Source organism: Eubalaena glacialis, chromosome 14 (assembly GCF_028564815.1).
Source record: "Eubalaena glacialis isolate mEubGla1 chromosome 14, mEubGla1.1.hap2.+ XY, whole genome shotgun sequence".
Lineage (NCBI taxonomy): Eukaryota > Metazoa > Chordata > Mammalia > Artiodactyla > Balaenidae > Eubalaena > Eubalaena glacialis.
Window position 1 is genome coordinate 81,051,932 of NC_083729.1, and position 134,126 is coordinate 81,186,057.

The 134,126-nt window shown below is 41.3% G+C and overlaps 2 protein-coding genes and 1 pseudogene across 3 annotated transcripts in view; 2 read left to right on the plus strand and 1 right to left on the minus strand.

The window, feature by feature from the left end:
• SPMIP9 (sperm microtubule inner protein 9) overlaps positions 1-2,204 on the plus strand; it is a 3,327-nt gene extending 1,123 nt beyond the window's left edge. Inside the window, 1 exon segment of the mRNA XM_061168550.1 lies at positions 1,782-2,204. Within this exon segment, the coding sequence (XP_061024533.1) occupies positions 1,782-2,204 (423 nt within the window).
• A 22,657-nt stretch (positions 2,205-24,861) lies between these two features.
• On the minus strand, positions 24,862-93,623 carry EIF2AK3 (eukaryotic translation initiation factor 2 alpha kinase 3). 2 transcript variants are annotated; one of them, XM_061210451.1, is made up of 17 exons: positions 93,116-93,623; positions 78,594-78,723; positions 59,008-59,202; positions 56,801-56,934; positions 54,909-55,143; positions 54,158-54,320; positions 53,030-53,170; positions 51,935-52,057; positions 50,072-50,292; positions 49,589-49,701; positions 46,136-46,258; positions 43,359-43,508; positions 41,123-41,903; positions 38,626-38,793; positions 34,558-34,659; positions 27,793-27,855; positions 24,862-26,025 (listed from the first exon to the last, which is right to left on the minus strand). In XM_061210451.1, the coding sequence occupies exons 1-17, from the start codon at positions 93,427-93,429 to the stop codon at positions 25,825-25,827; spliced, it is 3,357 nt and encodes a 1,118-aa protein (XP_061066434.1). In that variant the 5' UTR covers positions 93,430-93,623; the 3' UTR covers positions 24,862-25,824. The 2 variants fall into 2 exon arrangements, with proteins under 2 accessions (XP_061066434.1, XP_061066435.1); XM_061210452.1 differs by lacking the exons at positions 24,862-26,025; positions 27,793-27,855; positions 34,558-34,659 and adding an exon at positions 37,914-38,226.
• Positions 93,624-109,409: 15,786 nt separating this feature from the next.
• LOC133105016 (eukaryotic translation initiation factor 4B-like) lies at positions 109,410-110,751 on the plus strand (annotated as a pseudogene).
• Positions 110,752-134,126: the final 23,375 nt, after the last annotated feature.

The window sequence follows — 134,126 nt, forward strand, 5'->3', positions numbered from 1 at the left end:
AACACATTAGAGCCCGGTCTGCCCCTCCCTGTTCATACCCCTCCCCCACTTCCACTTCCGAGTTTTGGGTTAAACACTCCCGTGTGTGTGTGTGTGTGTGTGTGTGTGTGTGTGTGTTTAAAATAGTTTTACCCTGTATGCATGTACCTCTTTAAATAAATTATTTAGGGTTGCCTTTTTTGAACTTTATTACGTATTGGATCATATTATTTGTCCTCTTCTGTGACTTTTGTTGTTTGCTGAACATTATGGCACGTTGTTATTCGTTTTCTACTGTATATTATTGTATTGCATGAAGATGCTGCGACATATTTTTCCCCTCTCCTGTCAGTGGACATTGGGGTTATTTACTTTTTTTGTTAGTTCCGCCACCCCCAAATGCTGCAGTGGAGATGAGGCACAGCCTCTCATGCAGGAGTCCACCCATCCTGGGAGTAGAATTGCTCTTCGTAGGTGACATTACTATTTTCCAAAGTGGGTGCATCACGGTTCTCACCAGCACAGTCCTGTAGCTCTCCAGTCTTGCCGATCCTTGGTACTGTCAGACCTTTTCATTTTTGCTGACATGGTGGGTTTGAAATAATATTTTCTTGTGGTCATAATTTTCATTTCACTGATAATTAATGAGGTTCAGCATCTTTTCATTTGTTCATGGATAGTAATTATTCTGTTTGTCTTTGGCCCATTTTTCGATTGGGTTGCTTGTCTTTTTCTTATTAATTCGTAAGAGTTCTTTAAATATTCTGGACAGTTTTCATTTGTCAGTTATATAAGTGGCAAAATTCCAGTCTATGGCTTGTCTTTTCACTTTCTTTCACTGAATAGAAATTCTTATTTTAATATAGCCAGATGTATCAGTCCTTTCCTGTATCATTTGCTTTTTTTAAGTCCTTTTTTTAAAATTTTTTAAATTTGTGGCTGTGTTGGGTCTTCGTTGGTGTGCGCGGGCTTCCTCTAGTTGCGGCGAGCGGGGGTTACTCTTCATTGCGGTGTGTGTGCTTCTCATTGCGGTGGCTTCTCTTGTTGAGGAGCACGGGCTCTAGGCACGTGGGCTTCAGTAGTTGTGGCTCACAGCCTCTAGAGAGCAGGCTCAGTAGTTGTGGTGCACGGGCTTAGTTGCTCTGCAGCATGTGGGATCTTCCTGGACCAGGGATCGAACCTGTGTCCCCTGCATTGGAAGGCAGATTCCTAACCACTGCGCCACCAGGGAAGTCCCTTAAGACTTGTTTAAGAAATCTTTTCCTATCTTGAGGTAGCCCCACTAAAATTAATAAGATCTATACAAACAAAAGTGGAACAGTTTCTGAGATACATTATTTAGGAGAAGCAAAGTGCAGAGTCGAATTATATAACATGTATCACTGGTGTACAAACTGAAGGGGTGTGGATATACATAAACATATATGTATATGTTTATATGTACATAAAATATTTCTAGAAAGATACCAAACACACTGACGACAGTGGTTGCCTCTGGAGATGGGAACAGAGAGAGGAGGAGAGTAGGAAATAGACTTATTTTCACTATAAACCCTTTTGTACTATTTCAGTATATCTCTGTGTTGTACATATTACCATTCAAAAACTATTAAGTTTCTGAAAAATATTGGGTTGGCCAAAAAGTTCGTTTGGGTTTTTCTGTAACATTCTACAGAAAAGCATGAATGAACTTTTTGGCCAACCCAATTTAAAAAAGTGTGCTCTGTCTTGGATACCTCTAAGGAAGACGCTCCATTGTCACCTCTCTCAGCCCTCCCTTCATGTATGATTTGTTTCCACAGCAAGCAAAGCTGGATACCCACCTCCGGGACAAAGAGTTTTACAGGCCTACCCCCAGCCCCAATCCCAAGCTAGAAGATGTATACCCTGCCTTCAAATGACCCCACATGACCGCCAAAGACCTGGGGCAACCCGGCTTCTTCCCACCACAGGTCCACGTGGCTCCAGCGGAGGATGAATGCAGGTTTGTCAGCATCTGTCCTTCCGTGTACCCAGCTTCCCACACCCTGTACCGGGCCCACGGCGATGCCAACCAGATTCACCAGAGGGCCGACTTCCCCTGCCTTTTGGAGCCCGAGCGCCAGCCTGCTGCAGAGGTGAGCAAAGGCTACTTTCTACTGCTTGGCTGTGCCTGTCCTTATCACTGTACAGTCAAGGTCCCCATCTTGAGCCGATGGGGACCCTTGATGCCATTTTACCAGTAGGTAGGCTGAGAACACCTTCCAAGGGCACTGTGGAAATCCCTCCCTCTCACAAGGAAACCCCTGCTCCACCCTTGGAGTACAGATTGGAGAACTAAAAATAAAACTCTGAAAAGATGTTGCAGCAGCACCGGGACTGTACTTGTTCGACCTTACTCCCTGGCCTACCCCGGGGTGCAGCATCCCCACCATAGGGGGAAAAAGGGAGGGAGGGAAGAAGGAAAACTGGTATGTATGGAGGGCCAGAATATGTGTGATGTTTCATTTTAAGAGCCCTGCTGTAAGGAGTCTTACTGTTTTAGTCATTTACTTACAAAATGGGAAAAATCATGTTTCACATAGTCATCTGAATGTTGGGTGTGCTTGTAAAACTTGAAATGCTATTGGATAACTTTTCACCTCAATACTCTTAATTTATTCACCACTCTCACCCTTGTAACAATCAATGGTAACCATTTAGAGGGCATCATTTCATATTTTTCTTCTTGCTCAGTGGACCTTGGTGAACACACAATGTATGAGTCAGTTAGGAAACAGGCTAAGCTGCTGTAACAAAGGGAACCAAAGTACAGAGACTTGAACAACATACTAGTTTCTCTCTCATCTAACAGTTCAGAGGTAGGCAGGTGAGAAAGGGGATGGGCATTCTTTGCAGTGGCTTCCAGCTCTGTGTCCAAGGTGGCTGCTATGGACTAAATTTTGTCCCACACCCAAATTCATATGTTGAAACCCTAACCCCCAATATGATTGTATTTGGACATGGGGCCTTTAGGAGGTAATTAAAGTTAAATGAGGTCATAAGGGTGGGGCCCTAATCTAATAGGATTGATGGCCTTCTAAAAAGAGGAAGAGAAAGAGAGCTCTACACACACACACACACACACACACACACACACTCTGAGGAAAGGCTATGTGAGGACATAGCAAAAAGGTAGCCTGCAAGCCATGAAAAGAGGTCTCACCAGAAACCAAACCCTGCCAGACCTTAATCTTGAACCATCCAGCCTCCAGAACTGTGAGAAAATAAATTTCTGTTGTTTCAGTCACCCAGCCTGTGGTATTTTGTTATGAGAGCTGAACGGACTCATACAGTGACTGACTCCATTATTGATATTTTTTAGTTAGCAGAAAGCAAGAAACAACCAGGGGGATTCAGGTCATTTCCCTTTTAGGGGAACAATGCAGAAATGATACCCTTCACTTCCAGTCTTGTCCTCTTGGCCAGAGCTCAGCCACGTGGTCCCACCCAACTATAAGGAAGGCTGGGAAATGTCATCTTTATCCTGGGTGGCCACGCGCCTAGCTAAAAGTGAGAAGTTAGTGCAGAAGGAAAGATTGGATTTTGGTAGATGATTACCATTTTTGCCACGATACATGAGAAAGCTTTCCCTTTATAGGATCACGCTAAACACCAGTGCTTCCGTAGGGAATCGTGTTACAATGCAGATTCTGGTTAAGTCAAGGATGGGGAGGAGAGCTGCGTTTCCAACGAGCTTCCAGGTGAAGCCAGTGCTGCTAGGAGATAGTTCACGCTTGAGTAGTGATGTTATATGCAATACTCTACATCTTCCTTTTCACACATCATTACTTATAGATCTAATTATTTTTAATGACTGCCTGATATTCCATTGAATTGATGGATTTTATTTATTAAACTATTTTCTTATTGGTGGATAGTCATGCTTTTCCAATTTCCTCCCAACAAATAATGCTGCAATAACTATTCATTAACATATATCTTTACAAATGATGCTTTGATTTCTGTAAGGCAGGATCATACAAGTGGGATTTCTGGGTCAAACCATATGGGTATGTAGTGTTAATAGATACTACCAGAACAGCCCCCTTCCTATCAGGAGTGAATAAGAGTGCCTCTTTTCCCATCTCCTCACCAGCGTATGGATATCATGGATCTTTAAAATTTTTGCCAATTTGATAAGATGGAAAATGGTATCTCATCATGGTTTTAATGTGGCTACTAGTGAGGTAAAGGATCTTTTTTATATCATTAGCTATTGGACCGTTCTCCCTTGAGTTATCTTTTTTCTCATCAATTTATAGGAGCTTTCTGCACATTGGCCACAATAACCCTTTATCTAGCACATGCTTCAAATACGTTCTCTCTTGAGTTTTAAATATAAACATTTAAATGTTTAATCTGAATGTATTTTTCTCTAATATAAAATTCATAATACCTGCATTAGAAAATGTTGTAACATGAAGAAAGGTGTGAAGAAGAAAAAGAAACTGCGTATAATCACACTGCTCAGTCAGTGACCACTTCTGTTGACATTTTGATGCCCAGGGTGGCAGGGTAACAGTTAAATTCTTGGGCTGTGGAGCCAGACAAAACTGGAGTTCCACCCACACCTACATTTACAACTTACCAGGTGAGGGGTATTCTAGAAAGTTATTTCATCTCTCTGAACAGCAATTTCCTCATCTGTAAGAAGTATTAATAATGGTCATGGGCTTCCCTGGTGGCGCAGTGGTTAAGAATCTGCCTGCCAATGCAGGGGACATGGGTTCGAGCCCTGGTCTGAGAGGATCCCACATGCCGTGGAGCAACGAGGCCCGTGAGCCACAACTACTGAGCCTGCGCGTCTGGAGCCTGTGCTCCGCAACAAGAGAGGCCGCGACAGTGAGAGGCCCGCGCACCGCAATGAAGAGTGGCCCCCGCTTGCCGCAACTGGAGAAAGCCCTCGCACAGAAACGAAGACCCAACACAGCCAAAAATAAATATAAATAAATAAATAAATTTCTTTAAAAAAAATAATAATAATGGTCATATCTTTGAGTGAACACAGCGCCTATGATATAGTTCGTGCTCAGTGAGATCTTTTATATGTATATTTTACTTATTTATATACATATTTACAAATCTCACACTGAATACATAATTGTTGCATTAACTATAAACATTGTTACTCAACCTTAAAACCTTATAAACATTATTGAATGAACATACCGTAATTACTATTGTTCAACATCCAAGTTTCCAATGATGTATTTTCTCTTACAAATAAGGCTGCAGAATAAACTTTTTTCTCCAAGTAGGTAGAAAAAGAGAGATAAATCTACTGGGTCAAAGTGTATGAATATGTTCTTGATACATATTACCGAACCACTTTCTAAACAGGTGTATTTTTAAAATTTTATTGAAGTATAGTTGATTACAATGTTGTGTTAATTTCTGCTGTACAGCAAAGTGATTCCATTATACATATATATACATCTTTTTTTCATATTCTTTTCCATTATGGTTTATCACAGGATACTGAATATAGTTCCTTGTGCTATACAGTAGCACCTTGTTATTTATCCATCCTATATATAATAGTTTGCACTGCTAATCCCAGACTCCCAATCCATCCTTCCCCACTCCCCCATCCTCTTGACAACCACAAGGTTGTTCTCTATGTCTAAAAAGGGGTATTTTTAATATTAAGGGATCATTACTAATTTTGTTAGGTGTGATCATGGCATTTTGATTATGTTAGAGATACTTCATTTTGAAATATTTACAGGAGCAATGAGATCTAAAATTTACTTTAAAATGCTCTAGCAAAAGAAACAGCATTAATAGGATGAAGAAAAATCAGTGAAACAATTTTAGTGACAAAATAAAAGTTGACCTGGATGATGGGTGCGTGGAAGTTCATTATACTACTCTCTCTACTTTTGTGTATGTTTGAAATTTTCCATTGTAAAACATTAGATCAGAAAGGAAGGGAGGGAAGGTGGAGGAAAAGGAAGAAAAGAAAGGAAAGAAGGAAAAAAGAGGGATGCACTCCTTTTGACTACCCCTAGCCATTTATAAGTGTGTCTAATTTATAATATTCTTGTCATCCTCGCTATTCTCATTAAGAAAGAAAAAGAAAGAATGAAAAAAAGAATAAAAGAGAGAATAAAAAGAAAGAGGAAGGAAGAAAAGGAAAGAAAAGAAGGAAGGGAGGAAGGAAAGAGAGAAAGACTGAAAGAAAGAAAGAGAAAAAAAGTCTGTTAGTTTGATAGTATAGCCTTTTTGATCTATGGTGAGGTTGAACAATTTTGCAGATGATCTTTATCTCTTTATTGAAGTATAGTTGAACTACAATATTATAGTTGATTTCAGGTGTACAGCATAGTGATTCAATATTTTTATAGATTAGACTCCATTTAAAGTTATTATACAATGTTGGCTATACTCCTTGTGCTGTACATTACATCCTTGTAGCTCATTTATTTTATACATAATAGTTTGTACCTCTTAATCCCTTACTCCTGCCTCTTGCCACTTCCCCTTTCCTCTCCCCATGGGTAGCCACTAGTTTGTTCCCTATGTCTGTGTGGTTTGTGTGTATATGGATACAATGGAATATTACTCAGCCATAAAAAAGAATGAAATTTGCCATTTGCAACAACATGGATGGACCTGGAGGGTATTATGCTTAGTGAAATAAGTCAGACAGAGAAAAACAAATACTGTATGTTATCACTTATAAGTGGAATCTTAAAAATATACAAATGCATGAATATGGGAAAACACACAGACTCACAGATCTTTATCTCTTCATCAGTTGTAAAATGCTTTCTTGCCTGTGTGTTCCCATCTCCTTTATCTGTTACAATCCTTAGTGGATCTCCTTTTTTTTAAAATAAATTTATTTCTTTATATTTTTAATTTTTTTGGCTGTGATGGGTCTTCATTGCTGTGATGGGTCTTCATGTGCACGGGCTTTCTCTAGTTGCGGCAAGTGGGGATTACTCTTCGTTGCAGTGCGCGGACTTCTCATTCTGGTGGCTTCTCTTGTTGTGGAGCACGGGCTCTAGGTTCCCGGGCTTCAGTAGCTGTGGCATGTGGACTCAGTAGTTGTGGCTTGTGGGCTCCAGAGCCCAGGCTCAGTAGTTGTGGCGCACGGGCTTTGTTGCTCCACAGCATGTGGGATTTTCCCAGACCAGGGCTCGAACCCATGTCCCCTGCACTGGCAGGCGGATTCTTAACCACTGTGTCACCAGAGAGGTCCCTTAGTGAATCTCTTTTATCCATGTTGCCTTCCAAGATGTCCAGAAAAAAAGTATCTGTGAATGAAATTTCACTACTTCTCAATACTTGTTAATAAATAATATTTTCTTTCCAGTGTTGAGTCAGGCAGATCAGCTGGCCATTTTGAAACATAGTTACTCTCACAAAATGAGTTAGTTGAGGTAAAAACATTAATAACAATAGCTACCCTTTATCAATCACTTATCATATGCCAGGCTCTGTGTTGCACACATCACGGGCATTATTTCATCCCCACACACAAATAAAGAAACAAAGGTTCAGGGAAGTAGGTTAAGTGCCCGGCCCAAGGCCACACATGGCAAAGCCAGAATGTGAATCCCAGATTTATCTGAGTCTAACCCCAAGGTTTCATTTTGGGAATGTCATGTGTCATTCTTTTTTTTCTGAATAAATGATGGAAAGCCCCTTAATAACATAGTTGTCTTGCTCCTTTATGTCCATATTTCCTTGATAAACCACCCACTGGTGTGAATAACTGCCTGGACCAAGAAGATGGGCCAATGCGAGTGGTCTTTCAGGAGTTCTTAATCCGAGGTGTTCAGGAGGTCATAGCCTTTATCTCAGCCTTACAAGGGGTGTGAGTGGCCGTGCTTAAGATAGAAAATGGATCACCAGACATGCCTGGACAGCAACATAGGAGTGGACAGGGCAAGAAGGCTAGCTGTGCCCTGGGTCCCTTGGAGCAGGAGAGGACAGTGGAGGGGAACCCAGGAGGGAACTGCTCAAGAGAGGAGGATGAGACCCCAACAAGCTGCATTTGAGGTGCTTGCCCCATCTTCCCACAGAGAGGCCCGAAGGCTGATAAACTGGTCTCTGTCTCGGCAACAGCCACTAGAGTCCCAAGATCCTGCCTCATAAATCTCTGAGCTGGCCCTCTGTCCAGAGGCCACTGCAGAAGCATCCAGCTAGCACCCAGGAGCGCCCCCTGCAGGTCCTCCCCATATTCCCCCCAGAGGAATCAGAACACACGACAGATTATTTCTCATCTCCCTGCATAACCGCCCCTATGGGGTTGCCACTGCAAAGGCCCTTTGTATGTGGCATCAAGCTTTCCAACACACACACACACACACACACACACACACTTCCCACCTCTGTGCCTTTGCACTTGCTGTCTGTCTGCTAGAAAGCCCTTCTGTTTTCCCCCAGCTGCATTTCTGTCTCTTCCAAAAAGCCTGTCTTGATAATCTCCTGTCCCCAGCAGTTTGGGTTCCCAAGTCCCTTCATTCCTCCATCCCTTAGAGAAGTGCCGTGAGGATTACATGAATGAACACCTAGAGCCTGGCAAACAACGAAGGCTCAATAATTGTAAGATATTTTTCATTTTTATTCTCTTTAGAATTATTACTGTCTTATTTATCCCTGAGAGTATTTTATTTATCTTGGTGGCTCCTTTCACCTGGCACATAGCAGGTGCTCGATAAACATTGAAGGGATGAATGGTGGAGACCCGGGCTTCCCAAGGGGAGGCACAGGAGTGAGGTACCTGACCTCCGGGCATTTCAGCAGCTGCTCACCAGCCTCTGGCCTCCAGCAGCGTCAGGCTCCAGGCGACCTTGTGCGTCCACCTTCAGCCAGGGAAGCTCTCTGCCCCTGGCCATGTCAGGTGAAGTTACCTGGGCAGACATTCCCAAGGATGGCCCACAACTTTGCCCACTGAATTCTACTCTCGACCAATCAGAGTCATCTTTGGGAAGAGCAGGATGGTGGGAACTCCAGACTGGGTTTTGTGCCCCCCTCCGCCCCCGCCCTGTGCCTTCCCAGTCCTGAAGCTAACCTGGACTGTCTGACCAACGGACCCAGGAGAAGCCTGCTATGGGTCAACAGATATTTCAATATTCTCAGCAGAAGACACTTAGCTCCTTGCCTAGTTATTCCTGGGGCAGAACACGCCTGGATGCCAGCAGCCACCCCATCTGTCTTCCTCGATCTGCGTTTTTAGAGCTCCCTGAGGTCCCTGAGCATAAGGGTAGAGCACAGAACCTGGATCAGGGGCTGTGGAGGTGGACCCAGTGTCAAGCCAGGCACATGCCCTATCTTACCAAATACCCATCATAGCCATTGAGATAATCCAGCCGTCACCCCACTTTATAGCCGAGGAAACTGAGGGATCAGGTGATTTGGCCAAATGTCACAGGACTTGAAACTTGGCTTCTTTCTTCCGTGAAATCTCACTCTTGAAATTCCATGAAAACCTTCAGTTTTCTCATCCGTCAAATGAGGATAATTACACCCATCTTACAAGATACAAATGAGAATGTACATGATAGCACAGGGAACTATACTCAATATCTTGCTATAATTTATAAGGGAAAAGAATCTGAAAAAGAATATATATTTTGTATGTATAACCGAATCACTTTGCTGTACACCTGAAACCAACACAACATTGTAAGTCAGCTATACCTCAATTAAAAATAAATAAATAAACAGGTGTACTTAAGAGAAAAAAAAAAAGAATGTACATGAATGGACTTTTAAAATTTTTTGGTAAAAGTTAATAAAGCGTTTTGCTGCCCTTGCTTGAAGACTTGCCACTGCCCAGCACTGTGTCCCCCATCCCCACCATGATGTCAACCTGATGGGATGTTTTGTCATTCCTTGGCCTGGGGAGGGGCCCTGATGATGAGGCTTCAGAAACAGGACAGGGAGGCTCCGAGATAATGCTAACAGCCCTTACATGTGTATATTCTTCAGAGTTTACAAAACACAGCCGCAGATGCTATCTCTTGCGATGCTCATTTCATCTCTAGGAATTCTTACCCCCATTTCACAGAAGGATAAGTAACTAAGGCCAGGTGGGGATGAAGACCCCAGGCTTATATTGCAGTGTGCCCTCTTCTGGATCAAGTGGCCACCCACTGCTGATCGTGAACTCTGAAGACGTGCCTAGCGGGCGATCATATCTGAGCACCTTGATAAAATGCTGATTCCTCAGCCCCACCAGGTGTGGATGGAGAATCACTAGGTCTGGAGCAAACTCCAAGCATCTGCATTTTTATCCAGTTCACCTGGAGGTTGGGTCGCTGGTGCTCTGAGAAGCAACAGGAAAGGATGCAGAGGTCTCAGGGGCAGACAGTAGTAAATCTCTGCTGGAGATAAATTACGAAGTGGGAGTGCAGGGGTTGGCATGGAGGGGGTGAGGGTGGATCAGAGCAACACCTATTTTTTTTGGCTGCGCTGCCAGGCTTGTGGGATCTTTGTTCCGCCACCAGGGATTGAACCCGGGCCCTTGGCAGTGAAAACGCCAAGTCCTAAGCACTGGACTGCCAGGGAATTCCAACACTTATTTAAATATCTCAAGAGTGTCTTGGCTAAGCAACAAGCCAGAAAGTGTGCATTAATTTCCAAACATCAAAAAATATGTATATTTCACTTATAAGAAGTACTTAGTGTAGTTAGACCCACAGAGACAGAAAGCAGTATGGTGGTTGCCCAGGGCTGGGAGGAGGGGGGAAGGTGATGATGAAAAAGTTCGAGAGATGGATGGAGGTGATGGTTGCACAAAATGTGAATATACTTAATGCCACTGAACTATACGCTTAAAAGTAGTTGAAATGGTAAATTTTATGTTATGTGTATATTTCATCACACACACACACTATGTATATATCTATATATCTATATATCTATATATAAATATATATGAAAGGGAAGCTGTGACATAAAACCTGGAAACTATAAATTTAAAAAATTAGCCCATTGCCTACATAATAATTAAAATTTCTGCATGGGAAAAATACCATAAACAAAATCAAAAGGCAAAGAACAAACTGGGAAAATATTTGTAACACAAATGACAAAAGCATCCGAGTCCCTTACACACCAAGAAGAAAAAGGCCAACAATGCAGGAGAAAAATTATTATTATTATTTTGAATTCTATTTAATTTATTTTTTATACAGCAGGTTCTTATTATCCATTTTATACACATCAGTGTACACATGTCAATCCCAATCTCCCAATTCGTCCCCCCCCCGCCCACCGTGGCTTTCCCCCCTTGGTGTCCATACGTTTGTTCTCTACATCTGTGTCTCTATTTCTGCCCTGCAAACCAGTTCATCTGTACCATTTTTCTAGGTTCCACATATATGCGTTAATATACGATATTTGGAGAAAAATTATTTTTGAAATCAACAATTTACTCATTTAACAAATATTTTTTAATGGTATATGCCAGGCACACGTCTAAATGCTGGGAATACAGCAACAAAAAAAATAATAATAAGACAAAGAGATTCCACACCAGATGGGAAAAATGACAATAAACTAAATAAAGAAAGTATATAATATGTTGGAAAGTAACAAGTGACCTGGAGAAAAGTAAAGCAAGCACAGAGGGTAAGAGGGTTGCGACCTGGGCACAGGTTAAATAGGTTCATCAGAGCAGAGCTCACTGAGAAGGCAACTTTTGAGCAAAGCAGGGAAGAGGAGAGAGACCTTCTCACAGGATGAGTGGGACCTACTGAGCAGGCCAAGGCCCTGAGGGGGACGGGCCTGGGAGGCCAGTCAGGGCAGCAGAACGAGGTCAGAGAAGACACGTAGGACCGTCCACAGACCGCTGAGCCGTTGCACAGGCTCTGAGCCTTATTCCAAACGAGCCGGGGGCCACAGGGAAGTAACGAGCAAAGGGATGACATAACCCAATTTCTGTTTTAAAAGGATGACTTTAGGGACTTCCCTGGTGGTCTGGTGGTTAAGACTCCGCGCTCCCCATGCAGGGGGCACGGTTCGATCCTTGGTCGGGGAACTAAGATCCCGCATCCCGCATGCCGGCACAGAGCGGCCAAAAAAATAACAATATAATAATTAAAAATAAAAAATAAAAGGATGATTTCGACCGCTGGGTTGAGAAAACCCTGGGAGGGCAAAGGCAGAAGCCAAGAAGTCGATTAGGATAATCCAGGCAAGAGTTGGTGGCGACTTGGACCAGAGTGGCAGTTGCCAGGTGGGGATGGTGGGAAGAGGTGGGTCTTGGGGGCGTGTGAAGGTCCAGCCAACGGGATTTCTAACAGATCGGGGGTGCGGAGGGCGTGTGAGAACAGGAGAGGCAGCAGTGGTGACTCCAGTTTTTGGTTTGTGCAAACTGGAAAGTTGAGCGGCCGCTCATTGAGTTGGAGAGGACAGCAGTCAGAATGGGTTTGGAGGGAAGATCAGTCTGGCTTTGGAAATGTTAAGTTTGAAACTCCAGGAGGACATCCGATTGTGGACTTGAGGAGGCGGTTGGCTACACTGGGGGAGAGGTCGGCACAGAGATCAGGGGCGGCTGGAGACAGAAACGTGGCAGTTAAGAGCCTACGGATGGTACTGCAAACCAGGGCACCTGACCCCATTGGCAAGGCATGGAAGTAGTCCAGGGACTGAGGTCTAGGGCAGGTCCAGGTTGAGAAGTCACGGAGATGGGGAGGAACTGAGGGGCGGGAGGAAAACCAGGGGAGTGGGTGTTCCGGAAACCACAAGAAGAGAGGTGTCAGGGAGGAGGGAGCTATCAGTGGACCCGCTGGGCCAGATGCTGCCGCTGGGCCTGGAAGCATGAGGCCTGAGGACGAAACTCTGGGCGCAGTCACAAGATTATGGTGACCTGGCAAGGAGCCTGGGTGTGAATGGGGGAGAAGAGAGGGTGGGCAAGAGGGAATGAGGCAGAAGAAATGGGGGGGGAGGGAAATGGGCAAAGACATGGAAAGTTCACAGAAAAAGAAATATGCATGGCCTTTAAACAATGGAAAGATACTGAACTTCATCATCAAACAACAGAGGGAATTCCCTGGTGGTCCATTGGTAAGGACTCCGCACTTACACTGCCGTGGGCCCGGGTTTGATTCCTGGTTGGGGAACTAAGATCCCGCAAGCCACGTGGCAAAAAACAAAAAGTAAACCACGGGGGGAATTCTTTTTACATCTATCAGATCAGGAGAGATTAAAAAATTGATACTATACTGTGGAAACCCAGAGAAGCCAACTGTCACCCATCGCTGTTAGGACTTGGTATTAGTACAGCCTTTCTGGTCAGTAAATTTAGACTTCAACCCAGTAATTCGGCTCCTAGGAATTTGTCCCAATGGACAGAGTCACATGGATCCTCAGTGATTATGTACAGGCATAATCACAGCATTATTATTTATAATAGCAAAGCCCTGGAAGAAATCCAAATGTCCACCAACTGGCCATCAATGGAACACAAGTAGCGACGGACTAGGAAACAGGAAAGTGAGTGCGTATCATCTCCTCCCATCCATAAGGACTTCTTATCATTTTGCACTGTTGGAAATTTTAACCGCACACATGTACTGCCTTAAGAATTAAATTTAAAATAAAAACGTACACAGTGGGGTCACATCAGGTAGATTTGGAAGGGACTTTCAGGTTGTCTAACCCAGTGGTTCCCCCTCCCCCTGCTCCCCCACCCCCATGCATGGCTGGGCTGCATCCGGATCACCTAGGGGCTTGTTAAGACGCAGAAATGATGTGCAGAGTCAGTATCTGGGGATCTGGATTGCACTCCTCAGGCTGTTCTGAAACACAGGCAGGAGAATGCAGTGGGCAGTGCGCTCACCACCGTGTACAATTCCCTGAAGAAACTGAGGGCCTTACAAGTGTCAAGCACTGTTCTGGGGGCTGTTTTCCCCACAGTGAAGAGCCAGGCAAGTTGGCAAAAAGATCTCAGGGAGCTTCCCTGCCCATACGAAGAGACACCTGATACAGTGATACAATAGCTAATATTAATTATTTTACAGAAATCACTTATGCGCTTAACAACCTTATAATGATAGGCACTATTCTTATCCCCATTTTATAGATGAGAAAACAGAGGCACAGAAAAGTCACACAGCCAGTGAGGGGCTGAGCTGGGACTAAACCCAGCAGTCTAACTCTTAAGGTTATAAACACGATGAAATAGAAAGTATGTGGACTGACAGGGGCGGGGGTAGTGGGAGCACACCTCTGGGTCTGGTGCTCAGAGTGGACCCCTCTGAGACTCAAAGGACAGGAGAGACGCATGGCAAACTCAAGGCCGTCTGATGGGGAAGCCAACTGGGTGCACTCATGGAGCAGGAAGAAGGCCAGTGTGACTGTCTGTGGTGGCTGAGAATGAATAATTAAAGGACAGACTGAGTATCTGGTCACACTAAAGCAGCACTTTTCCACTGGTGTGTTTCCTTCTTCAGGTGGCAGGGAGCACACTGCCTCTTCCATTACACAACCGTTCTGTTCTTTAGGAAATCCTTCCTTGGGTTGATTTCCTCCAATAGCCATTTTCTCCTCTGTATTAACAGAGCCCCCAAGTTTTCTAGCTGGGCCACAGCCACCTAGAATAAAGACTACATCTCCCAGCTTCCCTTGGATAAAACATGGCCCTCTGACTACATCCAGCCAATGGGCCATACCCAGAAGTGATGTGTGCATCTTCCCCTCCTCCACCCTGTAGTTTGGACAAACTGTGAGCCAGCTGGACCACGTGGGTGGGATGAGAAGGAGGCTGGATTCCTGAGTGGTACACAGCAGTTACATCAGCTCTGGAATGTCTCATGGGAGAGAAATAAATCACCAATGGTTCTCCGCCTTGGTTGCACATTAGAATCAAAGGTGGGGGGCTTTATAAAAATACTGAGGACTGCTCCCTCTTCCTCCATTTCTGATGTAATTGGTCTGGGGTGTACCCTGAGCTTTCGATATTTCAAAAAGCTCCCCAGCCAAAGTTGAGAACCCTTGTTTTATGTTGATCTGTGTTTGTGTGACACACACCTGAACCTCTATCCTGATATGTCCAAGGAGGGTTGGCTCTTTTTTTTTTTTTTTTAATTTTATTTATTTATTTATTTATGGCTGTGTTGGTTCTTCGTTTCCGTGCGAGCGCTTTCTCTAGTTGTGGCAAGCGGGGGCCACTCTTCATCGCGGTGCGCGGGCCTCTCACTATCGCGGCCTCTCTCGTTGTGGAGCACAGGCTCCAGACGCACAGGTTCAGTAGTTGTGGCTCACGGGCCCAGTTTCTCCGCGGCATGTGGGATCTTCCCAGACCAGGGCTCGAACCCGTGTTCCCTGCATTGGCAGGCAGACTCTCAACCACGGCGCCACCAGGGAAGCCCGGAGGGTTGGCTCTTAAAAGCTGTGCCTGTAAGACGGTCCCACTGCTTTCACTGGACAGGCCTTCAAATCTGAAATCAGGTGACACTCCTCCTAATGACATCATGTTCAGCTCTTTGCTGGGATGAGGACTGATCAGGAGAAGAGTCACAGACTGAAATCCTGAGATTTAATCTGGGAGGAGGACTTTCCAGGGGCTGAGGGCAGTGTGGGTGAAGGGAGTGGGGGGTGTGACTAATACAGAAGCTGGGGACATAGCGGCTTGAGGGAAGCCCAGTGGTTCAGTCATTATTCCCGAACAGAGTTGGCACATGGAGGTTCTCCAGAGTTGAGGCTTAGCTGGGTCAGTTGGTGGAGGGCTTAGTATGCCAAGATCATGAGTTTGACTTTTAATGTGAGGATGCCCAAAACCTGTCAAGGATGGTAAGCAGGGAATAAATAGCATAGCCAGATTTGGGCTGTAAAACATTCTCTGTCGTGTCACCGTGAATTGGTTCAAGATTGGAGGTGGGGAGACCAGTTTTGGGATCTGGTGAGAGGTGATGGAGACCAGTGAATGACGGAGACTTGAATCTGAAGTTTCACTAGATGCCTCACGTGGTTGATTTACTTTATGCTTTTAATCCACCTGGAGTTCGGATTGTCTGCACTTACACTGCTTCCAGGCCAGTCCTTCCTCAGCCTATGCTTGGCCAGACTTTAGGGATCTGGACAAAGAGGTATAGCTCCCTCCAGAACTGCCTTTCCCCTTAGGAGTTGATCAGGAGATGTTGGCAGAATTAACCATGGCCCAGCTGCTTTTGATCTCGTAGGTGGCAGCCCAGAGTTCCAATCTGCTCTCCAAGCTATCAGAATGAGGTCAGGCTACAGGAGGAATGTTGAAATAAATCTAAAACCTCACCCCAAAGCAACCATACTCCAATAAAAATTAATTAGAAAAAAAACAAACTCACCCACATCTACCTCAAACATTAATTTGCGTATGAATCACTGGGGACTCCTGTTAAAATGTGGATTCTGATCCAGCCGGTCTGAGGTGTTGAACCTGAGATTCTGCAGTTCTGCCAATACTCCTGGGCCAGCAGCTATACTATGAGTGGCAAGGCCTGTGGTTCTCTGCCTTGACTGTATCTGGGAATTACCTGGGAGCTCTAAAAAAAATCCTGATGCCTGGGCCTCACAGACAGAGGGTGTGGTTTTATACCGCTAGAGTGTGGCCTGGATATTGGTATTTTTAAAGGTCCCAGTATTCTAACCTGCTGCAAAGATGGAGAAGCAGAGCTTTCAAAATCACCCAGGGAGCTTTTTGTTTTTTAATGTAGGTTCTAGGACAACCACTCCTAAAGCTTTTGTTTCTTTAAATCTTGGAAAAGGCCTCCAAAGAAATGTGCATTTTAGCAAGCATCCCTAGAGATTCCACTGCCAGTGAACAATGCTCACACTGGAACCCTCCCCTCATCGCCCCCCAGCCACCGCGCCCCCCCCCCCCATGTTGCCCAAAGGCAGAGATTATCAGAATCAGATACAGTGGGATTGGACCCCCCAGGCTGTCAATAGCTGCATAATAGCAGGTAAATCACTTTAAAAAAACAAAACAAAACAAACAAAAAAACTTTATTTGCCTTTCCCACTAAGATTAATATACTTGTGTGGTTATTTCTGTAAAATAGATTCCACAAGGGGAATTTCTGTATCAGGAGGAATTTGCTTGCAAATTTTGACAGATACCAAAAATTCACTGAAATGCATTCCTCTTTGCATTCCTAACTGTGTGGAGAATTCTTTTTTATTACACTTGCACCCACACAGGTAAATCTTTCAAATTCTTGCCATCTAGTAGTGGAAAAATGGGATACCCGTTGTTGCTCTCATTTGCATTTCCCTGATGAGCAGCGAGGTTGAGTTCTTTTCATTCATATATTTATTTTAAAATATTTACAGGGCTTCCCTGGTGGCGCAGTGGTTAAGAATCCGCCTGCCAAGGCAGGGGACACGGGTTCGAGCCCTGGTCTGGGAAGATCCCACATGCTGCAACTAAGCCTGTGCGCCACAACTGAGCCTGGGCTCTCGAGGCTGCGAGCCACAACTACTGAAGCCAACGTGACACAACTACTGAAGCCCCCGCGTCTAGAGCCCGTGCTCTGAAACAAGAAAAGCCACCGCAATGAGAAGCCCACGCACCGCAACAAATGGTAGCCCCCGCTCGCCGCAACTAGAGAAAGCCCACGCGCAGACAAAAATAAAATAAGTAAAATAAATAAATGAAAAGATTTACAATTCTCCTCCTTTGCCTGATTATACCTATTAGGGCTAAATCCTCTGACTTAGTAAGTTTCAGTTTCCTCCTCTATAAAATGGAGGCGATAATATCTCCCAAGGTGGTTGTGAAGATTAGATGAGATTTCACGAATATACAGTGCCTAGAAGAGGACTTGGTAAACAGCAGGCGTTCCAGAAATGTTTGCCTTTGAAACTTGCCAAGGCGGGTCCATTCAACCCCAGGGAAGGTGGGCGGGCGGTGCCTGGTAATTCACAACGGGCGGTAGCCCGGCTCCCCGCGCGCAGCATCCGGGCCGCATCACACCCGCGCAGCCGAGATGCCCGCTGCCAAGTCCGTCCTCCTGCATCTGCCCCACTAAGGGACGGGCCACTGGACCCTCTCGACGACACCCAGGCAAACCCCAAGGCCCGCGGAGCCCCCCGCCTTCCCTCGGTGTCTTGTCGCCCCCACGTGGCCAGTCGGAGCTCTTCTTTCTCCCAGACCGGTCTTTGCATCAATAATTCCTGGCGCCGCTCCCGGCTGCGCCCGAGCCAGACATCCGGCCCCGGGCCAGAGAATGATGTCTCATCCACATATCTTTGATCTCCACACCCTCTGGCCACCCTGCGCCCCGGCTCCCCGCGGAGTCAACCGGGGGGGTGGGGGTGGGGTAAGACTCGCAGGCTACCCTGTTGACCCGCAGCTTAGCGTCAAAGTCCTGAAAGAAAGGGAATTCTAAGCATCACCCCCACCTGCCCGGCCCTACACCCCTCAGCTAACAAAAGACGTCTCTTGATTACTTTAATAATAATCATACTTTCATCTTAACCTAACACGTTACCCTCATATAATCAACTGTCAGCCTCTGGACCTTGTCACATGCATATTCAATGTCTGTATTTTTGCCGAAACATTATAAAGTTTTATAAGCTACATATTTTGCTATGTGATCTTTCCTTCTTCCTTCACCTACTGTTTCCTTCCTTTCTACTCCTTGAGGACAGTAACAGCCAGGGGTTCTTTCTATACCTCCCCACCCCACCCCCCATCGTGTAATCGTAGATTTGCATATATGCACATATTTGTATGACTCTTTAACCCAAATTATGTCACTTAATCCTCACAACGACTCTGCGACAAATTATGCCCATATTAGAGTTGAGGAAACTGAGGCTATGATTTCATTTTAAGCCTCTGTTTATTGAGTGCTTACTAGTTATGGGATTCTACACTAAATGTTATATATTTTATCCCTTACTCTTCACAACGTGTTACTTGCAGTTGAGGAAACAGATTAGAGGGCTCAAGGAAAATTATAAACAAGTAAACAGTAATACAGCTGATTGTGACTCCAAAGCGCAGTGTCTTGTCACACATCATTCCTCAAAATGCCCTCTGGATTGAAGGGCATTCAGAGAAGTGAAATTGTTATGTTAAGAGGGTGGTGGGATAAGTGGATGATTACGAGCTTCCTGTTATGCTATTGTGTTATTTTAATAATTGTGTTGTTTGCTCACAGATAGAACAGCAATGAAAGTATCCAAGTTGCAGACCACATTACATCCTTCTAAACTATAGAGCAGGATACAAAGATGAGATCAATTAAAATGTTGTAAATATGGTTTATTGGTTTCCTTTTTCTTGTTTTATTAATTTAATATTATTAATCCCGAGAGTAGTACATCAGTAGTTGGAAGAGGTCAAACCATAGTGAGATGCAGGTTGGAGTTAGTAATCTCCCTCGGGCTTCCCCGGTGGCACAGTGATTAAGAATCTGCCTGCCAACGCAGGGGACACGGGGTCGAGCCCTGGTCTGGGAAGATCCCACATGCCGCGGAGCAACTAGGCCCGTGAGCCACAACTACTGAGCCTGCGCGTCTGGAGCCTGTGCTCTGCAACAAGAGAGGCCACGATAGTGAGAGGCCCGCGCACCGCGATGAAGAGTGGCCCCTGCTTGCCGCAACTAGAGAAAGCCCTAGCACAGAAACGAAGACCCAACATAGCAATCAATCAATAAATCTTTAAAAAAAAAAAAAAAAAAAGAAAAACCCCCAGAGTTGTGGGTTTATTTAATAAACAGATATAGAAGCCATTACATTTGTTTGCAATCATACTATTCCCACTCCTCTGCAACTTGCAAATTTGTCATTTATCTGCTGAATAGACATTTTAATCATTCCATGAGGCTGCTGACTCATTTGCATAATATCCAGCCATTTATCTATTCAGCCATTACTGTGAGTATTTCTTCAAAAGCTCCTTTTGGAGAGAGAACACCCTTTCCCCTTCATTACTGCTCAGTATCAAAGCCTTTCCCTGCCTCTGGACACGTTTGTGACCTTTCTGGGAAGTGCAAATTCCCTCAGGCTCTTCCTGGAGGCATCTGAACTCTGGGCCAGCGAACTCTGCATTGTCTGGGCTCCTCTTGCTTGCCCACGTTCTGGCTGCTAGCAAGAGACGGGCTGATCCCAACGTCACTGTCATCTTTCCTGACGTGCTCTCTAGGTGAGCTCTAAAAGCTCCCGTCTTTTCAGGGGGTAGTAGACAGGGAGACTCGCACTGCAGCAGCCCCTGAAGAAATCCTTCCAAACTCAACACTAAAGGGTGGTGACAGAGGAGCCTCCCCTGGGCTCCTGGGCAGGGGGTGTCTTCTGGCTCCCACTGACCAGGCTCAGGCCCTCTGCCCCCTCTGCTGGGTGAAGCCCTCTCTATCTCCAGCCACTTTTCCCTCCAGTCTACCCTCTCCCTCACTTGCTGCAGAGATCCTAAAATCTCATCACATCCTTCCTCGGCTCAGAAATTTTCAGTGGCTTCCCATTTTCTCCCGACTAAAGCCCCAATTTTTTAACCACAGTGACCTAGGAAATTCATCATTTTCGAAGGGGAACATCTGTCCCCAAACCACACCCTCCTTCTTCTAGATTCTATGGAAGTTTCCACACCAGAAATTCAAGAGCTATCTTCTCCTTTACCTATTATTCACTTAATTCCAGTGTCCTGGCCTTCCTGCCTCAAAAATAATTCTCAGGTTGCTCTAATTCTCTCCACTCCCACTACTGACAGCTCTCTTTCTCATTCCTACCCTTCCCCACCAAGCCTTCGCTGGGGCTGTTCCCACTGCCTTCCCCATCTTTGTCTTTCTTTTCCTGTCAAAGATAGTTTTATTTTTTCATCAGACGAATGTTGAGCCATATTGTCTGACAGTAAATAGCAAGACATACATCAATAGAACTACTTTTGGTTCATGCTGTCAATGACTTAATATTTGCTATTACAGAAACACATGGATCCAATTAATTTAACTGCAGGAAATTGCAAAGAACTAAAAGTCTTATTTTATTCCACTAGAGATTATGATATGGTTGATGAAAATATTCCTCATGACCTCCAAAGGGTTTACAAGTCCATCTTTTCTTAGCGCACCAGCCCGTGCAGGGGAATCAGAGAAGGAAGCTACTCTGCTGCTCCAAGAAGCGCCGCTGAGCCAGGCATGAGGGATGCTAAGGCTGTTGGAAGTAGCCAGGCGCATAATGCCCCGGGTTTATTGTTTTAAGTCACTTTCCACTTGCGGAATTTAAAAGAATCTCATGGCAAAAGCATTATGGGACTTGGTATGGTTGAATTTTTTCGTATCTGGTAAGTTTATGTCAGTTACCGTGGACCTGCTTGTTATGTTGTTCTCGTGATGTCTGGAGGAGGGGAATACCTTTACAGGCGGAAGAGTGTTTTCTTTTTTAAAATTTACAGTGTATTTTTATTGCCATCTATTTGATACACAGTATGGATCCATATTTATTTCTTATGGTGCATCTTAATGGGTAGATCACTACTGATAAAGCAATTCATGGGTATGGAAGAGTGTTTTCTATCCCAGCCCTCAGCTACAGATCTTCCTTTACTTAGGATGGCATTACATCCCAATAAACCCATAAGTCGGAAATGCATTTAATACAGCTAATCTACCGAATATCATAGCCTCACCTACCTTAAACATGCTCAGAATGTTAGCCTACAGTTGGGCAAAATCATCTAACACAACGCCTATTTTATAATAAATTGTTGAATAGCTCGTGTAATTTATTTATTTATTTGGCTGCATTTTGGGTCTTCGTTGCTACGCTCAGGCTTTCTCTAGTTGAGGGAAGCGGGTGCTACTCTTCGTTGCAGTGCCCGGGCTTCTCATTACGGTAGCTTCTCTTGTTGTGGAGCACGGGCTCTAGGCTCGTAGGCTTCAGTAGTGGCAGCAGGCAGACTCAGTAGTTGTGGCTCGCGGGCTCTAGAATGCAGGCTCAGTAGTTGTGGCGCACAGGCTTAATTGCTCCGCGGCATGTGGGATCTTCCTGGACCGGGGCTCGAACCCGTGTCCCCTGCATTGGCAGGCGCACTCTTAACCACTGCGCCACCAGGAAAGTCCCACATGTAATTTATTGAATACAGTACTTAAGTGAAAAACAGGATGGCTGTCTGGGTACAGCACTGTTGTAAGTGTATCATCGTTTCCCCTCCTGATTGGCTGGCTGACTTCTGCTGTCCAGCATCATGATAGTTTATCTACCACTCGCCCGGGAAAAGATCAAAATTTAAAATTCGAAGTACAGTTTCTACCAAATGTGTATCACTTTTGCACCACTGTAAATTCGGAAAATCATAGGTGGGGAACTTCTGTATTTACTTCTAGGGGAAAAGGTGAAAATGAGCCCCCTGGTGGCAGCTGCAGTAGTTGCAGGGCTAGAACCTGAAGGGGGAAGTCTCCTTAAGCAGTCCCTTGCAAATCTAGTTCTAGAAAGAGTAAACGTCACCAGACATAAGCCAGAAAACGTCCAGAGTTCCTGCTTCGCCCTTGACTTACTCCAGGAGTAAGACTGAGTCGCTCTATGGCCGGTGGTTGGATTGGAAGCTTGTTCTGTCCCCATTTACTCGGAGAAATAGAATCACTTTTGGTGTAAATGCATCCAAAGTATCACTGAGAAACAATCTGGAAGAAGAAAACTGTCCCGAACATCCTAAATGTCTGCTTTTCTGTTCTCCTAGGAAGCAAAGGGCAGGCTTGGTAGCTCGTTTTCATAATTTCTCACAGTCTTCCTGACCTCTGGACCAGCACTCCCGTGCTGCTGCCTTCCTGAATGAGGGAACCTGGAAACTAGAAGCCGTGCCGGCTTGCGTGGCTCCCCCATCGGGATCTCTCCCCCTGCAGGCCAGGCTGGCGGCCGGGGATGTAACGCACTCCAGTAAAAGATGGAGAGGGAGGTAGGCTAAAGCAGACAGCATCAGACAGAGCCACATGGATGCTGAGTGTCCCAGCCCACTTCTCCTCTCATTTAAACTAAACCCTAAGGTCCCGTTCCTTTAGAAAACTTCCGGGATTTGAAATTTTTTTTTTTAATTTTATTTTTTTTATTCAAACAGAAAGTCACAAAAATTATAATCATCCTCATCAGTTCACTCAGTCCCATGTAATTTTTTTTCATCTTGATCTTTCGTTAGCACTTTTATGAATTCATCAGTTTTCCATTAGAGTTCTGAAAATGCTTATTCATTCAGTTCAGCAGTATAGTCAGTTGCCAGAAACCTGTACTTGTCAAGAGTCTTTTCCATGAATTCCTTGAAGATGAAACCCTTTTATAGGAACATTTTTGCAAAAGCATCGGAGTACACCCAGAACTGTCTGTAAATGACAAAAGACTTAAAAATGGCCACGGTTAAAGATTTGATGAAAGTTCATAATAATGTATCTGTTTTTAACATCAGGATTGTTCAGCCATCTCTTCTCCTTCACTTTGCCAAATATTTATTGCAGTGACTGGTACATTTCTTTTCCTCCTTAATTGGCTGTTTCCTGAAGGCTGCAGCTATGTGAGTTACGTTATGTTTTCCAAATTCAATTCGACAAATATGTAATCAAGTACCAGACATTATGATAGATGTTTCTGGGATTACAAGAAGGTATGTCCCTACCCTCTGGGACCTCAGCTATTTAGGAGATTGATTTACACCAGTTACTGGCTCATCTGCGGTCTGACAATGGTTAAGTGTTATTAAGTACAAAGTGTTAAAGGGAGAGGCAAGTGTGGAGGGAGGGGACTTGGAAAGATGCCAGAAAAGCAACAGCTTGAAGGGAGGTAGGGTTTGGAGTCCGGAGAAAGGGCTCTGGGTGAGAACGCAGGAGACTCCATTCTGGCTACCACTGAGGAGTTGCTAGGTCCTGCTGGCCCAGCCCCTGAACTTCCCATGGCTGCTTTCGTCCTAGTAGCCAGCAAAGGCACAGGCAGAATTAAAATGAAAGAAGGCCTGATTATATCATGTAAGATATTTGCAAACCTTTAGACAACTTGGTGAAAGGGAACAGACAAAACCCTGACTAGGAATTGGAATTCCTGGGATCTGGTCCCAGTTCCGCTCTGATTGGCTTTGTGATCTTGGGCAAATCACACCTTTCTGGACCCGAGTTTCACCATAAGAAGAATGGCAATAATAACACCCGCCATCGCATTATTATAACATTTTCATAGCTAGCTCTCAGGGTGGTCGTGAGGGTCAAAGGGTCCACAGCTGGGACTGAGTGGGCAGACTGGGAAGAAATCAACAGGATCCCTCGCTGGGGTGAAGAGGAAAAAGGTAACTGAAGCAGGCCGACCAAGAGATGAAGAAGAGGGATGGGCTGGCCAGGAGCCAAGCAGAACGGGGAAGAAAGACAAAGTTAGAGCCTCACTGCGGAAGTGAGAGTGACGACAGAGCACCCAAAGATTTGTGACATGTGTGTCCAGCTTATAAATTGCTCAAACTCTGTGGGTCAGACATGACGTATCTGTAAGATGGAAATAATCATGCATTTGACCCTTAAAGGTTGTGTCTAGCTGGTTTGTGCCCTCATGCCACATGCCTCCCCATGGTACACGTCAGACACACTGTGATCCCAACACAACTGGCATCACCAGAGCCTTGGCGCTTCGAGGTCTCCCTTTAGGGCAGGGTGTTCTTTATGTCCCTGGCACCGAGTAGGAACTAAGCTAATGTCTCTGGATTATGAGTCCAGTGAATTGTGAAAAGGACTTGGTCCTGTCAAGTCCTTGGGAAATGACGGGAAGATGCCTGTTTAGAACAGGTTAGGAGTAAGTTTTCTTGAGAGTAGGGTTATGGCTGTTCTTAGACCTATGATCCCATTTTATAAATTCGAAAAACTACCATTTCAGGGCTAGTTCCTCCAAAATAAGAATTAACCATAAATCATTTTTTAAAGTTTTATTAAATCATTTAGACTTGAAAGAAGTCACAATAGTTAACACACTTAAGTGCGTTCTATACACCACCAACCCAAATGGATTGAGTTCAGAATTTTTATAAATAAAAAATAAACATATTTACAGTGAAAAATAAAAACATGTTAGCAAGTTAGATGATTAAACTGTTATCTACAATCAGTTTTGGGAAAATACCAACCTACAGTATTATATTTAAGACACTTAAGATTTCGTTAGATTTTAAAAGTCCATAATTGTAGAAGTTAGTTGTAATATATGATTCATTTCTTACTACGGCTTTTTTCCTCCCCAAACCAGAACTTTTGACCAATATACACAAAAAGCTTCATTTTCCCTTTACTGGAGGTAAAAGTACAAAAAGCTCTTAAACTCCCCCTAGAACCATCTAAGGAATAAAGCTATTTAATGCTACGAATGTCACTAGAAAACTAGCTATGGACATAAACCACTATACAATTTGTGCTATTTTTCCTCCAAAATAATGCAGATTCCTCATTTACCCACCAGGGACAAAAATGGAGTCAGCTTTTCTGAAAATGAGTTTCAAAATCACCACTATATCTCTAGAAAGTGTATTTCTAGAACAGTATAGTTACTACATGTAGGGACTTTCATTTTTCTGTACTATAAAAATATTTCCATTTTCTAATTCTCTCTATACATTTTAGGGGTTGCTTCCACCTCCTTAGACAAAATGTGAGGGTTAGGATGCTTGGCCGGCCGATTTCAAGAGACCAACGAAGGAAAAGGACCACGTGTGAGTTAGTGACAGCCCTCTCCTTGAGCAGAGCAAAAATCAAGAGGTGGCTCAAAGGTTTGAGCTCCAAAATCCAGTTTAAATTTGATTTAGAAAAAGTAGTCCAAAATGAAATTGAGCAAAGAACGAAATTTTCAAGTTCACGATTTTGGAAAGCAACATTCCTTCGAAGTGGGCTATTCCGTGTCACCTGTTAGGGAGGCGAGCAGAGCTTAAGGCTAATTGCTTGGCAAAGGGCTATGGGAGCTGCTGGAGTGTCTTGACTGCTTTGTTCCTGATGAGCTCATGGAGCGAGACCTCTGTCTGAGAACTGTTTTTCCTGGAAACTCCAAGTCCTCGAATATAGCATTTTCAATAATGTTTGCAGCTTCAGGCCGTTCCGTAGGGGATGGGGAGAGCATGTCTTGCACCATTACATACTGAAAGATAAAAATTGTTTTGTAATAAAAGGGCCACTAACCAGTTGCCTAATTCAGGAGTCAGCCAAATGTTTCTATATTAAGTTTGCGAGCCAGTTTCTGACACAACTTCTCAACTCTGCTATTGAAATACAAAAGCAGCCACAGACCATATATAAACAGGTGGGCCTGGCTGTGTTCCCATAAAACTTTATTACCAAAATAGGCAGCAGGCTGGATTTGGTCTGTGGGTCATAGTTTGCCCAACCCCTGCTCCAAATACACATGGACCATTTTGGGGTAATTGGTTGTTTTCTAACATACAATAAACGGTCTTCAATCACATCTTTGAAACGCAGGCATACTCTGACTTTTAAAATAAATTCATCTTACAACTGTATGTGAATGTACAATTATCTCAAAGGTTTCAATTAAAAAATAACCATGCCAGTGATCAGTACCTAGTCCCTTTTACTGATTTTTTGAACCCCTTTAATGTAACATGGATTCTGATGAGCCCCCCAGGGATTGATTCATCGACTTTGCAAAATACATAACAGAATAGTTTTTGTAAAATATATTTCACTTTAGGCTGGCATATCTCTATATTGTTATAAAGTTCATTTTTAATGCAGCCCTTCGTTATACTTATAATATTGAAAGATCAATTAGACTTTTCCAACTTGATTAGCCACAGTCTAATTTACCTAAACTTAATTTACTACGAAAATTCAAGATTTATCAACACATAAATTTTAAAGTGATATGTTTGTGGACATATTATGAAATAAACAAAAGCTGCAAAAAGAAACTTCAAAAATTCATTACACACAGTTTTCACCAACAAGACCATTTTTTTTTTTTTTTTAAATGTAAAGATTGCCAGTAGGGTAGAGGCAGTGTAACAGAAAGAAAAAAGGGTTCATATCCAAGCTCAGATTTGTATTTGCTATAGGTCAGTTAATCATTCTCACTGAGCCTCCTATTTGTCATCTGCAAAATGAGAGTCTCATCTCAGGCTGCTGTTATGAGGATTAAATTAGGTACCCGGAAGATAGTATGTGCTCACTGAACAGCAGTTTCCTCCCCATATACACACACAGTCCACATGTTGTGGGTACTGCACAATTAGATACTGTAATGGTCATGAACCATTGCTACCAGGAGAATAGTTTCTGCTTGGACCCCAACGAATAGGGTCTACTCTACATAAAAACTCTCCCATTCATCAGCTTGGATGGCTCCGTAAAACACAAGTGATGCTAAGTTCATGCCATTGCAAGTATCCCAGTAAAAGAGAAAGAACAAAAGAAGACCAGCTTAATTTTCCCTTCCCACTCTTCTGAACCATTTACTGTGTCACTCTGAGGGGCATAACTCCAACACACAAAATCAGTGGAAATTAGTGACTTTTTTAAAAAAAGAAGCCAGTTTTTAAGATCTCTCCCAAATTCACTAAGATAAAGAAATTAATGGCATGATCATAATGGCAACTCTACTGCTGTGAGGGCGAGCTAGGAGTTCAGCCTTATTGAAACGCAAGGTTGCTACAATTCCCAGATAGGATGTCATGCAGCTTGGAGCACAGAGCACTGGGCCCAGGACCTGGGACCGAGTCACAGCCTTTGGTTTTAACAAGTTGTGTGTTCTTGGGATCAGGTCCCTTTCCCCTCTAGACCTTAGGCTTCCTCATCTGTGAAACGGAGAAACTGATGAGCTGACTGCTAAGGACGCTTCACGTTCTAAGTAAGATTCTAAAGAAAATAAAAGATGAGAATTAATACCAACCTCACGAGGATATTTCTGAGTAAATAGTGGTGGAAATTTGAGATCTCTTACATCAGTTAAGATCTGAAAAGAAAGAAAAGTGTTACTTATCTTTAAATCTATTTTGATATGTGGATCTATTTAAACATAGAGAGATTTTTTAAAAAAATTTATTTATTTTATTTATTTATTTTTGGCTGCGTTGGGTCTTAGTTGCTGCGCGTGGGCTTTCTCTAGTTGTGGCGAGCAGTACTCTTCGTTGCGGTGCGCGGGCTTCTCATTGCGGTGGCTTCTCTTGTTGAGGAGCACGGGCTCTAGGCACGTGGGCTTCAGTAGTTGTGGCTCACGGGCTCTAGAGCGCAGGCTCAGTAGTTGTGGCGCACGGGCTTAGTTGCTCCGTGGCATGTGGGATCTTCCTGGACCAGGGCTCAAGCCCAGGTCCCCTGCACTGGCAGGTGGATTCTTAACCACTGCGCCACCAGGGAAGCCCACATTTGTGTTCTTAAGTGGGTAACTTTTTCTACTAGTCACTAACCTCTTGTATTTGATATGAAAAGACATAGTCTTTCTTCTTTTTTTTTTGAGTGAAGAAAACCAAGTCAATTATGCTAAATTCTGAATATAAAACTAAACTAGTTATTTGGGAAATTTTCATACAAACAGGATAACAGGGCCCACCGTGTGTGATTGCTCTGAGACTTAAAGGAGGTAATTCAGGCAAACTACTTAGCACAGTGCCAGATATTCCTTTTGTAATGATGATAAAAATCAGTTTTGAGAAATGAAATAAATATGTCTTCATATTTTTTGAGAAATAAGCTGGAGTGTACTTGAACAAAAATATGAACTGGGTTGGCATTTGTCACTTCCCACTAAAGGAAAACAGATGCTTCACTAGAAGAATCTATGCTGCAGGCCCTAGAAGGGAGGGTTTCACCTGATAATAGGTAGGTCGTACCAAACTAAGTGCAGATAAATGCTTGAGTCTGGACTCATGGAATTAATTTTTAATCCCACAACATTCTTAAAGTTTTTATTTTATAACTTAGAATTTAAAAGAGACCTTGGCCATAACTCAATGGGGAAACAGAGAGTCTTTTCAACAAAAAGCATAAGAATAAAAGAAAAGAATGGTAGGCTGAACTTTAAAATTAAAATCTGCTACCCTGTGAAAGACACCATTAAGAAAATGAAATGGCAAGCCACAGACTGAAATAAATTAGTCACAATACATATACTTGGCAAAGGACTTGAAAAGACGGTCAAGGTCATTAGTTATCAGAGAAATGCAAACTTAAACCACAGTATGATTCCATTATACCCCTATTAGAATGTCTAAAAATGTAAAGACTGAAACATAAGTGTTGAGGATGTGGAAGACCTAGATCTCTCCTACACTGCTGGTGAGTAAATAAAATGACACTTTCTTATAAAGTTAAATCACTTACCACAGAGCTTATCAATCCTACCTCGTAATTACCCAAGACTAAGGATACATATGTATGTCTACAAAGAGACTTGTTCACAAATGTTCACAGCAACTTTAGTCGTAAATGTTTCTCGACAGGTAACTGGACACACGAACTGTGGTCTATATACCATGGAATATTAATAAAAAGGAAGGAACTACTGACTTTATAGTGAGTCAAAGAAGGCAGACACAAAAGAGGATAGACATGCATGATTCAATTTATACGAAATTTAAGAGAAGACAGAAAACAGATCAGCAGTTGCCTGGGGTCCAGGTGGAGCCTGGAAAGACAGGGGACTGACTGGGAAGGAGCAAAAGGCAACTTTCTGGGGTGATACAAATGTTCTGTATTTTGAATGTAGTGGTGATTATGTGGATGTATAAATGTGTCAAAACTCATAAAAATGTACAAAGTGGGTATGTTGTATGTATGTAAATTATACCTCAATAAAATTAATTTAAAAAAAAGATCTTGGTCAAATCATTGAATAGTCTCTTTTACATTTACTAATGGAATTTCAGAGGGGTTCTGGCTAAACATGGCAGATTTTCTACTATATTTCTAGTAAGCATTTTCACCAAAACAACTGCCAAGGAAGGTAAAACGTACTGTAAGTCTATAAGGATGACTGCAGTGGAAGAGTAAATTACATTTTTGAAAGAGAGAAAGCAGTGGAAGCATAGCAACTTCTTTCGCAGAACAGAGGAAGGTAAACCAGGGTGCCTGTGAGGGATAAAGCCAACAGAGAGGGAACTGATTAGCTGTGCGGAAACCTGCTGGGCATGGGGGTGAGGCTCAAGGATGGCAGCAGGAGAGCTGTCGAAAGGTCTGTATACGGACAAAGTGATATATCCCCATATAACACATAAGGTTTGCTCTCTGGAGAAACAGAACCAAGGCATTCCAGACTTAGGGTTGATAGAACGAGGATGAGTCGCAGGTGGGCATGGAACACAGAAGGATGCAGTGAAGATCTGCATGCGAAACAGTAAGAACTCTCCACACCCCATCCTGACTCTTTCTCAGGCAGGACAACGAGAGCTTCTTCTCTGGAGAAAATGAGGAAAGCCCTATAGATGCTGACATGTGGGGAGTTCTGCGCCCCCCACCCCAAAGTAAGAACTGGATCGTAACCCTTACAGTGATGTCCACTTCTAGTCACTATTTTAGAGCCCTATTCTTCTTCCTTTTTTTTTTTTCTGTTCTTTTTGGCTGTGCTGCGCGGCTTGCAGGAATCTTAGTTCCCCGACCAGGGATCGAACCCGTGACCCGGGAGGGAAAGCGCCGAGTCCTAACCACTGGACCACCAGGGAATTCTCCAAGAGCCCTCTTCTTAAATATGAAAAGACAGCTAAGGATTATCAGCATGAGAAACACACACACACACACAAATCATTAAAAGACTCAGAGATATTGGTAGGGAGGGAAGTAAGTGTGACTATAAGGGGGTAGCAAGACGGAGTTTTCTGTGTTGATGTAACAGTTCTGTATCTAGATTGCAGTGGTGGTTACACAAACCTATACTGAAATAAAATAACATGGAACTACATACATACACTGTACCAATGTCAAGTTTATGTTGTACTGTAATTATGTCAAATGTAACTGTCAGCAGAAAGTGGGTGGAGGGTATCTGTCTTTGCAACTGCCTGTGGATCTATAATAAGAGAAAATAGGAGGGAAAAAAAATTAGGCATTTTTAGGATTAAGTCAGGAGTTCCAGGAAAAGAAAAAAAAATAACAAAAATTGGAGAATTTATCAAAAATAATATAAGAAATTTACTAGAACTGAAGGATTCACCTCTTCTAACTGAATCTACCAAGTGCTAAGTACAATGGTGGCAGGGGGAGAAGATCAGTGAAAGGACTAAATTTTATAACAGCACTGATAAAACTAAAGCCCTAAAAATTCCAGAAACGAAAATGTAACAGGTCCAAGATACCCTATTATTAAAAAATCAGGCATCAGAATGGTACCTGCTTTTCAACAGCAGCGCTGGAAGCTGTAAGGAAATGGGGCAAGGTTCTGAAGGAAAGTTATTTTCCATCTAGAATTGGAACCTGGCCAATTTATCAGTTATGTATGAAAATGGAAAAAAAGGTACATTTTCAGATACCTGAGGACTCTAAAAATTTCTTTCTCATACATTGTTTCTGAGGAATTTACTGCAGAATGTGCTCCAGCAAAATAAAAGAGTAGTGCAAGAAAATAAAACAAAGCAAAACATGGAAGCTAGGAAACAAGGGATCCAAGCCAGGAGATTAGGGAAGTGCATCCTTGGATGACAGCTTACAGAAGGTCTAGGGGGAAACTGGTCCAGACTGGAGAACAAAGCTTTGAGAAGAAAGACTCCAGGGGAAAACAAACTAAATCAATCAATCAATCAATCAATCTATCTATCTATCTGGATAAGCTATACTGAAGCACAGAGAAAATATTGTTTGGTATGTGACAGACTTTTGCACATTTGTTAAAAATTACAGCAAAGGTTCACAGAAAACTAAGCAATTGAGAAAAGGCAATTCTGAAAAAAAGGATTGTATCAGAAAGAAAAGAAAGTCAGGGTACATTATTTGGTCTAGCATAGAACAATATTTGCATAGCTTAATTTAAACAAAAAATTTTTACATAACTACATATTTTAGAAAATGTGTTTATTGAAATAAAATTCACATAAATAAAATTCACCATTTTAACCATTTTAAAGTGTATGATTCTGTGATTTTTATTCTATTCACAATGTTGTACAACCATCACCACTCTCTAATTCCGGAACATTTTCATCACCCAAAGAAAAACCTTGTACTTATTAAGCAATCACTCTCCATCCCCTTCTACCCCCAGCTCCTGGCAACTACTAATCTACCTTGTCTCTATGGATTTGCCTATTCCGGACATTTTGCATAAATGGAATCATACAGTATGTGGTCTTTTTTTTTTTTTTTTTTTTTTACTTTTTTTTTTTTTAGATTAATTAATTAATTTATTTATTTATGGCTGTGTTGGGTCTTCGTTTCTGTGCGAGGGCTTTCTCCAGTTGTGGCAAGCGGGGGCCACTCTTCATCGCGGTGCGCGGGCCTCTCACTATCGCAGCCTCTCTTGTTGCGGAGCACAGGCTCCAGACGCACAGGCTCAGCAATTGTGGCTCACGGGCCTAGTCGCTCCGTGGCATGTGGGATCTTCCCAGACCAGGGCTCGAACCCGTGTCCCCTGCATTGGCAGGCAGATTCTCAACCACTGCGCCACCAGGGAAGCCCCAGTATGTGGTCTTTTATGTCCGCTTCTTTCACTTAGTGTGATGTTTCCAAGGTTCACCTGTGCTGTAGTATGTATCAGTATTTCATTTCTTTTTCATGGCTGAATAATATTTCACTGTATGGGTAAACCACATTTGCTTTGCCATTCATCAGCTGATTGACATTTGGGTTGTTTCTACTTTCTGGCTATTATGAAAATGCTACTATGAACATCTGTGTACAAGTTTTTGTGTGGACCTATGTTTTCATTTCTCTTCCTAGGAGTAGAACTGCTGGGTCATATGGTAATTCCATGTTTAACTTTTTGAGGAACTGTCAAACTGTTTTCCACAGTGGCTGCATCATTTTACATTCTTACCAGCAATGCATGAGGGTTCTAATTTCTCCATCTCCTCGCCAACACTTCTTTTCCTTTTTTGTTTTGTTTTGTTTTATTATAGCCATCCTAGATGGTGTGAAGTGGTATCTCACTGTGATTTTGATTGGCATTTCCCTGATGAATAATGGTGTTGTGCTTATTGGTCATTTGTAATCTTCTGCAGAGAAATGTCTGTTCAAGTCCTTTGCCCATTTTTTAATAGGGTTGTCTTTTTGTTGTTGAACTGCAATAGTTCTTTATATATTCTGGATACTAGAACCTTATCAGATACATGATTCACAAATATTTTCTGTGGGTTGTATTTTCACTTTCTTTTTTTTTAATAAATATATTTATTTTATTTATTTATTTTTGGCTGCGTTGGGTCTTCGTTGCTGAGCGCGGTCTTTCTCTAGCTGTGGTGAGTGGGGGCTACTCTTTGCTCTGGTGCGCGGGCTTCTCATTGCGGTGGCTTCTCTTGTTGTGGAGCACGGGCTCTAGGCGCACAGGCTTCAGTAGTTGTGGCTCACGGGCTCTAGAGTGCAGGCTCAGTAGTTGTGGCACATGGGCTTAGTTGCTCCGTGGCATGTGGGATCTTCCCAGACCAGGGCTCGAACCCTTGTCCCCTGCATTGGCAGGCGGATTCTTAACCATTGCACCACCAGGGCAGCCCTATTTTCACTTTCTTGATAGTGTCTTTTGATTTCCTTATAACTACACAAATTTTTCTTTAAATACTTTGTTTTTTTAATTTATTTTAATTTATTTATTTTTGGCCACACAGTGAGGCATGTGGGATCTCAGTTCCCTGACCAGGGATCAAAATCGAACCCGTGTCCCCTGCAGTGGAAGCGTGGAGTCCTAACCACTGGACCACCAGGGAATTCCCCATGCCATATGATTCCTGATCCTTTAACATACGTTGGGCCTGTTTTATTTTCCTTTCTGGAAGCTTTTAGTGGCTTTACCTCTGGTATTCTGAAATTTAGCCACTTTGATTTTTAAATTTTTTTCTTTTTTTCCTATTTATTGTATAGAACACTTGGTAGGTCCTTTTGGTTCTATGTGAGAACTACATCCTGTTCTACCATGGCCAGGAGTCAACAGATAAGGTCTAACACTGATAAATTAAGAAATGGTGATAAGGACATAAACTTTGGAAATACGGACGTAAGTACAGGGACAACAGCTGGAAAAGTGGAGGGTAACCGCTTACGAAGTATGGGGAAGAATGCGACAGAGGTCTACTTTTAAAAGACTTCCAGTACTGTTTTCCTTAAAGGCCATCATCTTGGTTTATTTTGAGAGGGAAAAAAAACCTAATCATGCTTAGTTTGCCACCTTTTAAGTGTGTGAGTGTATGGCCACTTGTCCTCTGGAAAGTTCTTCTCTGACCAACCAACACCGTCACCCTCACTCCCTTACCCTGTGCTTTGCACTTATTACAAATTTGAGTGCGATATCGTTATGATGAATTTAAGCAACAAGGAACAGACAACTCGACTCAACAATTTTTGAAGACTGAGCTTTCTGTGGAAGCAAATAGTCTACAAATCCTTTCTGCATCACTCACGTGACCTCTTCTACGTCAACCAGTCTGCTGGTATTAGGAGTAAGTTACTCTTCTTCTAAAACTCTTTCTTTTGTGAATTTAAGAGTATTTTCTTTTTCTACCTTTTTTGAGGGGGGAACACTTACCCTGACCCTCTCCATATGAGTGCCGAATGGGTACAGCAATTCAAACAGAATGAGGCCTAAAGAAAAGATGTCCACTTTATGAGAGTAGTTGTTGCCATGAATCTGAAATCCCAAATAAAGAAGAAATATTAGGAAAACATTCACGGAGATAGTACAACGGATAACACAGCATCAGTGAATCCAGACGTTGACTCAGCCTCTTCTTGGTTTAAGCGTACGTAGAAATGTTAGCAAAGAGTTAATCATCTCTCAAGCCTCTTTTCTTCAATTCACCACAGCAAGAGTAATTAAAGTACTCAGCATTACAGAAGGAAGCCCAGGTATAGCTCTGAGATATGCATCAGTAAAATCGGCCCAGCGGAAACCTGGAGCCAGGAGCCAGGAAAAGCTGCTCCCCTACCCCTGGGGTGAAGTTTTTCAAAGCAAGCACTATCTAAAGCAAATCTCTCATTTCTAACCATCTTAGTCCTCACCTATTTTTATGAGAAAATCTTCATTACTCCAAACCACTAATCAACCGTGGTTAGCCCTCATTACGGCACTTTAATTATGGACTTCACTGCATTCTTGGTTGTATTTTTCATGTGTGTTATTTCTTATTCTTCACAACTAGATTATAAAGTCCTGGAGGGAAGGGAACTGCTTCTTTTGAATTCTCACCATCCAGCACTGGGCTAAGTAGAGAGAAGGCCCTCAATAAATACTTACTTGTTAAAATGAACAAATGAATTACAACCCAACTACTCTATTAAACAAAGCCTCATTCAAATTAAAAGTGACCTCCTGGGGACTCAGAAGAACCCTTTTATTTGGGAAAATGACTCTAGGCACATAACGACATTTGGCAAAGGCCAAGGAAGCCCTCACTTTGGGAATACTCACACCAGCATTTCTTGTTGGGGGATCACAAGGTATTTGTCAACCTCCTCTCTAAACTACACTTGATACCTGTGTCTCCCTGGTTCCTTCTGAGACCCAGCCTGCCTTTCTGCTTATAGACTATCAGGTGGGAAGTTCCAGTGACTGCATCGGGCTACACCATCTTTCTCCCTTCCCTTAGCTGTTACTGGGGTCTGGGAAGTATTCAAAGAAAATATGTTCAAAACAGAGTTTACAGGGGTACAGTGAAAAGGACACCTCATACACTATCTGGAGAATATTAATTAACACACCTTCATGAAAGCAACCTGGCAATAAATGTTTACTACCACTTAATGGTTCTATTTAAATTTCATCCACCCCAGGGTAGATGGAAATGCAGACAGAGATTTGTACACAGGGATGGTTATCACAGCGATACTCCTAACAGCAAAATGTCTAAGTCACTAAAACATCCAAAACAAATGTTTCCCTTCTTAAACTCACTTTTAATAGGTAACACATTCACATGATTCAAAAAGAAGTATACAGTCAAGCTTCCCTCCTGCCCATCCCTTATCTGCCCAGTCCCCACCAGTCACTTCCCCTCTACCTACCGCCCCCAAAACTATCTGTTTCCTGTACATCCTTCCAGAGCTCTTTATATAAACGTAAGCAAATATATAGCTATCTTTCCCTCCTTCACACACTATACACACATTTCTGCCCCTGGCTTTTTCCACTTAAGACATTCTTTTTTAACTCTTACCTATCTAAAAATGCCTAATTTCTTTTATATGAATAACTTTACGGCCAGAAACATGATTTGTGCGTCACAGCTATTTTTCATCCAAACTGTAAATGTTGATTTATTGTCCTCCAGGGTTGAGTGTTATAGAAAACAAACCTCTTTAAGCTGTAACGTGCTTTTTTTTCCTACTAAATACTTACACTATTTTTCCCTTATCTTGAAATTCAAGATGTCTAAGTATAGGGGTCTATTAAAAAATTTCTTTAATTAAATAAAAAAATAAAATTTAAACATAAAAAAGAAAACACTTGAATAATGCAAACAACTCAAGAAGTCTAAAACGATACTGTACAACAGTAAAATAAAGGCCAGTTCCTATGACTGGTCTCTGATATAACCTTCCAAAGATAAACTAATCCATCAGTTCTCAAAGTGTGGTCTATGGATCCCTGGGGACCCCAACACCCTTTCAGGAGGTCTACAAAGTCAAGACTGTTTTCATAATAATTCTAAGACATGATTTGTCTTTTCACTGTGTTGACATTTGCGCTGCTGAACCTTAGCATGAACCAAGGCAGCAGCACCGAACCATACTAGTAGTAATTATGTTCTTCAATGAAAGGAAGGAAGAAAGGGAGGGAGGGAGGGAGGGAGGGAGGCAGGAAGGAAGGGAAAAAGGAAGGGAGGAAGGAAGACAGTTTCACTTAAAATGTCCTTGCTGAAGCAGTAAAAATTATTAATTTTATTATATCTTCCCCCTTAGGTACGCATTTTTTAAATACTCTGTGTGACAAAATGGGCAGTATCCATAAAGCATTTCTGCTCCACACCGAAGTACAATGGTTGTCTCAAGAGAAAGCATTTGTGCAATTGTTTGAGTTACTATATGAACCAGACGCTCTTTTCATAGAGCACCGTTTTGACTTGAAAGAACAACTGGTAGACAAACTGTGGTCATTCATACTTGGATACTTGACAGATATTTTCTTAAAGATGAACAAAGTGAGAATGGAACTTCAAGGAAAACTGACAGTATTTGATGCCAAAAATAAAAGTTGAGCTTTGAAGTGAATGTCAGAATTTTGGAAAATTTGTGTCCATCACTGGGAACCTGACAGCTTCCTAATACTTAAAGCCTTTTCCGGTGAGATTGGTGGTGATATTAACCAAAGTGATTTTTTTAATACTGTATAGTGAATTGTGACAACTTTTGGAAAAGATGCATAACTTAGGGAACCAACAGTTTCCAAATGACCAATGCACAATTTTATAAAATCATGCGTGGGTCAAAGGTCCATTCAATGTGCAAAATGGACCAAGGGATGTTAAAGTAACACAATACAAAATGTTCACTGCTATGGTTTTAGATTCAGGGCAAATGACTCTTCAGAAACTTTTGCTTATTGTATTTTGATGTTCTGTCAAAGAAGAATGCCCACAACTACCTGAAAATGGTATTAAAATATTCCTCCTTTTCCAACTGCCTATCTATGTGAAGTCAGATTTTCTTCATATACTTCAACCAAAATAACATAGTGCAAGGGATTAAATGCAAAAGCAGATATGAAATCTCTTTTAAGTCAGACAGTAAAGAGCTTTACAAAAATGTAAGTAAATGCCACTCTTCTCACTAGTTTTCTTTCGGAAAATATTTATTTTTCAGAAAATATCTTGAAGATGTGATAGATTTAATATTGTCATTTTTAACTGAATTAAAAATTTTACAAATTTCTGTTTCAATCTCTAATATGGCAAATACTGATGGATAAAATTCCTTAAGAAAAATTCTTGAGCTCTCGATCATGTTTACAAGTATAAACAGGCATTGATCAGAAAGTCTGAGAACCGCCGATCTAAGCATATGTAAGCTTGTGAATACCATCAGCGCAGTGGTGGCCAGGGATGCTGTGCTGGAGCTCCCAGGATGCCCTGCGTCCCACCACTTTTCCAGTCTCTGTTCAGTTTATGGAGCTTTTCCTTGGAAGACTAAGCATCCCACAAGGCAACATAGCGCAGCCTGTCCACCTTTATTTCCTGCCATGGTACGTTCTGGAAGCTGCCTGTGGATTATTGTAGAGAACAGCTTAGAACACTACCTCCAGCTGGCTCTGAAAACAGTTCCTGCATAGTTCACACAGGGTGAATGACAATTAAGTTTGGGAGGAGGACATTCAAAATCTCATTCTAAGTTTCTGGTTGCTGTCAGGTTCTGGTTCAGAGGGTGAGCACATTTCATGCATTTTTAGTATTTTTCTTCCTCGACACCCCAATCCAGGTTGTGGAATTGTACCCTAGCTGTGTTGCCTGTGGAACACTTCTGCCAGTTTTCATCATTTTCAGCTTTTATTTTATTGGGTATTTTAAACACAGCACGGATGGAGATTCGTGGCGCACATCTAGCTTGCTGCCATCCTAATTAAAAATCTATTTATTCCTCAGAAGGAAAACGAAAGGCTCACCTGTTCTGGGCTCATATACAGCTTGGTCCCCACTTGTCCTGTGTGTCTGGCGTACCCTGGCATTGGGGTCAGAACCAGCTGGTCTTCTTCATCCTGGTCCATTGCAGTCACCAATCCAAAGTCTCCAACCTTGACCACATCATCCATTGTAAAGAATATGTTGGAAGGCTGGAAAAAAATGAAACAGACAAAAGCATGGTGGGTGTGTATGGAGAAAGAGAGAAAGTGAAGAGAATTATTTAAATGACTACAGAAAATAAATACAAGACACTAGATATTCTCAAGCATATTTCTCTTTACAATGGGCTAATATGAAAATAAAAACTATCCTTCGATGCTAGACAAGTACTGTGAGTAAAGAAGAGGCAAGGGTAGCAAAGGGAGTGAGTATTTATTGAACATCTATCTATCTATTTATTTATTTAAATTTTATTTATTAATTTTTTGGCTGCGTTGGGTCTTCGTTGCTGTGCACGAGCTTTCTCTAGTTGCGGCGAGCGGGGGCTACTCTTTGTTGTGGTGCCGGGCTTCTCATTGCGGTGGATTCTCTTGTTGAGGCTCTAGGCTCTAAGCACAAGGGCTTCAGTAGCTGTGGCTCGCAGGATCTAGAGCGCAGGCTCAGTAGTTGTGGCGCACGGGCTTAGCTGCTCCGCGGCATGTGGGCTCTTCCCGGACCAGGGCTCGAAACCGTGTCCCCTGCATTGGCAGGTGAATTCTTAACCACTGTGCCACCAGGGAAGTCCCTGAACATCTATTTAAATAAATCCTTAGAGATTCACATTCCCTAGGGTCTAGGGTACTTAAACCTCAATCTCATTATTCTATATACTCTCCCTTGGCAAGCTCCTCTACATTTATGACCTAAGCCATGATAATAATAATAATAATAATAATAATAATAATAATAATAATAATAATAATAATAGCAGCAAATGCATATATAGCACTTGCAATGAGCCAGAAGCTGATCTAAGTAGTTCATTACTATTAACTCATGTAATACAACGCTTTTAGTCCTATTGGTCGCTCATGAAATGGTCCCCCATTTCACAGATGTGAAAACTGAGGCCCAGAGAAGTTAAGTAAGTTGCCCAAGGTTACCCCGCTAGTAAGGGGTGGAGCAGGGATTCAAACCCAGGCAGTCTGGCTCCATGAGAAAAGGACTTCTGCTCCACTGCCACGTGTCCAATTCTTGCCCTACGGTAGCTAATCACTACTATTTGGTGAATGAACGAAACAGACTGATCTTCGGGCTTGTGTCTGAGAGAGGAATGTAGGCTGTCAAGGAGAATAAGAGCTCTTAACTACATCTTGTGTTGCCTCTTCTAATACTCACAGGTTCCCATATACCCCACAACCCCCATCCCGAGTTCTAAACTCTCATATGCAACTGTTCATAAGATACATCTAACCACGGGCTCCTCAAACTCAAAATCCCCTACGTGAAATATATCGTCTTTCCCTAGAGCCTACTCTCAGCTCACATGACCACCATTCATAGTCCTTGAAATAAGGGAAAAGGAAGCCATTTAGCTCACAAAATTGACTTTCACTGGGCTTCAAATACTGCCAGACAAAAAACATTTTATTTCAAAACTCCAAAGTGCCATCATACAGTTTGGACTTTGAAACAATGAAGTTATTGCATATAACCAACATCTATAGTGATACCCTCCTACTCTCCCTCAAATAACCTTGTAAGAGAGACAGGATTAGACTGCCTTAAATTTCATCTTTCCTCCCCTCTCCGTGCTCTGCTGTCAGCTGTTATTTACCCAACACTAACAGACTTTTTTTTTTTTTTTTGGTTCTCCAGCATCTTTCCATACCCCTACGCTTCTACCAGAAGTAGCCTGATGTGACTTTGGGAACTCTCTTCTTCTGGGCAGCAAGTCCGTGGTTCATACGGGATGTTATCTGGAGGTTGCATCCAGAACTTGCATCCACCAATCAGCATAATCCCAGCCTCTGGCCAGGCGACTGGTTTAGGGACGCATATGTGTTCCTGGCTTATCGATTAGAAGAAAACCAGGTAAATCAACTATACTCCAATAAAAATTAATTTTAAAAAAATGCTCATTTAAATGAAAAAAAAAAAAGAAAACCCAGGACTTCTGATCAATAGCGGGGGAAAGTGATACTTTTCTCCCCAACACCTCCAAAAGACTTAAAACATGGAGCCCTGAGAACTTCTGGCAGCTATGTTGAGACTGATATGTGACAAACACGTGACCAAAATACAAAAAGGTTAGAGGGTCTAGAAGGTTTAACATTAGGCTCAATGATAGGTCAGAATGAACAGAATACACAGCTTTTCAACTGGGAATATGTATATATATAAAAAACTGAATCACTTTGCTGTTCACCTGAAACTAACACAACACTGTAAATCAACTGTACTTCAATAAAAATAATAAGTAAATAAACAAAATAAATGACTTTAATAGAAAAAAAAAACCCCATTGAAACCCTTGGGTGATGTTCCACGAAAACAGACCTTGAGGTCCCTGTGCATGAGTCCTTTGCCGTGCAGAAACTCCACCGCCTCCGCGATCTGCAGGAAGATGTGCAGACACACGTTCCTCTCTCTTTCCTCAATGGTGCAGCGGCTGTTCAGCCAGTCCTTGAGGTTTTCCTTTCGGCACAGCTGCATCTGGATGTAAAGATACACCTTCGGTGAACTGGGTTGGAGTTTTTCCACAGAGTTTTTAGTGAGAGCTAAACTTAAAGTGGTTGGTCTTGAAGGAGAAATAGACAAAGTAGGTTCCGAGGAAGACTTGCTACTGGAATGCTGGACTGCGGTTAGTTTATCAGCACAATGGTTGCCAATAGGCGGTCGGTTCGTTTTGGGCTCTTCTTTGCTGGATGCGTTATCACAGCCGGAATCTTCAAATACTATAGAAGAGGAGGTTCGCTCCCTTGACCTTACATAAGGGGAAGCTTCAGAAGGACAAAGTTCAAAGGAGTGTCCCTCGTCATTGCCATCCCTAGTACTGTCTTCCCCCTCGCAGTCTGTAAGGCAGCTGTCCTGGAGGTTGCACACCGCGTCCACCGACTCACTCGTGTCTCTGTGGTCCATTCCGGAAAATTCCAGCGGAGAGAACTGGCTCTTGGATGAACCTGTCTGGCCACAGGAAATCCCGACTGAAAAAGACCTACTGCTTCGTGGAGAAGGGGCTATGATTTCAATGCGTTCCTTTGTAGAGAAAGGATCCATTCTGCATATTTTAACGGATGGCGCATCCGCGGGACTAGGAGAGCTGAGCGGCCAGTCTGTGCTAAGAGTGGGAGAAGTACAAAGGGATGAGAGTGAATATGTGTTGATTAAATTATGTGAACTACATCCTTTGTTTGCTTGTTGATTGATTGATTGATTTTTATTGAAGTATAGTTGACTTACAGTGTTGTAACTACATGCTTTGTCTCCAAAGCTTCAACTATAATAAAGCCAGTTACCAAATGACAACATGGAAATTCAATGAAAACATGCCACAGGAGACAAAGAACAGCACCGTCCATCCATTCCTTAATCGGAAACCTTGGTTTTAAACTGGAAACAGTTATCTGGGACTGTCAGGCCCAGAACAGCCAAGGCCTATGTGCAAAACACAAAGCACAAAGGAAGACCAAGGCCAGAACCCCTTGGTGGCTGTGATTCGGAAGCCCCCATCCAAATTAGGGCTTGAGACACAGGGTCACTTCACCTGGTCCTTCTGTGGTTTGGCTACTGGCTGTGTATGTAAGTGTCACTGTAACTAGGTACCTCACGTGGATCTAGGGCTGTGTTTGGTACTTTCAGGCAGGAATTTTACCCCAGCTCTTTACTAAATAGTCTATTTGTAGCCTGCTTCCTTTTTGTTCTCATTTAGTAGTTTTTAAAAGGGTCTTCCTTCCTAGAGAATAGCATATTTAACATGGGAATTATCTTCAGGTTGCCTAAGTTCACGGTTTTTTTTTCTTTTTGGTTTTTGGCCTCGCTGTGCGGCTTGCGAGATCTTAGTTTCCCGACCAGGGATCGAACCTGCGCCCTTGGCAGTGAAAGCGAGGAGTCCTAACCACTGGACCACCAGGGAATTCCCATAAGCTCATGTATATATTTTTTTTTCTTGATGTGGACCATTTTTTTAAAGTCTTTATTGAATTTGTTACATTATTGCTTCTGTTTTATGTTTTTTTGGGTGTTTTTTTTTTTTTGACTGCAAGGCGTGTGGAATCTTAGCTCCCGGACCAGGGATTGAACTCACACCTCTTGCATTGGAAGGCAAAGTCTTAACCACTGGACCACCAGGGAAGTCCCAAATTCTTGTAGTTTTAACTGCAAATACTTTAAAACTACTTTAGAAAGGAGTTGTAAATTGCTAACTACTAAGAAACTAAATGAAAATTTAAAATAAAAAATGGAGACAAAAGCAGACAATATCTCTTATTGAGAAAGGGTACTGTAAATCCTTCAGTGAATTATAAGTCACAGAGCTCTATCTACCAATGATTTTAGAAATTCATGTTCTGGACAAAAAAGAAAAAAAAGTTCATGTTCTAAAAACTAACTCAACTTTTCACTTAACAAGTGACTAGAGAACGTTCCAAAACGTGATGACAGAAACAGTAATCTGCTGTTATTTTTCTTTTAAAAAAATCATCTCTAAAGTTATAGAAAGGATATTTTGTTCATGTAAGCCAAAAACTAGCCTGAAATAAATACTAGTTTTTAAGTCTATGTCTAACCAAGTTACCTTTCATCTTTCAGCCAAATTTCATCCATTTTTTCTTGCCACTTCTCTGGTGGTGCTTCCAACCAAGCATTGAAATATCTAACAATTCCTGGGTGTTCAAGCTTGGCTAAGGCTTTAACTTCTCGCATTACCTTTTCCCGAGCCAATTCCCTGAAACAGAGAAACAATGAAGACACTGAAGGCTGCTCTGATCTGAAGAAGCAATCATATCCAAAGACAGTACAAAACAATAAAATAAAATTCTCCCTTGTTCTAAAATTGGAAACAGATGAGTCAGCCTAGTGGCATAATTCTAAGAAGCCAAAGAGTAAATAAGTCTTGTATTAGAAAAAAATATGTATTTATAGTATTTCTTTTTTCTTCTAGAAATAAATGCTTACAAGTACATCTATCCATTCAAATAAAGAGTTCTTAGCTGACTAAAAATGAATGACTACAGACCCTTGAAGATAATTGCTTAATGCTTGTTAATTAATAGGGGGATGAATAGGTGGAAGTGAAGTATTCAGAAAAGAGAGCTCAGCCTGGCAGCTCAGGAGGATGGAGAAGGACCAGCCCGACAAGGCACATACAACAATCCAAAAGGCTTGTACGAGCACCTTTGTCTGTTTAAAGCCTCAACTACTGAATATCATAGGCAATGATGTTTAACCAGAAAAGCATCTGGATTTGATCTTCTGCTTTGACAGCTTTTCTGACGGATCTAAGCTCACATTCTAGGGATCCCACCATCACCTGAAACAACATAATAAATATAAGTTATATCCTCTTCCATCCCCAAGAGACAGTCAGCTACTCCCACTTTTCTCTCTGTGTTTCATTACTGTTAATGGTCCCACCCTGAGAATCCTGGTAGGTTTCTGAATGTTCCATATTCAGTGACCAAATCCTATCAGCTCCTCCTTTTTAATTCCTGATACTCATTCCTTCCTCATCCGTCTCCACTTCTGCTGCACTAATGCTCTGTATCTTAGGACTGAACTTCTGCAAAAAAAAAAAAAAAAATCTCCTAATGAACACACTTGTCTCTTACTACGTACCACCTCCACTTTGATCACGTCATTCTTCTGCTCAAAGGCACAACTGTCTATGGAATAAAATCTAAACTCCTCTGCTTGGCATTTAAGGTGCTGGAACCCATCTTTGCCATCTTTCTTCAATACTCCCCTTCATTCTCTCTTTTTTTTTTTTTGGGGGGGCTGCACAGTGTGGCTTGTGGGATCTTAGTTCCCCAACCAGGGACCGAACCCATGCCTGCTGCGTTGGAAGGGCAGTCTTAACCACTGGACTGCCAGGGAAGTCCCTCCCCTCCATTCTTACCCTTGCTCCACTTGTGCCAGAATCCTCACTAACCTCTACATCCCCTGCGAATGTTTGCCTAGAGCCTATGCTCAGGCCATTTCACGTACTTGGCCATCCCTCCCCTACATGTGTGTCCACCAAGGGACAGGCTACCCTTGAACACGGCACAGACAAGGCTTGCTTTCCTTGACTGCCTTTCGGCTACCTCCGCACTTTCTTCATGAGACGCTATTTACTAAACTAAACCACAAGTCACAATCTTCCTGGCTTTGCAGTTATTTGAGTATATATACAAAGGCCTCAAATAGTTATAGATTCTTGAGGGCAGAAGCCTTTCTTAATTTTTATATCCTATGTGCTACCTTGTACATATGAATATTTAAACTGCTCAAAAATTATATACCAAAGAAAAGAATTAGTCCCATAGTACTCAGACTGTCCCATTCCTATGTCCCTATCTGTTGGACAGCATGTTTAACTACTAATTAGGAAGACAGCCCAGAAATTAGTGCACATTTAATCAAGAATCCACAGGAGGCTTCCACAATAGATGAAAAGGACGGTGTTACTGAAAGCCCATCATCTTAAGCATCACCCTGTTCTGAGCCCAAAATTCCACTTCTAGGAATCTATCCTAAGGAAACAGATGTGATCAAAATTTTATATAAAAGATGAACAGTGCCAAGTTTTTTTTTTTTTTTTTTTGGCCGTGCCGAGAGGCATGTGGGATCTTAGTTCCCTGACCAGGGATCAAACCCATGCCCCCTGCAGTGGAAGCACGGAGTCCTAACTAATGGACTGCCAGGAAAGTCCCCAAAGTTATTTTTAATTGCAACAAGTTGGAAACGTAAATATTTGAAAATAAGAAATGGTTAAATAAGATATGGCACAAGTATTAATTGGACTATTTTCCAGTCATAAAACACTTTCAATATATTTTAGCATTTCAATAACATACTCGTAATAGCAAGGAAAATACTGAGAATACAATGAAGGAAGCAATAGATAAAACTGTATTGTATTGATAACTGTGCCACCAGCTAGGTAAATTTATGACCAGAAAAAAACAAAATCAAAAGAAAATACCCTAAAATGTTAAAAGTGTTTATTACTGGGTAGAGTAGACACGGATTGGTTTTTGTTTTAACACTATTCCTTACTTTCCACAATAAATATAGATTATTTTTAAATGGTGCTATGTATTAAAGTCTATAGTTATTAAAATTCACTATGGGAATGCCCTGAGTTGTTAAGAATCAAAAAGAAGGGAATATGTTTTAAGTAGATACAAAGCGATCAAAGTAGATAACATTTTTAAAAGATAGCTGGTTACCTGGTAGCACTGAGAACATAAGATTCAGAAGGTCAGAAACTATGTTTTCTATAGTCTCTATGGAGTATAGTAAGGACGTATTGCCTATGAGATTAGATAATATAGTCCTAACTCCAAGTTTACTAAAAGTACCATCCATTACCTGTTGGGGAGACGGATTCTCTTGATAGCATAATTGCAGTCATCAACTTTGTTTCTAGCTTCAAAGACAACTCCAAACCCTCCACGACCCATGCACTGAATCGGTTCAAAATCTGTTAGATATCTTAAAAAAAAAAAGTAAATTTTAAAAGTTTGTAATAGTTTTAATTTTTGTACTAATAGTTCAATCTTATTTTATGATACGTAAAAATGTATAAACTAAGTTTCCTAGAACTTATTTTAATAGAGTGTAGTTTAAATTCTAATAGCATTCCTTGCTTTTGTCTGTATAAATGAAGCAAACACATTTTAATTTTGCCCCTGGGAATTTTATAAAAAATTTTAAAACTTCTGCTTAATGGGGAATCACTTGTTAATCACTTATTCTTACAGCAATTTTAGTACTGTTCTGTCCTATCCAATACTTTCCATCATCCATCACAACAGTTTATACTTAATTCTCTAACCTTTTACCTCTTGTGGCATTCTGTATTCAAGCAGAAAATGTATTTTAATCTTATGCCAGTGCCTGTATATTTTATGGAAAAGATTTAATCAGTCCTATTACATTTGTGTACGTTTTTAGCCAGAATCTCTCTAGGAACCAAAGCTATCTGAAATTCGCTGGGGTACCTCAGGAGTCAGTGTGTTCATCACCAAAGGTATTTGGACAGAAGCTAACTCACCATCTGGCACTTACAGATGGACCTCCACTTTGTAGCCTATTTCCCCTGTTGACCTCTCTGATCTGCTCTGTATATTCCAGCCAACTTGCACCAGGCTCTCTCACAACTTCAGGGCTTTGGCTTCTGCTGTTTGCTCCAGTGGGATGCCCTACTTCTTTGGACTTAATAAAACTCTATTTTTCTTTCATTCTGCTCATCTCACCACCTCTATAAGGCCTTCCTAGACCCCTATCTTAATGTTCTTATAGCACTTTGCACATACTACTTGGAACTGTTTAAACTTAGTCTCAATATTTTGCAGTTATTTATAAGCAGCTTTCTCTCTCCACTGCTACTGAATTGTAGGGACCCTGATTCAGGAAAGAATTCTTTTTTCTCTTTGTATTTCCAAAGCCTGGGCTCACCTGGCAAATAGAAGGCCTAACAAATATCTATCGAATAATGCATGAATTAATAGATGAATGGATGCATGCATGCGTGCTGTGGAAGATATTCTTCCAGCCATGTGAGGGGGAGTTGAATTAGATGATCTTTGGTGCCCCTTATAAGGCTAACTTTATTACTTTATGACTTGCACACTCATATTAATTTAGCGGTTGGCTCAGCTGGTTAGAGCATGGTGTTAAGGAGGAGAGACAATAGATCCCAACCCTCCATGGGCCAATTACCTTCACAGAGAATGAAGAGTAATGATCTGTATCCCTAAGAATAGCTAGTCAAGGTATTTGAGTACAAATCCATCTCCCCAACTGCAAAAGCCCATGAAGTTCTTGTCCTACTCCTGGAGAGCCAACTGAATTATCTTCCTACATTAAAGAAAACACTCATATGAAAATGGATATATCTTTTGAAAGGAGAAACATCTTATATATGATTACAGATTTTATAAATATCAGTATCATCTTGCCTCAGGTCCCAACTTAGGACTTAAATTCATGACTGAATCCAGAGCTCATGTTCTTCATAATACCTAGAACATAGTAGGCACTCAATATACATCAGGTATTATACAGCGCACCTGTATTTTTAAAAACAATCAGCTGTTCTCTTCATAGTGAATAAAATGGAAGGAAAATTGAGTCTAATTCAATTTTAGAGTACATTATTCCAATTCTCTTCACAACAGCCTTACAAATATATGCTTATTCACCATACCCCACTCACCCTCCCATCTCCACCTGTCTCTTACTTACTCATGATTTATTATGACGCCCTCTTGAATCATCACAGCCAGAGTTAGTTACTTAGCTCATGGCTTTTTTCCTTATATGTTTATGTTTTCTCCAGTATCACCTTCCCCTGTAGACTTTAAGCTCCTCCAGGGGATAGGACCAGTCTTTTTATTTCTCCCAAAGCCTGAGACACTGCACACAGTTGTTCAGAAAGATGCTGAATGAACAATGAATGGCTTGGGTAGTGAACTGTCCATGGAGTTGATGGGCCCCTCTCCTCTCCCTCACTGCCTGCTGGTGGTGTTGGCCACTGACATATAAGTCAGCATCTTTATTAGCAAGGGTATTAAAGCTCTTACCACTTGCTAGTCACCTAGTACGTTTTGATAAAACATACGGATTACAGCCAATTCTCAATTTTTGAGAAGACGGTATGAATGCAGCTTAGATTAAGTCCACAGATAATCAAAATAACCCACATTTTAGCTGTAATTTTCAATCTTTTCTGTCATAAAGCCATTTCCCTAGATATTAAGCAGTAAGTTTCATTTAGAGCTTCTCCCTGTCCCTGTATCACGAAAGTCTAAGCATGATATCAAAACAAAGGGGAAAAGCAGCAATAATCCATGTAAGAAAATTGAACCGCAGCACCATTTCTTGTCCCACAAAGCATCAAAATCTGTACACCTGACAGATTTGCTTACAGATTTTCTACTTTTATTTTACTTTTAAATTATTTGAATTGGCTGCTTTTTAAGTAACCCAACTCCCTCTTCTGTTTTTAAAAATGATCTATTCTATTGGTGTATTTCTCCCCAGTTTTCTGCTTCTTATTTTAGACAGAATAAGGATGAAATAAATAATTGAGGATTAAGTAACACAGGGTATTTATGTCATATTCCAATAACATAAACATTATTATTTGGTATTAATGCCAAGCCCAGAACATGGTATACCCTCAATAACTATGTCATCTGAATAACAACTCAATTTGGTGGCTGTAATTCTTTTTTTTTCTTTTCCTTCCAGTTTTATTGAGAAATAATTGACATACATGGTGGCTATAATTCTAAACTTTTGTAACACTCTACTTCTATCCCTCTTCTATACCACCTTGAATCAGTTTAAGTAACTTGAGGGATATGTCTGTTTTATTTACCTAGTCATACATTTTTTTTTTAAAAAATTAAACAATATCTTAGAGGTTGTTTCTTCTTTCTTAAGTGATATACAGTCGGCATACAATATTATGTAAGTTTCAGGTGTACTACATAATGATTTGACATTTGTATACATTATGAAATGATCACCACGATAAGTCTAGTAATCATCTGTCCCCATAGAAAGTTACTGCAATATTATTAACCATATTCCTTACGTTGTATATTACAATCCCTGTGATTTATCATATAACTGGAGGTTTAGAAGCAGATGTTGAATGAACAACTATTCCATTCTTCATCTATTTCACCCACCACTCCCCTCTCCCTTCTGAACCATCCATTCGTCCTCTGTATCTAAGGCCATTTCTTCCTGGATTTGAACAGTTAGCACCAGAAGCTACAGCACACATGTATTTTATGATAAGACTCATACCGTGATACATATCCAGAATTTTTTATGTCATTCCAGCTACTGTCATTAGCTTCTCCACTGACAGAATCATATTTATTTTCAGTTTGACACTGAGTTTCAGATTCTTTCCTTTGCTGATAAGGTGGGGGAGAAAAAAAATCACTCTCAGTACAAAGCTGAATTGAGGTTAGCTAACAATATTAGGCTATAAAATAACACTGGAGAATAAATAATATTGAGAAAAATAAATGCATTATAAGAACATAAAACAACAGCATTTCCTTTGTCAAAGGGAAAGGGAATGATCAGGGTGGAGCCAGACTGCAATGGGTTGAGGAGTGAAGGGGACAAGGACAGGGAAGCAAGAGTATGGGCAACAATGATTTTAGGGTAAAACTTAAGGAAATGGACCCCTTGCCCATCACGTGCGCACACGCACACACACCCTAAGTTTTCTACAGTCCCAACACTTTGAAAAAGATGAGATTCTAAAAAATGTCTTACTCTGTGAGGATGAGGATGGAAGAGTCTGCGCACAATGAAAGTTGTTGCTACGATACAAAACAGAATGGTTCCAACTATTTCTTTCCACCAGTGTAAGAGGAGAACGGGATCCTTTTTGCGGATATTCTTGTTGTAATTCGGGTTGTCGAGAAATCTGACTGTGATCTGTGTGCTCCGTTTGTTTCTTTCCCTCTTGTAGTATGGCAGGTAATAACCATTATCTTCAAAAACAAACATTAAAAGTGGTTTTTTTAAAAAAGATAAACCAATATAGTTCCACCTTTAATTGCTAAAAATTATCTAATTTCCTATGACTTTTAACACTAATTCCTTTTTCTAAAGTTTCATCTCTTCTTTAGCACATTTCGACAGCCTCATTTACCCTACTTTTTCTTCTTTCTACACAAATATATTTTCCTTTATTCCATAAGCATCATACATTTTCTTTCCACTGAATAATAAGACTAAAAACAACCCTTAAGAGCTACTCCATTCATTATCTCATTAATAATTCAATCCTTTAAATGCAAAAAAGAAAAATAAATTAGACAGTACTCAAACCTCCTTGGAGGATTTGAAACTTTACTTTCATTTAGCATCAATAAAATATCAAATTTTACCATGACGAGGAAAACATCTCCACCGTGCTCTCTGGTTCCTTTCAGGCTGTCAAAATGAATTTGTCCTAGAAAGCAGCCTGTCCTTTTTACCTTCTATTTTATACCACATGGGCAGATTACACAATTCTCTTTTACCTTGTATTTTGATCAGTATCAGATAGACAGCTGTTTGTAGTTCAGAGCTCTCTGATTTTTGTTAAATCAATTTAAATTCTACAATAATTTCCCAGTTTTATCATCTAGGGTAACTGACGAGGAGTCTATGTTTTTGCCTAATGCAGATCTGAGCAATTTTTTTTTTTTATATCCAACTGTTCAGAAGACTTTCATATCTGAATATATCCTAACTTTAAATACACAGGAATGTGTTTCACGCCAAATTTCACCTATTCTTGACTTTTGTACTAATTTTCCTGGTCTGAAAACAAAATTAAAATAACCCCATTTTTATTTATTTATTTATTTATTTATTTATTTATTTATGGCTGTGTTGGGTCTTCGTTTCTGTGCGAGGGCTTTCTCTAGTTGTGGCAAGCGGGGGCCACTCTTCATCGCGGTGCGCGGGCCTCTCACTATCGTGGCCTCTCTTGTTGCAGAGCACAGGCTCCAGACGCGCAGGCTCAGTAATTGTGGCTCACGGGCCCAGCTGCTCCGCGGCATGTGGGATCTTCCCAGACCAGGGCTCGAACCCGTGTCCCCTGCATTGGCAGGCAGATTCTCAACCACTGCGCCACCAGGGAAGCCCAATAACCCCATTTTATAGCATTTTCACATAGCTCTATGGGAAACACCTATTTTCTTCATTACACAGACTGATATTATATAGACTACATTATATAAGCTCATAATTAAATGAGAGCTAATAACAAGAACTAATGCTTATTGAACACTATTAATTGCCAGGCATGGTGCTAATTAAGACTGTGCATTATCTCATTTAGACCTTACAACAACCCAATAAATAGATATTAGGATTATTATATCTTTGTTTTACAGATGAAGAAACAGAGACACAGGTAAGTTAGGTGTGCCCAGCCTAGCATGTGGCAAAACCCTGGCAATCTGTCTTTGAAGCCTTGTACCCTTGGCCACCATTCACAATATCTGCCTCCCAAGATATTTATTTTCTACCCTCCAACTGACTACTTTGCATTTGCATTCTATTAATTAATTTCAAATTAATAAATTAAAATAAACAGAAAAATAAAAACAGCATTTTCAATCCAAGTGGAATCACACTTACCATATGGATACTGCAAGATTGAAAGTGCACCATTACTGTACTCTTCGTGAGAAAACTTATCATTACTAAGACATTTGTCAAATTCATCAGACCCCACCAAGACAGGAGTTCTGGAAGGAGAATCTAAAAGAAAATGGTAAAATCTTAACTGTTATGACTTTAATGAAAATGTGTGTGCCTCATTCATCCAAAAAACAGATATTCAAATACCACAGCTCAGTTCAAATATGTAAGTCAAACAAATGGCCCAACGTTCTTTCTCTTGAAAAGCACAGTCTTGTGGAGAGATGAGTCATTTAAACGAGTAATTAAAATATGATGTGATATATGTGATAAAAAACATATACAAGGTACAAAAAGATAGCTGAAGGAAATAGATGGTTTAGTATTTGAATTCAACTCAATTTGAGTGTCTCAAAGAATATGATGTGATAACCAGATGTTTCATAAATATTCTTTTTTTAAAAAAAATAAATTTATTTATTTTAGGCTGCTTTTGGTCTTCATTGCTGTGCGCAGGCTTTCTCTAGTTGCGGTGAGTGGGGGCTACTCTTCGCTGCAGTGCGTGAGCTTCTCATTGTGGTGGCTTCTCTTGTTACTGAGCATGGACTCCAGGTGCGTGGGCTTCAATAGTTGTGGCACGTGGGCTCAGTAGTTGTGGCTCGCGGGCTTAGTTGCTCCGTGGCATGTGGGAATCTTCCCGGACCAGGGCTCAAACCTGTGTCCCCTGCATTGGCAGGCAGATTCTTAATCACTGCGCCACCAGGGAAGTCCCATAAATATTCTTAATATAAATATGTTAAGAGTGAAATGATATCAAGGCATGGTCAGAGAATGGTTAAGAGTTTTTCTAAGCTGTCTAGAGAAATATTTTATTGACACTGATTTCTATAGAAGTAGCTGCTGTTTCAATGAAATCATGTTCTAAAGGATAATTAAAATTCATTAACGTCTGAAATACCTTCCCAGTTTATCAGAAAATATAGAGTATATAATAGTTGTGATCTCTCTGATATTCAAAACTAGGTCAAAGACAGTCATGATTAGGCCTCTGAACATCTTAATAACATTTATAAAAGTTCATAATTCACTTACGAATTAAGGGTTTCCATTTGATTGTTGGCAAGGGAATGATTGCATTTTCACTGTTGACAGATTCCAAGGCCTTGGGACTCGTAGGAAACTTTTCTGAAATTCTGACTGATGACTGCAGATACAGCTGGCCTCTGTACATTCCTGAATCAACCAGAACACTGTCAGTTAGGTTTAGAATCAAGCACTGATGATTTTTTTTTTAAAAAAGGTTCATTTTGATTTAATAAAATTAGATGAATTCCAGTTATTTATTCATGTGCTACATAGCTCTTTTCAAAGAATCATGCCTGAAGCACTCAAATTTGACCCAAAGGTTATTCAACAACAACAGGGGAGGAAAGTTACACACAAGTTACAATGTTTCCCACTATATAATTTTTGGTAATTACTGAAAAACTCTTCCAGTAGGAAAATTCAAACAAAAGAAATCGTTGTACTCTTATGAAAGTAACAGCTTAGATGAGGTAACCTTTTCCTTAAGAAAACCTAAACACCTATCCTTCAAGAGATACTGCTAACAATTCAATTAAATACTATCATAACACATGTGACATGTTATTCTTTCAAATTCTTGCATTTCACTGAGATTGAGGGGCGGGTAGCACATTGATAGAGCTTAAAGAATTTTATGTGTATCTGACCACAAAACTAGTTCAAATAATTAGATTCGAGGGTTTTCAAAATGTAGTACATTGAAGGCTTTCAACTGCCAAAGCAGCACACCAGAATTTTGTTTTCATTTTTCAGATAAGTTGTATAGATGCATAGGAAAAAATAAATATACCTTTAACGGGGAGCAAATTGATATAGATGCAAATGCAAATGTAGAAAGTTTTAGACTTTGAGGATACATAAGTAATGTGAAATCATGCTATGTAATGGCAACATTTTTAAGCCTTTTAAATATAGGTCTCAGAGAAAAAGAACACGCTATAGTAATTAAAAGTTTCAGAATTGGATAAATGAAAGAAAATTGCAGGAAAAGAAATCAAAGTACAAATCTTAAGGCCAGAGAATGTACTTAGGAATTAAAACTACTACAGGCACACCTGAAGTAGGGAGAGACAATGTAGGAATAAAATCTAGATGTCAACTTGTACTATTACTAGATAAGAGATATCCACTCACCCAAGTAAACACTGTTTTCTGTGGCTCCTCGGGCAGCTTCTACGATGTCTTCTTCATCTTCTAAAACTCCATCATTAGTGGCGTAACTTGTATCATCAAAAAGACTGATGGGAATGACTTTGCCATCTTTAACCAACCAGGCAGATGCAATGGGAGTACAAAACTAAACAAAAATGGAAACGAAATTGTAAACAATTTCAAGCAGTATTTATATGTATCCCAACTCCTGAAATACCCTTTAAAACCACAAATTTCTTTACAAATTTTCACTTTTCCAGCTTTACTGAGGTATAATTGACAAATAAAAAATGTATGTATTTATGGTATACAGTGCAATATTTTGATATATGTATACATTGTGAAATAAGTAGCACAATCAAGCTAATTGATATATCCACCATCTCACAGTTATTTTGTATGTATGTGTTTTAAGAACATTTAAGATCTATTCTCTTCATTTCTGTTTAATATTCTGAGGAAACTCCATGATGTCTTCCATAACATCTATGCCAATTTACATTCTCACCAACACTGCACGAAGATACACTGTTGTACACTGCTCACCAACATCTTCACCAACCTTTTGACTTTTTCTTAATAGTCATTCTAACAGATGTAAAATCACAAATTTCTTAGAGCACAGAGAACAAGTTGAAAATCCAAAATGGTAGTCACTTCCTTCTACCCAACGTGTTTGGTCAAACTGAGAAGGAAAGAAACATATTTATAAATTCTCAGTGGTTCTAGGTACCTGGTATTCCCACTCCAGATGTCCTCCTTTCTTACTAAAGGCCATAACTTTCCAATCAGCAACGGAGACCTTTATCACTGTGTCCATTATGGCAGCTTCCTGTTCTTCCACGTCTGAAATAATTTTAGACTGTTCTTTGCTTCCACTGGGCTTTAAGGTGCTTTCAATAAATCCGGCTCTAGTTTCCATGTCTGGAATATACCGAAGTTCAAAGTGGCCAACACTGAAATTCCACCTTAAATTTACAAAGGTGTGTTTTAGAAATTTACATTTAAATAAAGGGACCAAATAATTAAGAACTCTTCTAGAGTGAAGAAGCAAACACTAAAATTTGGTGATGAGAAAAGGAACAACTCAACACAATCTTCTGGAAAGGAGCATGCTGCTGATTTATGCCACAAGAGGGCGTAACTTGGTCCTGACCCTTTAGAAACAGTGGTTCTGAGAGTTGTGACCTGACAACAGCTACAGGACAGATTTTTCTCTTGAAATTAACAAATGTTCACATTTCCAAATCAGGGTGATTTTCTCAAAACACATCAAAGTCACCCTAAAATAAGGTAGCTTGCAGTCTGCCTTACTTCTTAATTAAAGCCTGACACATTTCGTTCAAGTGAAGAGAAATTAACATATCCCAGTAAACCAATGCAAAAGGCAAGACGAAAGCTACTGATTTTAATTTTTATGAAAATACAGCCTCGAAAGGCAATGTGACCCAGTATACCAAGCCTGAAGGTCATACCACCTCAGCTTCAATCTCAAATCTCTACTGACTGAGATCTGGCCAGTCATTTAACCTTTTCTGAGTTTCAGTGTCCATATCCATAAAGTGGTATTAGCAATGTTTCCTCTATAACTAATACATAGAAAAACCACTTATCTGTTGACACTATAATGGTCGTGACACTAAGATATAAAATGGCCCTAGAATTCCGACATCTGTTAAAAAACAGATACTTAAGGAATATGGATCTTAGATGCCAGACTCTTACCATCCTGATAACTCAAATTCTGTTAAGTTGAACATCTGCTCCTATGGTAGCTAAGCACCCAGCAAGCACTCAAACACTTAAGGAAACAAAATCCCATCAGGATAAAGAAGGTCGGGTTGCCAGCAGAGGCAAAGCCCTACAGTCCAGGGAATGTAGAAAGAATACATTCTTCACTGAATTTGAGAAAACAGTTTTTGGGAAAGGAAACTGAATTATACTGCATCAGATTAGACAACATCTGAAAGTCTGGTTCACTTTCAAAAGATAAAGATGGGATCTCAAATTCTTTTTACTGTGCAGCAATTTAAAATTTAAATATTAGGTTTTGAAAAGTCAAGCATGTGATTTACCACCAGCATATCTAATTCAATCACATTACTTTAAATGTAAAAATTTACATTATTTGAAAAAGGAAACAAAACAGTATTTGACCACATAAATTATACTTTAACACTTTAAGAAAATACACTAAAATATTATTTTATAATGGAGGCGGTAGTCAGACAAACCATGAAACTACCTACTAGAGAGAACTGCAGGGTCAAACAGACCCAAGTGAAACAAAGCACATCAGCTTTGTCTTAAGAGTTTTCTGCATTCAGAGAACTTTGATCAGTGAGATTGCTATGAAAAATATCATTAACCTAAGACTAAGCTAATATATAGTCACTGTACGGGACTCCTCTTTGTTACCATGTCCTGAAGCACATGGTGAGAAGTTCAGTTCAGGATCTGTTAATAATCATGAAGCTGTTTTAAATTTAGGGGCTTCATTTCTCTTAAAAGAGTAGTATGCTTTTGGGGAAACAAAATAGTTCAGAAAATCTCCACAAAGAAAAAGCTGATGAATTCTGGTCTTGTACTTCTAAACATCAACAGCAACATTATCTGAATACACACTTCTCACTGCCACTACGAGGGCCGACGGCTCTAACGGTTTTCTGGGTGCGCTGCAGAAGCAGGATATCTTCTTCTTGTTCCATTTCATCATTATCCCACTGGCGACAACCCAAAGCTGAACAGATGTACCTCACCTGAAAAGACAGATGTAAAATTAGTAAAGAGAACAAGTTACAGGAGATCAGAGACAGTAAAAGACTCAACAGTTTTATAAAAAGTGAAAGGAAATTGAGGAAATGTGTAAAAAGTAGCCAAGCATTAAGAAGCAACAGCTTAAAAAAAAAAAAAAAAGAAGCAACAGCTAGGGGGCTTCCCTGGTGGCTCAGTGGTTAAGAATTCACCTGCCAATGCAGGGGACACGGGTTGGAGCCCTGGTCCGGGAAGATCCCACTTGCCGCAGAGCAACTAAGCCCATGTGCCACAACTACTGAGCCTGTGCTCTAGAGCCCGCGAGCCACAACTACTGAGCCTGCGTGCTGCAACTACTGAAGCCCACGTGCCTAGAGCCCATGCTCCACAACAAGAGAAGCCACCGCAATGAGAAGCCCGTGCACTGCAACAAAGAGCAGCCCCCGCTCACCGCAACTAGAGGAAGCCCGTGCACAGCAACAAAGACCCAATGCAGCCAAAAATAAATAAATAAAATAAAAAATACACAGTTTCTGTTAAAAAAAAAAAAAAAAAAGGAAGCAACAGCTATACTGTATAGCACAGGGAACGCCACTCAATACTCTGTAATGGCCTATGTGGGAAAAGAATCTAAAAAAGAGTGGATATATGTGTATGTGTAACTGATTCACTTTGCTGTACACCTGAAACTAACAAAACATTGTAAATCAACTGTACTGCAATGAAATTTTTTTAAATAAATAAATAAATAACCTGAAAAAGAAAAAAAAGCAACAGCTAGATTACCACCAACTCCTAAAATGAAACATTTTGAACCATAAAAGTACAAATGAATATTTATTTCGGGGAATGAGTCTTACTTTGAGCATTTCCATGGAAGAAATGGATAACTAGTTGTGATCTCTTGGTAATAATATCATTAATAAAATTCTAGGTGAATTAAAAACACCTCAGAATTTCCATATGACGGAAATATTTAGTTTTAAAAAATCTGAACCTTTTCTAACAGCTGCAGTATTTTCAAGTACTTCCTTCAAAACTTCACTCAAAGGAAAAGGAAGATTCTTTGGATGATGTGACCAAAATCCTCACAGAAAGAAGCATACCTGCTAGAATACCAGAATTTTGGAGAAGCACATCAAATCAGAGAACCAGGTGACGGGGTTCAATCCCATTTTTTACAGATGAGAATACTGAAGGAAACAAAGGATCACAAGGCCGCCTCAATACAATACACATGCAGGTGGCTGGAGAGGGCAGAGAAGCTTGCAAAGGGCCTATGGGCTTAACACTCAGACAAGGGATCCTTAAAGTTTGAAAAACTTGAGGGCCAAAGATCTTTTTTCTATTCTTCCTTATTTTCGTCTTAAGTCTATATACAAATATTCAAGTATCAACGTATTAAGGGGTTAAAAAGAGATTTTCACCTTTCCAAAAAGCATGGTTTTAATTAGTTATTCCCCATAATGGAGTTATAAGACCCAATCTTAGAAGCAGATCATCTCCTAAGAGCTAATAATGGAGAGAGTCTAGGTCATTAACAGTATGACTTTTTCTTCACACAGATCTAAGTCAAATCTGACTTTGGAAGTTTCTGAACCTTTGAAAGTCTTGGTTTTCTCATCTGTAAAATGAGTACAAACTTGCCTCTTGGATCCTCTTATGATAGGCTCAAACTAGATAAATAAGTAGTAGCAATTATTCTTATCATCAGGATTATTATTATTCTTTGGAGGGTTCCTCATCTATCCAAATGAAAATTGTAAAATGTAACCATCAGAAATACTGTGATGATTTCAAAATAAGGCATGAAAAATGCACCCGACATACAGTAGACCACAGTTATTCATTCTCTTCCCCCTGCTATTCCTGCCTCTGCTGTTCATTGTTACCTTGGATAAATTTAGTTTCTCTTAATAGTATTCCCCCTTTCCACTTCACAGTTCTTTTATCAAAAGAAATGATATCCTCAGGGGAAAATTATTACAGAGCTCAACCAGTAATAGTATAGTTTAAGAAATTATCTCTTCTATTCCTATTTATTCTGATTTCTCTCCAAACTGAACATTTTTACTCACCTTTCCGCTATATGCACTGAGTCCATATGTAGTGAGAGACTTTCCTCCAACCAAGACAACATCATCTCCAAATTTATAAGAAGATTCAAGAAGTGATTCAACTGTAAACGGAACTGTTTCCATGCTCTCACGGTCCCGGTCCCACTGGAAGAGGTCTCCATCCAGGGAAGGAATGATCATCTTATTCCCAAATACCTAAAATAAAAAGCTAACTTTTAAAAGGATTTTATGAATGGATAAAGAAGATGTGGGTCCTATAAACAATAGAATACTACTCAGCCATAAAAAAGAATGAAATACTGCCATACTAGAGATTATCATACTAAGCGAAGTAAGACAGAAAGAGAAAGACAAATATCATATAATATCGCTTATGTGTGGAATCGAAAACACGACACAAATGAACTTATCTACGAAACAGAAACAGACTCACAGACATAGAGAATAGACTTGTGGTTGCCAAGGGGGAGAGTGGGTGGGGAGGAATGGTTTGGCAGTTTGGGATTAGCAAATGCAAACTAGTATATATAGGATGGATAAACAACAAGGTCCCACTGTATAGCCCAGGGAACTATATTCAATATCCTGTGATAAACCACAGTGGAAGAGAATATGAAAAAGAATATATATATGTATAACTGAATCACTTTGCTGTACAGTAGAAATTAACACAACACTGTAAATCAACTATACTTCAATAAAATAAATCTTAAAAGATAAATTAATAAAAGGATCTGAACTGCAAGAGTAGGAACTAAGAGCCATAGTCTCTCACCTGAGGTGGTCAGGCCTCCTGAGCAGCACACAAAACTGCACAGTTCATCCACCAAAAGCAACTTAAAAGAACCACCCATCTCTCCTGGGACCCACAGGCACCCTCCAGTCTGGTTCTCCTCAAACTCTGTTTGCCACGAGCCAAGCGTGTTCCATAACAATAAGGGAATTACTAAGGAGAGTTCTATGACCAAGTGAGTTCAAGAAGAGGTTACTGTGGGAGTTCTTATAGTGATTACTATGTTAACGTAATAATATGATTTTCTAGTAACGGGATAGTTTATGCAGCACTTTCCAAGTCTATTTTATCCAGGCCAATTACCATCGTAGGTTCAGATCCAAGGAACACAGGTTGATTTACGCAGCAGCCCATTCTTTCTTTTATTCACTTTCTCAGATCTGCTATGAGCCAGAAGCCTGGTAACCAAGCTTACTGATTTCATGCTCTTGGTTGCTCTTCCTTCTTTTATCAATGTTAACTGAGGGCCTACTACATGCTAGGGACTATTCTGTGGCTTAGGATACACCAGGGAGCAAAACAAATTAAAAAAACAAAACAAAACAAAAAAACCCCCTGCCATTTGTAGAGCTCAAACTCTGGTATCGGGAAATAAACAACATAATAAATAATTACAGAGTATGTTAGGTGTTAAATGCCATAGTGAAAAAAATAGAACAAGATAAAGGGGGAATGGATAAATGTGTGCATGGGAGGGGAAAGGACTTGTCAGTAACGGTTAAGTTCAGGGTAGGCCCCATTGAGAAAGTAATATTTGAGCAAAATCTAAACACAAGCGTTACCCCTGCTGATACCTGCGGAACAGCCTTTGCAAAGGCCTTAAGGGAGGGGGAAGTGCATTGTGATGAGGAAAGGGAACAGGTTGTAGAGGCAAGGACGGAGGCGGGGAGAGCAAGCAGAAGGCCGGAGATGATAATGGTGGTGCTGGTGGTGGGCTACAGTGGAGCTGTTGCCTGCGGTTAGATTTGGGATATAACTGGAAGGCAAAGCCAACAGGATTTCATGGTGGATTCCCTGTACGGAATGAGTGGAAGAAAAGCGCTCAGGATGACGCTAAAGATTTTGGCCAAGAAAATCTTGTTTCTTGAGGAAGAGTTAAATTAGTACATGACTTTGTGACACTGGCCTTCTGGCATTTCAAAATAGACACAACTCGGGAATTCCCTAGTGATCCAGTGGTTAGGACTCGGCGCTGTCACTGTGGTGGCCCGGGTTCAATCCCTGGTTGAGGAACTAAGATCCCGCAAGCCGCACAGCGCGCAAAACAAAACAAAACAAAACAAAACAGACACAACTTGACTTATTTCAGCTAACGACACGATTATTTTCCTGATCGTCAAGGCTCAAAAATCTGGAAAAAGAGACTATGAAAGAAGCATGAGTTTAGAAACCAGAAAACCTCCAGACAAATGTTGATTTGTTTTTTAAACAAAATTTCTCTATGGACTTCTTTGTTCCTTAAGCAGCAGAATTCCTTTCTTTAAAGGGACACTTACAGGGATATTTTAAAGAGATCCTTTTCAGTCACAAAGAGTTCTCCGTTGATGCTCGGCTAATATATTCTTCCCCCCCCTCACCCACCCCAGCTTTGCCCCGCACCCCTGGGGTTCTAGAAGACAGGTTGAAAAACACGACTCTAATCCACTTCTTTCCTTCATTTTGTAGTTCAAATCCTCGTATCTCCTGCCTGAACTATTATAACAGCCTCTTTACAGTTCTTAACTGGGAATTTCCTCAATCTAACCTCTGCATATCTTCTAGATTAATCCCTGAATCAGAGTTAAGCTTGTTATGACACTATTCAAAAATCCTCAACAGCTCTCCATTATCTTCTTACTAAAGACCCCGAATCCTAACTCTGACATACATTCAAAGTCCTCTAAACGTGACCTCAAACAACCTTTTCCTTGTTGTCTTTCACTTTTCCCCACGTGGGTGGAAATCAGGTGTCATTACTTAAGCAGGATATTTAATGTTTTTACTGTTATTGTTCAGTTATGTCATTGTCAATGTCATTTCTTCTCCCTGGAACACCCTCCTGTACCAACCCTGCCCACTGAAACCCTATCTGGCCTTCAAGCTAGCATCACTTATGTTTTTGCTGTGAAATCCAAGAAAATTTTAGCAGCGTAAGTTCGCTGACGAAAGTCTTAATACTGCACTTTTTGCTGTAACTGTAAACTGAGACACCATTACAGTCTCAAAAAATTGTTCATTGTACCTCTAACAAATATTTATCAGGTATACTAATGTATATACATTTATGTTTATTCAGTGGCTGTAAAAGTAATGCACTCAAACCTGGTGCCCAGATTTTGTTATCTAATTCCATTCCCCACCGAAAGAACAAAGGCTCCTGAGAGAAACAGCTGACTCCAGGGCTGGGGCAGGGCAGGTACAAGATGAACCTTTAACATCTTATTAGTCTAGAAAGTAAAGATATGGACAAAAAAAGATGGAAACGTGTCACTGACCACATCTGGAATTTAAGCACCAGAATGATTAAGTACTGAATTATAAAACATTGAAAAAAAAAATAAGGAATTTATGCATCCGCACTGATAACAAGTAGATAAAATAAACAATATATGGGGAAGAAGAGAGGGCTTTTACTGCAATGAAATGCCAAGTGTCTACTGGTAAATATGAAGGGAGGACTGGAGTTGGAAAAATTAGCATCTTGCAGACATCATAGTAAAGACTGCATCAGGCAAAAATCAGCCATGGTGTTAAATCTAGGTGAAAATTTTGATGAGGAGCAGGATATTTGCACGGTCTTAAAGTATCTTCCCACAGACTGCTTATTAGTTACAAAAAGTTAAAAAAAAACAAAACAGAAATAGTCATTATATAGTGGAGAATTCAGGCAATACCTTGACTGGATGATCAAATGAGCGACAGACATGATACCCTGAGAGAGGATGCAATACCAGCCATGTAGCATTCTGAGCCCAGCATACACTGCCTGCATCTAATCACCAGGAAACATCAGACAAGCACAAAATGTGGAAAGTTCTATTATTTTTAAATATCAGTAAAAGATCAGAGAGACTATATTCTTCAAAAATGTCAACGTCCATATATACACTACCAAATGTAAAATAGATAGCTAGTGGGAAGCAGCCGCATAGCACAGGGAGATCAGCTCAGTGCTTTGTGACCACCTAGAGGGGTGGGATAGGGAGGGTGGGAGGGAGGCTCAAGAGGGAGGGGATATGGGGATATATATATACATATAGCTGATTCACTTTGTTATACAGCAGAAACTAACACAACATTGTAAAGCAATTATACTCCAATAAAGATGTTAAAAAAAAAATGTCAATGTCATACAAGATAAAGTCTGTGGGGAAAAAAATCCAGATTAAAAGAGGCTAATGTAACAAGTAAACGTATTACCTGCCCCTAGACTAGATGCTGTACTGGGAGTGGAGAACACTATAAAAGACATTATTTAGGTCAACTGATGAAACTGGAATATGGACGGTAAAGTGTCAATATAAATTTATGAAGTTGATAACTACTGTGATTATGTAAGAGAATAGAGAAATTTCCTATTTCTATTAGGAAATGCACGCTGAAGCATTTAGGAGTAAAGGGCTACAATGGATAATTATCTTTAGATGTTTCAAGGAAAAAAGAGTATGTATGGGGGTTTGGGAGATAAGAGAGAGAGAGACACAACTCAGATGATAAAGCAAACACGTTTTGAGCAGATAAATCTGGGTATATAAGGGTTGGGTTTTTTTCATATCAAAAAGTGTGCAACTTTTTGTACTGTGAAATTATTTCTAAATAAGAGGTTAAAAAGAAAAGAAAGATACTCAAGAGCCTTGAAGGGGCTCTGTAATTAAACTCGGAAGGCTAGACCATTAAACTGAAGGCTCATCATAATTCTGGATATTTAAAGATCTCCAACTACTACTTTTATTAAAAAAACATTTGATTTTTAGTAAGCTCTCAAATGACATCAGTATGTATGTATACCATACATACATATGTATACCACCTCATATTATCTTAGAATTTTAACATTACTATTTTATTCTTTGCTTTCTTATATTTCTTGATAATAACAAACAAAAGATTATATTTTCAAAAATTAAAACTTTTTATTTTATCTTTTGTAGAATGTCCAACTTGAGGTTGTCATTAAGAACAGATTTAGGTCATAGTTTATATACCCTACAGTAACAGTATTGTAGTATTTAGCCAATGTGATCTCCCATTTTAAGTTACATATCAGTTAGAAAATCAAGTGTTTACTGTTCTCTACCGTCCATATTATGTTAGGTATTCTCTATTCCATTTACTAGAACAATAAATTCAAATTGTGATAAAATTAAAAAATAGGTATTGTCTGGTAATGTCAACAGTAGTACTGGTTGAGTACAAATAGGGAGAGCAGGTGTGAGTCACTACAAGAAAGAGGAAGAGCGGTTAGTGGGTCTCTAGTAAACAAATACCATTTATTTTTACTTGTTTCCTTTTCCATTAAACAACTTCTTTTCCCCTAAAGAAGTAGCAGGTCCTTAGGGAACACAATGGCTTCTAAATGCAACCGCCCCCAATCCCCCCAACAAAAAAACAAACCAGAAAATCCATCAAACAAATAGGAGCTAAAATTCATCATTGCTTCCAAATGTAAAAGAAAGCAAACTTATCTGCAATTAAAAATATGGCTTAAACAACCAAGAAGATTTCACGTGATTGACCACGTTGAGAAAAACTGCCTTATTTTAAAAGAAGAGTGCAAAACCCAAAACAAAAAAGCATTATGATTCAATACTCAATCATGTCATATTCCTGGACTCTGATTTTAAAGTTCACTTTTAAGTAGCTGCTCTTCACTAACTGGCTGCTTATGACTCATACCCACGGTTGCTAACCTCTGCACCAATCGTTGTGAAGTCTTTCAGGCTGCATCTGTGAAAGCAGATGGTGTTTTTTCCTTGAGAGCCACAAGAAGAGATATATGCCTGCAGTTCAGGTAGAGAGATGACATCACCCCTCAGAAGAGCATTACCTCACCCTCCCAGCATAGGAATGAGTCACCCGGAGAGTCAACTGCAAATCTCTTGGTATAAAAAAATGTAGGCTATGGTGATGCATTTTCACACTCCACTGATGTGTCTCTGGAAGCAGCTATTTGTTCTGATTCGCTGCTCTGCGTCTCAAACTAATTATGTGACTTGCTTCCCACTTCAGTCATTTTTAAAAATACAAATGCTTGTTATTTGGGGTTTTTTCCTCTATTTGTTTTTCCCTGTTAATAATTTCAAAATAAAAGGTTTGTCAAATCAGCTGGCAAACTCGGTACCTAAGATCCAATCAAGGTCTTTAACCACACAATCACAAAGCAGTTTAGTAAAGTAATTCAATTACCATTTCTGAACAAACTCTAACTGGCATAATGAACACCAGTGGCACATGTAATCAAGGACTCTATTTGAAATCAGAATGTGAGATAAGAACTCTATTTTCAAGTGGCAGAAGGAACTTCAACTGAGAAAATAAAGGAAGTACTACTACTAAAGTGAATATAACCAGCAATAAAAACAAAAACTCTTCTAATATGCAAAAATATTTTTTCATTCAGTTCTTCCTTCTTTTTCTATGCAACCACCTCCCCACCCACCCATCCCCAACCTCCTACCATCAACACATACACTTTTGGGGGTATATTCAACTTTATTTTAACTTAATACGAAAGTTTTGAAGCATAAAATGTAAAGAGATGAATATAATAAACCCCCATGGATCTGTCACCCAGTTTCAACAATCATCGACATTTTGCTACTCTCCACCCATCCACTACATATATTTGTTAATGACAGTATTTTAAAGTCAATCACAGGCATCATGTCATTTCACCTATACATACTTCAGTATTCATTGCTGAGAAGTAACTACCATGTCAATGTTACATCTAACAGAATTAAGAGTTAATTCCTTAAGATCATCTAATATTCAAATTTCCCTGATACTGCAAGACATACTATATAATTGGTTTGCTTCAACAAGGAATTTAAACTCCACATATTATATTTGATTCTTTTTTTCCCCTATAAGGGCCCCTTTCACTCCTTTTTCCGGGCATTGATTTACTTGAGAAACCAGATTATTCACCCTACAGAATGTCCCACAGTTTGGATTTTGCATGCCACTTAACTTGTTCCTTTATTCCCGGTATTTCCTAAAAAAGTGTAATTAGAACTGGAGCTTTGATCTGATGCAGGTTTGATTTTTTTGGACAAGACTACTTCACAGGTGGTGCTATATACTTCCTATTGTAACAGAGGTCAGCAAACGACAGCTCACGGGCCAAATCTGACCCAGTGCGTGTTTCTGTAAGCAAAGTTTTATTGGAACACAGGCATGCTTATTCATTTCTGTATGGTCTATGACTGCTTTCCCACTACAACTACAGAGACTGTATGGTCCGCAAAGCCCAAGATATTTACTATCTAGCCCTTTACAGAAAAAGTTTGCCAACCCCTGAGTTGTCGTATTTGTTACTATTAATCAGTGGATTCAAGGGAGTCAGGCTGATCCCTCCATTTTAAAGTGTCCCACCAACTTTTCACCATTTCAGTATCAATTGATGATCTACTACTTCAATAAAATAATAAAATAATGACTTCTAATTCTATCATTCTTTCCATATTTATTAGCTAGAATTTTTCTATAAAGAAGAACTTTCCTCATTCGGCTTTGGAAGCTGGATTTGTATACACTAGCGTTTTCTCAAGTAGTGACTCACATTAAACACTTTCAAATCCACAAAGTTGTATCCAGTGTGTACCCTAACCAAGAGAGAGGGAAAGGGATCACACTGGCCCTGACAGTTATAAACGCCAAGTCCCAAGTACAAGCTAAGCAGCAGTAAGAGTTAAAAGGGAGGAAGGGGGAAGAAACAGGGTGAAAAAGCATGTGGAAAGATGCAGATCCATGAGACAGAGATAAGGAAAAATGGACATAGACTATCTGGGAAAAGGATGGAAAAAAACCAACTACTCTAGAGTATTCATGAAAGGGACACCCTTTCTCCATCCTACCTCAGGAACTCAAGCATCTCTGGTATAATACAACAAATGATGCTTCCAATGATGACCTCAAGGAATTAGTTAAAAGATAAAAGTCACCAAGATTGGGAAGATGTAAAATACATGAAAAACATTTCATTGAAAGTGTTAAATTGTTGACTTTTTTTGATACCTGGAAATCCCCTTTGCCCAGAACAATTACTTTCCTTGCCATGCTAGCTGTTTTGGAAACCGAGGTAGGGCGAGGCAACAGCAGGCATCCAACTTATGAAATGGAAACGTGTCCACGGGGAGGTGACTGCGGCTCATCCAGCCCCATCCCTGGGTCCCTGACTCCACCAGCCACTCACTAATGTGACCTTGGACGAAAACTAACACTCTACTCTTTTACAAAATTCCTCAAATTAACTTACTGCACTGGATCCTCAAAAGCACTCTCCACAGCTTTTTGAAAAGGTATGTCTCTGGTCCCTAAACTACTAATGAATGTTTCTACCACTCTGGGGATCCACAGGCCTCCTGCTTTTCTCACTCCTTCCTCTGTCCCCCTCAATTCTTCCAGAGTCAAAACAGAAAGGGTTTTTAACATTTTCTTTTGCTGTAAGACTTTCAATGAGACTTTGATGAATCACAGGGTTCTCTGAATGAGGCATCTGCATTGTTAAGTATCTATATTTAGAAAATATTTATAAAGAATTCACACCAACTAACCATTGGGGAAATGTGGAAGAAAGCAGGAAAATCCCTAAAATCCTACTAAAGCCAATCTCTCCTTGAAACCCTTTCTTCTCTCTGACTCATCACTCTCTACCTGAATTTTAAAATGTTAGGGAGGGACGTCCCTGGTGGCGCAGTGGTCAAGAATCCGCCTGCCAATGCAGGAGACATGGGTTCGAGCCCTGGTCAGGGAAGATCCCACATGCCGCGGAGCAACTAAGCCCGTGCGCCACAACTACTGAAGCTTGTGCTCTGCGACAAGAGAAGCCAACGCAATGAGAAGCCCGCGCACCGCAACGAAGAGTAGCCCCCGCTCACCACAACTAGAGAAAGCCCACGCGGCAATCAAGAACCAAGGCAGCCATAAATAAATAAATAGATAGATAGATAGATAAATAAATAAATATCCTTCTTAAAAAATTTTTTTTAAATGTTAGGGATTCTGAAAGTTTGGTTGGAGGTCATCTTCTCACCCTACTCTCCTTCCCGGTGATTGCTCCTCTCAGTTCCCAGGACACTAACACTTCTAACTTTTCTCTTCAGCCCAGACTTTTCCTCTGGGAGCACCAGACCCACATATGCACAGGCTTTCTTAACATCTCTGCTTGGAGTGCACTCAAGGTCACTCGGCACTCACCGCATCTAAACAAATTCATGTTCTCCCTCTCTATACCTGTTCCTTTCCTTTTTTTCTTTTTTTATAAAGGGGCCGGGGAGCAGTCTCGGAGGACACTTTTATTTATTTATATTTTTTTGGCCGCACCAGCGGCCTGTGGGATCTTAGTTCCCTGACCAGGGATTGAACCCGGGCCCTTGGGTTCTCTTCAATCCGTCACTTTACTTCACTCACTTCCTCGGTCACCTTATCATCCCCATCTGTACTAGACTGGCCTCTTGTCTCCCCACTTCTGCTCTTCTTCCTCTCCCAGTCCATTCTCTACGGTCAGTAGAGACTGACTATATATGTCGTCAGTAGTCAGTAGAGTACAGGAGAGACTGATTTCAGTAGGATTTCAGGGATTCACCTGCTTTCTTCCAGACTGATCATTCCTGCTGCAAGGCCTTGATGCCAGCTGTTTCCTCTCCCAGAGCAGTCCTTCCCAGCCTCTCTACCCATTTCTTGCAGCTCTTTCTCCTCATAGGATCTCAGTCGTAATAAACATAATTTCTTCTGAGAAGCCTTCTCTGACTTCCCAGCTTGGGAGGTCAGGTATCCTTGCTAAGTCTCTCTTAGATCTACCCGTCCTTGTGACAGTTACCACAACTCAATTATGACACTGAAACTATAATCATTTCATATCTGGCTCCCCATCTGGCTCCACATACTGTCATGTAAGTTCCATGATGGCAAGGATCTCATCTGTCCTGGGCATTGCTGTACCCCAGCGCACAGCCCTGCAGGATCCCCTGCTCCCTTAAAGACCAGTTCAGTTTTGGATGTGTTAAGTTCAAGTACCTTTGAGTTAAGGGTTAAGAAGCAGTTAAGGGCTTCCCTGGTGGCGCAGTGGTTGAGAATCTGCCTGCCAATGCAGGGGACACGGGTTCGAGCCCTGGTCTGGGAAGATCCCACATGCCGCGGAGCAACTGGGCCCGTGAGCCACAACTACTGAGCCTGCGTGTCTGGAGCCTGTGCTCCGCAACAACAGAGGCCGCGATAGTGAGAGGCCCGCGCTCGGCGATGAAGAGTGGCCCCCGCTCGCCGCAACTAGAGAAAGCCCTCGCACAGAAACGAAGACCCAACACAGCCATAAATAAATAAATAAATTTAAAAAATAAGTTTAAAAAAGAAGCAGTCAAGTGCTCACAATGTGCTGAGCGCCATGCTAAGTCTGCTCTCTATATGAGGTCTTTGAGTGATTATTCCTGATAAAGCACATTAAGAATTATTAGAACAGAAAATGCAAACACACTGGTAAGTATTGAGGTATTTCAAAAGGCATGAAATATTGGAAAGGGGGCAAGAAATAAGCACAAGGATCTAGGGCTGAGTCTCTGCTTTACTACATCAGACAAACCTCTGAACCATTTTGAGCCCCAATTTTCTCATCTGGAAAATGGGGGTTAATAAGAGTATTTTATAAGGCTATGTTAAGGAATAAATAAGAATGGATTTGATGTCACTTTGCAAACTATAAAGTGCTAGTCAAGCAATACTTGTTAAGTAGATGTAATGATCCAGGGCTGCTATTTTGAACCTCTAAGGTAATTCGTGTGTGAGTGCTTATATACATATACTTGTTAAAGAAAAAAGTTAAAAACGAAAATACAAACTCTTAATCTGACTGTCTATAAATTCATCATGAGCCTTCTTTCAGTCTCCATAAGGAAACTTCAGAAATGACTATGGTTCGCTAACACTAAATTTCACATATTGCAAAAAAGCTTTTAGAATTCAAATAGTCGCTCCAAAAGTAAATTCAAGGAGAGAGCAGAAAGCTTAATTATGCCATGTCAATAACAGTTGGCCCTTGAATGTGCGTTTGCACTGCATGAATCCACTTACCAGTGAATTCTTGTCACTAAATACATACTCCAGTACTCCACGATCCATGGTTGAATTTGCCAACATGGAACCGTGGATACAGAGGCCCACGGAGAAGTTATGTAGGATCTTCCACTGCATGAAGGGTTGGCACCCCTATCCCCAACGCTGTCTAAGAGCCAACTGTATCTCTTTCCCAATCCTGAATTCACAACACCCATCTAAAAACAAAGCCTTAAAACTATATAATTGTGAGTTCGATATAAGAATTAAATACATCAAACTGTGACCAGTCTTTGACTCACCAGAAATCTCTATCAGCCCTAAAATTCTCCTTTGAATATAGAAGTTCTGAAGGTTCATAAAGTACTTTATTGGCCAAAAAGATAAACAATATTAAAGAGACGTTAACAGGCATATTTTTGTATATTTTAATTCTTCAAAAATGTTACACTATATATCGAACACAAAATGGTAACTCTTAATAAAGTAAAATGAGCAACTGACCAGACTACTAGTTGACAAAATTGACTATTTGTGACTTTATGAGGAAAAAAAAAAAAAAAGATGTTCCAACATTGTTGTGTTGAGGAAACAATTTTTTAAACATTTCCCTAAACTTCAAGGAAAACATTGAAATTACCATGACGGGGAAAGTAAAGGAAGCTTATCTGCTGAATGTAAAGTGTTCCCGGGAATCATACCTCAAAGACTAAGGAGGGGGCATCATGGTTAACAACTAGTTACGTGATCTAAACATGAGGGATTATGAGATCTTTCAGTAGATGTGGATATTAGTCGAAGAAGGCATCCCATGTGACATGCTTAAAAAGAAATGTAGGTTAAAAAAAAAAGAAAGAAAATGCAAAAGAAAAAAGAAATCCTGAAGTCAGTTGGTATTTATGATCATCAAAGATTGTGAATTATTGACCAAGAGCAGTGAGATACCAAGTAGATAATTATTATTTCATTCTTTCTTTCCTTAACCTATAGTCAACCTACAAAACAAAATACCTCAAGGAAAACTACCAGGTTAACTTTTGAAGTATACTTTTTGCATTCACAGTGAAAAATACAGATTTAAGTACCTATCTTTGCCTTCACTTAGATTACTATACATTCACAAAGGAGATAAATAATGTGCACGAGAAGTCAATTTCCTACAAAACAAAGTCAAATTAATTTCTCGCTTGGCAACATGCGTGCTGGAATAAATCGATTTAGTTCACAGCACTGTTTTCAGCCATGCTAAGGGATTAATAAAACAAAATTAAAACAAAAAACTGTTTCATTTCTATAATTAAAAGAAAAGCAATTAACCTAAGCAATTATTTAAATATTGGCTTGCTCCGTGATTGACAGTGACTTTTCCAAATAAACCACCATCTTAGATGGTGTTCATGTAAGGCTCAAATTGTGCTAGTTTATGTACAAATGAAAAACTGCCAAATGACCAGACATCTTTCAGTATAAATTAGACTATCTTTAAAACAGATTACAGATCCTCTTTTAATAAAGCAATACTCAAAACGGTCTACTAATGGACCCTTGGTGAACAAATCAAGTAGCTGTTAAAAATGTACTCTTTTCAAAAGATCCCCTCCAACCTATGAAGGCCCTTCTTCATGACTGCAGTCTAACTCTGCAGTGCGCAGGCTGGAAAGCTTCAGCATCACAGTTGTCTGTTTCTGCACCTGTCTGAAACAGAAAGGCGGTGTGTCCCTTGGGGAGAAACATGCCTAAAATAAAATAAAACAAAACCCCAAACTCTAACTATAGACTTATGAGAGAGTTGTTTGTTCTTCTTAAGAGGGAAAAAAAAAAAAAAAAAAAGGACATTTTAACAGAAAACTGAAACAAAAAACAAATATGGTACCTCTAAATAAAGAAAAGGTAAAGGTATTGTCGAAGGACAGACTAGTTATATATACACAATTATAATATGCATTCTAAATACAGATAAGGAAGAAGGTCTTTGTATTTATAAATGTGTTCCAAGACACAGAGAAGTAGACAGTTCAAGGATATTATGTCTACTTAGATTTGGTGAACTGTGATCCAAATGCCACCCAGAGACCCCAAAGAAAACCTATGCTAATATGTCACAAAACAGAATTTTAAGACAATCAATGAGGAACCACTGCCAAATATCCTTAGTGCTTTTTCAAGGTTGAATCTGCATATAAATTAACAGTGGAAAGCAAATCAGATTTTACCTCAGGTGGTCCTTCTGAAAATTAAAAACAAAATTCTTAGCTACGATCAAAAGTATCAGATTTAGAACCTAGGGGCACATGTTAAAGGTAACAGAGTAAACCTTAGGTTCATCATTTATTCTAACACACACACACACACACACACACACAGTTTTAGCTTGGTTTATATCAGTATTCTTTTGAGGAAGCTTATAAATACCTAGTCAAGAGGAAAGAGTGGCAAGTCAGATCTGTGTCCCATGGCACCTCAACCTTCCTGCAGCATACAATGCATTCTAAAAATAATGTGAAACACTTGCTTTTAATGGAACTGTCAATCTCTCTTATCCTTTGGGAACTTATTTTTTCCTTAACATAATCAAAACATGACTAAAGCAACACAATAAACTATTTTATATGCTTTTTGATCAGAAAAGGTTAAGGACATCATGAAAGCAGGCTGAGAGGCAATGAGATATGTACCTAATGGTAATGAATTTGTGCCATTTTTATTTATTTATTTATTTATTTATTTTTTGGCTGTGTTGGGTCTTCGTTTCTGTGCGAGGGCCCTCTCCAGTTGCGGCAAGTGGGGGCCACTCTTCATCGCGGTGCGCGGGCCTCTCACTATCGCGGCCTCTCTTGTTGCGGAGCACAGGCTCCAGACGCGCAGGCTCAGTAATTGTGGCTCACGGGCCTAGTTGCTCCGTGGCATGTGGGATCTTCCCAGACCAGGGCTCGAACCCGTGTCCCCTGCATCGGCAGGCAGACTCTCAACCACTGCACCACCAGGGAAGCCCTGTGCCATTTTTAAAAGAATCCTTAAATGTAGTAAAAGGGGAAGTTAAAAAATTCCTCTAGATAATTTATATGAGTGTTTCATGTATTTGATGGTACCTGAGTACTAAAGTTAGGACAATCTTTAGAAATTTAGTCCCTGGTGGTCCAGTGATTAAAACCCCGCGCTTCCGCTGCAGGGGGCGTGGGTTCGATCCCTGGTCAAGGAACTAAGATCCCACATGCTGCACAGTGCAGCCAAAAAATTTTAAAAAACAAGAAGAAGAAATTTAGTCCAATCCATAATTTTACAGAGAAGGAAATTAAAGCTCTACTGAAATAATTAGCCGGGTCACACAGCCAGTTAACAGCAGCATCATGACTAGAACTGAAGCCTCTGAATCCCAGTGCCTCCTCCACACCACACGGCCTACAAAGTTCCTGTGATGCTTTTACTTTATTATTTTAGCAAAAGTACACGTGATCCATAACCAATTCCTCTATCATTAATAACTTAAAAATTATTATACAGTCTATCAAATCCTTTAGCCTTCAGCTTCTCATTAGATAAGTCACTTTAAGAATCACTGCACAGAGAATACATCTTCCCTGGCCTTCTGGGTTTAATTGGCTTCATCTTTGTACCACTCTTGATGAAAGGGTGGAGAAACTGACATTCTAATAGAGGAGTCTCCAAACGGAGACTCCAATTGTCACCTGGGTGGCTCCTGCTACATCTCTCCACCAGTTCCTGTGTGCTGTACCCAGCTCTCCTCTGCACACCTGTCCTAGCAAACACTGAGCTTCAGACAGAGAAAATTAACTATTTCTCCCAAAAAGTTAGGGACCGTCATAAAATTGTCTATCAGATGCATTTAGAAGGGTATGGCATCCAATCCGGGGCATTTCAAATAGCAGTTTTTGTTCCTCTTTCGGTGGTGTTTTGTCCAGCTTCCGAACATAACTTCTAGATACTGAGCGAAACACACCTTGCTGAATAACAGGTGATCCAAGCTCGAAATACAGTCCTCTCTCCTTGTTAATGTTTATAACCTTACGAATACTCTCATAATGGTGATATTTCTATTACATACTAGATCAGTCGTTCTCAAAATGTGGTCTGTGGGCTCTGTTTGAGGTGCAGAGGGTCAAATGGTTTTCATAAGAAGGTGCTATTTGCCTTTCCCTGGGGTGCTATTTGCATTGATGGTATAAAAGCAACGGTGACTAAAGCATGAATAAGGTACCAAACTCATAGTCCTGGCATCTTCACAGTCACACACTCACAGCAAAAAAAAGAAGAAAAAAGTTTCACTCGAGAATGTTCTGATGAAACAGTAAAAATTAATTTCATTAAATTGTGACCTGAGTACGTATCTTTTTACTATTCTGCCCGACTAAGCAAGAGGCGTGCATTAAGGACTTCTGCCACGAACTGAAGCATGTTTTGAGGAAAAGCACTTGTGTGACTGAGTTTTGAGCTGAAACTAGCGGCATTGCTCACAAAGCTCCATTCTTACTTGAAAAATTGAGAGAAAAGCTACAGTGATGAGACTTGGGTATTCGGCAGACGTTTTCTCAAAAATAAAGTGAACCTCTCACTTCAAGGAAAACAATTGACTGTGTTAATGATAAAATCCAAGTTTTCAAGCGAAAATTTGAACTTTGGAATAGCTGTATCTACCCATGTGAGCTTGACAGCTTCCCAGTACTGGAAGACTTTTCTGATGACATCAGTGGTGACAGTAAAAAATGTGAGTTTACAAAATATTCTATAAGGAAATATGTCAACATTTGGAAGATCTGTGTAACTCAATGAATCAATATTTTCCAAATGATGTTAGAAAATCATGCACGAGTAAAAGGCAAGACAGACCAATGGATGCTACTGGTATAGAGTACAACAGTTCATTGATATGGTTTCAGATTCCACGGTGCAACTAACCTTTCAGAAACTTCCACTTGTTCTCGTGTAGAACCAAAAAAGAATGATCACAATCAACTGAAAAGGCTACTAAAATACTCCCTTTCTCCACCTACATATGGATGTTATTCTTCATACAGTTCAACCAAAACAACAATGCAACATATCGAATGCAGAAGCATACAGGAAAATCAAGCTGTCTTCTATTAAACTGGAAATTAAAGAGATTTGCAAAAATATAAAACAGTGCCACTTTTCTCATTAAATTATTTTTTGGGGAAATACACTTTTTCTTTTTTTTTTTTCTAAAGATTTTTTGATGTGGACCATTTTTAAAGTCTTCATTGACTTTGTTACAATATTGCTCCTGTTCTGGTTTTTTGGCCCCAAGGCATGTGGGATCTTAGCTCCCTGACCAGAGATCGAACCCACACTCCCTGCACTGGAAGGCGAATTCTTAACCACTGGACCGCCAAGGAAGTCCCCACTTATTCTTCATAAAAATGTATTATTTATGCTACGTGCAATGCAACGGGGTTCATTCTTAAAAATAATCCAATAATAAGTGTTTTTAAAATTTGTTTTAATTTTTAATATGGCTTAAGTTTAGATAGATATAACCCATGGGGAATAAAGCTCTTTGGATCTCTTCGTAATTTTTAAGAATGTAAAGGGTCCTGAAACCATAAAGTTTGATATTCACTGTACTGGATGAACAGCCTGAGTTGTAAAGGGGAGGAACATACAAGATGTAGACAGGGCTCCAGAGCAGGTGGAGTGGAGTACAGTCAGGCAAGCCTGGTTTAATCCCAGCTCTACCATCTAGTCGGTCCGTGACTTCAAGCAAATGACTTCTCTGAGCTTCGTATTCCTCTTCTGTAAAATGACACCAGCATATCAACCTCAGGAGGATGGCTGTGAGGATTACAGTGTGTGTAAAGTACATTGTGTGTATATTACAGCTCTGGGAACAATGCTGTCATTAGCATATCTACACAGTAGACACACAGTCTCAAGAAATGGTCCCAAGAACTTGGGGCAGTAGTGATCTAGTAAATTTGTTTGTGTGTAAAGTAGGAAATTAAAACCTAGATAGGGGCTTCCCTGGTGGCGCAGTGGTTAAGAATCTGCCTGCCAATGCAAGGGACATGGGTTCAAGCCCTGGTCCAAGAAGATCCCACATGCCGTGGGGCAACCAACCCCGCGAGCCACAACTACTGAGCCTGCACTCTAGAGCCCACGAGCCACAACTACTGAAGCCTGCGCGCCTACAGCCCGTGCTCCGTAACAAGAGAAGCCACCGCAATGAGAAGCCCGCGCACCACAACAAAGAACAAAAGCGGCCAAAATAAATAGATAAAATAAATTTATATATATAAAAAAAACAAAACAAAACAAAAAAAACCTAGATAATGCAAAGAGGTCTCAGAATTCTTTTCCTGAAATGGAAAGTGGTCAGTGAGCTTTTCATTTATTGTGTAAAGGTGACACAAACTTTTAAAATATGCTTGTAATTCAGTATTTCAAAGCATTCTACCCAAAGGATCAAGGGTTGGGGGTGAGTGGGAAGGAGGACACTTAAAACAAGAGAGCCCTAACAAACCACAGAAAATGGTAAGGACTGGGGATGGTGAGAATATTGAACTGTAGTTTAAAAAACAGCTAACATAATTGCTATTGTAAGAAAATCTTCAAGCTCGACTAGCTGCTTATAATTTAAACACGCTCAATGGCACTCAGGTTATTACGACTCTTTGTCATATCATGCAATTTATGTTTTTGTGAGTGTGCATATTTTAGTTTATAGAAACACACATGCTTTGCACCACTACAACACACTATAATATTACCTCAGATGTAAACAGCTTACAATCTTCTGATTTTGCTCATCACCTTTCATGTCTAGTTTGAAAATAAAGCAAAATGTGCATACCCAAGCATAATCTCAGGAGGACACAAATAAATGAATATTCAGGTCTGAGTAGTAATTCATTTGACTATGACATCCAATTCAAACTTTTTAAGGCAATTTACAACCAAAGTGTTATTTATATTAATAATTCACAAGTTCACGATTCTCAACAGATGTTTCAGGTATACTGTCCGGTAAGCAACAGGCACTCTGAAAGTCTAGTCAAGGCTTAGCACACAGCGAGTGTGGAGGCTAGGCAGCGCCATCGCCCTAAGTACCTGCCTGGGTGCCCCAGAAAGGAATCCAGGCTGGGTTTTCTAGACAGCAGCGGGGTCACTGGGAGCAGTTTTCCCATCAGAAGATTCCATCACCACTAATCAGGTCATTCTCAAGCGCCTCATGTTAGGTTTTGTCTTTTCCAAACTTGATACCAGCTAAGAAGCTTTTTGAAAGGGAAAGATTGATGATGAAAGGGAAAAAAAAGAGTACCCTAGGGAGTATCCCATAGGGACAAGGTAGAAGGCTGAAGGTATTCTGGAAAACAGGTGACTGCTTCCATGTCAGCAGTCGTAACTCAAAAGAGGGACTTATTTTAAATGATTTAAACAAGAGGGTAAAGCTTCAGAAAAGGAGAGAGATTTAATCTATCAGAGTCTAGACAAAAGGTCAGGTTGGGGGCTGTGTTTAAATGAGGGGAGTCTAGACTTCCCTCATTTACACATAGCCCTGGGCTTCCCTGGTGGCGCAGTGGTTAAGAATCTGCCTGCCAATGCAGGGGACACGGGTTCGATCCCTGGTCCGGGAAGATCCCACATGCCGCGGAGCAACTAAGCCCATGAGCCACAAATACTGAGCCTGCGCTCTAGAGCCCGCGTGCCTAGAGCCCGTGCTCCACAACAAAGAGAGGCCACTGCAATGAGAAGCCTGTGCACCACAGCGAAGAGTGGTCCCTGCTCGCTGCAACTAGAGAAAGCCTGTGCGCAGCAACGAAGACCCAACACAGCCAAAAATAAATAAATAAATAAATAATTTTAAAAAATAAATAAACACAGCCCCCAACCTGCCCCTCATCAAGGTGGGCAGTGTCCTTACTTTACTGATGGTGACACTAAAGCTCTGAGGGGCTAAGTCACCTGCCCAAGTTTTGGAGTCATGTGCCAGAGTAGTTTTGGAAGCAAGGTCTCTTTTTTTGCAAATAATCCATCTTGTCTAAAATTACACTCCAAGACAACTTCAGATGAATTATGTTTACAATTAGAATGTACAACTGAGGGAAAATGCAGTGAATAATTTATGGGATTTTGCAGCATGCATTCCTAACTATTAAAACACAGTTATTTATACTTGTTTTATTATTTCTAGGGACCCTGTGATGATGATGAGGAGGAGGATGATAATAGGAAGAAGAAGAAATTATGATCATGTTACAGCTCAGATAATGAGATTTACTGATATAGCAGATAGTATCCTCAATTACTCATTTATATAATTAACTCATTCAATGCCCAAAACAATCCTAAGAAGTAGGTGACATTACCCACCTCATTTTACAGGAGGGAAACTGAGGAACAGAAAAGCTAAGTAAATGCCCCAAGGGGACATAGCTTGTCAGAGACAGACATGCCCTACACTTAGGCAGTCGGACCCTGAGCCACAGCTCTCTAAGCAAATACCTACTATTAATAGCAGCAACTGATGATTTTAACTAAGTTTTCCAGTCAACATATAGAAAATTCTTACCTCCGGTTTGCTAAGGCTGGATGACACCAAGGAACCGGATCCCACGTCCAAATCCCACTGCTTTTTACCATGGTTCTCAGGATCCAAGGCAGCAATTCGGCCATCTAAAGTGCTGATAATCACTAAGGATCTGTAAATTTAAAAATTAATAGGACAGAGTTAAAAAGATATCGAAGACATACACTCAAAAGGAACCAGCCTCTCCCCAGGCCGCTATCTGTAAGGGGGGGGGCATCTCCTCATGACACTTGTAGTCTTTCCACCACTCTCTGTCTTGAGCCCTCCAGGACAACTGCACTATGCCCTTTATGGGTTTGTTCCACTTATGAAAAGCCCCAGACTCCGAGGTCACCCCTCCTTCCCACACTCTAATCCCCACATGGAATTTGACATGCCCTGCTCTGTCCTCTTCCATTTCCCCAACTCCTAAAGCCTTCGCCCTGAAACAGCGTCCCCTGAATGTTCACTTACCTTCTTGCTCTGGCAGAAACCTGGCTCTCCCTGAGGACGCTGCTTCAGAAGCTATGAGAATTTTCTTCTCCATAACCCTCACCAGGTCCAGTGATGGTGTAGGCGTACTCCTTGTGCCTCGCTACCATTTCTGAACTATTTTCTTTCTCTCCTCTCTAAAAATCCTCAGGATCAGGTCACTCCATCCATTACTCCTCCTAATAATTGTCTACTGACCCTTGGGTCACTAGCCCCATTCCTTGAGGATTTTGGCTCCTGGTTCACTGTCACTATTAACATGTTCTGTGGGTTTTCATTATCTGTCTACCTCGCCTCAGTCCCTAAGCCCTCGTCATTACCAATCACAACTTCCCTGTCCCACTGAAATTTCAAGCATTCCAACCCCAGTCACCAACCCCTCTTTTCCAGCTCACCTCCTCTACTTCCTTGACTCCAAAAAACCTCTGACCCCACCAGAACCCTATCAGCCATTGATCCTACCACTGTTCCCCTGAACTTCACTACCATTATGCCTTCACTTCTTTCTTATCCAGTTTAAATTCCATAGTCCTTCTTTTTTTTTTTTTTTTTTTTACTTTTTGGCTGCACCGTGCACCATGCGGGATCTTAGTTCCCCGACCAGGGATCGAACTCGTGCCCCCTGCAGTGGAAACCCGGAGCCTTAACCGCTGGACCACCAGGGAAGTTCCCATAGTCCTTCATGTTAAGCACGTCCTTGCTCACGCCCTCAACTCCCTACCCGCTCTCTTACATCTCACACTGAACTAGCAGAACTCCAACCCTGGTTCAATTAAACTTTCTGCCTTCACTCAATCTTGCATCTGTGCGGTTAAAGAAAAATATAACCATGCTCACTGGTGTCACTCTACTCATGACCATCAACATCACAAAAGGGCTCGAATGATGCTCCACGATCATAACACGTTTCCCTAATCTATCCACTCTCCCACTGTCCTAGGTTAACTATTTCATTTTGCCTTTGCCCTCAAACTTCCTACCCTAGCTCTTCCAAGCTCGTGCATCTCAGGGACTATGCTTCCTAGATAGGTGTTTACTAAGGAAAACAGAAATAATCAAAAGAGATCCCACCATCCCATCTCTCCATGTATCAGCACCTGGACCCATGAAATCTACCTCCCCTCCTCTTACTGCAGGTGAATTGTCCACGACTCCATCCACTACCAACACTCCACTTAGGCAATAGGTATCTGCCTGTGCACACATAGGGACTCACTCCTCTAAAACCTCTCCTCTTGGGCTTCCCTGGTGGCGCAGCGGTTGAGAATCTGCCTGCCAATGCAGGGGACACGGGTTCGAGCCCTGGTCTGGGAAGATCCCACATGCCGCGGAGCAGCTAGGCCCGTGAGCCACAATTACTGAGCCTGCGCGTCTGGAGCCTGTGCTCCGCAACAAGAGAGGCCGCAATAGTGAGAGGCCTGCGCACCGCGATGAAGAGTGGCCCCCGCTCGCCGCAACTAGAAAAAGCCCTCGCACAGAAACGAAGACGCAACACAGCCATAAATAAATAAATAAATACTTCTTAAAAAAAAAACAAACAAAAAAACCTCTCCTCTTGCTCTCCCATCAATTATTCCCCCTCTACCACAGCATTCCTCTCAGCCTTCAAACCTGCCATTATATCCCCCAACTTAAAAACTGAACCAGATTAAATATGGTGATGATATTTATATATACATAATGATCCATTCTCCCCGCTCCAGCTTCCAATCCATTTCTCGCCCCCCTTTGGAACAAAACTCCTTGAAAGAGTTGTTACGTAGTCTGTGTCTCCAAATCCTCTCCCCCTTTCTGTGCTGAACTATTTCTAGTCAAGTTTTTCCCTCTACCCCTTCATGAACAGGCTCCCGTGGGACTCACCACTGACCTTCACACTGACAAATCCCATTCACTTGACCATCCAGCGGCATGTGATCAGCTACTTCTCCTGCTCTCCATCAACTACTCTTTTTTTTTTCTATTTTATTGATGTTTTTTCACTTAAGTCTTTTTTTTTTTTTTAAGTACAGTTGATTTACAGTGTTCTTAGTCTCTGGCGTACAAAAAAGTGATTCAGTTATACATACGTGTGTGTGTGTGTATGTTCTTTTTCATATACTTTTCCAATATGGTTTATTACAGGATATTGAATATAGTTCCCTGTGCTATACAGTAGGACCTTGTTGTTTATCCTCTATCAACCACTCTTCACGCAGCTTCCAGGGCACCATCTTCTCCTGATTATTTTTTCTTAGTTCAATGCTTCCTTGTCTCAGTTTCATTTCCTGGTCCCTCTTCATCTCTCCTATCTCTGAAAATATTCTCTACCTACACGTACTTTTCTTTGGTGGTCTCATAGATGAAAATATCATCTATATACTGGCAACTTCCAAATTTGTATCTCTGGTTCCAGGCCCCTTCCCTGAACTCTGGGCATACATGTGTAACGGCCTGCCAGATTTTTTTTTTCTAATAAATTTATTTATTGTATTTATTTATTTTTGGCTGTGTTGGATCTTCACTGCTGCACGCGGGCTTTCTCTATTTGCGGCGAGCGGGGGCTACTCTTCGTTGCGGTGCGCAGGCTTCTCATTGCGATGGCTTCTCTTGTTGTGGGGCATGGGCTCTAGGCACACGGGCTTCAGTAGTTGTGGCACGTGGGCTCAGTAGTTGTGGCACGTGAGCTCAGTAGTTGTGGCGCACGGGCTTAGCTGCTCCACGGCATGTGGGATCTTCACGGACCAGGGCTCGAACCCATGTCCCCTGCCTTGACAGGCAGATTCTTAACCACTGCGCCACCAGGGAAGTCCCACTGCCTGCCAGATTCAGATTGTCCTACAGGCTTCTCAAAGTGCACATATCCAAAATCAATATCCCCAGACTGATACCCCCAATTCCTCAAACACATCATGCATGATTTGTCCTCAGGGACTTTGCAGCTACTGTTCCTTTGCATCCTGGAACATATACTCCAGATACACGACAAGCTCTCAATAAATATTTGTGGAATGAAAGGATTTGTTGAATAATTGTTCTAGGAATTTGTTAGGTATATCTGTCTGCTTCTGAAAGACCATGCAAATTCCAAGCACATATAGTTATGTTCCTGGTTCAGGTTATAAAATGTAACTTCTATCTATCCTACTTCATATACAATATATACAAATTCAAAGTAAAGCTAAAAGTCGATTAAGACAAACCAGTTCAAGTACACTCATTTGAAACCTTTCAAAGAACTTAACTGTTTAGCAAATGAATAAACTTATCAAGTGAATAAAAGTGTTAATTTAGTTCCCCAACTATACACTAATTCTCACTTTGAATTTTTCAAATGGTAACTCTTAGTCTAAACTGTGAAAATAGAGATTTTTTGCCACACTACAAACTAGTAATTTTCAATAACACACCAAAAGAAAAGGAACAACTCAACTCCTTTCCCCATGCATTACCCTGCATTCTAAAGAGATCTACTGGGAGTTGGATTAGGAGGAGAATATAAGCCAAAAAACTATGTTATGATGAAGGGTATAAAAAAATTCACACCCGACAAACCAGAATGGAAAAGAATATGAAAAGAATATATACATGTGTGTATGTACATATATATACATATATATGTATATATATGTACACACACACACATCTGAGTCACTTTGCTATACAGAAGAAATTAATATAGCATTGTATATCAACTATACTTCAATAAAATTTCCAAAAAAACTCTCATACCTTAGATGTGCCAATTTACAAATAAAAGCAATAGACTCTAATTCAGTTAGAGATCAAGGGTTCGGAGCCAAGTCAACTCTTTCCTAGTCCCACTGCAAAAAGATCCAATTTTTCTGTTCAACGATCATTAACCATAAATAAATGGTAGAATGAAAAACCCTCTAATTGAGACAAAACTTAGTATACTCAAAGTGTCACCCATGAAGAATTAAGGAGACCATTGGAGCACTTCAGATGCTATTTTTTTAAAATTCAGAACCAATGTTGTTCATTTAATCATGCTAGGCATTCCACTGTTAACAACAACAACGAAAAAGCTACACTTTTTCTGAATATGTAGTTATTTGTGCTAGAGGTCTATACAGAGAAAAATGGTAAAATTTTAACTTTCATTTTCAGAACAAAGAAAAACTCAACAATAAAGTATGCATATGTCTTTTGTATATATAAAACACATTTTATTAAGTAATTTGGAGTTTAATATCTAACTATCACTGAAAACCTATAATGTGAGGTGCGTTTAACTGAGTCAAAGATTCTGCTTTTTAAAATAAACAAGATATTTTCAGATGATGAACTACTATATTTAGAGAATATGTGTGAATTCTAGCAATAATTGAAAGAAAGACAAACATGCGGGCAGGAACAGTTAAGCACATCACCCTCTTAACTGCTATTGATATTTAGTATAATCTGGTTCTTTGATTTGAATGGCACATCCTTAATTCTTTTCACCTCTCTTAATGGATTCGAATAACAGAAACTCCCATAACAAGCCCTGTCAGGTATCAAAAAAAAAAAAAATTCTTCATTCTCCTCTGCTACAAGTTATGGGCTCTGTCCCAAGCACGTCTCTGGAAGGGAGTTTCCCCTTCTGCTGTGGCTGGAACTGAGCAGCTCCACTGGGCTAAGGAGATATGTAACGATTTAGACTGTTACACCTTACCACATTCTTGGAGAGAGATGCTCTGACATACTGCTGGGTGAGAGAAGCATCAAGGAGACAGACACTGCTGAAGGAGACAGACACTGCTGAAAAACAAAGTCCTCGGGGTGCAAGCAAAGTCCTCGGGGACAGTCAGAGGTGGCAATAAGATATGGCATTTAGAACAAACATCAGTGAGAGCTGAATAAGGAGCCTGCCACCGCCCCCCACCAAAAACCAGGGAGAATCTAAGGCCCTTTATCTCCCCACGATCCACTCGCCCTATTTGGAGGTTTCTATGAGCAAGATGAAAAACTCTTAACTTATTTAAAGATCAAAGGAACTGCATAAGCAGCATTTCCTGTGGAAAGAATCAGAGCTTTGAAGTCAGCCCTGGGTGCCCAGCCCCATGGCTCTGCTCTTGTTCCGCTCACGGCTCCATTCGAATTGCTTTTTCATGGGTAAAACAGGACTATTTCACTCAGCTCAGCATAACTCAAATTTGCCTGATTATCAAAATAATCTGGAGTGCTTGTTAAAAACCAGTAAAGGTTCACAGGTCCCCTCCAGAGAACAGGGTTGGGAGACGATAGCTTAACAAGTACCTGAGGTGAGTCTCAGGATAAGGTCAGTCTGGCAAAGAGTGATTTATCTCAAAGGGCTATTGCCTAGGAGTAAAAAGAATAATCCATTACCTGGATGAAGACGGCCTACTGATCAACTGTCAGCAAACCCTTTTGAAACTTCTCTCACTTAACACATTGCTTCTGTTTACAAAGGCATTTATTTGGATGATTCAACAGCAAGCACTGTTCTCTCCCCGTAACCCCATTCTTCAAAGCTCCTCTCAAGAAAGGTTTGCAATGACCTCATCCGATGGCCAGGTTCATCCCCTCATCAGGGTCATCCCTGCAGCGGCAGCTGGGACACTGGCTGCCTCCCATTCTGGCCCAGTCCTCGCCCCCTCCTCACCTGCCATCCTGACAGCTCTCAGTCTCTAACAAGCAGGCCGAGCAGTTCCAGCTTTATCCAAAGCCCGCCGGCCGCTTACTCTATGTGTAATCTGACAGCTACTTATAACCAAATACAAAAGCTGTATTTTTTCTGAATATGTAGTTACTTGTGCTAGAGATATATACAGAGAAGAACGGTAAACTTCTAACTTTCATTTTCAAAACAAAGAAAAAATCCAACAATAAAATATGCGTACGTCTTATGTATATATAAGAACACTAGTTCTGCATTTTCAGCAGGGCATCACCACAAAGCCTTCAGAAAACTTCCCTTCTCTTTCCCAGCTTTCTGCATCCATCCCATCACTGAACATCTAAATCAGAAATCAGATCCGCCTCCTCCCTCACCCTCTACATTTAGACGACAGTCATGCACTCTGGGTTCTATTTCTATAGCTTCCTTTACATCTTTTCATTCTTCTTCAGTCTTACTGCCCTTGTCCTACAACAGATTCACATGTCTCATTAGAACATCTTCAAAAGACTTTCTGTCGGGTTTCCCTGGTGGCGCAGTGGTTGGAAATCCGCCTGCCAGTGCAGGGGACTCGGGTTCGATCCCTGGTCCAGGAAGATCCCACATGCCGTGGAGCAACTAAGCTCCTGCGCCACAACTCTAGAGCCCGTGAGCCACAGCTACTGAGCCCGCGTGCACAACTACTGAAGTCTGTGCACCAAGAGCCCGTGTTCCACAACAAGAGAAGCCACCGCAATGAGAAGCCTGCACGCCGTAACAAAGAGTAGCCCCCGCTCGCCGCAACTAGAGAAAGCCCGCGGGCAGCAATGAAGACACAATGCAGCCAAAAATAATTAATTAATTAATTAATTAATTTAAAAAAAAAAAAAAGACTTTCTGCCCCTGGTCTCATCCCCCTTGCTCTTCCGACAGTTTTTTTGTTTTTTTGTTTTTTAAATAAATTTACTTATTTTATTTATTTATTTTTGGCTGTGTTGGGTCTTCGTTGCTGCACGGGGGCTTTCTTTAGTTGCATCGAGCGGGGGCTATTCTTTGTTGTCGTGCGCGGGCTTCTCATTGCGGTGGCTTCTCCCGTTGCGGAGCATGGGCTCCAGGCACGCAGGCTTCAGTAGTTGCGGCACGCGGGCTCAGTAGTTGTGGCTCGCGGGCTCCAGAGCACAGGCTCAATAGTTGCGGCACACGGGCCCAGTTGCTCCGCGGCATGTGGGCTCCTCCCGGATCAGGGATCGAACCCGTGTCCCCGGCATTGGCAGGCAGACTCCTATCCACTGCGCCACTAGGGAAGTCCCAGTTTTTTTGTTTTTGTTTTTGTTTTCCCAAACAGTTTTGTTTCTATAATAGAGATCTGATAAACTTCCGAAGCTCCCTGTGCCCACTGAATAAAGACCACACTGCTTGGTATGGCACATAATCTGGCATAACCTAGGTTTCTAACCTTTTGAACAAAGTTCCCTTGTTAATTCGGTTTTTGTCGCATGTCTTCAATGATTTCGTGTGCCCCTAAAACATCACTTCTAATGAATTCCCCCCATCTTTAGAGGAACTATTTAAATACCAATCAAAATATTCAAGACTTCTGGAAAGAAGTAGCTAAAATTACTAATTAAGTTTGGTATAATTCCAGTTCAAAACCGAGAAACTTGACTTTTTAATTAGCCTTCTCCTCAGTGAATGTCCAATTTCCATTAGGTTATTTGGAAAATAAGGACAATCTCATGGATGCTGCATAGGCCGGTGCATAGGGGTCTAGGAGCCCTGGCTCAGAAACCACTGCTCTGAGCCCTTGCTCACATGTCATCCCTGCAGCTGAGACTGTCCTTGACACGTCACTTTCAAGGACTCACTCACTTGACGTCTCCATTCTCTTCACTCTCAAACTCCTCTTATGTCACTTTTCATCCATCCTAGTACAGCTAATTCTTTAACACATGTATCTCCCTCTCAGACCTGGGACTCAAGGACAGCCCAGGGGCCCATTTATCTACCCTCAGCATCTAACAGTGCAGAGCCCCTAATAAAATGCAATAAATGTTTGTTGAATGAATAAATCTTGCTAGGGCAGATACTACTATTCACATAAAACAAAAACAAAAAAGAAGCTAAGAAAGATGTGAAAAGATGTGACTTGCCTAAGGCACCAAAATAAGAGGTTTTGGACAGAATTCTGAAGCATAAATTTCAGGGGTTTTTAACTCTATCGTTCCGTTAGCTATATGTCTGCATAAGTGGCAACTCCTATATGACTATAATGTGCAGCTTTTATTCCTTCCAGAAGTCTCATCAAGATGCTACATATCCTGTTACTGCTTTGATTTTGCCCTTAACTGAGCAGAAATGACCTTAGGCCACAATGAATACTCAATTTTTAAAAAATTTTGTTTGCTCGGACTTCTGTCACCCAGAATACCTGGCTATTTACAATTAAGTTTATCTGAGTCTGATAAGTAAATGCTGAATTCCTTCATACAGTAACTTTGAAGGGGTCTTAATGCCTGTATAAATTTCCCAGGTGAAACAGAGGCAGGTGACAGTAGAACATTGTATCAATTAAATGGTTTCTACAGTAACAACTGCTTATTTTAAAATTGTACATTTCCTGTTGTGGGGAAAAAAAGTCGCAAAGTTAAAAATGTGATTGGGTTAAATCTGCTCTTTTGATGTAACCAAGAATCCTCTTCCTAAAATACATGCTCTCACTCAAAGAAGCATATATTCTTGTTGAAAAACAAACATACTAATTGGACTTTACTTCTTAGTCCTCACCTACTAAGTAAATCTTCGAATCAAACTTCCTTTATTTAAACCTGTCACAAGACTAGCCATGCCCCAAATCCAAACAAATATAGTGCCAAAAATTACTAACTATATAACTTTGACATATCACCTAAACCTTAAAGAAATCTAAATTTTCAATGTTATAAACCACATGAGAGCGGCAGATATCCTTTTCCAGTTAGATTAAAACATTTTTCGCAGCACTTTTTCTGCTTTATTCTAGGAAACCTTTTAAATAAAATGGTTAGTGACAGAGCAGGGTGAAAAAAATTAAAAATTAATCTCCCCTCTCATATTTAGTTCTGAAACCTACCAGCTCTCCTTTCTGTATTTTAAAACGTTTTGTAATAAAAATGTACAGGCAGCTCCTCTCTTACAAAAAAAGGAAAAAAAGCAGATGGAGTTTCCAGGCAGTATTTAGGAAATGAAGGACCATGTGGAAGCCACAGCTCACAGCAGCTGATAAAGACAGGTTGCCTTCTGTGCCCAGGAGTGTGAATACAGAACCGTTTCCTCAATCCTGTCACATATCATATCCAGAGTCCAGGTGTCAGTTAAGCTAAAAAGACAATTATAGGGGCTTCCCTGGTGGCGCAGTGGTTAAGAATCTGCCTGCCAACGCAGGGGACACAGGTTCGATCCCTGGTCCGGGAAGAGCCCACATGCTGCGGAGCAGCTAAGCCCATGTGCCACAACTACTGAGCCTGCGCTCTAGAGCCTGCGAGCCACAACTACTGAAGCCCATGCACCTAGAGCCCATGCTCTGCAACAAGAGAAGCCACGGCAACGAGAAGCCCATGCACCGCAACGAAGAGTAGACCCCACTCGCGGCAACCAGAGAAAAGCCCGTGCACAGCAATGGAGACCCAACGCAGCCAAAAATTTTAAAAAGTTAAAAAAAAAAAAAAGACAATTATAGACAGGAAGGATAATCCATTACTCACCTAAAGCATGTTTATTTTGGCTTACAGCCTGCCTTCTTATGCACAAATTCTTTTTTCAGTGTGATTTGTAGTCAATTTTAAAAGTCTGGGGTCAGAAAAGTAAGCAGATAACTGAGTTCCCTTTCAACAGTGTATCTTAAGACTCTATTATTCAATGGTCATTTTAGTTTAAAAAAAAAAAAGGCTTGATTATGAATCTGAAGATCTGAGGAAGACCACAGATTTATGTATCATTGATTCAGATCAGATCAATTTGTAAAAGGACAGAGAGGATGAAGAAAGAAAAGGGAATTCTATGGAGAACAGTATGGAGGGTCGTTAAAAAACCAAAAATAGAATTACCATGTGACGCAGCAATCCCACTACTGGGCATATACCCTGAGAAAATCATAGTTCAAAAAGACACATGCACCCCAATGTTCACTGCAGCACTATTTACAATAGCCAGGTCATGGAAGCAAGCTCTATGCCCATCAACAGACTAATGGATAAAGAAGATGTGGTACATATATACAATGGAATATTACTCAGCCATAAAAAGGAACGAAATTGGGTCATTTGTAGAGACGTGGATGGACCTAGAGATTGTCATACAGAGTGAAGTAAGTCAGAAAGAGAAAAACAAATATCATATATTAACGCATATATGTGGAATCTAGAAATATGGTACAGATGAACCGGTTTGCAAGGCAGAAATAGAGACACAGATGTAGAGAACAAACGTATGGACACCAAGGTGGGGAAAGTGGCGGGGGGTGGGGTGGTGAGATGAACTGACATATACACACTAATATGTATAAAAAAGATAACTAATAAGAACCTGCTGTATAAAAAATAAAGTTAAATCATCTTACATTTGCAAAGTATTTTCAGGTTACAACTCATTAAATCCAAAAATTTCAGTTTACAGGTGCACAAATTAAAGAAGCACCATAGATGAATGTCAAATTTAGTAATACTTTTGTTAGAGGGAAATCAGAGGCAAAAGGAACACATGCTTTACAAATTAGTATCATAGTTAAAACTAGTGCTTTACAACTTCCGGGGTTGTCAGATGTCAATATGAAGATGCTCATCCCATCACAAGAACCCCAAGTGACACTTTGCAGCTTGTTATTTGTGCTGAAGTCGGAAAACTGGTAACTCATAACTTATGCCAACGTGCGTGCATAAAACCGAACAGTGAGGTGAGATTTTGACTTTCTTCTCAACTTTCTGCACTGACCATCTCATTTAAATTTCAACTAAATGTAATATTTAACAGGACAAGCACTGACAAGACTGCTGCCAGGAAAACAAGTTTATTTTAGCTACTTTTTAAAGGGGAAAAAAGTAGTTTATTCACTCATTCACATGTTTGAGATGCAGAGTAAGCATTTAGACTGAAACCGATGAAAATTCCATCAAGAGAAAAAAAAAAATGAACTAGTGAGTCTCATTCTGCTTCTTGGCATCAAAAGACAACATGCAAAAACAAAGACCTTCATTCCCCATCTCCCTCTTTTAAAAAGTTTTGCAAGGACCATGGTTTTTCACAGCTGTTTGCAATAAAGGCTTGGTTAATCCAAATTTGTTCCCCTAATCTTCCTTCTTTAAATAAACAGGATATTGGTCTATTATTATAGAACTGATATTCTCTTTTTTTTTACTTTTTTCTGAAGAGCACTTAAAAACAAAAGTTTTACAAACGCATACTTATCTCTTGTTGATTCAACCAACTTACTTACTCAAGACTTCTCCAACTTTCCACACTATCTTAAGTTACCAGGCAGACCCTTAAACCCTGGCCTATCTCTTCCCAGCCAATTCTGTTTGCCAAAGATCACTTACTCTCTGGCAGGCAAAATTCCTCTATTTTCACTCTTCTTTCTGAGAAAGAAGTGGTCCTCTTGCTTGCCAACTACCTTCGCCTCCTCTTCTATTCCTTTCTTTTTCAACCTGTCTGTATAGGCTCCCACCCTCTGAATGTATAAAGAAGATCAGAGGCAGAGGTCCCATCAGGTTTAACAGTGAGGGACTAAGGAAGTGGAGCCAAAAAGGATGAATCTTTTTTTTTTTTTTTGGCTGCAGAGCGTGGCTTGGAGGATCTTAGTTCCCTGGGCAGTGGAAGCGCAGAGTCCTAACCACTGGACCACCAGGGAATTCCCCAAAAGGATGACTAACTCCTTCTATAATTGTGCTCATCCCAAATCCCTCATCTTCTCAGTCCTCACCCTACGCCTCCAGCCTAGCCAGCTGTATCTTTGTCTCCTTTGCTGGCTCATCTTCTCTAAAACATACGGCATTTCCTGAGATTTTTATCACGAGTCTCCTCTTCACACAGTTGCAACCATTTACCCTGATGTCTCTCCAACTGCAGTCGCTTGTTTCCTACCTAATCTTTCCCTCTGGATGTCCTGCCAGCACCTCCAAGTCACCATGTCCAACACCAAACCCCTTACCTTTTCCTCCCTGCTCCCCTAAATCTTTCCACTTTCCCACCTGTGCTCTCACCTTCTAGCCACCCTGTCTCCATCTTCAGACGGCAGTACCCAGGGAGGAGGAATCAATTCATTTGCCAGGAACCAAGGTTCTGCTTCCGATCTCTCAAATCTACCCCTTCTGTTCTATATCCACTGGACAGTACACGTCTCATCGGCACCGTTATAACACACTCCTTTTGGTATCCTTTCCTCAAGTTTTCAGGACACAGCATTGCTGGAGAAATATTCCTTAAGCCCAAACTTCAATCAGGTCTGGCATTCGAGATACTCTACACCAAGACTTCTCAAACTGTAGTGTGTATGTGAATTGATGCTGATCTTGTTAAAACGCAGATACTCTTTCAGTGGATCTGGGCGGTGCCTGATTCTGGATTTCTAACATGTTTCCAAGTGATGACGATGTTACTAGCATATGGCTGTATATATACAATGTGCCCCAACCTATTTTTCTAGCCTTATCTTCTATCCCTCCCCGCCCAGCACACATGTATGTATGTCTGTATCCCTCTCGTACGCACAGGTCACAGACATACATACACACACACACACACACACACAGATGCATACAAACAAAATAATGTTCCCTAAACATACTTCCCAGCTTTTGTGCCTCTTGCTGTCTCAAGTCCAGCCTCTGCCCATCACAGTTTTAACCATTTTTCAGGAAACAACTCATTCTGCCACAACACTTTCTCATCTTCTCTTCTACCTCACCTGGGTACCCCACCCACTGAACACTACAAAAACCCTGGGACACTGATGGCACTTAATTTGCACGGCTTCTGCCCTGTAAAGTCATTATGGGTCCCCTTATTTAATCCTCACTGCTGAACTGCACCACCTCTTGGAGGGCAGGGGCTATCTGCCTAACCTCTGTAACCCCAGGGCATCCTGGGGGCCTCTTAAGTGCCAATAAATACCTGCTGCAGTGGATGTGTATTTTAAGAAAAATGAAACACGTTTCTCTACTTCATGTAACTTACTTTGAGCAAGTGCTTCAGAAGTTTCTTTAAGATAAACAAAAACACTCTTTCTGGATAGCTAACTCATTAGCAAAACCTATGAAAATTTTGCCAGATGTTTGCCACTTTAAAAACATCTACATATAAACATTCAAGGGGTGCTTCTAGAATTTTAGTACTTACTCTAGTTATGGTAGTCTCCAGGCAAAATATCAAGGTTCTGATATTTAACTGAAAATTTAAACCTAATTTGTCATAATCTAGTAATTACCACACTGTAAATTTACAATACTTTCTAATCCAGATTCTGGATTAATTTACCTAATGCTCCTGTTATCATTCCATTTATTAAATCACTTTCTCCCTGGGTGTGCTAAGATTAGCCATCTGCAAAATATTTTACCATTAAAATGCCTTACATTTGTGTCCAGACTTTGAAAAGTGCTTTAAAACATGTATCTTGAAGTAACGTTTTTAAGGAGATGAAGCAACTCAACCAAGACAGCCCTATATTAAATGTTTATATAGTAAACCCTATAAATATCAGAGACCTACCAAAATTCAACAACACACCCATAGCTCCTAAACTTTAGTGTGTTCAAGAATTGTCTGGAGTGCGTGTTGAATTTGCAGATTCCAGGTTCTTACCCTGAGAAAGTCTAATTCAGTAAATCTGGAGTCGGACTTAGAAAACTGTACAGTTAACCAGCATCCCCAGGTGGTTCTGATGCAGGTGTTCCGCAGAACTCAATTACAGAAATACTGACCTCAACCCTGGTCCGTGGGCACTACAGGGATATGTTTAAAGGGAAACGTTGAAATCTCTTTGTGAAGTCCTTTCCCCAAACAGCTGTCACACCAGCACAGACATAAGGTAATTCACGAAAGAAAACAAATGGGGGCTGTAAGTTCCTTGGGGTACTAGTAAAGCTCGAAAGCAATGCAAGAGGGAAAGTGACGTTTCTTTCCCACCTCGACCTCCATTCTCCGAGCATCCTCCAGGTACCTTCGAGGATGCTGCTTGCGCCTGGGAGCTAGAATCGGGCGCCGGGGAGCGGAGCGAGGCCAGTCTCCGGTCCAGGGGATGGGAAGGCGGCCCCGCGCTCTCCCCCAGGTCAGCAGCAGTCCTCCGCCAGCGAGAGGCCGTGGCCGAGGGGGGACCGCGGCCACCAGATCCTCCGCGGCGCACGCGCATAAACAAGTAGACTCCCGGGGTCAGCGGTCCGGGTGCTCTGCCCGCGCCCCTCACCTGCGGCACGGCCGAAGATCGGCCTCGTCGTCCGGTTCCGGCTCCCGCGGCTCCTGCTCGCCCGCGGCCGCTGGGAGCGCCTCGGCGTCCTCCACCGTCACCTCCGCCGCAGTCACGCCGCCCGCCGCCGGCACCCGCACGGCCGAGGTTGGAGCGGCCGCGGCCCCCAGGCCGAACGCCGCCTCCACTGTCGATGCGGGCAGGTCGGAAGCGCGCCGCGCGGCCACCGTCCCCGTCACGAGCCCCAGCTGCAGCGGCAGCAGCAGCAGCAGCAGCGCCCGTGCCAGCGACCCCGGGCGGGCGGCGCGCTCCATCAGCGGCCCGCCCCGCGCGCGGGCATGGAGGTGCAGCCGCCGGCGCCCGCCTCTCCCGCCGCTCGGAGCCCCGGACCAGGGCGAGGACGCGCTAGGGACCCCAGCCGCCGCCCCGACGGTCAGGACGTCCAGCCGCGTTCCTCAGGCCACGTCTCAGCCCGGCCTCAGCCACCGCCACCTGAGTGACAGCCTCCCTCGGACATCGCCCATTGAGCAAACTTTTCGCGCATCTGCTCTTTGATTGGCTACGGCCTCTGCCACTCTGGGCTCACAGGCTAGTCCTGTTGGAGAAGGTGGGCTTTCCCTGGTTGTCAACAGCACGCCTGCCAATCAAATTGTAATGCCTTAGCCCGAGGCCCGGCCCTCTTCCGGACGCGGTTACCAATGAGAAACGCTCCTCCCGGCAACCTTCTTACCTGATTGATGAGCTCCGCAGTTCCCAGAATACCTTTCCCCAGAGCAGATTGGCCATTGTGCTGGTTGGCCTCGCCCCTCAAAGCGAGGCGCTAGAGAACACTTGAAGATCATTGGTGGAAGAGGATGCCCCTCAAAAGTCTGAGATAACTTCTTCTTGATTGGTTGGAAGCGGCACTTACTACGTGGCGGATTCTGAATGTGGAGAGGAAGGTCCCAAGTGAAAGGAAGAGTGGGAGGCTAGTCCCTGGTGGCGGGGAGGCGGCCGACCTTCAAGGGGTTACTGCTGTAAAACCTGGTTCTTTTGGATAGGCAAAAGAAGAGCAGGAAAAATAAGTGACCGCACAAAACATGTAGTTCCTGAAAGTGGACGGGGTAACGTGAGTTGAGGCGACGATCCTGCGTGTGTCCGCGACGGTGTTGAGAATTACGGCTGGTTAGAGATGCTGGTGACCTACGTGATCCAGTCTACCCGACACGCCCCTTCCTCATTATAAAGGAGAAGGAGCCCTGGCCCGGTGCACTTACGTCATTTGTCTAAAGTCACATAGCTAGTTATTTACAGAACCGTGACTTTCATCCAAGTCTTCTGATCCTGGTCTGCCATGCTTTGTACCTCACTATAGAGCAAAGAAAGAGTTAAAACCGCAAAAGGCCAAACTGGAGAAGATTTGAATGTTAGGCTAAGGCTTTAGAACTTTTCATGCAGTTAAGGACACCGTGAAGATTTTTGAGTGAAGTGATAAGAGTGTGGTTCAGGAACAACCAACTGCTGTGTATTCCTCAGCAGTGTTTTCAAAAGAAGAGCATCAAAGGTTAGAAGACTGGTTGGGCAGCTATAGCTGGGAGGCTATGACCCCATCAAAATTCTGAAGATTTTTTTTTAAGATACTGGCATACAAACATGCTCTTAATTTCTTGTGTCCAAAAGCAAAACAAGCAAAACCCCCCACTTCGCCTTCCACCTCCCACATTTCATTGTTGCTCAGTACAGCGAAACTCTGAACTCTTTGTCTTTAATTCCTCTTCTCTCCTTGTCAAACACACTACAGTCGGGCTTTTGGGCACACAACTCCACCAAACTGCTCTAGCTGTGGCCACCATTGCTAAATTCAAAAGACAATTCTCCATCTTCATTTTATCAGCTATAGTTAACCCAGCACATCAGTCTTCCCTGTATAAAACACTTTTCACTGGTTTTCCTGCTTCCACGTGGGCCAAATCATAACCCTCATTACCACCCCCATTTTAACTTAATCTCCTCTTTGAAAGGCTTCTCTCCAAATAAGGTTACATTCGGAGGTACTGGGGGTAAGGACTTGAACATATGAATTTGAGGGGGGGACACAATTCAGCCTGTAACACCCAGATACTCGTGAGACTTGTTCCCTCACTTCCTTCAAGGCTCTGTTACCTTCCGAGTGAAGCCTCTCAGGACCACCCTTCCTAAACTCCTCCCCTGCTTTATTTCTCTCCTTAAATCTTAAAAACTCTACATACTTGTTTATTGTCTGTCTCCCTCCACTCCTATATAAATTCCATGAACATTTACTCATTGATATATTCAAAGAGCCTAAAAACAATACAAAGTGTTTAATAAATGTTTAATAAATATTTGTTGAATGAATGAACATCTGAGGACAGAAGGGAAAGGGATAAATGGAAGAGATTGTAGTTGCTGTAGATAGAAGGGGGCGATTAAGGAAGCAAGATCCCAGAGTATCTGGAGAAAACAGAGACTGCTATGCCTTCCGTGTTGAAAGTGGAGATTAGAGAGCACCCCTAGAGAATAAATTACTTTGAAATGAAGAGAAAATAGGTGAGAGAGCTCAAACTAGTTGATCACTATCTACTCAAAACAGGAGATAAGATCTCCTAAGTAAGAGGTTATAAGAGGAAGGTGTCAGAAAATTAACCTGAGGTGAAAAATGATTGTTGACTACTTGTAATGGCTCATTTGAAATTAGGTAGAATTGATATATATATTTTAGTGGACCTAGTCCTCACGGTTTTGTAACTTTTTCAAAAAATGATCATGGCATGAGCAATAATCTGGCTAATGAATTAGGGATCTGCTTGCCACCTGTAAATGATGTGGAAGTTTTGTTCATTCATGTAGTCATTTACCATTCAGGGAGTACCATGTAGCCACCTGCATGTAATGGGAATAAAGATGTGAACAAAACAGGCATGGTCCTTGCCCTTCTGAAGCTTAATATCTATCTAGTTAGGGAGACAGACACTACTTTAATAATATATTATTAAAACCAAGACAAGTGCTATGATGAAAAAAGCACAGGCAGAAGAGCAGTGGTGGAAAATGTCAGGAGAGTCAAGCTTCATACTCAGAAAAAAAAAAAACATGCAAATATTTCCATTTTGGAAAAAGAAGAAAAGTCCTGAGTCATGGTCATCTGAGTGGGAAGAAAATAACTGGGAGGGAAAAGAGAATCTGCCAGTTTTAGGACAGTGTGCAGAGTCACAGTGACTTCATGGGAGCTCTGGAAACTGAGTCTGAGCACCTCAGGGAAGTGTATGAAAAGTTGGGACCAGGCATGATGCTGATCAACGAGTCTGAGCCAGAAAAAGAAGCTGGTGTTTCGGTACCTGAGCCAGGGCTGCCCAGAACAATTAAGATTCTAAAACAGCTTGGTCCAGAAGGTCAGGAAAACAGGTTAGAGATTTAGTATCATAAGCTCGGTCCATGAACAGAGAATGTCTGTATCTGTTGAGATTGTATCTGGTTGTAATTAATTAAAAAAAAAAAAACCGGCCACATAATGGCTGAAACAAGGAAGGGATTTATTTTTCTTAGTGACACGGCAGTTCCACAATTGGTTTATTTAGTCTTACGCTTCTTCTGTTTTTCCATTCTTCATGTATGACTTTTGTTCCTCGTGCTTGTCATCTCATGATTTCAGGATGGCACGCCCAGCATCATTTCTTTACTATGGGTAGGAAAAGGGGAACAACAGAAGACATTTACCACCTGAATTTGCCCTCTTTCAAAGAACTTTCCTGGAAGCCCCAAGTAGAGGACTTCCACTTACAATTCAAAGGTCAAGACCATGTCACATAGTCTGCTAGGATAGCATACTGCCACTCTGAACAAAACTGGGGTTCTTCTAGTGACGATGAGGAGGGAATTTGTAATCTGCTTTATCGAAGTATAGCACATGTACGATAAACTCTTCCTATTGAAAGCGCATGCTTGGATAAGTTTCGACAAATGCATACACCACAGTCAAGATAACAGAATATTTCATCACCCCCAAGGGCATCCTCACATCCCTCAGAAGTTAGTCTCTCCTTTCACTCCCCAGCCCCCAGGTAATCATTGATCTGTTTTCAGTCACAATGGATTTTCTAGAATTTTTAATAAATGTAATCATACAGTATAGACTCTTTTGTGTCTGGCTTCTTTCACTCATTATACTTTTAAATTCATGCATGTTGTTGCATGTAGCCATACTTTGTTCATTTTTACTGCCGAGGAGTGTTCTATTGTATCTATGCCACATTTGTTTATCCATTCACCTAGTGGTGTACATTGGGATATTTCCAATTTTCGACTATTACAAATAAAGCTATTGGGACCTCCCTGGTGGTCCAGTGGTTAAGGCTCTGTGCCTCCAATGCAGGGGGCCCGTGTTCAATCCCTGGTCAGGGAACTAGATCCCACATGGCACAGCTAAGAACCCGCATGCCGCCACTAGAAGATCCCGTGTGCCGCAACTAAGACCCGGCACAGCCAGATAACTAAATAAATAAATATTATTAAAAATAAATAAATAAAGCTGCTATGAACTTTCATGTACAACTCTTTTGTGGAAACATAGGTTTTTATAACCCTTGAGTAAATACCTAGAAGTAAACTTACTGGCTCATGTGATTGATGTATTTTTAACTATATGACAATTTGCCAAATAGTTTTCCAAAGTGGTCGTACCATTTTACACTCCACCAGCCATGTGTGACAGTTCAAGTTGCTCCAAATCCTCACCAACATTTGATATTGTCAGTCTTTTACTATCTGCTATTCTAGTGGATATGCAATGGCAACTCATTGTGGTTTTGGTTTGCATTTCCCTGATAACTAATGATTTTGAACATCTTTTAATGTACTTATTGGACATTTATATATCTTCTTTTGTGAAATATCTGTTCAAAGCATTTATAAATGAAAGAATTTATATAGGTAGGCACCCAGCAGAGTTTGCCATACAGTGAAATATGCTGTGTCCGTGGGCTATTGCCATAATAATAATAATAAGAAGAAGCCATCCCAACAATGAAGTGGCTTAAAAAAAAATTATGCTTTCACACCCTGTGCCTGAGGATTAAATGATGTAACCAAAACACTTTATTCTTATGGCAATGGCAGAAACACAAAAAAAGATGAGTGGAAACTTACAGGCTAGAGTCAGAACTAGAGTACTGAAAAAGAAATAAAAGGAATCCAAATTGGAAAAGATGAAGTTAAACTGTCACTGTTTGCAGATGACATGATACTATACATAGAAGGTCCTAAAGACGCTACCAGAAAACTACTAGAGCTCATCAGTGAATCTGGTAAAGTTGCAGTTTACAAAATTAATACACAGAAATCTGTCACATTTCTATACACTAACAACGAAAGATCAGAAGGAGAAATTCAAGAAACAATCCCATTTACCATCGCATCAAAAAGAATAAAATACCTAGGAATAAACCTACCTAAGGAGACAAAAGACATGTACTCCATAAACTATAAGATGCTGATGAAAAAAATTGAAGAAGATACAAACAGATGGAAAGATATACCATGTTTGTGGATTGGAAGAATCAGTATCATCAAAATGACTATAGTACCCAAGGCAATCTACAGGTTCAATGCAATCCCTATCAAATTACCAATGTCATTTTTCACAGAACTGGAACAAAAATCTTAAAATTTGTATGGAGACACAAAAGACCCTGAATAGCCAAAACAATCTTGAGAAAGAAAAACAGACCTGGAGGAATCAGGATCCCTGACTTCAGACTATACTACAAAGTATAGTCATCAAAACAGTGTGGTACTGGCACAAAAATAGAAATATAGATCAATGGAACAGTATAGAAAGCCCAGAGATAAACCCACACACTTGTGGTCAATTAATCTATGACAAAGGAGGCAAGACTACACAATGGTGGAAAGACAGTCTCTTCAACAAATGGTGTTGGGCAAACTGGACCAACGAAAAAAATGAAAAAAAACGAAATTAGATCATTCTTTAACACCATACACAAAAATAAGCTCAAAATGGATTAAAGACCTAAATGTGAGACCAGACACTAAAAAACTCCTAGAGGAAAACATAGGCAGAACACTCTCTGACATAAATCTCAGCAATATCTTTTTCAATCTGTCTCCCAGAATAATGGAAATAAAAACAAAAATAAACAAATGGGACCTAAGTAAACTCAAAACCTTTTGCACAGCAAAGGAAACAATAAACAAAACAAAAAGACAACCCACAGATTGGGAGAAAATATTTGCAAATGATGTGACTGAAAAGGGATTATTCTCCAAAATTTACAAACAGCTCATGAGGCTTAATATCATCAAAACAAGCAACCCAATCAAAAAATGGGCAGAAGACCTAAATAGACATTTCTCCAAAGAAGACATACAGGTGACCAGGAGGCACATGAAAAGATGTTCAACATTGCTAATTATTAGAGAAATGCTAATCAAAACTACAATGAGATATCACCTCACACCAGTCAAAATGGCTATCATCAAAAAATCCACAAACAATAAATGCTGGAGAGGGTGTGGAGAGAAGGGAACCCTCCTACACTGTTGGTGGGAATGTAAATTGGTGCAGCCACTATGGAGAACAGTATGGAACTTCCTTAAAATACTAAAAATAGAGCTATCATATGACCCTGCAATCCTACTCCTGGGCCTATATCTGGAGAAAAACATGGTCCAAAAAGATACATGCACCCCAATGTTCACTGCAGCACTGTTTACAATAGCCAAGACATGGAAGCAACCTAAATGTCTATCAACAGAGGAATGGATAAAGAATATGTGGTATATATATACAATGAAATATTACTCAGCCATTAAAAAGAATGAAATAATGCCATTTGCAGCAACATGGATGGACCTAGAGATTGTCATACTGAGTGAAGTAAATCAGACAGAGAAAGAGAAATATCGTATGATATCCCTTGTATGTGGAATCTAAAAATAAATGATACAAATGAACTTATTTACAAAACAGAAACAGACTCACAGACTTAGAGAACAAACTTCTGGTTGCCAGGAGGAAGTATGTGGGGAAGGGATAGTTAGGAGTTTGGGATCGACATGTACACACTGCTATATTTAAAATGGATAATCAACAAGGACCTGCTGTATAGCACAGGGAACTCTGCTCAGTGTTATGTGGCAGCCTGGATGGGAGGGGAGTTTAGGAGAGAATGGATAGATGTATATGTATGGCTGAGTCCCTTTGCTGTGCACCTGAAACTATCACAACATTGTTAATTGGCTATACTCCAATATAAAATAAAAAGTAAAAAAAAAAAAAAAAAAAAGAACAGGAGTACTATTACTTCCATCCACATTCCTTAGGCTAAGGCAAAGCATATGACTGAGTCCAACGTCAATGAGGCAGGAAAACAGGCCCTGCAGAGAAACTGCAAATTACGCAACAGGACTCATGATTTTGGAGAACAAAAATAGAATCTATCACAACTGCTATGGGAGTGATCAATTATATCTGTGCCTGAATCAAGCATGAACAATTGCTTCAAAGCCATACACACAATGAGACACCACTCCATATCTATTAGAACAGCTATTTTAAAAATTATTTATTTATTTATTTGGCTGCACCGGGTCTTAGTTGCAGCACGCCAGATCTTCAGTTGCAGCATGCAGGAACTTAGTTGTGGCATGTGGGATCTAGTTCCCTGACCAGGGATCGAACCTGGGCCCCCTGCATTGGGAGTGTGGAGTCTTAGCCATTGGACCATGAGGAAAGTCCCAAGAACAGCTATTTTTTTAAAAAGACAATATCAAGTGCTGGTGAGGATGTGGAACAATTGGAAATCTCATACATTGCTGGTCTGAACGCAAAATGGTAAAACTATTTTGGAAACAGTTTGGCAGTTTTTTGTATAATTAGACATGTACTTACCATATGACTCAACAATCCCACTCCCAAGTTTTTATCCAAGAGAAATGGAAACATGTCCACACAAAGACCTGTATGCAAATGTGTGTAGCAGCTTTACTCACAATTGCCCAAACCAGAAACACAGAAAATGTCTATCGACTAGCGAATGGATAAACAAACTGCAGTACGTCCATATGATGGAATACTACTCAGCAATGCAAAGGAACAAGTTCCATGAGTGACGTGGATGCATTTCAAAAGCATTGTACTAAGTGAAATCATACCTTAATAAATCTGACCTTAAAGACCAACAAACAAAAAAATGATATAGACCTTTTCTCTTCCATTTTGTCCTGAAAAAGGCAAGAGGATGTGAAAACTGAGATTTGATTTGACAACTGAAATTCCAATGATTCTTAGCCAGTTAAGTGACAAGCCAAAACTCAATGTGGCTTTGTTTGATTTGACATATGACGTGTAAATAAACAGTTTGGGGGGTGCACCTTTCTTAAGCCTTAGAAGTTGCTTGGTGCAGGTTAGATGACAAGGATGGAAAAAGGAATTCATGAGGTTCTGGTTGGGGAGTGCAGAGCACATAACAAGCCTGGGTTTCTGGTGGCTGTTTCAACCTTTAAAAAGATGATTACACTGAAGACCTATGTAAAAAAGGGACTGGGATCCCCAAAGAGGATCCCAACCCCTAGAGACTAGGGGTTGTTCAGCTGTAGTGAGCAAGCAGTGTATCCATGTTTCTCTAAGTGTGGTCCTGGATGGACTTAATTAGAAGTTCAGGAAAGGGGGCCCAAGCATCTCCATTTTATTTTTTTTAATTTAAAACATTTCTAGTGAAATATAATTGATTTACAATGTTGTGTTAGTTTCAGGTGTACAGCAAAGTGATGCAGATATATTTTTATATATATATATATATTCTTTTTCAGATTCTTTTCCCATATAGGTTGTTATAAAATATCTAGTATAGATAGCTCCCTGTGCTATACAGTAGGTCCTTGTTTGTTTTTTTAAAATTAATTAATTAATTAATTTTTGGCTGCGTTGGGTCTTCGTTGCTGTGCGCAGGCTTTCTCTAGTTGCAGGGAGCAGGGGCTACTCTTTGTTGCAGTGTGCAAGCTTCTCATTGCGGTGGCTTCTCTTGTTGCAGAGCACAGGCTCTAGGCTCGCAGGCTCAATAGTTGTGGAACACGGGCTTAGTTGCTCTGCAGCATGTGGGATCTTCCCCAACCAGGGCTCGAACCCATGTCCCCTGCATTGGCAGGCGGATTCCTAACCACTGCGCCACCAGGGAAGTTCCCAGTCCTTACTGTTTACCTGTTTTATATATAGTAGTATATATATGTTATTCCCAAATTCCTAATTTATCCCTCCCCCTACCCAAGCACCTCCATTTTAAACAAACTCCCTACGACATTCTTACACACACTAAAGTTTGAGGAATATGGTAGCTTGGAGTTAATATGTTTGTTATAGTGTGGATGCTGTGAAATTCATGATTTTTCTGAATACCTACAATTTATTTACATGTGCCTAGTTTATACCAAAGATCCTTCCCATTGAAGTGTTACCTGACCATCCACCTCTACTCCCACTAACCCCCAATTCAAGGGCCTATAATTTCTCCTTTGTGGTGTTCTAGAAAATTCTTCCTGGCCATTGCGAGTCCATCTCAGCTGCTTGCAGCTTGACTGTGGTTTACGGCCACTTCACCGTAGTCACTGCCTGGACACAGCCCCTGAATAAGAGGCTGCTCTCCACCTCCGGCCTCCAGCTCAGACTTTATTCTCTACAGCCACCACATAAGATTGCATGTGCTGATCAAACTTTACCAAAAGGTTGGGGTAATTAAAGAGAAAAGAGTGGTGATCATTTTGTAATGTATAGAAATATCAAATCACTGTTGTGCACCTGGAAATAACATATTGTTGTAGGTCAATTACACGTCAATAAAAAATAAAAAATTAAAATTAAACAGAATTTAAACCAGGAATTCCCTAGTGGTCCAGTGGTTAGGACTTCATGTTTTCACTGCAGAGGGCCCGGGTTCAGTCCCTGGTCAGGGGACTAAGCTCCCACAAGCCACACAGCACGGCCAAAAAAAAAAAAAAAAAAAATTAAACCAACTATTTTTAGACTTGAGTTAGTAGTAAAAATTTGTAATTTTTTTCAGGAATACCATGAATTCGCATAGTTTTGGACATACTTAAAGTCATATAAATCAGAAGGTTCCCAAGTGTACTAGGTGTTGGATGAGTGATATAAAGAAATTCAGACCACTTGTTTGAGGTATGGATTATCCTATGGATTTCTGGATATTTAAGAAATTTATGTTAAAATTTTTTTTAATAAAGAGGAAAGAACCCCAAACGTTAAACCCATCATGTCTTGGGTATGCCTACTTTTGCTTCTTTTTCCCTTCCTACCCACAGGAATTGGTTTAGTACTGGATTCTGTCTTTCTCATGGTGTTGGTCAGCTACTGTCACCATAATCTGCATAACTAAGCACCCTAAATAGTCATTTATTCTTCCTTATGCATCTGCATGGCAGCTGGGGATTAGCTCGAAACTGATGGATCCAGTTCTACTCCGCTGGTTTCTCATCCTCCTTGGAAGAATGGGTTACTTGGGGCATGTTCCTCTTATGTAAAACGGCAAGCCCCACCACACATGCATAGTTCAAACCTCTGCTTTTATATGTCTGCTAATATCCCTGTAGCCAAGGTATGATGCATAGCCAAGTCCAAAGTGAAAGAGGAGTGGGGGAAGAGGCCATGTCTAGAGTATGGTTGCATATAATTACCACATGGGAGAGAAGACCTGTGACCATTCAGTCTCCCACGCCCATCATGAGTATTTGTTCCCTTATCAGAGAGACTGAGTCCAGAGCAATGCCTTGAGGCTTCACCAAGACAGTAACTGATCATTATTACTCTTTTTTTTTTTAATTAATTAATTAATTTATTCATTTATTTATTTTTGGCTGTGTTGGGTCTTCGTTTCTGTGCGAGGGCTTTCTCTAGTTGCTGCGAGCAGGGGCCACTCTTCATCGCGGTGCGCGGACCTCTCACTATCGCGGCCTCTCTTGTTGCAGAGCACAGGCTCCAGACGCGCAGGCTCAGTAGTTGTGGCTCACGGGCCTAGTTGCTCCGCGGCACGTGGGATCTTCCCAGACCAGGGCTCGGACCCGTTTCCCCTGCATTGGCAGGCAGACTCTCAACCACTGCGCCACCAGGGAAGCCCATAATAATTACTCTTGAATTTACACGGTCTGTTCCAGTTCTGGACAGATGTGGGTGATTCCTTCTGGTTCTTTTGGAAATCTCCCTAAAAGTGGGATTTGCAGGCATGTATGCAGAAATGCAGAAACAAGTCCCTGTATATATACCCACACAGGCAAATATATATTTGTACATGCATGTGGACATGTCCAGTTATGCACACCTTTCCTCCAAAAATAAATTTAGTCTCAGAGATTTTCTACTAAATTCTGAAGTAGACAGAAGATTTTCCCGACTGCTTTATAAATTGCAAAGAATCCCATTTCATAAGGATATGCGGACTTTACATTATGCTGAGAAGTATCAGTGCCTTTTCTTCAACCTTACCTCTTCTTCATCATCAAACGTCTGGGGGCCTGCCAGGAATAAGAGAGCAGCCAGGAGCTGGGCCTCTGTACCTCCAAGTGTCATACTCCCTTAAATGCACAGAAACCCTGGCATAGGACAATTCTTACTCAAGGGCTTCATTGCTTTCCTTTTCTGTCTGGGCGAAGGGGCAGGAGAGATTTTATTCCTACAGTTGTATGCAATGCTTCTAAGTTAGGAGGAAATAGAGGCACTAATTAGCACTAGTTTTGGAACACCCAGTGACTCGCTGTGTGCTCTGGGGCAATCTGCTTCTCTCTAAGCCTCACAGCGTCTTCTGCAGTCACTTGTACCAGGAGCTCTCGGTGGTCACATGCACCAGGGACTCTCTTTGTTCATTTCAGTTCCATTTTTACATAATGTTATGCCTCTTTTTTCTACAGAGAATATTTACACAATTTTACAATTTAAAAAAATCTAAATAACTAGGTAGCAACAAGTAAACACAAACACAAAGGATCGCTTTGTATCACTAACCATAGATGAAATTATTTCTCACACGGGGGCCATCAGTATATTCTTAAAGGTTAGCAAGTATGGAATTATACATATATATATTTTATATATATTTAATATATGTATTAATATGTGTATTAAATATATGTATTAAGTATATATATTTAACTTTGTGTTTTTATTTGCATGATTTTTAAAATTAAATGTAATCATAGGATCATCTAGCTAAACCTCTTCAGCATTTAAGGTCAAGCTTGTATTTGTGTCTATCAAATTAGCACCTAGTATTGGCAACTAATTGTCAGTTATAGTTTTAAAATAGATAACCAACAAGGACCTACTGTAAAAAAAATACAAATTAGCACCTAGTAATACTATTTTAATTGTCACAGGCAACAGGGAGAAAATAAGCTGCATATTTATACAGTAAGATTTATTCCTGCCAAATAAAACCCAAAAAGATGTATTGTCCTTTGAGAGCAAGTGCTCCACGTGGTTCAAATACAGAAAAGTGATGTGAGACTCAGATCCTCACACGACGTGTAGTTTTATAAGTGGGTCTGACTGAAAACTGTCTTAGCTGTCAGTATTTGAGCATCTGCTGCCAGCTCTGATATAAGAGTTAGTTTTAGACCAAATATTCTACCGAGGATGACTGTAAAGTTAAATTAAAAAAAAAAAATCCTTTGAAGGTATCAGAAAGTAGCCAAGCCATCCAGGACTTGAGAGGCTAAGAATGGGAAAGAAAGAAAACGCAGTGAGATCAAGATGATACTCTCCATCATTTCTCCCCTTGAGACATTTGCTGAATTATAAACAACAAGAGTCCAAGCAGAAGTTGCAGCTTAGCGAACTTCTAGGAGTCTCACAGGGCTACCAAAACAAAATGTAGCGGTCGGGCCTAGGAAGAATGCCAGGACTGGAAGGGCTCAGATTGGAGAGAAAAGGGAATTGTTGAAAAGTGAGCTGATATTCTACCTCACTTTTCCCATCAAGGCCTTTGCTGATTCCTAAGCTATGCAGGTTAGAGATCAAAAGCCCAAGCAGAAAGAGGCAGAGAAAAGGCTAAAAAGTGAAATAGTCTTGTGCTGAGGAGTCAAAAATGGGAAGTCAAGGCCCAGCAAGGAGTCGGAGCTCTGAAAACTCACCCCAGTCTTTCAGCTTTCAGATAGACTGCAGATAGGAGTAAGGACAAAGTGGAAATAAAATAGCCTCAAAAAACATAAAACCCGGCCTTAAAGAACCACATTCCCTAATTGGATTAGGGTGATCTGCCCCAACTCTGCCAGAAGATAATTAAATGATCTCTGCAGAAGAAAAGTGTTATGTAGAACTTCTACAATTATTCATACATATTGTCTAGCATTTGAGCAAAAATCTACAAGTCATGTCAATAAACAGAACCAAGTTGCAGAAAGTTAGAATAAAAAAAAGAAATAGATCAGATTCATTGGAGATTGAGATATTGGAGGTATCAGACACAGGCTATAAAATAATTATAGATAATGTCCTAAAAATAGATGACAACATGGAGAATTTCATCAAAGAACTGGAATCTATAAAAAAACAAAGTGAAAATTTTAGAACATAAAGATAAATTAATTGACATAAAAATGGTCAATAAATACCTGAAAAAATGCTTAGTCATTGGTCAAAGGCAAGTCGAAACCACGATGAGAAACCACTTCATACCTAGGATGGCAAACAAAACAAAACAGACAATAACAGATGTTGTCCAGTGGAACACCCGCATGGAAAAATTTAAGCCTGCATACATTCCTGGGGGGTGTAAAATGATATAGCCACTTTGAAAAACAGTCTGGCACTTCCTCAAAATGTTAATGATAGAGTTACCTTATAACCAAGCAATTCAACTCCTAGGTCCGTACCCAAGAGACTTGAAAACATATGTTCATGCAAAAACTTGTATACAGACGTTCATAGTAGCTTTATTCATAATAGACAAAAAGTGGAAAGAACCCAAATGTTCATCACTGATAAACAGATAAACAAAACTGTGCTATGTGATCACAAAATGTAATATTATTCAGCCATAAAAAAGGAATGAAGTACTGATACATGTTGCAACACAGATGAACCTTGGAAATATTAACTGAAAGAAGCCAGTCATAAAAGGTCACATATTATATTATTCCATTTATGTGAAATATTCCAGATAGGAAAATCCATAAAGACAGAAAGTAGTTTAGTGGCTGCCAGGGGCTAGAGACAGAAGAGAATGGAGAATGACTGATAATGTATACAGTGTCTTTTCAGGGTGATGAAAATGTTCTGAAATTAAATAATGGAGGTCGTTGTAGAACTCTGCAACTATACTAAAAACCATTTATTTGTATACTTTAAAAGTGTGAATTTTATGGTATGTGAATTGTATCTCAATAAAAATATTATTTAATAAAAAGAAAAATTAATTAATTGAAATTAAGACTTTAGTACACAGATGTAACAGTAGAAGAGAGAATTAGTGAACTCGAAGTTTTCTCAGGGGGAAAAATATACAAATTGAGTAACAAAAAGAAAAAAGAATGGAAAATAAAAAAAAAACCTAAGAAATTCACAGAACATTATGAAAAAGTCTGCATAGGTATAACTGGAGTCTTCCAGGAGAGAAATGATAGTAGCAATATTTGAAGAAATACTGAGAATTTCAAAAAATTGGTAAAAAAAAAAAAATCAAGCTACAGATTTGAGGATTTTTTATGAACCCCAAGCAGTTTAAACACAAAAGAAAACCACACATAGGCCCGTCATAGTGAAACTGCTGAAAACCAAAAGTTAAAGACATCATCTTAAAAAGAACCATAGGAAAAAATACACATTGCCTTCAAAGGAACAATAGTAAGATTGACAGATTACTTAGACAAAGACATGACAATGTTAAAGTGGTGTAAGAAATGAACTGACAACTTATAATACTGTACTCAGTGAAAACGTCTTTTAAAAAATGAAAGCAATACAAAAACATTAAAAACAATAAAAGGACCTGGTTGTCAGCAGACTTAGAGTAAAATAAATACTGAAGGGAGCTTTTCAGATAGAGAGAAAATGATCCAAGATGGAAATCTGAAAATGAAGGGCACAAGAACTAATGATTATTGAAAAGGGTAAATTTAGGGATAAATATAAATGAAAATTATTGTTTTGTAGAATAATGCTAATGTCTTTTGGAGCTTTAAGCATTACATAGGATTTAGATGTACATAATATTAAAATACATGGGCTTCCCTGGTGGCACAGTGGTTAAGAATCTGCCTGCCAATGCAGGGGACATGGGTTCGAGCTCTGGTCCCAGAGGATCCCACAAGCCACAGAGCAACTAAGCCCGTGCGCCACAACTACTGAGCCTTCGTGCCACAACTACTGAAGCCTGTGTACCTACAGCCTGTGCTCTGCAACAAGAGAAGCCACCGCAATGAGAGGCCCATGCACCACAACAAAGAGAAGCCCCCGCTTGCTGCTACTAGAGAAAGCCCCGTGCACAGCAACGAAGACACAACACAGCCAAAAATAAAAATAAATAAAATAAATAAATTAAAAATAAATAAATAAATAAATACTTAACAATAGCACAAAATGTGGGAGTAGGCAAATGCAGTTAATGCAGTCAAAGATTTTTGCATTGTCTGGGAAAGTAAAGTAGTAATTTATGTTATACTGTATTAGGTCAAGGATGCATGTTACAATCTTAGGGTTATCACTTAAAGAATAATAAAGGTTGTATAACTAACAGAGGGAGGAAATGGAATAATAAAAATATGTGATTTATCCAAAGTGGGCAGGAAAATAGGAAAAAGAGGACAAGAAACAGGTGGGACAGGTAGAGAAAAAAAACAGTAAGTGGTAGATATAAATGCCAGTATATCAGTACTTACATTAAACATGTATGGGATAAGTACTCCTGTTATAACACAAAGCTTATCAGACTAGATAAACGGTAAGAGACACACCTTACCTGTAAGGTGTACACGCAAAACTTGTACATGCAAACAGTAGCAAAAAGAAAGCTGATGTCATCATAATTATATCTGGAAAAGCTGATTTTTAAAATGACTTAACATTTTTAAAAACCAGACTTTAGTACTTTTTAAGAGCAGTTCTAGGTTTACAGCAAAATTGAGCAGAACAGAATTCCCAAATATCTCCTCTCCCCACATACCCACAGCCACTCCCTCTATCAAAGTCTGCACCCCCCCCCCAGAGTGGTACATTTGCTACAATCAACGAACCTACATTGATTCATCATTCTCACCCCAAGTCCAATGCATTTACCCCATGAACCCAGCAAGGAGGTTGAAAGGTTTTGGTTATACTGAGTTTGAGGACCTGAGTTTGGATTCCTTGCTCAGTATGCTGAGCATCTGTGAAGTGTTTCTAGGGAACAGGGGATTTCGAATGGACATTGCTGATCAAGTACAGGATGAATACAGGAATGATCATTCTTTTGGCCAAGATAGAAATCGGTATTCTGACAAAACAGATATACACAGTAGGGCCCATCCTGCTGCAGACAGCTTTGATGACTACCCACCCAGAAGAAGTGATGATAGCTTTGGACACAAATGTTGAGATCATTGTGATTCACACTGATATCATGATGGGTGCCAGGATGAGTAGTCGGATGGTGCACACCGGGATATGGATTGATATGGGGGCTGGGATTGCTATGATGACTGAGGCAGTAGAGACTATGACAGAGGCTGTGATTACAGGACAGGCGGTGGCAGGAAGACCATTTGGTCATGGGTACCATAGGGATGATACCTACAGAGAAAGAGGGGACCACTATGAAGACAGACATGACAGACGAGATGACCGGTTGTGGAGCTCCCGAGATGAACATAGGCATGATGATAGAGGTCCTCCCACCCACAGACCCAACGTGAATGTAAAGCCTCAGGGTACTCCCAAGGATGATGATTCCTCTGCTAGCACCTTGCAGACCACGTGAGCAGCCTCTATCTATAGAGGGGCAAAGCCTAACTGACACAGTCGCTAGACACGTTCCCCAAAACTAGAACTTCAACCTCGGGAGAGACACAAAAGCTGCCCAAGTGAAGAAACTCAGGTAAAGGGAAGGGTTGAAGAGAGGAAGTAAGTCATCACAGACGGACCTCAGCCGCATCTGACAGAAATGCACAAAGAAAAGAGAAAGAAGTCTTTAGAAAAGGAAACATTCAATAAGGAGGAAGATTGTCGCTCTCCAACTTCCAAGCCTCCAAAACCTGAGCAGCCTCCAAAGGCAATGCCAGCCCCTCCACCAAAGGAGAATGCTTGGGGGAAGCTGATCTCAGAGCTCAGACATAGAGCAACCACAGTAGTTCTGGCTCAGCCAACTGAGGAAGGACCAGCAGGAAAGGTGAAAAGAAACTAGATGGGTGAATGTCCCAAAAGGTCAGCGTGGCAACTCCAGCCCTAATCCAGTACAGGAAGGGAACAAAGACGACCAGAGGAGTCAGGTGGGAAGGATGGTAAAAAGGATCAGGACTCCTGATCTGCGCCTGAGCCAAAGAAACCTGAAGAAAATCCAACCTTCAGGTTCAGTTCTGCAAGCAGTCATGCTACTCTCTCCTTTGATGGTGAAGATGAAAATGAGGGCGATGATTACAACGAATAGACCTCTACATCCTCTGCTTTCTCCTATTCTCTCTCTGCCCTGGAACATTCGAGAGCAAATCAAACCTCTATTCAGGCAAGATAAAATAAAACTCACCATCTCCTGGCAGGGAGTGGGGGAGGATCAACCCACCAGGATGATTGAACAGTTCTGTGACTGAGGGATTTTCCGGGACTTGGGATCTTCTGTTTTAAAACAGGGAAAGTTCTGGGCCAACTAGGATATATTGGTCCCCTTTTATGGCAGCAAAAGACCAGGGATCCTGTGTGTCACAGGTAAGCCCTAGGCTTCCTTGTAGTCTCTGTTTTGCTGTATTTCCCACCTTTCAACACGGCCCCAACTCCACTCACTGTCTGATAACCCAGTTTACAGCTCTGCTGCCTGCCTGCGCCTCCTTTCTGTGACCACAGCAGCTGTTATTCTCTGTCCTGGTAGTCGGACCCAATCTCTCTCCTAGGCTATGGCCCCTAATTCTTTTAGGACTCTGCCCTAGGATCTTGTATTAAAAAGAGGGTGATTATCTATCTATCTATCTAGATATATATATAGATAGATATTCATTCTATATATATAAATGTATTTCAATATAAATAAATATATATTTCTATACCCATCTATATCTGTATCTCTCTGGAAGAAGAAAACAGGTCCCAAGGTTGCTTCTGGAAAAACAAACAGGTTGGCCAAGGCACAAGGGTGGGAGGATAGGAGGAAGACTGTTTCCTTCTTTTAGCAGCTTTATTGAGATGTAGTTCACATAACATACAATTCACCTATTTGAAGTGTAGAATTCAATGATTGAATATATTGACAGAGTTGTGCAACCAGGAAGGAGAATTTAAAATGTGTATCCTTTTGTATCTTTTGAAGTAGGTGCCCAGGAACAGTCCTCGGTAGCTTTCTGAAAGACTGTCTCCCAGATTATAATCCTCTGGTTGGCTTGAATAAAATTTTCCATTTCTTGGTTAAAAAATAAAAATAAAATAAAATAAGGCCCAAGGCACACTTCAGGCCAAAGGACCCCTCAGGATTTTCACTGGTTGGTAACTTTTGCTGTCAGAGGATGGAGGGGAACTCCTCAAAAGACCACAGCCTGGGATCCAGATCTTTCCCCTCTCGTCTCCCCAGGGAACTTGCCTCTTTGCAGAGCACTGATTTCAGCACAGCACTCTGTCAACATTTTCAGGCACCTGTCACCAAGCATGGCATCCCAGGACAGGATGTGTGATCACAAGTTTAGTCTCATAACTCCCTTCAACTTTGCCCAAGTTAGAACATTTTTAAAAAGGTGTTTATGTTTATCTTCAATGTCCTTTCTAAATTCACTCTAATTTTCTACAGTGAACCTATGTTACCTCTATATTTTTTAAGTTAAAAATAAAACACTGTCCTCATGGTGCCTCCTACAGGAAGCCTTCCTTGACTACTCCCTCATCTCCCCATGGTAGGTTTGGTACCCTTAAAACCCTATTAGTTTCCATAATACCCATGCTCACTTCTAGCACAGCACTTACCATAAGGTATTTTCATCACCTGTCTAATTACTTGCCTGCCCCTTAGACTGTGATTTCCTTAGAGCAGGTACTGTGCCTTTCAAAACTGGGTTCCTAGGGCCTCTAATGGGGCCTGGTGCACAGAAGGAGCTTTCCCATTTCTACCTCCCTTAATAGTCCTGCCTTTAACACACACCCAACCCAGGCAACAACTAACCCCACACACATTTACAGAGAGCCCAAAGAAGACTTCTTCCCTGCCGTCAACTGGTTGAGTAAACTTTGTTGCCAACAATGAGAGGATGGAGGGGAACTCCTCAAAAGATCAAGGCCCTGGTGTCCAGGTCTTCCCCCTCATATCGCCAGGGAACTTGCCTCCTACATATGGACGTGTTTTACTAAGCCCTGAGTACCCAACACTATGCAATAAATATGAGAAAATGAGGATTCCAGAAGGACTTGGTGGGCACGGCCATCTCAGGAATGCTGGAAATCAAGGGAGGCCCTCAGGCATGTTATTTGGACGAGAGCTATATTCCTCCGGAATGAAAGGTAAAGGAGAGGGGGGCAGGAAGTTAAGAACTAGAACTTGAGACAAGATACAAACTGGAGGTGGAAAGGCAGTGAAAGCGTGAATCTCTGTTTTGGAAGACAACTTGATAGAGGAGGAACAGAGCATCATATAAACACTGAACTTACACAAATTATACTTGGCAGAAAGGAAGAGAAGATGAGGGAAAGAAGCAAGAGTGGGAGGGGATGAAGAAAGATGATACAAGAGAAACAACCGCTTAAATAATATAGGTTTTTATATTTTATTAATGTACAGGTGGTCCTAATGAACATTCCACTCAGTGTTGTTCCAGAAAAGTTTGAGAAGGGAGACGTGACATATACTTTACCTTTAGTGTACTAGGATACAGCTTTAACCGCTTTTGGATTACCAGGGGAGCTTTAAAAATATATATATAGCTGCCTGGATCCCACCCTCAGAGAATCTAATGTAATTAATTAGTCAGAGATTCAGCCTGGGCATCAGACTGGTTTAAAGCTCCCAAGAGATTTTTTTCCAATTTTTTTTTATTATGGTAAAATACACATAACATAAAATTTACCGTTCTAACCATTTTTAAGGATGTAGTTCAATGTTATTAAACACGTTCATAATGTTGTGCGACCATCACCACCATTCATGTCCAGAGCTCTTTCATTTTGTAAAACTGAAACCCTATACTCATTAAACAATAACCTTGGCAACCACCATTCTACTTTCTGTCTCCAAGATTTTGACTATTCTAAGTACCTCATATAAGTGGACTCATACAGTATTGTCTTTTTGGGTCTGGTTTATTTCACCTAGCATAATATCCTCAAGGTTCAACCATGTTGTAGCATATGTCAGAATTTCCTTCCTTTTTAAGCCAAGTAATATTCCATTGTATGTATATAACATATTTTGCTTATCCATTCATCCATTTATGGACACTTGGGTTGCTTCCACATTTTAACAATTGTAAATAATGCTGCTATGAAGATGGGTGCTTTCAGTTCTTTTGTGTAGGGACCCAGAAACGGGATTGCTGGATCACATGGTAGTTTGGGGGAAGGGAATGATCCTACAGGAAATCAGTGTTCCTCTATCAGCCGAGGAGGGGATGGAGGCTGGGCAGACAAAAACAACAAACGTCTAGTACTGAGGAGAGGAAGAACTCTAGGGTGGGGCCTTAGCATGGCTAACTGTGGAGCTAGAGTTCCAGGAAGACCTAGTGGGCCTTAGAGGATCAATCTCTGGGGCTATGACTTGGGCCCTGGATTTTCTCTTCATTGGTGAAGCCTGAGAAACAAGAGCTGCACTAGAGAAATAGAGGCCCCATGACTGTCCTGCCTTTTCCTGTTCAATGGAGGTTTTAAAACTACCTGGACATTCCATGTACAGATGAATGGATAAAGAAGATGCAGTATAGGGACTTCCCTGGTGGTGTAGTGGTTAAGACTCCACCTGCCAATGCAGGGGACACGGATTCGAGCCCTAGTCTGGGAAGATCCCACATGCCTTGGAGCAACTAAGCCAGTGCACCACAACTACTGAGCCTGTGCTCTAGAGCCCGTGAGCCACAACTACTCAGCCCACGTGCCTAGAGCCCATGCTCTGCAACAAAGCGAAGCCACTGCAATGAGAAGTCCGCGCACCGCAACGAAGAGTAGCCCCCGCTCGCCGCAACTAGAGAAAGCCTGTGCGCAGCAACGAAGACCGAATGCTGCCAAAAAATAAATAAATAAGTTTATTAAAAAAAAAGATATGGTGTATATATACACACACACACACACACACACACACACACACACACACAAGAAACGGAATACTACTCAGTCATAAAAAAGAATTAAATACTGCCATTTGCAGCAACATGGATGGACCTAAAGGTTACCATACTAAGTTAAGTAAATCAGAAAGAGAAAGACAAATAGCATATGATATCTCTTATAGGTGGAATCTAAAATATGATACAAATGAACTTATTTACAAAGCAGAAACAGACTCACAGATGTGAAAAACAAACTTACGGTTACCAAAGAGGAAAGGGGAGGAGGGATCATTAGGAGCTTGGGATTAGCAGATACAAACTACTACTATATATAAAATAAACAACAGAGTAATACGGTATAACAAAGGGAACTATGTTCAGTATCCTATAATACACCATAATGGAAAAGAATCTGAAAAAGAATATATATATATATATGTATAACTGAATTACTTTGCTGTACAGAAGAAACTGTAACCGAAAGTTGGGTCTGGCTGCTCACTGCTCAAAAGCCAATAGAGAGGCAAAGTTGGTGGAAAGGAAGGTTTGCTTTATTTTAGATGCTGGCAACATGGGAAGGGGGTGGGAAGGGCGGACTCCTGTCCAAAGACCAACTCCTCCCGTCACCCAACAATCAGGGGGCAAGAGCTTTTATAGATGGAGGGAGGGGGCTATGGGCAGAAACAGCACAGTCGGCTCTGACAGTCATCTTGAAATTGGCCACGCGGTGGTCTGATAGCATCCTCTTGATTGTTTTAAGTATGGTTAATCTTCAGTTCCAGGGTCGGTTTATTCCCATTTCCTTGAGGCCAGTTCTCGGAATTGCGGCAGCTTGTGTCATGGCTACAGTCTGGTCATCATGTAGTTAACGTCTTCCACCTGATGGGGGTTACAGTATCTATAAGACAGCTCACAGGATAGGGCTCAGAATATTATCTATAGCCCTTAAGAAGGAACTAAAGGGCCTTGACTTTGCTTACTGACTAACCTATTATTATTTTGTCCTGTTTGACTGCTTTTCTTTGCTTCTGCATTTTCTCACTTCTCTGACTAAACTTATTCTTTGGCTAAAGTTTTTCCATAGACAAAAGGCAGGCTGAGGACATGGTGGGGAAAGACCATAGGGTCCTGCTCCATTTCAAAACTAACACAACATTGTAAATCAATTGTACTTCAATTAAAATAAATAAATAAATAAATAAATAACTACCTGGACATTAAAAAGCAGATTTCAAAGTAAAAACAGAGAAGAAACAACACGAAAGATTCCTGGGCAGGATGACATGCGGTGACTCACGGTAGCCCAAGGCAAGGGCTCTGTTACCTGCTCACGACAAAGAAGTTTCCACCCATTGGCCCAGTGGACGAAGGTTGTGTTTTCAGTCTCCCCAGTTCACCTGAGCCCACCGACTCACATAAATCCCCCTGTTCGAGAGGCTTATATGGCTTGCTGTGGGTTGTTGCACGGTGATGTTGAATTGTGAAAATGTAGAATAATAACACTCCTGATTCCCAAACCAGAGCATCTTAGATAAACTCAGGAGACTAGATGTAGGTGAAAGCTAAAGAAGTTCTTCAACGCCAGAGTGATTCATCCAGGAAGCAATGGAATTTTCTTCCTTAGATATCAGTAAATAGACAACAAATTTGCAGCTAAAGATCAACTTCAAGATGTCTTTTCTGGGTGCCTCCAGTCCTAAGGCTTTTTATTCTCTCAAGAGCCAAAAAGTAAAAATAGAAACTAGAATGTGTCTTTCAATTATAATTTTGATGCCTCTCTGACATGTTGTGTAATTCTTGGCTCTCACATTCTGAAGCTTGGATGCTGAGATTTAGAGGATGGGTGGCTGTTATCTTTATTCATCAGGTTTTTAAAAATTTTTTTAAATTTATTTGGCTGGGCTTCCCTGGTGGTGCAGTGGTTAAGAATCCGCCTGCCAGTGCAGAGGACACGGGTTTGAGCCCTGGTCAGGGAAGATCTCACATGCTGCAGAGCAACGAACCCATGTGCCACAACAACTGAGCCCGCGTGACACAACTACTGAGCCCACGTGCCTAGAGCCCGTGCTCCACAAGAGAAGCTGCTGTGATGAGAAGCCCACGCACCACAACAAAGAGTAGCCCCTGCTCGACGCAACTAGAGAAAGCCCACGCGCAGCAACGAAGACCCAACGTGGCCAAAAATAATAAAATAAATTTATAATAAAAAAATAATAAAAAAATGATAAATATTGGTGAAATGATGTGAAATGACCAATGATTAAATGAATGACTAGAAAGAGTGGTGTTTTCCTGCACTTGTTCTGGAATTGAGACCTTGGGTGCCTCCACCCTTCCCTTAGTGCTGAGTTCAGAGACCCCCCAGGAACAGGAGGAGTCACAGCCAGTACTACCCCGCACCTTACAGCCTTCCCCTCACAACCACATTCTGAGAGAAATGATCAAACACGGCTGAGCGAAGTGGATGGTTGTCAGCCCGCTAAGTTTGCTCCTCTGGTCCATCTGTAGAAACTCAGGCTTCCTCTCTCACAGCTGTGCTTTGAGGTAAGGAGATGTTTCCCTATTCTTCCTTTCCCAGCAGGCTGCAGCATCCTGAAATCCTCCTTTCACTTTGAAAGCAGCTTCCTTGCAGCTCTTGAATTCCAGAAGCAGGGAATGTGTGCTTATAATAAACTCCTCCTATTGGCTTGGTGATTATGTTTTCAGTAGTGTGACAATCACCTGACCCTGGAGGCCAGCCCCTGTTTCACTCAGAGAGGCCAACAGTGACTCAGATATGGATCTGTTTTTCTGAAATCCCAAGGCAGATGGGGCTGTGGCCAGGCTGCTAGTGGGTGGGGTGCGGAGGATCTGTGCTTCCTTTACCAGTTTATTTTGGGAGAATTGGCAGAAGCTAAAAAGTGGAGATCAGAGAGAGGCTGTGAGGTGGAAGGCTGTCCTCCACCTTATCCCTTTGACCACCTCTCCGATGACCATCTCCCTCTTTGCTAAATTGGGGGAAAACTGCCCTTTCAAAAGAAAACCTTTTTTTCTTTTTTCTTTTCTTTTTGGCTGTGAGGCACGTGGGATCTTAGTTCCCCGAAACCTTCACCCATGCCCCCTGCAGTGGAAGCACGGAGTCTTAACCACTGGGAAGGTTAAGGGAAGTCCCCCTTTCATAAGAAAACCTTGATCTTAGTTCTGAAAAGAAGGCAGAAAGGGTGGTTTCCACACAGAGCTCAGGCCTCCCACATTTCCTCAGAATTGTTTTTCTAAGTCAAAAGGCCAAGCACGTCATGAACTTGAATGTGTACCAGGTAGCCAGCCATAAGGAGTTCAGCGGGAGGAGCAGAGATAACCCCCAACTAAAGGTTCTTTCAGTGTGGGAGAGAGAATCTTCTCTCTGACGGGAAACTTTTCAAGCACAGCAAACTTCTGCCATGAAAGGGCGTCTACAAGCGCCTACTCAACTCTGGTCCAGCCTTGACTACGGTATGGTATCATTCTGCAGGCATTTGAGTGTATTTCTTAGCTTGTGGTAACACCAGAGACTTTGTTTTTTCCTTTTGCTTGTCTGTGTTGGTTAAAGGAGGAAACTCTAATTGGTCCTCTGCAAAACCAAAGCATATAAATAACCAAAACCACGAAGACAGAAGCTTTCAGAAAAGCCCTTTGAATGTAAACCCCAGCTCTTATGACTGGTTCTTAGTTCATATTAAGTTTCCCAGAGCTGTAAGGGCCTCACAGAACTGGTAGCCTAACTTACTTCTTTTTTAAATGCAAAAGGCCCTTTGTGCACACATACTAGGATAGGACTTTGTACATAGGCCTTTCTTGTCATATAAACCAAATAAATCCGTCTTTCGTGAACAAAAGATGGGCATGGACTTGATGGGTTCCAGGAGTGGTGAATTTGGCTGCATCACTGAACAGAAACTGTGGGAGATACAGCTATAGAGCAGGGGACAGACTGTGAAGGGCCTCTCATGTCAGACTGAGAGGTTTGTTCTGCAAGCAAAAAGAACAGAAAGCTGGGGAGTAATAGGAAAAGCATCTTTTAAAGAAGATTACTTTACAGTTATTTCATGTGTCCCATGAAGCACTAATCTCAAGAAATGCTTCTTAAAAAAAAGGGTCACACAGACAAATAAGTTTCCGAAAGCCAGTCCACTCTAGTCCTGGAATCTCCTGGAGATTCATTAAGCACATTTGTTTTAAAGTCTCTGAGATGTCACAAGAAACTGATTTTATTCTGCTTAATCCAGGGGGAGAGAAAAAAAAAAGGGGGAGTATATTGATGAGAAACTGATTCAATTTTTTGAGTCCATCTCACAGCAATGAATCTATAGGTAGCTTTTTTATCTGGACCAGAATATTGTCCAATCAATTTAGTATCAGACAAATATAACTCACATGTTCAAACCCTACAGCAAGTGACCTCAAAATAAAGTTCCATGATGGTAATATTTTAAAAACTCAATGCTCAGCGTCTCTTAAGAGAAACCTTGGGTTTCTGGAGATTCTCCCATGCAAATATTCCTGGGATGTTACAGGTAGAGTCCCAGAGCTCTCGAGGCTTGGCCAGTTTGTGATTCTAGTGAAGCTCCTTTTCCTCTCTTTTAGGAGAACAAAAGGGCTAGAGGGACCATGCTCAGACCCACGGCCAGCTCACATGGTCCCGCTCTGCAGGCTGCCTGCCCTCATTCACGAGACCTTATAGATGACTCTTGGTCATATTTGTCTCCTTTCTGGCCAGCAGGGAAGCTCATTTCAGAGGGATTGCTCCTAAGAGAACTGCAGGGTGCCCAGGTCATAGTTTTCCCCTTTTTTATACCTTTTCCCCTTCTCAGAGCATTAAGCACACTAGCATCCTGGATATGTGTAATGGGGAAAATCGGACCTGGGAGGAGAATCACCTCCTGTATTAGGCAGGGTTCTCCAGAGAAACAGAGCCAATACGGGGTGTGTGTGTGTGTGTGTGTGTGTGTGTGTGTGTGTGTGTGTAGAGAGAGAGAAAGAGAAAGTTATTTTAACGAATTGGTTCACGTGATTTGGGAGACTAAGTTTGAAATTTTCAGGGTAGGCCGGCGGGCTGGAGACCCAGGTAAGATTTGATGTTGCAGTCTCAAGTCCAAAGGCAGTTTGGAAGCAGAATTCCTTCTTCCTCTGGAGACCTCAGTCTTTTCTCTTAAGGCCTTCAACTGATTGAATGAGGCCCACCCGCATTATGGAGGGTAACCTGCTTTATTCAAAGTCTACTGATTTAAATATTAATTTCATCTAAAATATACCTTCACTGTGATATCTAGACTGGTGTTTGACAAAACAAACAAACAAACAAACAAAAAACCTGGGTACAATGGCGTAGCCAAGTTGACACGTAAAATGAACCATCACAACCAGGTGTGATGTGGAGTTGGGTTCACTCTGCCAGGCTCCTGGGTCACTTGCAGTGACTTTCGGGCTGCTTGCCTCTCTCTGCCATCTGACATCCAAGGGGCCAGACCCCAACTGAACTCTTAACTCAGGTACAGCCGAGGTAGTGTATAAAGTAGACAGAACCCTTCTCTTAAACCCATCAAACCAGCTTTGGTTTGCATAATCTGTTGTAATTTTGTATTAAAACCCCTTTTCCAAAGAGTTTCTTCATTCTTCAAACACTGAAAGCTTTAAGTTTATTTATTTAAAAACTCAGTAGAATGACAACATGGAAGTGGAAAGTAAGTTTCTGGCTACCAGACAATAAAGGAAGACAGCCACACCATCCAACAGCCTTGATGTTCAAAAAACTGAGTTCAGAGCAGGACAGGAGATTTTGGGGACATCAATGTATAATGGGAAAAAATAGGTGGTACACAGCCAGGGAACTTGTGTAATGCTCTGTGGGTCCAAATGTGGCAGAGAATATTTTCAGCCATAGTGATTTGGTTAGACCTACGTAGACTCTTAACCTCTGATTCACTCAAACTATTTTTGGGGGTGAGATTTCATGATTTCATCTACTAAATATTCTCTAAATTTCACTTCTCGCTTCCCATTCTAAAATCTTACCCTTTTCTTTTCTTTCTCTCTCTTTTTTTTCTTTCAGTCTTTCCTCTTCAGAGATGCCAATGTTAGAACTTTTTTGGAAGCCAGGCCTCTGTCACTAAATAGTGCCTGGTGACTAGTCACCCAAACTGATTTTGATATTGCTTGTTTACTTTACACAGTGAACTAGCTCAGGCAACATTGGTCCATTGTGAAATGTTAACTTTTCTAATTCTGGTTACTAACAATGTAGATAGAGGGGATTAAGGAGGGTGGGACCACTTAAATCTTATATTGTCTAACCTAAAATGGTCTCACTACAGACTAAAGAAGGCCATGGTGAGGTTAATGCCAGAGAGGTGGGGAAGGGGCGGTGTAGATACACTTAGGGAAATGAACAACATTGTTCACTTATGTGGCTCATCTTCAAGTCTTTTCAGGTGGGATCTGTCCAGCTCTGAATGAAATACCAGTTGTACAAATATTTCTGGAGAAGACACTGTATTGATGTATGTACCCTGTAACTCAGAACACCACTTTTTTTCTTCTAGCTTTATTAAGAGAGAATTCACAGACAGCACTGTGAAAGTTTAGGCATACAGCATCATGATTTGACTTACATACGTCATGGAATGATGATCACAGTAAGTTGAGTGAACATCCAACATCTCATACAGAGACAAAATTAAAGAAGTAGAAAACACATCCTTTTCCTTGTGATGAGAATTTAGGGTTTACTCTCTTAGCAACATTCATATGTAACGTACAGCAGTTATATATGTATATACATATATTTACACATTCTGTACATATATATATATATATACACATTCCATACATATATATCCACATTCTATACATATATACACATTCTATACACATATATACACATTCTATACACACATATACGCACACATTCTATACACATATATACACATTCTATACACATATATACACATTCTATACATATATACACATTCTATACATATAGATACACATTCTATACACACATATATACACATTCTATACACATATACGCACACATTCTATACACATATACGCACACATTCTATACACACATATACACACATTCTATACACATATATGCACACATTCGATACACATATATATACACACACATTCGATACACATATATATACACACATTCGATACATATATATACACACATTCGATACATATATATACACATTCTATACATATATACACCCATTCTATACATATATACACACATTCTAAACATATATATACACACATTCTATACATATATACACACGTTCTATACACATATATACACACATTCTATACATATATATATATATATATATATATACACATTCTTTTTCCTATTCTTTTCCATTATGATTTATCACAGGATATTGAATATAGTTCCCTGTGCTAGACAGTAGGACCTGTTGTTTATCCATTCTGTATATAATAGTGTGCAACTGCTAATCCCAAACTCCCAATCCATCCCTCCCCCACCCCAGGCACTGGTAGTTTTTAAATCTCCCTATGTAATTCCAACATGAAGCCAAATTTGAGAACCAGTGTCTGACCAGTCCTTCTCAACCTCTAATATTCATACAAACCACCTAGGGACCTTGTTAAAAAGTAGTGTTCATTAAATTTATAATGTTGTACATACATCCCTACCATCACTTTTTTTTGGAATGCCATTATGTTTAAAAAATTTTTGTGATAATATGGGTCCATCTTGGAACTAAGCCAGGCATTTAATGCAGTGGACCACACCTTCACCAGACATCATGACACATAGCCCAAGAGTACCACCATACCGAAAATGTGTTCTAATCCAAGTCTTAATTGCTTGTGCAGTGCATATTCTTATGAATATGACCAGTCTGAAAGCATTTGTACCCATCAAGAAATAGTACATCATCAATATCCATTTTTATTCTGTGGCCGTTTAATGGACGTGTGTAATGTACTAGGTACATTGTGCTGAACATCTAAGCAGGAGACTTTAAGAAAAGGGTGCAGTCGAGTTTGCAACTCCCTTGTCTTGGAATTTATTTCTCATGGTAATTTGGGAATTTTAATATTCAGCCCCTTTCTCATTTTCATAGTCTCTCCAACTAAATAGCAAGAACTTGGGATAGTAACCTAACGGATTGCTTGAGACCCTTAACAGGCTAAGAGAGAGGGTCCTAGCATCCAGTCTCAGTGAGACCAGTGCAAATGCTTAGCACTATGGCCAAAGCACAGATCAAATGTTTCTTTTTGTCCAGGTGAGTAGTTCTCTAATTTTGCTGCTTGTTAGATTTTTGAAATCCTATTTCTCGGACTGTACCCCAGGCCAACAAAATCAGAACATCTGAAGGGAAACAGGCATTGGTAGATTTTTAAAGTTTATTTTATTGAAGTATAGTTGATTTACAGTGTTGTGTTAATTTCTGCTGTACAGCAAAGTGATTCAGTTATACATATATATATATATATATACACATTCTATACATATATATATACACATTCTTTTTCATATACTTTTCCATTATGATTTATCACAGGATATTGAATATAGCTCCCTGTGCTAGACAGTAGGACCTGTTGTTTATCCATCCTGTATATAATAGTTTGCATCTGCTAATCCCAAACTCCCAATCCATCCCTCTGCCACCCCAGGCATTGGTAGTTTTTAAATCTCTCCCCGTAATTCCAACATGAAGCCAAGTTTGAGAACCAGTGTCTGAGCAGTCCTTCTCAAGCTCTAATATTCATACAAACCACCTAGGGACCTTGTTAGAATGTAGATTCTAATTAAGTAGGGGTGAGACCTGAGAGTCTGCATTTCTAAAAGCTCACAGGCGGTGTTGATTATGTTGGTCCACAGCTCACACTAGATTAACAAGGTCTCAGGGACTTCCCTGCTGGCTCAGTGGATAAGACTCTGTGCTCCCAATGCAGGGGGCCTGAGTCCGATCCGTGGTCAGGGAACTAGATCGCACATGCATGCCGCAACCAAGAGTTCACATGCCACAACTAAGGAGCCTGTATGCCGCAACTAAGGAGCCAGCGAACAGCAAGTAAGAAGCCCGCCTGCTGCAACTAAGACCCGGCACAACCAAATAAATAAATAAATAAAACAAGGTCCCAGAGAATCTGGGTGGGATATCAGACTTCCAATGGGGGTAAAAGCCAAGATGAAGTGTGGCCCGGTGCAGGGGGTGCTGTGAATTGTGTCCCTCCCCAACAGTTCCAGCCTCTTCTAGGGTGCTTTCCTGTATGGTAGAGACAAGAAACCTAAAAACCACATTTCCCATTGCATCTACGGCTCTGAATCTGATTCCCATTCCTCCGATCCTAAGTACTCAGGTGACATTTGAACTCAGGACTGAGTTAAGTGGGAGAGGTGACAAGATAAGAGGCACCCATCTTGCTCTGTGGATGGTAGCAAGTGTTCTAGAGCCGGGGGGTGAGGCAGGCTACCAATGCAGCAGAGTCTCTGGTGGTCCATTTCCTCAGCATGGATTTGGGAGCTGTTCCTGAAAGTCCAACCTTCTAGACCCTGTGCCTTCAAGCCTTGTAACAATGCTGTAAGCTTTAAAATATTCCAACTTAAATCCTTTTTTTGCATAAGCCAGTTCTGTTCTTTGAGCTTAATCCTTGACCCAGATACCAGGTATCAAAATTATAATAAGAGATAGCAAACCAGTAACACTGAATGAGCCAAGGGTAACATCTGGAACACAGGCAAAGCAGGGTCAAAACAGATGTAGTTTACAAGGAGACGAGTGGTGGAGCCATAGGACATCCATGGACAGGCCTGATGGTATCCAGGATCCTTGTAAGGACATGGACTTCCCCTATATGTGAAAGTCCCCCACCTTTTGTTTCTTGTTTTTCAAAGTCAAAGACCTTTGAACTGGCATCTAGCCCTTAAGAACTCCTGGAGGTATCAAATGTTTCTTTGGGGGATCCTGAAGGAACATCTTTCTAGAAGGGTGGGGAGACTCATAACTGGTATCGAAGAAAGAAGTGTTAAGAGATTAAGAAGGGGAAACTCCCTTATTTTCCCAGGATCCTATGTGAATGGGGGAGTCTCTTGAGTTTGGGATCAAGCTGTAACTTGGATCCAAGCTACCTCCGCTTTCTTCACATGTTGATCCCAACCTCAGGGACCAAGGAATTATTGCCAGACTTCTGAAAACCCATGCAATCACCAAGCCTTTGGCTGTAGGTAGAATAAACAATGTATCATACACATATATGACAATCCAATAAATGTAGAAATGGCATCTTTAATAGAATTCAAAGATATTTAAAATCACTGAAGAATTTATAGCAGATTTTTCATTGTGAGTTTCATTTGGTTCACAAATACTGGAAAAAACAACTGCTAACAAGTAGAGATCTACAAGCTTTTTTTTTTTTTTTACATAAATTAAAAAAAAGAGCCCTCATACTTAAGTATTGATATCATTGCCCACTCCTTCTTGAAGTAGGGATTGTTTGCTCACAGCTGTTTCAGAAGGTCTAATAGGAAGAGTTTGTTCACAGCTGGGCAAGCGAGGAAAAAGACCAAGGAGTCTGAACAAGGGTGCAACCTCAGGGCCCAGCTGCCTGCACTTCACGTGGAGATTCTTGGTCTAGTATCCAGTTTGGAACCTGGGTTTTGGTTTTATTAAGAAGGCTCCAGGGCTTCCCTGGTAGTGCAGTGGTTAGGAATCCTCCTGCCAATGCAGGGGACACGGGTTTGATCCCTGGTCCAGGAAGATCCCACATGCCGCGGAGCAACTAAGCCCGTGTGCCACAACTACTGAGCCCGTGCTCTAGAGCCCTCAAACTGTAACTACTGAGCTGCGTGCCATGACTACTGAAGCTTGCACGCCTAGAGCCTGTGCTCCGCAACAAGAGAAGCCACCGCAATGAGAAGCCCGCGCACCGCAACGAAGAGTAGCCCCTGCTTGCCACAACTTGAGAAAGCCCGTGTGCAGCAACGAAGACCCAACGCAGCCAAAAATAAATAAATAAAATAAATAAATTTTTAAAAAATGCTTAAAAAAAATGGATCTCTAAAAAAAAAAAAAACAGAAGAAGGCTCCATCCTGTCTCTGATTCAAGGTCAGAGAAGTACGAGAGAAGTCCCACTTGGAAGGTATCTGAGGTAGCAGCATAAATGTAAAAACACAGACAAAATCCTGGACTAGAATACAGTCATTCACTCATTCAACAAACAGTCTTGGCTATCAATTATATGGCAGGTAGAGAACGCGTATCTCTGGGGATGATTGATACCACTCTTGCCCTCAGGAAGCTCACAGTTGAGTGAGGGGGAAATGCAAATATATTGGTGACCAAATACAGGGGTAAAAGTATCAGGATGGGGCATTGTCAATTAGGACCATGTTGAAAGTGACAGTGACCTATAAAAAAAGAGAAAGATTCAGTCATTTATCTTTCATTTCATATACATACGTTACTTCAGGCTAACCAAAGAGTAGACAAAGGAAGACTTATCTTTATAAACATCTGTATCTGTTCTCTCAGAGCCTAAGTATGACACAGGAAATGACTTCATCCCACTGAGGTTGGAGGAGGGGATGACGCTGGTGACAGTGCCTCATGATTCACACAGACTAGACAGGTTCTCCTGAGGGTGGCTGGTTGCTCACCCGCCTTCCCCAGGTGCTGCCGTTCTCAGGTGCTATGAGTCATTATCATGGGATGCCTGTCTGCTCCTGCTCTGGTTCCCTGCGAGATCAAACACACTAGCCACAGAGGCAATTGTCCACAGAGCCCTGAGCCTTGTTTCCCTTGAAAACCCGTCACAGTCACTGCAACGTATCCATTATTGATGTACAGGCTGTGCGTGCTTGTCTACCCCACTGTCCCTCTTTGTTCCCAGCACTGGAACAGCTTTCCAATGACAGCTCCAGGTGACAGCTTTCTTGGCCCAGGTGATCCAAGTTTGCACAATCCTCATAACTCACTTTAAGCATGTAATTGGTAGTTGCTCTTACCACGCTTAACCCGATACAGAGCAGAATACAGAGCTGTGTAATCCAAACACTCATTAGCCTCAGAAGGCTGTTGTGTATGTGTGTGTTGCAGTGGGCGGTATTGCTGAAGACTGTGTGTGGTTGAGTATTTTTATTAGCATCAGCTGAACAATTCATTGCCTCTGCTTCCCCCAAGTTTCATGCCTGAATCACTGTCCGTTTGTCTATGCCCATTCCAAAGGTGAAATGGGGTTCCCAGAAGGGCAGGCAGCGTGACCCTTTGGGGGACTCTCTCTCTCTCAAAGCTCTAGCCTTTGCTACCAAAATTCTTCCCAACACCCAGCACCTGGGGCTGCACCCAGGCTCCACTCCTCGCTGGAAGCTGCCCACCCCAGTGGCCTGGCATATGGGCAATGGGCACCCGCCGTGCCAGGGGAGGCTGTCTGGTCCTACATTCATGCTCCCATCCATTTCAAGGACCGTAGCAATTGCATCCTGAGATTCTGCAAGAAACCTCCAATGGTTTTCTGCTCAGCTCTGGCATCGGGCTGGACAGCAAGGGACAAGTTAGGGGGATTGGGCAGTGAGTGTCCCTTCAGGATTAAGGGTGCTCAAAAGTGTTCCCTGTTTTCCTGTTTCTCTCCTTTTTCTTTCTTTTCTTTTTGTTTTATTTATTTATTTTTGGCCGTGTTGGGTCTTCATTGCTGCACGCGGGCTTTCTCTAGATGTGGCGAGTGGGGGCTACTCTTTGTTGTGGTGCGCGGGCTTCTCATTGCGGTGGCTTCTCTTGTTGCGGAGCTCAGGCTCTAGAGCGCAGGCTCAGTAGTTGTGGCACATGGGCTCAGTAGTTGTGGCTCGTGGGCTCTAGAGCACAGGCTCAATAGTTGTGGTGCATGGACTTAGTTGCTCTGCGGCATGTGGGATCTTCCCGGACCAGGGCTCGAACCCGTGTCCCCTGCATTGGCAGGTGGATTCTTAACCACTGCGCCACCAAGGAAGTCCCTCTCTTCTTTTTCTATCGTGTCTCCCCACTCTCTCAAATTTCCTTATTCTGCTGGCTCTCAGGGTGAAGCGGTGTAGACAAGCGTGTTCTAAGGGCTAGGTGTGTGTCTTTGGGGGACTCATCCTGGATCCATACCACAGACTCTGTGAGGCCTGAGGCTGGGTGCCTGAGCTGCTTCTTAGCTACAAAGTTGGGCTTGGGAAAGTGGGGTGACAGTCTGGTTGAAGCTGTCTTGGTGGCACCCTTCTTCCCTCGTCCCATGCCCTGGACCCTCAGATGATGGCACGAGGGTTCTTGCCAGTCTGACACTATGAGTTAATTCAAACAGTGGGCGCCTCCCGAGTGCTCTGCTTTCCCTCTGGCTGCCTCATGGTCCACTCTGCCCACAGCAGCCAGGGTGATCTTTTTGCAGCAAGAACTGTATGATGTGCTCCCCGCCACTCCAAGACTCTCCAATGGCTTCTCTTTACTAAGAACAAAATCCAAACTCTGCACCAAGGCCCGTAAGACCACACCTGACCTGGCCCTGACACCTGACACACTCACCTCCTACTCTCCTTCCCCTTTTCACTCTCCTCCAATCACACAGAGTGTATTGTCGTTTCACCAACACTTTACATTTCTCCCTACCTCAGAGCCTTGGCATTTGCTCTCTGTCTGCAAGGCTTTCCCCCAGACTTTGCATCGCTGCTTCCTCTCCATTTGGGGCTTAGTTCAGCTGCTGTGTCCTCAGAGTGGCCTTCCTTGGACTTGACTATATTTCCCCAGGCTTTACTGACTCAGATTTGCAGGGGGACACCATCCTGGGGTGCACAGGATAGATTTAGGTCTACCTGACAGCTAGTCGTGGAACGCTGGTTGGCAGGCTTCATGACAAGCCAGGCTTAGTGACAACCCAGGAAAAGGTCACTCTGAAATCCCCTCAGACTGGGAGGAAGAGCAAGGTCATCCCCAGGTAGGGGATGCAACCATTCCATTTTGCCTGGAACTGAAGGCTTTCACGGGATGTGGGATTTTCAGATCTAAAGCTGGGAAAGTCCTGGGAAAACTGGGACAGATTGTTTACCCTACGACTACAGATATTTTGAGAAGGTACAATAGTTGGTTTGAAATCCAACTGAATCACTTCTGCCCACTTGGTCTTATTCTTTCTAGCTTTGCCCAGGCCATAGCAGTTTGGGTGCAAAGTAGAACAAATGCTTTTTGCAATACCTTGTGTGATTTATATAGGAGGATTTGATGGAAAACCACCTTGCAATAAACACACACACACGCACACACACAATCTAAAAGCAACCGTGCCATACAGCCTACGGCTCTGGTCCCTCAGTCCTTCACACAGTTATTTGTCATATGAGCTTGATAAATATTTGATATACTGTTGAACCAAGTTTAACTGAGTACAGGGTTGGATCATATTCAAAATCTCAGGGCCAGAAAATCTGGAGAAACTGGGCTGTTCCAGAAATTCTTCACAGCAGTAAATAGAACAAGACTTCAGAGTGGAAATATAGCGGGTTACCATCACCTCTGGTGACCAAATTGATCCTTCAATAAAGAGGATGGTCTGCCACCTGGTGGTAACTCTTAGCATTGCTCCCTGGTAAACCACAATTCCTGTGTTGGGTGAATTTATTGGGCATAGAATTCCTGAAGGAAAGGTAAGGGCTGGGCGAGTCCTAATGCTATGACTATATTTCTAACCACTAAAATAGAGAAACCTGACAAATGTTTTAATGATTTTTGAACTCTTTTATGTAAGAAAACTCATAATGGGAGAAAGGAAAAGATAAAGAAAACTAAAATCTGTGGAATACTTAACGTGAACCAAACATTCTATATAAATTTCTTCACCTCACAACAACCTTGTAATATGGATAGTATTATATCCATTTTACAGATGATGAAATGGATACTTAGAGAGGTTAAGACATTACTCCGAGATTAAACAAGAAAATAATGGGTACAGCACAATTCTTCCTGGCTCCAAAGCATGAATTCAGGCTGTTACACTGCATTTTGCCAAACAATTAAAAGATCACTTAAAATTTAACTTTGTTGTAGTATAGTTTACATATAACATAATTATATCTGTTTAACATTTTATGTTGTAATACTTATAGACTCACAGGAAGTTGCAAACATTTTATACCTTACCTATCTACAGTAACAATAGCAAAGCCAGGAAATGGATATTGCTACAGTACATGTGTGTGCACTTTTTATCTTATCACGTAAAAATTCACGTAAGCACTGCTGCAATCAAGGGACAGAACTGTTCCATCACCACAAATACCCCTGAAAATCATGCCGTTTTGTGTACCTCTCAGCCTACAGGTAGTGATGCTGTGGGCTAGAAATGCCTAGGCTATAATGTTCTTGATAAGCCCCCTCAGACGTTTCCCCTTTTGGAAGCAGTGTTGCAGCTGGACTGGCCTTTGTGGTTCTTATTATGATTACAAGACACACCTCGTCAACAACCATCAGGGAACTTTGAAAAAACAAGGTTTATTACCCACAAGTCCTGGAAGGTACACAGCATGCCTGGGGCCACACAACAAGGTCACAGGGAGAGAGAGAGAAAGAGAGTACGGACCTGGGGTTCTGCCTTTACTGGGATCGAGGATGGGTTGCCTAGGATATCTCAGGTTTACTCTTTTGGGAATTAAAGTGTGGGAAGGGAAAACGGGGTCGCTCATTCAAATGGTCAGTTGTTGAGGTCAGCCAGAGCTTTCCAAAAGGGGAACTTCATGGTTGGGGCAGCCTGGCTCCTTATCTGGTTGTGTAATAAGCAGTGTGTTTGTTCAAGATGAATGCCTTTGAAGTAGATGCCTCTGCAATCGAAAGCTTAATGTCAGACACTTACATTTTACAATCAAAAAAGCTAATAGTCGGTTACTTACACTACACGCACTCACAACTCTCCCTTCCACCACTCCTAAACCTTGGCAACCATTAATCTGCCCTCCATCTCTATAATGTCATTTGACAATGTTATTTAATCGGAATCATACAGTATGTGACCTTTTGAGATTGGCTTTTTTTCACTCAGTGTAACGCTCTGAGGTCCATCCATGTTGTCGTATGTATCAATAGTTCATTCTTTTTTATTGATGAGTGAAGTTCCATGGAAACGATGTGCCACATTTGTTTAACCAGTCACCCATTGAAGGACATTTTAGTTGTTTCCAGTTTTTAGTATGACAAATAAAGCTTTGATGAACAGTCGCACATAGGTTTTTGTGTGGTTGTGGGTTTCCATTTTTCTGAACTAAATGTCCAGGAGTGCAATTGCTGGGTCATATTTTAGTTGCATGTTTAGTTTTTTGAACTAAAGTAAGTTTGCCAAGCTGCTTTCCAGAGGGTATACCATTTTATATTCCCACCAGCAATGTAAGAGAGATTCACTTTCTCCACATCCTTGCCATCATTAGGTATTGTCACCCATTTTTATTTTAGCTGTTTTAATAAGTGTGAAGTGATATCTCAATATGGTCGTTACCTGTGTCGAGCCAAAAGACATAACCAAGATAAAAAGCGAGAGAAGGAATGATTTATTACTTGCATCAAGTAAGCAGAACACCAGAGATCTTTTCCAAAGCAGTGTTGATACCAAAAACTCGGCCTCTGTGCACCAGCGCTGAATTGAATCTCGGAGACGGAGTTTTGGGTGAAGTAGAAAAGAATAATTTTATTGCTTTGCCAGGCGAAGGGGGACACAGTGGGCTCCTACCCTTGGTACTGTGTGTCCCAACCCAGGGGAGTTTGGTGAGGAGTTTTATAGCAATGGTTCAAGGGTGGGGTTGCTGATAAGGATCAGGGTGTGTGCAGGGCCTTCACTCCTTTAATCTGGCCTCAGGTGGTCTCCTGATCTTCTCTAAAGAATGCTTCATCCAGCAGTTCCATCTTCCATTTGTTGGGGATTTTAGTTCTGTAGAAGAGCTCAAAGATATTGTTATGTGTATCCCTTGAGGTGGAACCAGGACCCTGCTCCAAGGCTGCACTGCTGTGTCCTGACTGCTCCTCCCTTGTCTCTGCATCCCCTCCCTTCCCTAATTAGCAACTGTTTGAACCTGCCCTTTGGGACTCAGGGAAGGTCAAGGAGGCTGAACAGAAAGGCTCCTGTGCCCAGGAGCCCCACAGGGTCCTGCTCGGTTTCACTGTCTCCTCAAACAGCAAAATTGGGGAAGTTTTAAGCTTCATGAAGGGGCTTGAGCAGCAGAGAATTCAGCACAGAACTGGGGCAAAGGATGACAGTGTCCAAACTTCAGTTGATTGAAGTCATGAGGGTCAGAAAAAGTCAACATCATCATTCCATCTTCCACCTAGGTGGGGGGCTGAGTTCCTGCAGAACTCAAATATAAGTATCACATTGTGATGTATATCCCTTGTGGAGGAACTATTGATAGGACTCTGTTTTACCTCTGAACTATTGTTTCTTGACTGCTTTTCCTTTGTTCCTGCATTCTTTTGTTCCCTTAATGACCATTAATTACTGAGACCTGTTCAAGGGCAAGCATCGTGGCCAGGCTTAGATCACAAAATGGCTTAGGCCAAAATGGCTTCTCTTCTGTCAAGAAAGCCATGCCTTGTTCTCTTTCGCTGGGGACCCCCTACCCTATCTGCTTAGAGTCTTAATTTGCTTTTCCCTAGGGGCTAGTGATGTTAAATATCTTTTTATGTGCTTATTCCTTTTTTTCCTCCCCATTTCCTAATTGCATTCTTTTGTTTCTGTTTTTTACTGTTAAGTTTTCAGCATTCTTTATATATTCTTGTCCAACAATAATCAGATTGAGGCTGAAAGGAGCAAAGAGTTTTATTTGGGGTCTTAGGAACTGCAATTCAGGAGACACAGATTCAGGTAAAACAGAAAGAGTGTTCCAAGGTAGAGAAAGAATCAGGGGCTTATAAAGGCAAAAGCCACAAGATTGTTAAAGTTGTCTGTCAAGCTTATGATTGGCTCTGAAGCAAAAAGAAAATATTTGTTCTTAAGGGGTAGCTTGTCATGAGTTATGTAGAGTAATGGTCTGATAAGCTATCTTGAGTTTCTGGGACATTGTGCAGATGTTCTGGAAGCCTGCTTTAAGACAATAAGTGGTCAAAGTTCAGATTCCATCTGGTTGAGCCGTGCATAAGTCACACTTCCTCAACGGTCTCCTGGCTCTGGTTTAGAACTCTCTTAGCAATACCGACTCCATTCTGATTTTCCTTTCACATTCTAGACATACGTCCTTCTTCAGATTTATGGTTTGCAAATATTTTCTTCTAGTCTGTAGCTTGTCTTTTCATCCTCTTCATCATTAACAGGGTCCTTCAGAGACCAATATAGAAGAATAAGAAATATATTTGGTTTTCATCCATGATTCCTCCTAAAACCCTCATGTTTTCCTAAGTGATAAGAGCTATAGGAGCATCTTTTGTTATAATATTTAGTTTTTGTTCCCAGCTCCCGAAATAGTGTCAGGGCATTAAAGTGAGTATCTTGAGTTATTGTTACAAGCCCCTTGCAACTGAAGACAGGAAGCGCGCAGGGCACAACCTTTAAAAGAATGACAAAGCCATTGAGGGCACACCGTAAACTGGTTAGAAGCAGGAGTTCCCTGGCGGTCCAGTGGTTAGGACTCTGAGTTTTCACTGCAAGGGGCACGGGTTCAATCCCTAGTCAGAGAACTAAGATCTGCGTGGCCAAAAAAAAAAAAAAAAAAAAAAAATAAGACTGGTTAGAACCAACTAAATCCAAGATGGAGAAAGATTTGACTTCCAGTAGACCTTGAGCTTCATTATAATCTCATTTTAATGCATTAGCATATGCTAAATGACACACCCACAGGCGCCATGACAGTTCCAAGGCAGACCATAAAAGGCCAAAAAGTGGGCGGTAACCCAATTCCTGGAAATCTCCGCCCCCTTCCCCAAAATAGTTGCTATAATCCTCCCACTCATTAGCCTATGAAATTACCCAGCCTATGAAAACTACCTCATATTTCAGGGCCTCTCACCTTCTGAGATGGAGCACACTCTGTCTATGGAATGTGTATCTCTCTAAATAAACCTGCTTTCACTTTACTATGGCTCACTCTTGAATCCTTTCCTGCGCGAAGCCAAGGACCCACGCTCGGCAGCCCGTCCCAGGGACCCTCCTAAGACCTGGGATGTGACCATCCTCTAGAGGCCCACTCTTTCCGGCAACGCAACCACAGCCTGAGTTTATGTTAACGAGGTGACTTTTGGAAGGACCCTAAGAATGGGGTGGGGAGTGCTGGTTGCCAGGGGAGCCAACCCTGTGATTAGAGAGTTGGAACTTCAGCCCCAACCCCACCTCAGGGAAGGGGAGAGGGGCTGGAGGTTGAGTTTAATCACTAATGGCCAATGATTTAATCAAGCATGCCTGTGTTATGAAGCCTCCGTAAAAACTCTTAAAGTAAGGGGTTTGGAAAGCTTCGAGATTGGTGAACACATGGAGGTGCTGGTGGAAGCAGAGAGGGTAACAGTCCCCGGAGAAAGAGAACCAGGCATGGTTTTCTTTCATTTTGACCTCAGGCGTTTTGTGATCTAAGCCTGGTCACAAGGCTTGCCCTTGAACAGG

Bases quoted from the DNA above. Each gene is read 5' to 3' on its own strand.
- EIF2AK3 (XM_061210451.1), bottom strand. From the start codon at position 93,429: ATGGAGCGCGCCGCCCGCCCGGGGTCGCTGGCACGGGCGCTGCTGCTG. The intron at 53,171-54,157 runs GTGAGTGGATAT...TGGTTGATTCAG, and splicing joins AGAAAACAGTGTTTACTTGG to GAATGTACAGAGGCCAGCTG. The intron at 49,702-50,071 runs GTAAGACATTTT...CCACCTTATCAG, and splicing joins TCCATCCTCATCCTCACAGA to CAAAGGAAAGAATCTGAAAC.